Consider the following 144,179-nt stretch of genomic DNA (forward strand, 5'->3'; position numbering starts at 1 on the left):
AAACTAATTTTTTTGTTGCAAGAGTAAACAGAGTCATTTTAAAACAAAAACTTGGGGGGAAATTCTGAAAAACAAAGAAGAAAAGAAAGGTCTCCCATAATCCTGTGATAAACCAATGGCAAGCAATAGGATATATTGGAGTATATGAGGAAGCTATTTGGTGTCAAACTAATTCAGCCTCACCTTGTTTTTCCAAAAGGGCCTGACAGGGCCTTTGAGCATGCGTTGTATATCTGCTTTAAGCATTTGCTATGTCCCAAAGACAAGAACAAATGGCCTTAAGATAAAGATGCAACTTCCCCCATATTGGCATTTTCTTAAGGATAAGCATCTCTCCCTAGGCTAGGAATTGATTCCTGTGCCCACCCTGTGACCACCCAGCTCAAGACAGCAGACCTGCTACCTGCTATGTGAATGGCTGTTTCGTGACTGTTGTAAACGGAACATTCCTGTCATATGTGATGTATGCTCTTTGTTCCAAGATGGTATATAACCACTCTGTACGCCCCACTTCTTTGGTGCCCTTTTTTCCTTGGGGAAGGAAAGCCCCAGGCTAGGTTAGCCCTCAGATCTGGCTCATAATAAACTCACCCCAAGTTTGATTTATAGATTCATTATGGATTATTTTCATCAAGACCTTCTATTTAATATCACAAACTTTTATTATTTTGGTATATATTCTTCCCATCTCCTTTCTCTGTGTGTGTATTTAGGTGTGGGAGGAGCACTGACACAGAGAGGGAACACCCACAAACACCCTCACACACAAATACACTCATCGTGCATTGCTGTCCTTCGGCCTGGACAGTGGCATAGCTTACTCTCTCTATCCCTTTACATTTCACTTGTCAGCTTCTTGGTAATGTCTGTCCTGATCAACCCTTTCATGACCGTGAGGAGTCCCCTCTACTCCTCCCTCCCCACATTCCCAGTTCTCCTTATCCAATCTATTCATGTCCCACAGAATTTATTCCCTTCCAGCAGGTTACTTCACTTAGTTGTTATCTTTGCTCTTGAGAGTCTGTCTTTCTCATAGCTACACACACAGTGACAGCTCCCTGAGGACAAGGATCTTTCTTTTGTTTGCTGATGTATCTTGAATACCTGGAATAGCTCAGTAAATATTTGTTGAGTGAATGAATGAAATACTCTGAGGCTTTAAAGAGCTGAAATATTCAACCACTGGGCACACAGTTGATTCTCAACAGATGCTAGATCCTCACCTCCCCGTTCGTGTCCAGGTCTGCTTGTTAATGTAGTCAAATAACTACTAGGGGCAGAGGCAGGCCTCCAGTACCCACACCAAGGACACAGCCCTCACCCACAGGAAACCCACTCCAAGGTGGGCACATTGGGTATTCTCCAGAGGCAGGGCCACCACTTAGCCATGAAAGGGTCCAGACAAGTAATTTTTGAGGGTGTCCTGTCTAAAGGAACAAATTAATTTTAAAATTATGTTACAGAATTCATGGGCCTATGTGAGGTATAGTGATTTTTTTTCCTGAGGAAGTTTAGCCCTGAGCTAATATCTGCTGCCAACCCTCTTTTTGCTGAGGAAGACTGTCTCTGAGCTAACATCTATGCCCATCTTCCTCTACTTTATATTTGGGATGCCTGCCACAGCATGGCTTGACAAGCAGTGCATAGGTCCACACCGGCATCCAAACTGGCAAACTCTGGGCCACCAAAGTGGAACATGTGAACTTAACTACTGAGCCACTGTGCTGGTCCCCAATAGAGATTTTTTAAGTGAAGATTTAGAGTAATGGTTAGAGGAGAGGTACTTATGTATTTTTTTATTGTCCAATCAGTGAATGTAAAGATTCTTCCTGGTGTCCAGGCACCATCTCTCCCTGTTCTTTATTGTCAAATGTGCCATTCCTGGGTAATTTCATATCTGTCACAGCAGTCATGCTGTGGCTCCTCAGACCTGTTTGTCTTAAAACAATCAGAACTTCCTGCCCTGGGGATCTCATCAAGATGGGGACATAAGCAGACTCTGAACTCATCTCTTCCCATGAAAACAACCAGTTACAACTATTTTATGGAAAAATTACCCCAGATTGAAAACTGAAAACTGGATAAAAAGAACCCCCACAACAAGGGACAGTCCTGACTAAGGCAGAAGAGGCAGAAATTCCTGCTGGAGAGGAGAAAAGCCACCTTTGAGAGCAGTGGAGCTTCTCAGCTGGCCAGGTGTGAGACATCCTAAGGTACGCAGCCCTCCCTGGAGGAGTGAGGTCCAGAGTGGGGGCCCCTACTGCTGTAAGCATCCTTCAGACTCAGCCCAACTGAGATGGGGGTCTTACTGTCTGGCTCTGTTGCAGTGAGGATACGCCCAGAAAAGCTATCCACTGAAAGCCAAAAATACGTGGATCTTAAAGGGCCCATGCACAAACTCACTCATTGTAGCAACCGAAAATCACCAGAGAGAAGGCTGACAGTCCGTTGGTGAAATGAGACTCACCTGGTGGGCTCTAGGGGCATCTTGGTGAGAGGAGGGAACTCTGGAGACTGAGATGTTGGTGGAGGCCATTGTTCTGAACTGGTCCAGGCGTGCTGACACAGACCCCAGTGGGCACCATTGAGGTTCATCCCTTGGTCTGCTAGCCCAGGGGTCTGCCAAACCCACTAGAACACAGATTTAATCCAGTTCAGCCAGGACAGGCAACCCACCCTAGGGACTGGCCCCACCTAATAGCAAGCCCCCAGGCTACTTTTCATCCTGCATTGACTGGGTGCCTTGATCCTCTACTGGCAGGCAAGGGTGTTTGCCTCTGTGGGGCAGGGCCTCTGTGAGGACCAGGTGAACTGTGGGGGGCATTGGTGGAGAGGTGGGGGCCTCTGCAGTGTGGCATCAGGGTATCCTCCGTGGGGTTGAGAAGTTTGCATGGACCAGGACTGTGTTGACAGTGTGTATGATCCTGTCTGGGGTGAGGCTTATCAGCAGCAGAAGACCTGTGTTTCACAAATAGCCATAAAAAGGATCAGCCCCACCTTCCAAAGCCTGAAACAGTTGAGTGCTGTGCCTAGGGCCAGCCCTACTCAGCTGCACTCCTAAGAGAACTGACAACAGCCTTATAGTCCTGAGGCCTATCACAACTGTAAGACCCTGAGCCTAGCAACCAGCTACAATGGGTACCAACCCAATTAAGAGCGAAATTTCAATAGGAGTGTGCTGATAGACTTTGTAGCCAACAGTGCTGAGGCTCCCCAAACAAGATTTATAAACAACTGGCCAGGAAAGGAAAGACTAGACTCCCTGGGTACCTGCAGTGGGAGCAACCTTGCCATAGCAAAAGGACACAAGTAGCGGACAAAGGGGCCACTCTTGGCTCTTCTGGACTGGTGACAAGAGGGAAGCACACTGCTGGGCCTCATAAGGCATCTCATACATAAGGCAACTTCTCTAAGATCAGGAGATATAGCCAACTCACCTAATATATAGAAATAAGCACAGCAAAAGAGGCATAATGAGGAGACAAAGGAATACTTTCCAAGCAAGGGAACAGGACAAAACCCCAGGAAAAGGACTAAATGAAACAGAAACAAGTGACCTACTCAACAAAGAGTTCAAACAAAATATCATGAGGATGCTCACAGATATTGGGAGAAGACTGGATGAACACAGTGAGCTCATCAGAAAAGAACTGGAAGATATTAAAAGAATCAATCAGAAATGAAGAATACACTACTGGAAATGAAAAATTCACCAGAGGGACTCAATAGCAGAGTAGAGGATACAGAAGAATGGATCGGTGAGCTAGAAGAAAGACTAGAGGAAATCACCCAAACAGAACAGAAAAAAGAAAAAAGAGTTAGACAGAATGAGTACAGACTAAGGGAAATCTGGGACAATATCAAGCACACTAACATTTGTATTATAGGTGTCCCAGGAGGAGAAGAGGGAGAGAAACGGGCAGAAAATTTACTTGAAGAAATAATAGATGAAAATTTTCCTAACCTGAGGAAGGAAACAAACATCCGAGTTCAGGAAGCACAGAGAACTCCAAACAAGATAAGCCCAAAGAGGTCCACACCAAGACATATTATAATTAAAATGTCCAAAATTAAAGATAAAGAGAGAATCCTAACAGCAGCAAGAGAAAGGCCATAAGTGACATACAAACGGAAGCCCATCAGGCTATCAGTGGAAATCTCAGCTGAGACCCTACAGGCAAGAAGAGAATGGCACATTGTATTTAAAGTGCTAAAAGGAAAAAACCTACAGCCAAGAATACTCTATCCATCAAGGTTGTCATTCAGAATTGAAGGAGACAGAAAGAGCTTCCCAGACAGGCAAAAATTAAAGGAGTTTATCACCAAGAAACCAGTTCTACAAGAAATGCTGAAGGGACTCATTTAAGTGGGAAAGAAATGACCACAAATAGAGATTTAAAAATTATCAAAAAACAACAAGAACAACAAAAATCAGGCAATAAAATCACATGTAAAGGTAAAAATATGGTAAAGGTAACAGATCAACTACCTGTGAAGATAATATGAAGGTTAAAAGACAAATGTACTAAAATCACCTATGTCAATGATAAGAGGGTAAGGGATAGACACACACTAAACAAGAGACTATATGGTTTGAAAAACGTAAAATGTGGGAGGAAGGGAGTGAAAAAGTAGAGCTTTTAGAAACAAGTCAAGCTAAAGAGTCTATCAACTCAATATAGACTGTTATATACACAGAATATTAAATAGGATCCTCACGGTAATCAGAAATCTATAACAAGCAAGAAAAAAGTAAGACAAAAGAAATCAAACATATTACTAAAGATAGCCATCAAACACAAGGGAAGAGAGCAAGATAAAAAGAAAGGAACAGAGAAGAAATACTAAAACACCCAGAAAAAAAAGTAATAAAATGGCAATAAATACATACTTATCAATAGCTACTTTAAACATCAATGGACTAAATACTCTTATGAAATGTCATAGGGTGGCCAAGTGGATAAAAAACAAGACCCATGTATATGCTGCATACAAGAGACACACTTCAGACCTAAAGACACTCACAAACTGAAAGTGAAAGTATGGAAAAAGATATTCCATGCAAATGGCAAAGAAAAGAAAGCAGGAGTAGCAGTACTTACATCAGACAAAATAGGCTTTAAAACAAAAATTGTAACAAGAGACAAAGATGGGCACAACATAATGATAAAGGGAACAATCCAACAAGAGGATGTAACACTTGTAAATATCTATGCACACAACATAGGAGCACCTAAATATATAAAGCAATTATTAACAGACATAAAAGGAGAAATAGACAGTAACACAATAATAGTTGGGGACTTTAACACTCCACTTACACCAATGGATAGATCATCCAAACAGAAGGTCAATAAGGAAACACTGGCCTTAAAGGACACATTAGACCAGATGGACTTAGTAGATATATACAGAACATTCCATCCAAAAACCACAGAATAAGAAACGTGGTTCTTTTCAAATGCACATGGAACATTTTCCAGGATTGAACACATAGTAGGCCACAAAACAAGTCTCAATAAATTTAAGAAGATTGAAATAATACCGTGCATCTTTTCTGACCACAAAGGTATGAAACTAGAAATCAACTACAGGAAGAAAACCCGAAAAGCCACAAAAACGTGGAGATTAAACAAAATGCTACAAAACAATGATTGGGTCAATGAAGAAATCAAAGGAGAAATAAAAAAATTCCTGGAAACAAATGAAAATGAAAATACGACATGCCAAAATCTGTGGGAAACAGTAAAAGCAGATCTAAGAGGGAAGTTTATAGCAATTCAGGCCTACCTCAACAAAGAAGAAAAATCCCAAATGGACGATCTAAAATTGCATCTAAAGGTGCTGGATAAACGAGAATAAACAAAGCCCAAAATCAGCAGAAGGAAGGAAATAATAAAAATAAGAGCAGGAATAAACGATATAGGACTAAAAAAAATAGAAAAAATTAATGAAACCAAGATCCGGTTCTTTGAAAAGATAAACAAAATTGACAAACCCTTAGCTAGACTCACCAAGAAAAAAAGAGAGAAGGCTCAAATAAATGAAATCAGAAATGAAACAGGAGCGATTACAATGGACACCTCAGAAATATAAAAGATAATAAGAGAATACTATGAAAAGCTATATGCCAACAAATTGGATAATCTAGAAGAAATGGATAAATTCTTAGAAACATACAACCTTCCAAAACTGGACCAAGAAGTAGAAAATTTGAATAGACCGATCACCAGTAAGGGGATCGATACAGCAATAAAAAACCTCCCCAAAAATAAAAGTCCAGGACCAAATGGCTTCCCTGGTGAATTCTACCAAACATTCAGAGAAGACATAATACCTATCCTTCTCTAACTCTTCCAAAAAATAGAAGAGTAGGGGTGACTTCCTAACTCATTCTACAAAGCCAACATTATCCTGATACTAAAACCAGACAAGGGCAACACTAAAAAAGAAAATTACAGGCCAATATCACTGATGAACATCAATGAAAAAACCCTCAACAAAATACTAGCAAATAGAATACAACAGTACATTAAAAAGATCATACATCATGATCAAGTTGGTTTCATTCCAGGGATGCAGAGGTGGTTCAACATCTGCAAATCTATCAACGTGATACACCAAATTAACAAAATGAAGAATAAAAATCACAAGATCATCTCAATAGATGCAGAGAAAGCATTTGACAAGATACAGCATCCATTTATTATAAAAACTCTAAATAAAATGGGTACAGAAGGAAAATACCTCAACATAATAAAGGCCATATATGACAAACCCACAGCAAATATCATTCTATGGAGAAAAACTGAAAGCTATCCCTCTAAGAACAGGAACCAGACAAGGATGCCCACTGTCACCAGTATTATTTAACAGAGTATTGGAAGTCCTAGCGAGAGCAATCAGGCAAGAAAAAGAAATAAAAGGGATCCATATTGGAAAAGAAGTGAAACTGTCACTCTTTACAGATGACATGATTTTATATCTATAAAACCCTAAAGAATCCACTAAAAATTTTAGAAACAATAAAGGAATACAGTCAAGTCATGGGATACAAAATCAACGTACAAAAATTGGTTGTGTTTCTATACACTAACAACGAAGTAGCAGAAAGAGAAATTAAGAATACAATCCCATTTATAATTGCAACAAAAAGAATAAAATACCAAGGAATAAACTTAACCAAAGAGATGAAGGATGTGTACATCAAAAACTATAAAACATTGTTGAAAGAAATCAAAGAAGACACAAAGAAATGGAAAGATATTTCATGCTCTTGGATTGCAAGAATTAACATCGTTAAAATGTCCATCCTTCCTAAAGCAATCTATAGATTCAATGCAATCCCTATCAAAGTTCCAACAACATTTTTCACAGAAATAGAACAAAGAATCCTAAAATTTACATGGAACAACAAAAGACCCCGAATAGCCAAAGGATTCCTGAGAAAAAAGAACAAAGCTGGAGGTATCACACTCCCTGATTTCAAAATATACTACACAAATCCATAGTAACCAAAACAGCATGGTACTGGCACAAAAACAGACACACAGATCAATGGAACAGAATCGAGACCCAGATGTGAACCCACACAGTTATGGACAGCTAATGTCCAACAAGGTAGCCAAGAGCATACGATGGAGAAAGGAGAGTCTCTTCAATAAATGGAGTTGGGAAAACTGGACAAGCACATGCAAAAGATTGAAAGTAGACCAGTCCCTTACACCATGCACAAAAATCAACTCAAAATGGATTAAAGACTTGAATGTAAGACCAAAAACCATGAAACTTCTAGAAGAAAACATAGGCAGTACGCTTTTTGACATCAGTCTTAGCAGCATATTTTCAAGTACCATGTCTGACTGGGCAAGGGAAACAAAAGAAAAAATGAACAAATAGTACTACATCAAACTAAAAACCTTCTGCACAGCAAAGGAAACCATCAATAAAATGAAAAGACAACCTAACAGTTGGGAGAAGATATTTGCAAACCATATATCAGATAAGGGGTTAATATCCAAAATATACAAAGAACTAATACAGCTCAACAACAAAAAAACCAACAATACAATTAAAAAATGGCCAAAGGATCTGAACAGAGATTTCTCCAAAGAAGATAGATGGATGTCCAACAGGAATATGAAAACATGCTCAACATCATTAGCTATCAGGTAAATGCAAATCAAAACTACAAGGAGGTATCACCTCACTCTGGTCAGAATGGCTATAATCAACGAGACAGGAAACAAATGTTGGAGAGGATGTGGAGAGAAGGGAATGCTTGTACACTGTTGGTGGGAGTGTAAACTGGTGCAGCCACTATGGAAAGCAGTATTGAGTATCCTGAGAAAATTAAGAATAGATCTACCATATGATCCAGCTATCCCACTGCTGGGTATTTATCCAAAGAACTTTAAAATGCAAAGGCATAAAGATACTTGCACCCTTATGTTCATTGCAGCATTATACACAATAGCCAAGACTTGGAAGCAACCTAGGTGCCCATCAAGGGACAAATGGATAAAGAAGATGTGGCATTTATACACGATAGAATACTACTCAGCCATAAGAAATGATGAAATCCCGTCATTTGTGACAACATGGATGGACCTTGAGGTTATCATGTTGAGTAAAGTAAGTCAGAGGGAGAAAGTCAAATACCACATGATGTCATTCATAAGTAGAAGATAAAAACAATGACAAGCAAACACTAAGCAATGGAGATTGGATTGGTGGTTACCATAGGGGAAGGGGGAGGAGAGCAAAAGGGGTGATTAGGCTCACATGTGAGCGCATATGGACTATAATTACTTTTTGGGTGGTGAACATGATGCAATCTACACAGAACTCAAAATACATTATGATGTACATCTGAAAGCTATATAATGTTATAATCCAATGTTACTGCAATTAAAAAAATAAATAATTTTTTTTTAAAAAAGAACTTCCTGCCCTTTCAATTCCTAACTCCATGTGTTCAATGCTGGCAGACCATCCCTCCCAAATCCACATCATCCCCTGTGACACCTGGAGATGCTGGCTTCCAGTGACTCTCACCAAGGTTGCTACTACACTTTGTTGATGATGACCACAAGTGAAAGTCTTACCTATAGGAAAGTATGAATTACAAATATTTTTCTAGCCATGTTAAATTTACTGTTTGGAATTTTTATAGCACTAACACAGAACAGCACATCTTCTGTAGGGGAGGAAGACATTTACTCTACATGCTCAGGGTTCTTCTAGCCAGAGAATGAATTTAATTCACATGAGACAGAATAACAGCAGAAAATTAAACAAAGCTTTATAACATGTATACATGGGAGAGGCTCAGGCAACCTGAGCAACTCACCAAAATGGCTGAAGCCACCACCTTAAATATCATTTTCAGCTAAAGACAAAGGAGGATGTTGGGGGTGGGGGGGAGTCAGTTACACGAGGTTACCGGACAAGTACAGTAAACAAGAGTAAGATTATTATGCAGATTTAAGTCCTTGCCTTCTACATTGATGAGAGTTTCTAGAGATAAGGTCATCCCCCCTTCTTCCTGGTACAGAGAGGGAGATACATGTACAGATGGAGATTTCCTTTACAATGTAAATGTCTCCTAACAAAGAGTAAGTAAATTCTACTTTTCAGAGTTTCTTTCCTGTCTGCAGTTTTTAAAAGTAACCAGCCCCAGGGGCTGGCCCCGTGGCCGAGTGGTTAAGTTCGCGTGCTCCGCTGCAGGCGGCCCAGTGTTTCGTCGGTTCGAATCCTGGGCGCGGATATGGTGCTGCTCGCCAGACCACGCTGAGGCAGCGTCCCACATGCCACAACTAGAGGAACCCACAACGAAGAATACACAACTATGTACTGGGGGGCTTTGGGGAGAAAAAGGAAAAAAAATAAAAATCTTTAAAAAAAAAAATCAGAAAAAACAAAAATAAAAGTAACCAGCCCCAAAATAATCCTCATGACAAAGAGATATATCTTGGGGTGGCCAATTCCAGTTTCCCACACTTCCAACCGTGTATTTTCCTGAGCTCTGTAGGCCATGCAGGCAGGGTGCATTCCTAGAGTGTATTCTTTCTCAGTGTTTACTAAACTTGCTTTCCACATGCAACACCATCAGGGAGGATAGGCAAGGAGCCATGGTATGAGAGAAAAGAGGGGTCTCATTGTCCCAAGGAATGTCCCTCCCTCATCTGGCATGGCTGAAGGCCAACCCTGGAGAGCACAATGTTACTGCACTGATTTGAGGCAAGAGAGGGCATCTATCAGAAGGACCCGTTGCCTAACACAGCAATGATTTTGAAAGTCCTTGGAAGAGATAGGACAGTCACCCCTGGAGGATTGCCTGACACAGGGGTACAGAGCCTGTGGAGAGTGTGTGGTGAGTATTCTGAGGGCCGGAGGCCAGGGTCACATGAGAAGGATGCCTGCTGCCCCTCACACCCTTAGGTACTATAGAGCAGAGAGGACACATGGAACACAGGTGGATGAGAGCAGACACATGGGCCCACATACATGGCTTGAGCTGAAGAGTTGGCAGTGGGCCCTTGGTAGCTCAGAACTCTGAAGTTCTATGAGTGACATGAGAGTCACCCACAAAGGAGAACATCAGTGACATTCTGGCAGCCCAATCTTATGTGATTATGCTATTTAATATCAGTGAAAGAAACCTTGTGCCAGCCAGTAAGAGTGACTCGATTAGTCAACTGTCCCCCTAGAACTCAAATGCTCCACAGGCAAGAGTTCTAGAGCTACTTAGATGTCTGGTCAACCCCTACTGCAACTTGGGGATGAGTGGAAGGGATGAGGAGTGCACTGAGTGGGAGAAACAGGAACCAGGGACCACACGAATTATGGTCCTGCCACCTGACAGTCCCAGGCACCAAAGAACTTAGAAAATTTAGAGGAAGGTCCTCTGGAGCACGGCTTGCAGGATCTGAAGGTGGTACTGTCAGGAGGCTCCTTCCAGTTCCATGGTCCCATGATTCAATTCTTCATGCCTTAGTTCAGCCTCTGTTGTCGGGCCATTTTGAGATAATACAGCAAAACCTAGTGACACACATATTTGGGGTTCAAGGCCCCTCCCCAAATTTAATCAGTTTAATAATGATAAGTGCAGTGGGTTTGTCCAGATAGCAGGTGTCCCCCTGCCCTTGACACTGTCATTTTTGTGAAGCGTTCCAAGTCCTCTGGAGAGCTGGACTAAGACTCATTATTGGAAATTACACTTCAATTCCACATCAACAGACACAACCTAAATTTTATTTGTAATTCTCAAACCAAGTGCCTGAGGGGAAGTGGGTTGCCAAATAAGCTTAAGGAGAGCTCCTTTCTCAGCCAAGCCCTTCCCTAGGCCAGGTGCGTCTTTCCTTCAGGGCAGGGAAACCTGCAGGGCCAGGCAAGTTTACTAAGAAGGTAGGTGACAGAATCCTAGGCTAGAAGGGTGCTCATGGTCACTCAGGGCAGAATCATGGACTGTTAGATGTGGGAGGGGCCCTGGACACCAGCTAGGTTAGCCCTCAATGTGTGGGCCTGGCCCCCAACCAGACTGCTCCCTCCAAGGACTCAGTAGTCCTGACACTCATCCTCAAGATCTTGCCCTGTCAGCTCCTTCTCAAGGCAAGTCTTCCTGACCCTTCAGGCTAGACTAGGCTTCCATTTTATACTTAGGTTGCTCTGTACTCTTTCCTTCTTAACATTTATCCCAACTGCAAAGAACTCATTATTTGTGCAATAATTGATTAATTCTGACATCTTACCATGCGGGGGTACTGTGCCTGATTTGTTTTCAGTTGTTGCCTCAGAGACAAATTCCGTTCTTTGGCGTGTAGTTGGTAGGCTTTCAAAAAATAGTTGTTAACCAAATGAATGAATGTGGTAGGAAAAAAATGAGTGTGTTAGACCTGGATTCACCATCTTTTCTGGGTGACATTTTGCTGCACCTCTTTGGGCCTCAGTTTTCTCTCTCTAGATGGTGGGTATGGTAGAATTTGTATTGCAGACATGTTGAGAAGATTTATGCAACTGGCCAGCAGCAACTGCTCAATAAATATTAATTCTTTCTTCCTTCTTAGAGTTGAGGCTGGAGATTTCCAGATCCCTTTCCTTTCATTGCCACATTTCTTTAAAGAGGAGCTCACAATTCAGTCTGCCCTGCTTCTTCCATTGGCTTCCCAACCCATCTCAGTCTGGCCCCTCCCTCATCCTTCTCTGAGTCCCTCTCCAACTCACTCATGACCTCTACTCACCTTCTCTTGGTCTTTGAACAATAAAGAGTTGGTAAATGATTGATCAAGAATGCCTTGGGTGGAGACATCTCAGCACCAATGACTTTAAGCCATTATGACATACTGCCCAAAAGACCTCTTTCAGGCCCTAACCCATCACTTCTCAAAACCTTCCCCCTGGCTTCTGGAACACCATCTCCTGTTTCTTGCACTGACTCTCAGACTCTTCCTGCGCTGACTCCTTTCCCATCCCCCATCTCCCTAGATTTCCCTCTTCCTTCCTGTCCTCATTTTTAACTCTGCCTGGGTAAAACATCTTCATCCATAGGCCGTGAATTATGCTATGATGTATTTGCCTCCCACATCTGTGTCTCTAGCCCTCCAGACCTCCAGATCTCCATCAAAACTGTCTACCCAAGTATTCACAGCTGGGTTCCAATAGATGCCTCAAAAGAAGCCCATCCAAAATCAAACTTTTGCCATTCCTTCCCCAAAGCTCTTATACTTCCTGCATCCCTCTCTTCGTTATTGGTTTCATCATTCTCTCAGTCGCTTGAGCTTGGAAAATTGATGCCTATCTTTCTCCATCTTTCCTCCAGCCTTCCTATCACAGTATCACTATTAAAGTAAATTTTTAACAGCAGAAGTCAAGCATCATGTCAGTCCCCTGGTTAGACATTGTTAATCCCTCCCTCTTGTGGCATTGACTTTGATCTCCAAGTGTGGTGTTTGGGCTCTAACCAGTGTCCTTCCTTTCCATATCACTCACTTCACACACCCCAAATCTGGGGTGGCAAGCAGGTTTCATCTTGTGTGTCATCTCCAACTCCTGGAGAGTTTGACCTGAAGTTCTGTGTCCAGGGGACTCCGCAGGAAGGACTGAGGACCCTCATGTCCCTGGGGGGCATGTACAGGGAGCAGCAGCAATTTTGCTGCTATCACTGCCCTCCTTTCTAGCACCTGGGCATGCTGGTGGGCCCAAGACAAGCCCCAAGCTTTTCTGTCTCTTTGTTGCTATCATATAAGCCTCTACCTCTGAAAATCCCTTCTTCAACTTCTAAATCCAACTTATTTATCCTTCAAGGTCTGACTTAAATGACATTTCTCCCTGAACACTTCCCAAGCTTTAATGGATGGTTCCTTCCCACGATCTGAAAGTATTTTGTTGGTGCCTTTCCATCTGGCTGTACTACTGACTGTGTGTGACAGTCCCCCCTGCTGAGTCACAAGCCTCTAGAGGGTGCTATCTCTTGTTTGTGCTTCTCCTCATGCCTGTCAGAGTGCCTCGCATGGAGTAGGTGCCTAATGGCTGTTTGGACAACCCCTGGGCCTCTCAAGGCCGTAGGGTCAGAAGTCCCTCCCAAGCCACCTGAGCACTGCTCTTTCCCCTCCTCCTTGGGCCCAAGAGTGTGCACATTTTTGGGGCTGCTCAGAAGCACACCTCAAGGGGGCTCATTCAGAAGGCTTGGGGGGCTGGCCTCAGGCCCTCACATCTCAGGGAAGAGACACATCACACATCTACGTGGGACTCTTCCTGATCTGGTAACCATGGCCCCAGCTCAAGGGAACTTCAGTAAATGTGTAACTCGAGTGTGTACTGGTTCATTCTGTTCAGCAGCAAAAGTGTGTATCAATCACCCTGACTTCCTGGAAGGAGTCCCAGCATGAGAGTCGCTCTGGCGTCCATCCCCCTAGTCAGCCTAGGCTGCCTGAGGGCCCCACCCCCACGGCCCAGGCCAAGTGATGTAAGTAACCCCTTCCCCCCAAGCCTGGGCACAGATTGATCTGGGAATGGCTCCATCTCCACCCCTCAGATATAAATAGGGCCTCAGGGGCCTGGCCAGGGGAAAAGGCTGCCTTTGTCTTGGGGACTGAGCAGAAGGTAAGCTGGGAGCCCCTCTCCACACAGAACTCCTCCCCAGCTCCTTCTTCTTCCTAGTCTCTCTCAGGGTCTGAGGAGAGCAGAAAGCCGGGGGCTCTGGTGGGGGGTCAGGGAGAGCTGCTGGGAGGCAGTGGCTAAATGGCACCCAGGAGCCAGAAGCCGGAGGGGTCAGTAGTGACCTGTGCCACAGGGGACATGACTACTGAATATTCAGAAGATATCTCCCCATCCTGTCATACCAGATGTCCAGACATGGACTGTCTTTGCCCTCAGCCCACCCTGGCTCTTACCACAGGAACTTCTCCTCCTCAGCAGTAGGCAGGGTGGCCGGGTCCCCCTTGATCCCTCTGAGCAGGGCTGGGCCCTCAGGGGCAGGCACCAGAGCAGAGTCATGGTGGCCAAGAGTCTGCAGGGTCCTCTTCCAGCCAGAAGGAGCAGCAAGGCTTGGTGTATAGGCAGCAGAGCTGGGGATGAGGGGCCAGGCTCCTCCCAGAGCTGCATCCCCACAGGGCTCAGGTGAGGGGTGGCCTCTGTCTCCCAGAACCTCCCTTGAGGCAGCCATGACTCCTAGTCCTGGGCTCAAGGCACGAGTCTGTGCAATCAACCTCATCATTCTGTCTCCCTGAGCCTTGGTTTGCTCATCCATAAAATGGGACTAATAACAATCCTTGGCCCCATGCTCATGGACTATGATGTAAATTAAGAGATCAAATATAATGTGACAGTGCTTTCTAAACTTTAGGATAAACTAAAAAGGCAAATTCTTATTATTTTGTTTAAGAGGCAATATAGATTGGTGCTTCAATGTGTGGACTCTCATGTCAGGGGGTCTAGATTTGAATCCTACTTCTGTCTCTTACTAGCTGTGTGACCTTGAGCAAGTCACCGAACCTCTCTGTTCCTCTGCAAAACAGCATGAATTAATTCATGTAACAACTACTTATCAAGTGACTACTATGTCCCAGGCACATTTTTGGGTGTGGGTTCAGTGAGTGAAACAGAACAAGAACCCCGCTCTCATAGGATTAGCATTCAGATGGGAGGAGACAGGCAAAAACACCACAAGAATTAAAGAAACATATAAAGAATGGGTATGGGGTATCATAAGGTGATCAGTTCTGGTAAAAGGAAAGTGGAGCAGGACAAATGAGTTCAGAGTGCCAGGCGTGCAGGGACAGTCACAGTGTGAATGTGGTGTCAGGCAGCCTCAACAGGTGAGGGCAACTGTAAAAATTAGATGAATTGATGCAGGAGAAACACTAGAACAGGGCCCAGCAGTGATAGGCATTACCTAAGTGCTGGCTGCCATCCCCATCATTTTCATTCAGCCACGGAGCCACGAGGAGCAGGGACGCCTAGAAGGAGGGGCTAGTGAAGAGGGGGAGCAAGGAGGAGTGGAGCAGGAAGAAGTCAGAGGATAGGGCCTCATGTCCACACACTTGGAGTGCCCTCTTCTTCTCAGGACCCTGCTGCATGCTGACTTAGAACCAGCCAGGCAGCAGCAAGTGATCACAGTTGAGAGCAAACAGCAGCCTCTGTCTTGTAAATAATCCATGAAATTGCTTCACCTGCAATGGTGAAGCCTGTGCTGTGCAGGAGCCACAAAGCAGGGAGAAGCTGTGTTTGCCTCCATGGCCAAACCCAGGCCCTTCTCCTCCTCCCAGCTACTTCTGTGTGCTGTTGGCCAGGGTGAGACAGGAGCAGGATCATGGGGCTCTAGAGAGAGAAAGGTGCTGGAGATCCGTAGCCCAGCCCTAGAGACCCAGGTCTAGGGCAGACATTCCCAACCACGGCTGCACATCAGAGTCACTTGGGAAGTTTTTAAAAACTCTATACCTGGCCCCAGCACAGACCAGTGAAATCAGGCTGGGCAGGGATGATTTAGAGCTCCACAGGGTTCCACTCTACAGTAATAGTTGCTAGCTGGTTTGGGTGTTGAGACAGGTGGAAAATGCCTGGGCTTCAGGCTGAGCCCATGGTGCTTATTCCTGACTGCATGTTAGGACTGCAAGGACACTACAAAGCCATTCCCAGGCCATGCCCAGGACCACTTAATTAGCATCTCTGGTGATGAGACCCAGGCCTTCAATTTCTAAAGCTTCCCAGGTGAGTCCAGTGCGTACCTGGGCTGAGAATGACCTGTGAGAGTAAAAGTAGGTTTGAATCACATCTGTTACCTATTTGCTGTATGAACTTAAGAACATTTCTTCACTTTTCAGGACTCCTCTTTCTGTGTCTGCAAAGAAGTGAAACAATTCCTTCCTTACATCATTAGCGTAATGATAGATGGGATAATCTATGGGGAAAGGCTTTTGTGAACCATCACTTACAATACAAACATGAGGTCTCTATTGTAAGTTACACACCTTAGCTGGGAACATAGGTGTGCATTTCCTGGGTGATAGAGCGCAGTTGGATTTTTCTCACCAGGCTGATTTATAATGTAGGGAAAACCTCTGTGTGTGTTAGTCTTATATTCCAAACCAGTTTACCACCTACCAGGGGCTAGGAGGCCTCCATAAAGACCTGCTGTCTGGCCCACATTTGGTTTTCTACGGAAAAACTTACAGCCATAGGCATGTGGGTGTATTAGTTTACTAGGGTGCCATAATGAGTACCCCAGACGGGGGGCTTAAACAATAGAAATCTATTTTCTCATGATTCAAGAGGCTAGAAGTCCAGATCAAGGTGTTGGCAGGGTTGGCCTCTACTGAGGCCTCTCTCCGTGGCTTGCAGATGGCTGTCTTCTCCCTGTGTCTTCACATGGTTTTCCCTCTGGGTGTGTCTGTGTCCTGATCCCCTCTTCTTATAAGGACACCTGTCAGATTAGATTAGGGCCCACCCAATGACTCCATTTAACCTAAATCACCCCTTTCAAGACTCCAGCTCCAAATACAGTCTCATTTTGAGATACTGGGGATTAGGACTTCAACATATGAAATTTTATTTTCACACAAATATTGTGATACTTTATTGTTAAAATATTCCTTTAAAAATAAGTTAAAATGTTTCCATATTACTCTTCTATTAAACATTAATTTGACTAAAGCATAATATCACAGATTAACATAAGGTAAAAATAATATCAGCCACTCATATTCTCGAAGAAAAGTGCTTGCAATATTTTGTGAAAACATTTTTCTACACTGAACATTTTCTACAATGAAAACATTGTGTCTACATTTTTATTTGATTTAATAGACAATTCTTTATTTTTCTTTAAAGTTCACAAATGCCTTAAGACATTTTCACCATTTTAAAAATTAAACAGAACCAATCCCAAAATAAAACCCTCCAAAAGCACAACTGAGTCCATAGCCATGCATTTGCACCTGGATCATGGAGCTCTTTCCCATGGATCTTTGAATCCATTTCTTCTCTTTGAAGTTTGTAGACATGGGTGGATTTCTCCTGGGCTAAATTGTTGCAGGAAATATTGTAACAAGTAAAAGTCTGGCTAGAGGGCACTTAATAATCACCTTTCACCCTTCACAAGATATTTCAGGGTACACAGAAGCCAGTGCCCCCATCAGAGATGGCTGCTGCTGGTGTGAGCCTGAGGGCCACCATCCTCTGTCTCTTGGCCTGGGCTGGCCTGGCCCTTGGTGACCGGGTGTACATACACCCCTTCCACCTCCTCGTCTACAGCAAGAGCAGCTGTGACCAGCTGGAGAAGTCCAATGCAGAGACACCCAAAGACTCGACCTTCACACCTGTCCCAATTCAGGCCAAGATGTCCCCTGTGGATGAGGAGGCCCTGCAAGAACAGCAGGTGCTCACTGCCAAGAAGCTGGAGGCTGAAGACAGAATGAGGGCTGCGGAGGTGGGGATGCTGCTCAACTTCATGGGCTTCCGCATGTATAAGATGCTGAGCGAGATGTGCAGCACAGCCAGCTCCGCCATCCTCTCCCCAACAACTCTCTTTGGCACCCTGGCCTCTTTCTACCTGGGAGCCCTGGACCCCACGGCCAACAGACTACAGGCGTTCCTGGGTGTCCCTGGGGAAGATCAGGGCTGCACCTCCCGGCTGGATGGTCACAAGGTCCTCTCTGCTCTGCAGACCATCCAGGGCCTTCTAGTCACCCAGGGTGGGGCTAATGGCCAAGCCAGGCTGCTCCTATCCACAGTGGTGGGCCTGTTCACAGCCCCAACCCTGCACCTAAAGCAGCCATTTGTGCAGGGCCTGGCTCCCTTTGCCCCCATCACCCTCCCACGCTCTCTAGACTTATCCACAGACCCAGATCTCGCTGCTGAGAAGATCAACAGGTTCATAGAGGCTGTAACAGGGTGGAAAATGAACAGACCCCTGACGGGAGGCAGCCCAGACAGCACGCTACTCTTCAATGCCTATGTCCACTTCCAAGGTAAGGAAAACCCATCGGGTGGGCTCTATCCCCAGGCGGGTGCCAAATGGTGGCAGTTCTATCTCTATGGTCTCAATGTCCCATGTTCCAGCTGAGGTGGGCTGGGCTGGGCCTTGGAGATGGGAAGGGTGATGGGCACAAGGAAGTACCTGGAGACCACCCTCAAGGACAAAAGTGGCTGTTCCACTTGGCTCCTTGGATGAGCGTTGGTTGAGCAGCTGCCCCCACTATGCACAGCTACTACACTGCATTCTTTTACTCTCATTATTTAATCCCCTTGGAATATGGTGAAGAGATATCACTGCCTCTGTTTACCGATGAAGAAACAGAGACAGAGAAACAGAGTGACATGTTCCAGATGGTGCAGCCACAAGCAGAGGTCCTGGGATCCAAACCCACATTTCCTGGCCCCACAGTCCACCTCCATGTTCAGAAGGGATGGGTTCCTGTCCCATGCAAAAATAACCAATTTGTTTACTTAAGTCACTTTCATGTTGGGAGAAGTTATTACCAAAAAATCCCTACTACACAGATCGTTCATTCATTCAACAAATAATTGTTGAGGATTAATAAATCAAGACTTTTAGCTGAGCATCTCAGAAAGCCCAAGTTGGAAGGCTGCACAGGCACTGACCCTGAGCTGCTTGTTAAAATTCATTGGGAGAGATAGATCCCACAAGCAAACACCTTGGTTACAAAGCTGCAGGTGGCAGTGTCTAGGAAGGGACTCTGGGCTCAGAGCACTCAAAGGAGGGAGCGGAGTAAAGGCCTCAGGGAGGTGAGGGGAGTAGGGCTACAGTGAAGGGGAGGAGCAGACAGGTGAGCAAAAGCTGCCAAGTTCAGGGCCGGGAATCAGAACAAGAGCATCTTTGCTTATCCAGAGCTTAGAATGAGAGAACAGCACCTGGGGAGGGCAGGGCTGGAAAGATGAGTTGGGCCAGATTTTGAGACTTTGAATGTGATGCTGAGAAGTTTGGGGCTCATTGGTGGGTAGGTATTTGAATGGGCAGGCATTCTGCTCAGAGGTCATCCCAGTGGCCTGTGTTGTGTGCATTGGAGGCGGGGAGGGTCGTTGGAAAGTTATGCAATAGTCCAGGCAAACTCTCTCGAGAGCACGCGCTAAGCCAGTGGTTCTGAGAATTGATGGGTGGGTTGGGGAGGGGTGTGTTTGAGGGATATTGATGAGGTTCTAGAGAATTCATGGGGGACAGAGAGCCAAGTAAGCAAGCAGTTGAAAGATAGAACTGTGGTGATGGAGACAGGTTTAAATAGAGCATGGTCATTTTCTTCCTTGGGTAATATCCTGGAAGTCTATAAAACCACAAAGGAAAGGATCTCCAGCCTGCTGGTGGTACAGGAGGACAATGACAGACCCAACATTGCTCAGATCCCAGCACTGACAGGACATGAGAGCAGAGTCCAGCACAGGGGCAATCCAGCTGATGGTTGCTGCACCCCATGGAGGGCAGAGGGGGCCTCTGGGCCTGGCCTGCTGTCCCTAAGGAGAGCCCCAGAAGGAGTGCTCACTGAGAAAGTCCTGCAAAAGGCAGAGCCAGAGAGCTGCTGGTGTCAGAAATGGGGCCTCACTTCAGAAATCACGTGGCCTCATGATTCACACTATAGAGCCAGACAAGAAGAGGAGAAAGGAAGGAGGAGGAGATGTAGAAAAATGCAAACCATGCTGAGGATGCAGAAATCTTGGATGCTCGCTCAGCCCCGCCACTTCCCAGCCCTCTGATCTTGCTTCCTAACCTTCCTTGCCTCAGTTTCCATCCTATGGAGAGGCACACCCTCTTCCTGCCCACCACAGTGTGTCTATTTATGAGAGGAGCAGGCTATGTCAGAAGTGCTAAGTCCCCTTTAGTATAATAGTCCATTAGATGACCTCAGCACACAGTTGGATGTTTCTAACTAGTGAAGATTCTGGGATTTGGGAGCGAGGAGCTCCAGGGCGCCCTTTGACCGGCACTTGCTGTCACCCCGAGCTGGGTGCTGGCCCTGGCAGGTTCCACAGCACCAGTTGACTTAACCTTGAGAGATTTACTTAACCTCTGGGTGAGGATGGTGCTCTGCACTTTTCAGATGAGCAGAGAGGACAGGGCAGCCACCCTTGTTTCAGTTTCCCACGTCTTTTGGGAGGCAGCATACTTTTTTTGTTTTCGTTTGTTGGTGGAAAAGAATTTAGTCCTTTTTTCTCCCTAAACTAACAAACCTCTTCCAGGTTTTCTGGGCCAGCACTGAGGTCCCTGTGGGGAGCCTGTCAGGAAGGACACTGCAGCTTCTTGCTGGCACTTCCTTTCAGGAGCTAATCTTGTCAATGACAAAAGATCTCTGAGTACAAAGGGCATGGAAGACACTGGATCTGCCACTCCCTTCTCACAAGATCCAGACCCTGGGAAGGAAAAGCCAGTCCAGCTCCCTCCCTCCAGGATCCTGTCCTTCCAGCTGTCCACCCCCTTTCACTTTGGAGACCTCTGATTCAGTAGAAAGGGACCTCTGACTCTTTTTAAGCTGCCTCTACTCAGAATCCCAAGAGCCAAGTGCCAGGGGCTCATCCTCAACTTTACCTTATTCTCCCAGAAACAATCATAAGATGGGCCTTTCAAGGTGAGTGGGAGGATCGCAGAGGGAGAGGATGTGCCAGTGTGGCCCTCAGGATAGAGATTTGGCTGCTGTCATGGGGAGACCCCAAGTGACACTGCCTTCAACAAGAGTTTGCTTACTTCTCCCCAACAGCTGAGCCAACTGGCAGCTCAGCTCTGCAACTGTCGGCCACAGCCAGCTGGTGGGAGGGGATGGAGAGGGTGCCCCTCCCCTCAAAGCCCAGCACGGAGGTCACACATAGCACTTCCGCCCAAATCCACTGGTTACAACTAGGTCAAATATCTGTCCCTAGCAGCAAGGGGTCCTGAGAAATGTAGCCTTCACTCCAGGAGGTATGTGCCCAGCCCTTCCTACTCTGACTGAGAAAGGGAGGATGGAGACTGGGGGACAGCCAGCAGGCTCTATCACAGCTGGCTCTAGATGCAGATTAAAAAGTGACCATGCACCAAAGATCTTTAAAGGAGTGAAACTCTTCTGTGTGATACGATAATAGTGAATACATGTCGTTGTACATTTGTCCAAACCCACAGAATGTACAACACCAGAGTGAATCCTAATGTAAACTATGAGCTCTGGGTGATAATGATGTGTCGTTGCAGGTGCATCAATTGGAACAAATGCACCAACTGGCTGGGATGTTGATAGTGGGGGAGGCTGTGCGTGTGTAGGGGTAGCAGGTATATGGGAACTCTCTGCACCTTCCTCTTAATTTTGCTGTGAACCTAAAACTCCTCTAAAAAATAAAGTTTATTTTTTTAAAAAAAGTGAGCATAGCCAACCAGGACATGGCTTTGGACCAGGACAGATCTGGGGTGAGTTCACCAGGTCACTTTCTAATGGGGTAGGGTCCTGAAGCTCTCTGATTTCCTTCATGGGCTTTAAGTGAGGTGACAGGTCTAAAATCTCAGGTTGCTGCCTGGCATGTATTATGTCCTCAACACTGGCTGTTACTATTACTTTGTGAACTCAAAATGGCTGGATTTTGCAGGAGAAAGACTTGCCCGGCCCTCAGGGTCCTGTGGCTGGTTAAGTGCTGAGGCTGGGAAAATGCAAGGCAGCCTGGGTTGTGCTGGGAGGAGGGCAGGGCAGGAGTGAGGGCTTTTGGGGGGGCTGGTCTGCCCTCTGCTCAGCAAGCATCCCCAGCCCTGTGCCCGCTGCCTGCCCAGCCCCAGCTGACTCTTCCTTCCCTGTCTCCTGTCTGGGTCTCCAGGAAAGGTGAAGGGATTCTCCCTGCTGCCTGGACTCCAGGAGTTCTGGGTGGACAACACCACCTCAGTATTGGTCCCCATGCTCTCAGGCATGGGTACCTTCCAGCACTGGAGGGATGCCCAGAACAACCTTTCCATGACCCGTGTGCCCCTCAGCGAGAACGCCTGTCTGCTGCTGATCCAGCCCCACTGCTCCTCGGATCTGTGCAAGGTCGAGGCCCTCACCTTCCAGCACGACTTCCTGATGTGGATGAAGAATCTCTCTCCCCGGTATGTCTCCCAGGAAACCCTCAGAACCTGCAGGGCTGCTTCCCCTGGAAAGTGGGGAGCTCTGCCAATCCTTCTGCCTAGAGTGGGAGGGGGCATGGATGGACGCATGTGCCTGTATAGGCTGAGCCCTGGACACGAGCAGGGAAGGGCCATGGTGGCTCCAGCAAGGCAAGTGGCCCTGCTGTTCTGGAGCAGAAGGCCTGTTCATCCATCCCACCATCTCTCTATCCATCTAGCTCTCTTTCTGATTGCAGGAGAGGTAAAGTAAAGGAGGAAGAATGCTTTCCTTGTGCTTACCCACCCATTTTGGAGGTCAGAGCACATCAAGACGCCCTCTAGAGGGGGGCCTTTATGACCCCACACCCACGCATGCACAATCTGCTACATTCCAAGAGCTTCTTGGGTCTGACTTCCCAGGAGGGTATGCACCCCTCTAAGAGACTTGGGGCCAGACTTTCTCGGGGAGCTGCCCTGGACTCCAGAATTCCCCTGGTTTGCTGGCAGGTTTGTTTGCTCCTATTCCCTGCACAGGGACACTAGACCTGGCCTACAAACCAGGCCTCAAGCAGCAGGGTCCAGAAATCTGCCCTGAGACAGGCACTGAGGGGCACAAATCGCCTCCTGAAGTCAACTCTTTTTTAAGTCAATTTTTAAAAAATGTTGTAAACATGTAACATAAAACTTACCATTTAAACCATTTTTAAGTGTACAACTCTGTGGCATTAATAACGTTCACATTGTTGTACAACTAGCACCACCATCCTTCTCCAGAACCTTTTCATCTTCCCCAACTGAAACTCTGTCCCCATTGTACAGTAACTTCCCATTTCCTCCTCCTCTGAGACCCTGGTAATTCCCATTCTACTTTCTGTCTTTATGAGGGAGGCACACATCTCCTTCTTCAAGGACACATGCCATCTGGCTTGCTAGGTCTTTGGCAAGTCTTCTCCATTTGGCCCAGGGCCTCACACTGGGAACCACCTTCCTAACTGTGCCTCATCTCCCCAGGCCCATCCACCTGACCGTGCCTCAGCTGGTGCTGCGAGGGTCCTATGACCTGCAGGACCTGCTCACCCAGGCCAAGCTGCCCACCCTGCTGGGTGCCGAGGCAAACTTGGGCAAAATCAGTGATGCCAATCTCAGAGTTGGAAAGGTACTGTGCAGCCACGTCTATCTGTGCCTGACTTGGGTCCTGTCTGTTCACAGGTGGGAGGTGTAATGGGAGGGACACTTTGGGTGTGGCAGTGTAGGAGGAAGAGGAGAGCATGGCAAGGTGGGTGTATGCCCAGAGTGGGAGAGAAGTTACCAGAGCTTTCTGGGGCTTTCCAGGCATAGGTGGAGAGCAGTAAATCCCTCCCCACCTTGTGTTCCCTGGCTCTGCCCAGCCTGGCCTAGCCTCGAGGTCCCTCTCAGATCCTGCAGCAGGATTGGGACTTGGGTCTTGAGAGTATGTGCCCCCAGGCCCAGTGCTGGCCCTGTCAGACATCTCCTTGCTGTAGGAAAACACTGAGCAGTAGGCAGACTGTTCACCTGCCACCTGGAATGGTGTATCTCTGCAACTGAGAAGGTGCTTCGAGGCTGTGGGAACTATGCTAGGTACTGGGGAGAAAAGTCTTCACTCACAGTCGTGGCCTCAGAGATCACTGTTGGGGGAGGAATGAGCCCTCTGTGTTAAATTAGTGGAATGAACCAACCACTGGTAGGCCACAGTGGAGGGGCCAGGGGTTCTGCCCCAGACAGCGAGGTGGAAGATGGGGACAGGCAGGTTTGAGGGACATCTTAGAGAGGGGCCATCATGTGAGAGTCGTCTACACTGAGGGGCATGCATGCACCATGTGTTGTCCTGGTAGGCTGGAGAAAAGTCCTCCTGTGGGTGGCACTGCACAGCTGTCCTGTGCCCTCCCTGGGCCCCGCAAGCCTCCAGGAGCCATCCCAATGCTTGCTGCTTTGCAGGTGCTGAATAGCGTTCTTTTTGAACTAAAAGCAGCAGAAGAAGAGCAGCCCATACAGTCTGCCCAGCAGTCAGAGGTCTTGGAGGTGACCCTGAACCACCCATTCCTGTTTGCTGTCTATGAACGAGACTCAACTGCCCTCCACTTCCTGGGCCGTGTCACCAACCCGCTGAGCACAGTGTGAGGCCCGGCTGCCACGGAGATGCAGCTGTCACTGTGCGCAAGGGCAGCAGCGCACGGCAACACTAATTTGTCACCACCAGTCTTCTACTTTTTCTTCCAATGAGTTAGCTTGGAGCTGGAAAGAAGCCATTTGTCCTTGGTAAATGTGGCACTGTGTATAATGAGCAGTAGAAACTGCAGGAAGAAGCAGGCCTCCCAGGTTCTTAGGTTTATCTTGGGGAATGTGGTGGGGAGCCAAGGGCCAAATGTTTAGCACAGGATGACTGTTCTGGAAAGAGTTTGCACAGACCAATATGTTTGTGAAACCAAACATTGTTTTCTTTTTAATTGGGAACAGAAATTGGACTTTAAAATTAAAACAGATTTTTCTTTGTCTTGGGTTTATATTTAGCTTATTGAATGTGAGCCTATGACCTGCATGCAGTCTCCACAATGCCTTAGTTTTTCTTGGTTTCTCAGTTTTTCTTTCCCATGATACTTCTAATTTTTGAAAAACACAAGCTTCTTGAATGTATGTTAGAATGTAATATCATGGCTAATTTTCCCTTGTGTTATTAATAAATGTTTTGCAAGAATAAGCAAAAAGGAAAAATTCTTTCACTTAGTGGAATAAATATGCCATTTAGCTGACAGGCCATATCAATAAAAGTGATTTCTAAGACTCTGAGCCATATTTTGGATGGCATTTCCATGGAATGTGTGGGCTGGTACTCAGCCATCATTTGGAGAAGTTTTAAGTGATTTTTCTGTGGACACTTCCATTTCTAAGCAGCAGTGACTGACTGTGTGATGATCAGGTGGGTGTGTGAGGAGGCCCTGCACCCCACACACAGGTAGAAAGGAACAGGGCACATGGACACTTCTTCCTTTCCAGGGACACAGGGTCAAATTGCTGCTTGCATTCTGCGCGGGGAGCAGCAGATAGAGAAACAAATCTTCACAAATGAACATTTTGTCGCTGCAAATAATCCATAACCCATCTATGAGTGAAAATTGGGGTGAGTTTATTGGGTCAAAATGTGAGGACCATATAGCCCAGGGCCTTCCTTCTCCAAGGAAGGAAGGGCACCAAAGAAGTGGGGTGTATAGAGTGCTTATATATCCTCAAACAGCGTGTTTCACATGATTGAAATTTCCCTTTTACAACAGTCACAAGACTGCTCTGTTGGCACAGTGATTGATGGACATAGCAGGTAGCAGGTCCGCTGTCTCGAGCTGGGTAGTCACAGGTGAGCACACCAATCAGTTCCTAGCCTAGGGAAAGATGCTTATCCCTAACAAAATGCCAATGTGGGGGAAGTTGCACCTTTATCTTGAGGCCATTTGTTCTTGTCTTTGGGACATAGCAAAGGCTTAAAGCAGATATACAATGCATGCTCAACGGCCCTGTAAGGCCCTTTTGAAAAAACAGTCAAGCCAAATTAGGTTTATACCAAATGGCTCCCTCATATACTCCAATATCCTATTTCTTGCCATTTATTTGTCCATTTGCACATTTCTTTCTATCCATTGAGTGCTTCTGCCTGTTCCCCCTTGGTGGGATTAGATCTCCACCTTCTAAACTTTGGGCAAAGCCTGAGGAGGAGGTAGGTACTGGTAGGCCCCATTGCTTGCTGATAACAGTGAAGATGCTTGCTGATGTACATAAAGCACTTTCTCTTCCTCATTTTCAGAAATATTGAAATAACCGTAATATTAATAACTGTATGTAATATGGTAGCTATTGATAAGAGCTCAGTAGCATGCCACAACAGGGAAGGGAGCTAGGAAGCATCAAGGAGTGGGAGTGGGGATGGATGGCTTCAAAGTTGACCAAGTTCTTTCCTGTATGAGGTTTCATTGGTGTAAGCAGAAGTGTCTGTATTCTGCTTGTACGAGAACTGCCCTGGCCACTGGTGCCCAGGCCTCACTCTCCCCTCTACTGGGCCATCCTCATCACACTCCAAGGGGCTGCAGCTAACCAGACTGTGCTGAGGACAGGGAGTGGGATCTTCTCTCACTGAGGCCCAGGACTGCACAGAAAAGCAATGACATCCTCCAAATCTCAGTTCCTTTCCCCACATTCCCAAGCACCCCTCTCTCATCTGGAATGCATCTCCCTAGGTTCAATGTCAAGGGGAACACGTAGTCCCTCCCACCTCTGTGGCTGCACCAGGCACATGAGAGGCAGCACAATGGGTGGGTAGGAGGGTGGCTTCTGGAGATGGACAGGCTGGGCAGGAAGCCCAGCTCCAATACTTACCACTGTGTGACCTGTAGCCTCCTTTCCCTTATGTGTAAAATGGGAAGTGCTTGAATAAATTAATAATAAACACCATTATGTCAGTGGCACTCAGTCCATAAAAAGTTCATGACCTCCACCCCATCTTGAAGTTCTGTTCCACAACAGTGCAGCAGGAATGGAGGTATCTTACCTGTGGGCAACTATAGTGGGCTGAGTAATGGCCCCCAAAATACCCAGGTGGTCTTAGATGTCAAAGCGGGCTTTGCAGCTGTGATCGAATGTCTTGAGAGAGGAGGTGACCCTGGATTATCTTGGTGGGCCCTCAACGCAGTCGCATGCATCCTTATGAGAGGGAGGCAGACTGGGAGAGCAAGGACGAGAAAGGTGATGTCATATTGAAAATAGGGGGAGAAAGGGCAATGTGGCTAGGACCACAGGCCAAGGAATGAGGCCAGCCCGCAGAAGGTGGAAAAGGTAAAGAAAACACCCTCCCCTGGACCCTCCAGAAAAGGCATTGCTTGAGAAACCTTCATTTCGGGCTAGTGAAATCTATTTTTGACTTCTGGCCTTAGAACTGTAAGAGAATAAATTTGTGTTTTTAGCCATTAAGTTTGTGGTAATTTGTTACAGCTGCAAAAGGAAAGTCATACAGCAACCTTGACATGCACCCTCAGATACATCTCCTAATGGCATCTTTGGGGGTCCTTCAAAGGCTGCTCCCCTCACCTTCCAGGCTCTTCTGAAACGACTTCCCTTTGGTGTCTTCTTCAGGAGCCAGTGGTTCGCCTTATCCATTAAAGAGGATCCTTGACCATCGAAGAGCTGGGCTGGCGCTTGGGGAGCAGAGGGGATGAAATGTCCCAGGGGAGGTTTCCGGGAAGGGTCTCAAGTTTGCAGCCCTCTTGGGATACAGGCCGCACCCATCCCTGCCTTTAAAGCTGAAGATGCAGTTGTCTGCTGGAGATCCTTTCAGTTTGCAGTAACCTTCCTCTCCCTTCCTCCCTCCCCCTTTCTCCAAATAGCCTTGCTTTCTGGGCGGCACACGAAGCCCCCAGGAACATGTCACATGGATACGGATGGATGCTTTCCAACTCTAATCTATTTGGCCTGTCGCCTCCTTCTAGAGAGCAAATGAGCTTGAGTAAGGGGTGCACATTCCTCATAAACCCCCGACCTCACAGGACTGCAGCCCGAGAGATAGCTCCTGATGTGATAAATACAGCACCGCACCTGCGCTTTGCTCTGTTACTCTGCAGAGGCTGAAGTCCAGGCATTCACTCCCCATAGCAGCGTGTTAGTGAATTGTAAGTGCTGACCAGTTTGTGCTGTTCACAGGCTATGGGGACTCTGCCCACTGTAGCCATCCCTGGAGCCCCTTCATCACACTTCACCATCACCAGTTTGACTTGGGCTCACCTTTCACCTCTCAGCACTCCCTGCTTTCTCCTACCCGCAGAGGGCATTGTTGGGTAGACGCTGGGGCAGCTCTGCTCTCCAGTTTGGTCTTTTGGAAATGGCTTCTTGAGGCCAACCCTCTTGGGAGAACTGGAAGTTCAGGGAGCAGAAGTGCTTTGAAGTTTCACTACTCAGTGTGGCCCCTGAGCCTGCAGCAGCAGCAGCAGCAGCCCCAGAGGGATATTAGAAACATGGGACCTCATGCTTCCCCCAGATCTCCTGAGTCAGAACCTGCACACTAGAATGTAGGAAGCGCTGCTTTAAATGGTGCACAGAATTTCTGCTCCCAGCACAGGCTTCTAGAAGAGGCTGTGGCCACAACCAGCCAAACTCCACTCCTTGAATTTACACTCTTAGGAGGATGACACATCTTCAGATCAGAACTGCAATGGTGGCAGTTTCTTCTGTAATCCTTAAAACAGCTGCAAACAGAGAATGGTGTAAATGTGTTTTGGATTACTGGATTCAGAGCTGCTCCTCCACCTCTCACCCCCGCCCCCACATATACCTACCTTCTTGTGACAAATATTGGTGAGAAGCCAACAGAGTGCCTGGCTGTGTGCTGGGTAGGTGAACCCAGGAGGGAGCTGAGTCACCACTGGCGACGTCATCCTGAATTGTAAACTAGAATTTTGAAGTCACAGATAACCTGAGACAGTTGACACACTGCAGCTAGAAGAGCAGAGCATTTGTGTTGTTAATTTTGTTTTAAAAAGCAACTGGTGGTAAACTAGTGGATTTCTCCTAGTTCGCAGGCTGCTTCGGCTTTGGCAGTTGCTAGGAGAATTTTGCCAGCTGACTGCTGTGCTCTGTTCTCGGGCTCTTTTATAAATGGGAAGCTGTGGCAGGACATTACAAGGATACAAAATGCCAACATTTTGCACATTACTTACAAAAATATTAACTTTAGGGATCTGTTTCTTTTAAGCATTTCTTCACTAAATTCTAAATCTTCCTGGGGTTGCAAAATGCTTATCCAGTAGACAAGGTAATTATTCAGCAACTATAATCACCTCCCACCCGAGATTTGGTCACAGACCCAGGGATGCTTCCCATGGCTCACTGAGGAAATTCGCCAGATCCCAACTCTTTTAATAAGTTTAGAAAACTGAAAGATTTGTTTGTTACTCATTTGGCAGCAAAATCCATCCTAAACAGACATGAGGCTGTTTAAGATCTCTGCATTATAGAAGTTTATAGTGTGAATAGTCCTAAGTTTGCTGCACAGAGATGTATGTGTTTGATTACCACGTGCTCTTCCAGGGCCCGGGGGAGGCCACATGATACACAAGATGGAAGCCACATTACCCTTCTAAAATCTGAAAAATTATGGTCACTGAGACATGTACTGAAGGTTTTGGACAGTAGATTGTGGATTTGAATATCATCCCATGTGATTATTTTTTTCCTAATAGACAATTTTTTTTAAAGCAGTTTTAGGTGCACAGCAAAATTGAGCAGAAAGTGCAGAGTTCCCCTAAACCTCACACAAGCACAGTGTCCCCATGACCAACATCCCACACCAAAGTGTTAGATTTGTTACAGTCAATGAACCTACACTGACACATCATTATCATCCAGAGTCCATAGTCCACGTTAGGGCTCACTCTGGTGTTGTACATTGCATAGGTTTGGACAAATGTATAATGACATGTCTCCACCATTATAGTATCATACAGAGTATTTTCACTGCCCTAAAATCCTCTGTGTTCTGCCTATTCAACCCTCCAACACCTGTCCACTGAACTTTTTACTGTCTCTATAGTTTTGCCTTTCCCAGAATGTCATGTAGTTGGAATCACACAGTATGTAGCCTTTCAGATTGGCTTCTTTAACTTAGTATTATGCATTTAAATTTCCTCCATGTCTTGTCATGGCTTGACAATGCATGCTTGGTGAGCCGAGGAGTCAAAAGAAAGATTTCTTGGACTCTCAAGGTCTGGCAGTAGTGCTCCTTTATTCAGAGAAGAGCATGGGGACAGGACCCATGGGCAGTGAAGAGCTGCAATGGGTTGAGGGTAGGGCTAAATTTATAAGGCATAGGTATGTGAGTTATTTACAAGGGAAGATCATGTAAAAAAAATCGTTAAAATGGTATTAGTGCAGGTGGGGTCTGGTTATCAGGTGGTCCTATAACTTTGGATACAAATTAGGTCGATTCAGCTCAGGACATCCTATACTTCCTGGAGGATGATATAGATTGGCATGTAGGCAAGGACGCCTTGGGCTTCTCCCTGGGGCAGCCTTGATTCCTCATCATAAAATCCCCCCTTAAACCCATTTGGCCCCAAAATCCTTTGGGGATATGGACGATGGTCAATCTTCTGTAACAAAGCTGTAGAGCTGTCCCAAATGGGGGACATAAGGGTATAGGCAGGAAGTTCAGTGGACCAGAGGTTGCGCCGATGGAGTCCAAGGTTGACAAGGTATACAGATCCTCTGGAGACAAGAGAATCATTTGATGAGAAGTGGTCCAGGAGGCAAAACTTTGTTGACATGAGGAAGACAATGAAATAGACAACAAATTATAATAAGAAATACAAACAATATGATTAACCCAATGAATAAAGCTTTGATATTAGTCCAGAGACCTGGACCAGACCAGGAATCCAAACAATCATTTAGGGATAGGGTAGGGTTAGACATGGATTTAATTTGGTGACTCATATTGGATAGGAGACCAGTGATATTTTGATGGTAGTAAGGAAAATAGACACAATATTCAGTTTTTATAATGGCACAAGTGCCCCCCTGTACTGCCATCAAGACATCCAGTGCCATTTGGTTTTGGAGGACTGCCTTACACATTTGGGATACTTCTAAATCTAGCAGCAAAGGGTATGTTGTGTATCATTTAACGCCTTCATGGTGAATTTGTTTAGGGCTTCCATGTGCCAGATGACACGTTTGATTCCTAATTGGGGGAAGGAAAATTGGAGCAAAGTGATCATACCAGTGGAAGACAGAACGGGTCCAGCATTGTTGTAGGTTGGGTAGGTTAACAGGAGGAGATATAGTAAATGTAGTTCTACCTTGCATCTAGACGAAGCCTAGGGTGTGTCATCCAACCCATCCAGATGGCAGCCAAGGCCATAAGTGGGAGCCACATAACCACTGAGTGCCATTAGGGGCTAACCAATGCATGCTTGGCCGTCTATCCCAGTCAGTCCCAAAGCAATCAGTATTTTTTAAGGCTATGATATGAGAACACATATAACAGGGAATTTGTCCCATAGGTCAGGTGGTATTAGGCCACGTATCACAGGTGTGATCAGTTTGTTCTGAACATAAAGTGACCTTTTGACTGAGTTGACGATTAGTAGGAGTGAGCCAAATATATTCATCTTAAATTTGATATAGTCCATCCTGTGTGTACCAATAGGTTGGGGAATTTACCATAGGAACTCGTTTATGACACTTGTGACAAGGCAAATTTAGTCAGGATTTTGGCAGTAGAGCTGAAGGAAAAGATTTGATTGTGGCCAGGGAGTTCCCAGGTATCAGAGACAGATGGCCACAAGGCGACATCATGATTAGTAATAGATAAATCTTGTAGCAGAGAAGAGCTAGAATCTAATATCAATGAATGTGTACTATAGCTGCTACTGAAACATAATTTTTCTTTCTAAAATCACCCTCATTTTTACAAAAGATAGCCAAATTAAGATTAACTGGTTTGTAAAATAAGTGTAGTTTCAATAAAACTTGATCCAATTATTTACATAAGTGCAGCAAGAATAGCAATTGATCACATAGTCTCTTTCAAATCTGCTTTTCTGGAATTTTTTATGAGGAACCTCAGATTGAACTTTAAAGGCCTCTTAAGGCCAGAAAAGCCAAGTCAAGGATTTGCCATCAGATTTTGCCTGCAATACCTACGGATTTGGGTGGATTCCTCTCTTTTCGAGGTCCCCCAAGATATTTCAAGATTCCTTGCACCTGCCAGATAAGTGACCTTCCTCACTTACCCATAAGGTGGCTAGGAAACAAGGTACCAGGCCAATTTTTCCAAGGGGTTTCATTCCATAAAGTCCAATCTTTGTTCCTGAAAAGCTGTCTTGTCACATCCAAGCCTGTGTGTTTCTCTCAAATATGACATTCCAGTCAAAGCCTCAGTAATATAACCAATGTTTCCAAATGTGTCTTCTTATAAGGAGAACAGATTCTTATTGAACTTACGTGAATAACTATGTAGCCATCAAAACAATACTCACTCACAAAGAGTTTCTATATTCTGGAGGGATCAGGTAGGGAGAAAAAGATAAATGTTTCAGTTCTGCTCACCAAGGTGTAATTTCACCAAATTGCTATAAGTCATAGTTAGCATAAGAGAAAAGAGAAAAAGATTTCCTTAAATCTGAGAAAAGAAAATATCAAAAAATCAACAATATTTCAAACAAAAGTCATAAAAAATTATAATCATCCTCATCAGTTCATACAATCTTGTATACTCAGTTCTTGATCTTAATTTTCTATTAGTAGTTTTATGAGGTCATCAGTTTCTCTGTTGGAATTCTGTAATTTCTTACCCAGTTCAGTTTTATGATCTGAAACTTTATCAGAAACCTGTACTCTAGAGTAAGTGCCAGAGTCCTTTTCATTAATTTCTCTGAAGATGAAACATATTTGCAAATGCAACAGAGTAAAACAGTAACTATCTGCAAATGACAAAAGACTCAAAAGGGCAATTGACAAAGAAATTTGGCTACTTCTGTGACATGCAACACTTCAAGATAATAACTAGAATTATGACTGGTAACCAGGACAGATCAGAATTTTAGGAATGTTATATAATTTTAAAACCTTTATATCAATAGCATTCACCCACATAATACTACCTAAGAAAGTTTATCATCACTTATTTGACAATACTTCTTATGTAATTTAATAGACCAAATAAGACTAATTAGTTTAACATATTCCTCCTTATAGGAAGAGAGAGCCAATTTCTTTGAGAAGTCTCAGGGGCCCCTCTGAAGATCCTCAGAAAAATTGTCTTCCTTCTTCCAGGCCAAAAGAAAGCCTTTATTCAGGATTTGAATTTTTTTTTGAGGGAGAAGCTTGTCAAAAATATCAAAATGTTTTAAAACACTTGTTCAAATAGGAAAAAATGCTCACTGCAAAACATGCTCAGGTATATATTCAAAATGACAACAGAAACAGTCAAAAGATCTTAACAGAGTGACGTCAGTCCTGAACAAAAGAAATTAACAAAATAGAGATTTTCTGTCTTTTAGGTAGACTTACTCAAAGAAACTCCTTTTATAACTTCTTTATCAAGAGCAGACCAAAAATTCAAGAGAATCATCCTTTTGAGAGAGAAACCAAATTTTAATCTTTGCACCAGCTTATTTTTGACATTAAAATTCATTTACTTAATTGGATTTACTTTAATCTTAGCCAACGTGACCAGGCATAAAACTCTCTCAGACCTTCTCTTTCACAAACCTTCTATAACTTTCTTTTTACATTCAGAATTTGTCCCATGCTTTCATTCTTCCTTTCTAGTACTTTAGGACAAATTTACCTTTCTTAACCCTACAAACAAAAATACTTCCACTCTTTATACCTTCTTTACTAAAAACATACATTTTCATTTCCTTGTATACAGAGCTGTTTTCCTCATTAATTTTTAGTGGCTTTAATTACATATGTAAATTAGAATTTTTAACTCTTACAGACCCTAGCAAAAACTTAAAAAACTAAGCAATTATGAACTGCCTTTTTCATCAGCATTCTAAACACTTTTCCTAATTTCTAGGAAACATGCTACTTGACAGTAATAAAATACAGGTATGTTTGCTAATAGACCTAAACATCCTTTAGCCTCTCTGCAAGAAGAAGCCAAAAGTAGATAACTTAGACAATGTTCAGCAATAATGTTTCAGTGTTCCATCCTATCCAAAAATGACCCAGATACTCAACAGATTTTTATCATTTAACTTAACTTGGCAAAACTCTAAACTTTTAAGTTACCAAAAAGAATTTGGAAGCTGTTTTTTTTTTTCAAGTATACAGACCATAAAACATAATTATTGTACCCACAAACTCTTACCCATTTTCATCTATTGAAATCATTTATTTCCAACAGTTACATTCATATTACCCACAAAAACTTCATGAGACATTAGAAAAAAATAGCTATCAGTTAAAGATATTATTTTGCTGATGAATTTCTAACAGACAACATGAGCTTATTTGACTGGTAAATGCATGCTACATGCCTGCATCATATCCAAATACTGACAACTTTAAGGACATGCCTATTTCAATCAAGCCAATGATCTTAAATAAGTTTTCAGTTACCAAAGATTAATTCACATCATGTTAACTTGAAAGACATTGGGTTAATTTCTATTACACCAAGAATTTATGTAAGTGCTTACCTTAAGCCAATTAAACAGAGCTCTTAATTTTGGCCATACCATCCAGAGGTAAAATATCACACATATATAACACACATATAGACACATACACTGAGTCTCCACAGCTATTATTTTAAAATTACTGCCATGAATCAGGTACAGTAATTTAAAGCTCTGTAGTTATGAATCCAAATTTTGTTTTGAGCCTTTTTACTCATATTCGTGAAGACACTCAAGATGCTAGATTTTTTGGCAAGGGCACTCTATGGCCATTTTTTCTTTTTTCCCTTTTTTACCCCTCAGTCTTAGGAATTAGTGATGGGCTAGATATTCCCCAGAGGATTTACAAGCTCTTTGAGATAAAGAAAATGGGTGGAACCTGAACCACCTCTAGAACTGCTTTTCCAGCCTTACAAGGATTTTCCAAGGACAGCTGCTCTTGAGTTCTCAGAAATTAAGTTGTAATTCAAATGACATTATAGGTTGATCTACCTAGTGTTCAGTGTCCAACTACATCACAAAGGCACAGAGAAATCCCTCAAGTTTTCTCCAAGATGGAGTTTCTGGGGCATAACCCATCCAATTGAAAGTGTTTCCAATTAATTAAAATACACTCAAGGGGTGAGTCTCCAGGGATGCTTGAGGTGTTCCCCATGGTGGTAAAGCCATTGTCCAACTGACAGTGGCTGGAGAAAGGGTACAGAGCCTGACTGTGGGTGTCAACACAGTTATAAGATTTAGTCAAGTCCCACTCAGGCCAGGCACTTAGTCCCTGAACCAGCACAAGGTGAGCCAGGGAAGCAGAAGATAAAGGCCTGGAGCCAGCTGGGGGCTGGGCTCCCAGTGCCAGGGTTGAGAGTTAAGTCCCCGGCAAATGTTTTCAAGTTTTTGATTTTACAGTAGGTCCAGGTTCTGCTCAGGCCCAGCCTGAACTTAACCTCAACTTGGTGACAATAGAGGAGGTGACAAACAAGACAGACAAAGAAAGGAAAAGAGATCAGGCCTCACCCTCATGGCCTCTTCCCAAGGGTTATCAACATAAGGGACACGCAACAGTTCCCATGCCAGTGCACATGACCCCAGCAGGACAGTTCACAGAATCCTCATAACCAACTCAGTAGGAGCCTAAAATACTCAACAAGTCAACTGCCAAGAGAAGGCACCCCACTTGGGGTTGCCCGGGTGATCGGGTCCAGAAATAAGAGGGGGGGCTCCAAGGCGTGGAACCTTTGACTCTTTAAAGATTTATTTGTTTCTCAGTTGCAAAGCTCAAAAGGAGCCCAAAATGGCCACTGTAACTTTAAGAGACATGAAAGAAAAGGGTACATTACCTTGAAATTCCCCCCTGAACCTAGGGCAGCATCCTACCCATTGTTCTGCCTGTGGGGTTCCTCTAACAAGGGGTGATGGGGGCACTTTCCTGCACTGCATCCCTTGTATATCTTCCCTATTATGCCTGGCAGTAATAGGTGCGCAATGAATGGTCCCAGAGATCAAAACATAGAAATAAACAGTGAAGAATTTTCTGCCAGTCTGAGGGACATTCTACCCAATTGTGTCCTGGAGCAGTTCTCTCAAGGAGGGGTTCCCATACTCAACCAAAGGTTAGAGTTTGGTACTTGCCTTGAACCAGAGTCTTGATTGGGACTTTCCAGCAGTTCGGAGTGTGGTCAGGAGCCATAAGGAGTGATCCCCATCCAGCCTTAGGAAAAGAAACCTGTCACGGGAGTCTGGGACTTTGGCGACCATCCTAATGACTTAAGTGGTCACCCCTGCCCATGTAAAATTTATATATTAGAGGTAGGACTAGGAAGGAATGGATTAATTCATTCTTCATCACCATCAGGCTTAAGGTACTGATTCACTTCAGGCTGAATGCCACAATTTGGGCAGCAAATGTGGATTCATACAGCTGTCCGAGAAGGTTCCCAATGGAGAAATGAATTTAGATCCATCCTTGAAAAAGAAGGCAGCACAAGGAAGAAAAGTGCACTTGCCAGAACTTAAGTTCACAAGCCAGTGAAGCAAGATCCCTGTACGGGGCACCAGAGGAAATGATGCGGGCTCAGCGAGCCGAGGAGTTGAAAGATTCTTGGACTCTCAAGGTCTAGTAGTGGTGCTCTTTTATGCAGAGAATAGCATGGGGACAGGACCCGTGGGCAGTGAAGAGCTGCAATGGCTTGAGGGTAGGGCTAAATTTATAAGGCATAGGTATGTGAGTTATTTCTTTACAAGACAAAGGAAAGATCATGTAAAAAATCGTTAAAATGGTATCAGTGCAAGTGGGGTCTGGTTATTGGGTAGTCCTATAACTTTGGATATGAATCAGGTCGGATCAGCTCAGGACGTCCTATACTTCCCAGAGGATGATATAGATGGATATGTAGGCCAGGACGCCTTGGGCTTTTCTCCCTGGGGCATCCTTGATCTTCATCACTTGATAGCTTATTTCTTTTTAGTGCTTTCTATTGTCTGGATGTGCCACAGTTTATCCATTCACCTGCTGAAGGACATGTTGGTTGCTTCCAATTTTAGGCAATGATGAATAAAGCTTATATAAATATCCATGTGCAGGTCTTTGTGTGGACACAAGTTTCCCCATGTAATTTTTAAAGTTTCAGAATGAGGAGAGATGTTCTGGGTGACTATGAGAGACTCACAAAACACTGTGTGAGGAACACCAGTGACTGTAACACTTCAAGGGAGTGGCGGTCTCGTAGCCCACATCCCCACATTAAAGTTACCTCATTCTTCTGTGCATTACCTGAAAAGAGTTTGATCCTCTGAGGCTTGCCTTTAGGTTTTGTCAGGTGGGTCCAGACCAGCCTTTGGTCTAGGCTAGTATGGTGCCACTACTGAGGCCATATCCTTCAGAGGATTCTACTTGTAGCCCATGTCAGAGTCTTTCCATTCTGGCTGGCAGGAACATACGTTATTTCTGGGCTCTTTGAACTCGGGATTGTTCCGCCTACTCCTTTCAGTGAATCCTTTCCTGGCCTTGATAACCTCCTCACACAGGCGGCGGATCATAAATCAGGCAACACCCCCACAGACCCCTACTCTGTTACTCTGCCTCCAAGTTCTAGCCTCCTCATCATCGCCAACTCCAAACTGTCTCAACTCAGGGAGTTAGCCAGGCTCCAGATCTTCCTATCCTGAGGCCTGGACACTCTCAACGCAGGATGCTGGGTGATCACATGACTTACCTTACTCGTTTCCCTTCTCTCTGGGACCCTATGCTTTTGTCATCTAATGTCTGAACAGAACAGTGTCTGAACAGTGCCATTTCATACGTTTGTCTCAGTTTTTAGCTGTTTCAGGTGGGAATATGTAAATCAGGTCTTCATTACTCCATCAAGCTGGATTATATAGAAACTTTAACAATCAAAATGCCGTCTCAAAGATTAATAATGCATTTTAGTTCAACATCATCGAGAGTTAAGAAAAGATGAGAATCATGATTGTTCTGAAATTCAATATGAAAGTGTAAACTAATTGAAACTAAGTGGAAGGTGAAGGTACTTTTAAAGTCAAATGAAAGTAGCACTTCCTTCATTCGGTACTGACAAACCTTTACTGCCATCCAACGTGACGCTTAGCGGCCAGTCAGGAGAGGCAGGGTCTTTTAAGGGCAACTGAGACTCCAGCAGCGCCAGAAATGTTTGCATGTCTCAAATGACAGTGTTTGCTTCACAGCTGCTGAAATTGAGGTATTATGAGGAAAGAGAGGACTGCCAACTGGGAAAGGTCTGCTTTTTCACCAGTGGTGAAACTTTCATCTGGAATGTTTGGTTGCTGATTAGGAGAGATCTCTCATATGTATTAAGATGCTATGAACAAAGAAAATAAACAGTGCCTTCAAATAACAACCCCTAACAGATCTTGCTTGAGAGTCCGAACTTTATCACTGTTCTTGAGTTCTGAAACACGAACATAAGCATGAAGGTCTATGCATTCTCAATGATATAGTCATGTTAGTGCCAATTATTGCAATTACCAGAACTGCTGCTCTCCTTAAAGCAGAGCAACATCTAGCATCCAAAGGAAATCAGCATTAGAGTTCCTGAGGTACCCTGCTTTCATCCCACCATGAGAGGTATTAAGACATAGAGCAGCCTTTCCATAGGCAGGGCATGTGACTGTGCAGTTCTCATATGGGCAACTCCATATAGTAGTTCTAGGGAGGTGCAAGGAATTACTGATAAAGACCCCCAATAGGAGATTGAGGTGTATATCTAAAGAAGCTCCATAATCCATTTTCTTCTCTTCTATCTGGTCTCTTCGATCTGGACACACAGCTAGTTTCCAGCCTGTGTGGCTGAGCCCCAGACACCAGAGCGTGTGGAAGTGTGGTGTGCTCACACCCCTTCATGCTCTTGTCCATTCTGGTTGGCTGCAGCTAAGGGGCAGTAGACTGAATGGTGGCTCCCAAAAAGAAACGTCCACATCCTAACCCCCAGAATCTGTGCATGTGAGTTTATCTGGAAAAAGAATCTTTGCAAATGCAATTAAGTTAGTGATCTCAAGATGAGATCATCCTGGATTAACCAGGTGGGTCCTAAATCCAACGACATGTGTTCTTCTAAAAGACAGAAGAGAAGACACAGAGAAGAGGAAAAAGCCATGTGAAGACAGATGCAGAGATTAGAGTTGCACTAACTTAAGCCAGGAAACACCTCAAGCCACAAGAAGCTGGGAAAGGCAAAGAAAGACTCTCTCCTAGAGCCCTCAGAGGAAGCAGGGCCCTGCCGCCTGGACTCCTGCCTCCAGAACTGTGAGAGAATAAAACTGTTGTTTGAAGCCACCACACTGGTCGTAATTTGTTACAATAGCTTTAGGAAACTAAAATAGGAAGTCACCCCTGGGGGTGAAAGTGGAGGCCCCAGGATGGACATGGCGGTCTTGCAGTCAGCCCACGTCCTTGAGTGACTGCACAGAGCACCCCGACGGACCCTTTCACTGCCTCCCAAGCACTGTTGCATTACCTTGGCAAGAAATAAACTTCTCTGTGCTTGAGACTGTTTTTTGATTCTACACGTTACAAAGTAAAAATTATAGTTTTACAGTAAAAAAGTATTACTTCAACTTTATTCAATAATGATCCTCCAAAGCAAAGCTAATAAAACACATATTAGATAAAGGAGACGTTCTGAGGAAGCCAGGGATGTGTGTTCTGGAACTTGCTTCTTACCTAAAGATTCTCGTTTTTTAAGCCTCGAAATAGATATTATGACATCACGGATGTCGCTATTGTGAATCAAGCTCAGAAACATGGTGTTATTGAATCAAGGCTGAGTCTGGGGCTTGATAGGTGTCAAAGAAATTGACAACTTGGGTTCCAGTCCTGGATTCTTACCTTCTCTGTTCCAATGCTCACGTTAGGGAGGAAGAATTACCTAGCAGTGAATAAACTGGGCTCTGGAACTACCTTACCTGGATTTAACTTCCACTTATTAGTTATCTCAACTCCTTAATTTCTGTCTCAGTTTCCTTATCTGCAAAATGGGAAAAATAGTGCTGGAGCTGGAAGGGGCTAATCAATTGCATTAAATTGTATCCCTCCCAACCATGTTTTGAAACAAATGAAAGAGGCAAAGCAGCCAGCAATACAGGGACAACACCGTGAGTCTTTCATTGACTAAGGCTGGCTGGAGGGAGTAGCTCAGCCACGTGGTTACTGAGGTAGGTTTGTGCTGGGTCAAGCTAGTAAAGCTGGGACTATGCTTCCCCAAACTCCTTTCCAGGTACAGAGCATGGTCTGAGTTGGCCATGGGAGAATCTCTGGGTGATCTGGAAGGCGGAGCCACGCAGCATGTTCGGGCTCAGCACTCGAGCACAGGGCCAGGCACTGCTGCAGCTCACACACGTTATGCTGAGCAGCAGGCTCATCGACTGGCATGCGGCAGCAGCGCCCACTGGATCTCTTTCTTCAGCTTCCTCAAATCCTGAGCCATGTGCATGTGCAGCTTCAAGAAAGCACAACTTCTTCTGCAAGTCACTCCTTCACTGCACTTGGGAGTCTGGGGGCAGCAAGAGACAGATGCGGGTTCCATTCTCTCCCTGAGGGTACCAGTTTATCTCCACTGGTTCCAGCTCACCCTTGCTCTCTCCCACTTCACATCCATCTTTTCCTTCCGACCGCCCCCTGCTGCCTACAGGTCCAGCAACATACAAAGTCACAACAGCCTTGTGCAGACTGGTGAGCCAGCTCCCACAGTTGAGTGAGGCCAAACCTCTATAATAAATCCCTTCTACTGTTTCGCTCACATGGTTGTTTCTCTGACCAACTTCCTAATATTAAACTGCAGAGTTAGACACTTAGCCATCCAAAGACAGGGAATGCACTGCTAAAACTAGAGCATATGCTCTCCGCAGGGAGCACAGAAAGGCCCAGAACACCGCTCTCTGGAGGTCCCTCACCTGAACACAGAGTGGGAGCTGCCTCACAGCTGTGAGAGCTGGGAGGCTGCACAGGAGCTCCTGGTACCCCACACACTGCTGCTCTCAATGCTTTCGCTGGGGTCCCTCTTTCATACTCCCTCTTATTTCTCTAGCTCTGCACCTCATCACCATGCTAAAAAAAACTCATTCCTGCTAACTCCCAGATCTGCTTTCTCAATTCCCTATCACTTATTCTTTTCCTTTCTCTCCCTAGAGCTAACCTTTAAAGAAAGAAGAGACTGTGATGCAAAGAAATGCAAAGCTGGAGGAACAAGCACACATGTGCCTTCAGATCATTGTTAAGCTAAAGGGGCAGATACCACAGCTAAGCACAAATGCTCTACATGCATGTGTAGTATGCAAGTTAACAAACCAACCACGTGCTTTTAATACCTCTTTCCAATATTCCCAACTCTTTCTCCTCCCTACATCCAGGACGATTTTGCCAGGAAAGGCGGGGCCTGGACTTCTATGAGAAGGTGCATTTGTCATCCTCTCATGGAGCAGAACTTCCACACATCTAAAGGGAGGTTCCATGACAGACAGGATCCTTCCAAGAGGTATGAGAGAGAGACATGTGCCCAAAGGAAACGTGTCAGCACAGGGCACAAGCGAGGAGTATTTAACTTGTGCTGAATTCACACATAAAAGGTACACATGCTCTTGGCAGACACTTCTTTTATTTGGAAAATAAATCTTCCCTACTGGTTCTAGCTCCTGACAGAGGTCTGAGTGATGAGCAAGATCAGAAGGACTGTTCTTAAATACCTGGAGAGAGAATGGAGAACCACCACTTACAGCCTCTTTCAGAAAGTGAATAAATGCACCGTAATTTCCCCTCGGAGAGGAGTGTTTCCACAAAATACGGTCTCTCCAGTGCAGTTAACTGCCTCTAGCTTCAGGACCAGGGAGACAACTTGTTATATTCATACATATAGATTTATTCTAATCATATTTTAGAAATCAGCTCTTCCTAAGATTTACAATAAAAATAAAATAATTTGCTCTGTAAACTACAGTAGAAAGTTTCAAATGTCTTAAAAACTAATTCCATACAATGGAAAAAGGCTTCTGTATTCTTTTGGGTGAGAGAAAACCCAAATATGCTGAGAGAGCTGCATTGGCATGTTCCTGGAGATGAGTGGAAGCACTTCTTTACTGCAGAGGCCAGTAAGAGAACAGAGCCACTTTCTTCCCTCTGGGCCCCAGTCCAACTTTCCTCTCCTCTCGGGCTTGTCCCAGATGCTTAAGGCTGTTCTGCTGTTGCCTGGTCCTTGGCAGCGACAACAAGCTCTGTGAGTGCTACAAAGCTTTTTATGTCCTTTGTTTGCAGGCCCATCTTTTGTATCTGCAAAGGCCATGAGAATGAACCAAGTTACTGTGATTTAAGCTGAATGTGGAAAAAATACCCTTATAAAATACATATATATCCATCACCACCCTCTACTAAATCAGAAAAAGACAGTTCCCTAAAGACTAGTAGAATATTTTTTCTTTAGAGCAAAGGATTTCCTTATTGTAAAACTTTAATTTGGGGCCAAACACTTAGCATTCTAAGGAGCCAGTATGTTAATTTATCTCAGTCCATCAAATCAGGATCTTACCAGGATAAGAGCCTCTTTTGTGGAGTGAAAAGAAAATTCACACTAAAAGAAATAATAAAGTGAACTATTTTTTTTCCTTTTTTTTTTTTTTGGTGAGGAAGATTTGCCCTGAGCTAACATCTGTGCCAATTGCCTCCACTTTGTATATGGGATGCCTCCACAGCATGGCTGACAGGTGGAGCAAACCTGTGACCAGGATCTGAACCCATGAACCTGGGCTGCCGAAGCAGAGTGCACAGAACTTTAACCAGTCAGCCACGGGGCCGGCCCTGTGAACTAATTTTTTAAGCGAAGAATTTTCAAAAAAGGATTGTTCTGAGCTCTTAATTTCTTAACATGTCATCTACAACTTTTCTTAGAATTTGATGAACTGGAAACACTTTGGCTTAGCAACTACCATGGATTATTTTGGCAACAGAGACATGGTACACCATGTTCCCTCTTTTGTTTAACAACAACCACACACATACGCACATGCACATACACATTCATGCACAGGAAGATCTTGGAAAAATCTACACCAAGTATTTAGCATTTGCTGGTGTGCTCTGGGGACCGGGATGGAGGAGGATCTTGTCTTTTTCTTTTCCCCGTCTTCCCTCCCATCCTTTCCTTTCTTTTCTTTTGCTTATTTTTTCTTCACGATCTATAACAAACTTACTTTCTTTGAGGAACACTAGCCCTGAGCTAACATCTGCCACCAGTCCTCCTCTTTTGCTGAGGAAGAGTGTCCCTGAGCTAACATCCGTGCCCATCTTCCTCTACTTTATATGTGGGACACTGCCACAGCCTGGCTTGACAAGCAATGCATATGTTCGCACCCGGGATCCGAACCAGTGAACCCCGGGCCACTGAAGCAGATACATGTGAACTTAACCACTGCACCACCAGCCTAGCCCCTATAACAAACTTTCTTGCTTGTAAAAAGTTTTTAAGTTTCTTTTGTGAAACAAAGAAACAGGCAAGGGACTTCTGCCAGGATATATCTCTAAATTCACCTCAAAGCAGAAAAATTTTAATTTTCAGTGGTGACTCTGATGTGTAAAAGACAGTCCTTACTGGGCTAGAAAACCAAGCATCTTCTAACGGGAATTTTATAATTTCACTTCTTTTTCCTAGCAAAAAGGTCTTCCTTGAGGATCTACTGCTATACAGTAAACATACAGTTTAGAAAGCCAGTCTCTGAACATCTAAAAGTTTTATGATACTTGAGAAAGTCACCTCGGTGAGAAAGGCCTTGCATGTAATCCCTATCTGCCTCCTACTTACATTAACATACATTGATATTCATCCACATGTCATGACTCTAAGATCTATGTTTTACAGAAAACCTATTAAACCCAGGCAAGGAAGCAAAGAAGTTGTGCTCAGATGATTTCTCAAGTACCACACTGAGAAATCAGTGGGCTAATGCTTTTCTAGCAATTTTAAGCCAAATTAACAAATATTTGAAAGCAGCCTAATTTGGCATGGACTACAAATCAGGCACTCTCCAGGGAGTGCACCAAAAGGACACCATCTCTGTCTGTGAGCTCACATTCCAGTGGGCTTTGTGAACAAATGCACCAGTGAACCAAGCTGATGTCAACTGCACCAAAGATCAATTCATCAAAGTTCAAAAAGTCAGTTTTCAGTATTCTTCTATCCTTTCTTTTTCCTAATTCCTAGATGCAAATCCTTGACCTTCAAAAGCATTTTGATGGGGCCAGCCCAGTGGCGCAGCAGTTAAGTGTGCACATTCCGCTTCAGTGGCCCAGGGTTCACTGGTTCGGATGGATCCCGGGTTCAGCCATGGCACCGCTTGGCAAGCCATGCTGCAGCAGGTGTCCCACATATAAAGTGGAGGAAGATGGGCACGGATGTTAGCTCAGGGCCAGTCTTCCTCAGCAAAAAGAGGAGGATTGGCAGCAGATGTTAGCTCAGGGATAATCTTCCTTAAAAAGAAAAAAGTATTTTGAGGCCCTGATACCTTTTTCGAGCACCTAGGGAATGGACTCCCTAGACCCGCAGCAGCAGCTCAGGGCTCACGTGAGCCACCAGGAGACTGCCGAGCCCTCAGAATGCAGTTTCAGACTCACTGGAACTGTGAACAGCTCAGGGGTTACCTGCTCTCCTAAGTATTCAACATCCAGGGCCAACTGCAGCCTGATTTTGTCATCGTCACTCATGCCGCTGCCACTGGAACCAACAGGGTTGGCAGGAGTGGTTTTTCTGGCTTGTTTTAGCCTTTTCAGGCTCTCCTCCATTTTCTTCACAGAGTTCAGGACATCCGACACAGTTTCATAGTACCTTGAGCACAAACCACATTTACTGGTGAAACAGAGCCATTTATATATAATACCAAATAGACTAACTGGCTTTGTATACCAAAAAGACTTTTTAAGATAAAAATTCATTTCCAATAAAAAAATCAACCATAGTAAATATCTAATGTTTCTTAAAATAGAGTCTTGACTCTCTAGCACTGCATTCCCTCAGAACTTAAGAAATATGTACATCGATTTTGTTTAAAATTTTGTCCTAAACACTAAGAAAATCACAGGCCAAACTGTCTTTCTTATATCAAGGGTGAACATCTGTAGCTCATTCCCCAAATACAAGTAACAAATTCATTTACAATTAGTTCTAGAAACAGTTCATCTTTTAAAGAGTAAAGGAATTTCAAAATTTTAAATAAAACTGCCTTCAAAATATAATGATATATTACATTAATATTATAACTATATTCCAAATTACAAATGAGTTACTTTTCAAAACTTTGTTTACAAGATGGTTACTTGGCATCTGGAATACATTTGCCCACAAAAACAATATTATTATTCATTGTTATGTTCTAAATAAACCCACAAATGTACTTAAGTCATAAGTAATTGAAATAAATAAAATACTATTGCAAAATTAATAATTAAGTAAAATTCAACAATAATAAAGAATAATAAACTTTCTGACATAACTCAATGCTGGCATTTGAGCAAAGTAGATTGAACTGGAAATGAAGAGACATTCAACCACAGTGATTCTGAAGACCTCCTCTATTTTCAAGGATTTTAGGGTGTTAGACACTGATCCTTTATGAGTTGTAATTACACTTCAAAATAGGTTTTCTCTTCCTTCATTACAATGCTCTCACCAATGTAAGTCCTTTGGTTATCTGGCATGATTAGAGTCATTTTGGACTGAAAGAGCTGAGGAGAGAAAAAAACCTTAAAGGGAAAAATGTGCCTGGATTTGTACAATGATGCCTGCATGAAATGGCGTTAAGGAAAGTAGAAGGCAGCCAGGACGAGGGGAGTGTGGAATGTGCCTGGACCCCCAGAAGGTACATGGCATGGGAGATGCCAGAGCCAGTGTGAGCCCCGGTCAGCATGACCATAGTCCAGCTACAGGCAGGCGGCCCAAAGAGCCTTGGGTGTGGTAAATAGGCCAAGACCAGCTCACTGTCAACACAAATGGCAAGGGACCGAGCATCTACACCCTGACTTGTCCAGCAATGAAGCGCCTTAATGTTCTTCCCACCCTATCTGTAAGTGACCAGTGATGGTCTTAGTGATGTCTGACTCAGGGCTTTTCTAAGAAAGTCTGGATTATCTACTTTTAAGTTACTTACTTATGAGTGCTCGCAGAGAGCGCACCTTCTAACCACTGACGAATTCTTGCTTGTTTGAGCTTATCCTTGTGCCCACTCTGAAGCTGGTAAAATGGCCTCAGAGCACTGTCCACATAAGAGGAAGCTGTAGTTGGCACCTCCTGGCATAATGTTGGCAGAGGTTATAGATGCAGAGAAAAAAATAAAAGAAAGTAAGTTACTTAAACTTCAAATGCAAAAGGATACTACCAATGTACCAGTTTTGAGACATGTACCACCTCCATCCCTCCTAAAAAGTAACAATAATGTTGTCTACAGAAAAGCACCAGGAGAACAGGAGGGAGTCAAGAAGAGTAAGCAAGGGAAGATGTTGGGAGCCCAACTGGATTCAGGTGCTGGGCCAACTCCAACAGCCAGTTACCTATGAGGCTGCTTCCCGTAATTTCACATCCATACTAATCACAGAGCGATCTCATTAAATTCTGGCTCTGATGCGGTGTGTACATATGGGAGGGTTGGGGGTCGGGGGCTGAGTTTTGAGATTGTGCATTTCTAAAAAGCTCCCACCAGATGATGCTAATCCTGCTGGTCAACAGACCACCATTTGAGAAGCAAGGATCTAGAGTGAATAATTTAACTTTTCTTAATTTTGGTTTCCTCATCTGTGAATAAAGGACACTAGCACCCACTTCCTAGGAGGACTACTGAGTGTTCTGTAAAGTTTTTAGCACAGTGTCTGATCCAAAATGCAAGCACTCAGTAATATAACATCCTATGGAATAGAAAGGGCAAGTTGGTAGATTACCAAAAGAAAAATAATGTATTCAGCAATATAAAACAGGTCTCTCTCTCCCACTTCCAAGTGGGAGCTTCAAGTCAGACTAGAAAGAGAAAATTAGGTGATAAGGTATATTCTTGCTAGAACTGGTAATTCTATCACATGTCCCACATTTTAAAAGGAAAAGGAGAGCAGCCACAGAGGAGATTAGCTCAGTCTTAGTTCAGCAATGAAGAGCCACCCACTGCATCCACGTGTCAGATGGGAAGAGTAACACAAACAGCAAACGAGGCCCCCACACTTAGCACTCAACAAAGAGGCTGGCCCTAAACCAGGTGTGTTTGTAAGAACCCCAGGGATATTCCAAAGCAGCACAATGTCTTAGGAGAGTTTCACAGTTCCTGAGAACAATTTCAGTAGTAAACTGTCTAAAATCCAACTCTACACTGAGAAAAAAAGAAAATTAAGTGAGATCTAGCAAGAATGAAATGAGCATAAGTGCATGAAAATGAGAGTTCAATAGGGAAACTAAAACACTGGTAAAAACAAATCGCCATACCATAAAATGAGAAAACAGAAGAATTTGACTTCAAATCAGTGTTTGCATAATTTTTCACCTCATAAATGGATTTAGCATTTCTTTTTTTTTTTCTTTAAGATTTTATTTTTCCTTTTTCTCCCAAAGTCCCCCGGTACATAGTTGTATATTTTAGTTGTTGGTCCTTCTAGTTGTGGCATGTGGGATGCCGCCTCAGCATGGCTTGATGAGCGTTGCCATGTCCACGTCCAGGATTTGAACTGGCAAAACCCTGGGCTGCCCAAAGCAGAGCATGAGAACTTAACCACTCAGACATAGGGCTGGCCCCGATTGAACATTTCTTAATGTAACCTTTCAAATCTTATCCAGTAAAAAGAACAGGTGCTTCCAATGACAATATTAAGGGATCATAGTAAATTTAGATTTTTTTCAAAATATGAAGACAAATTACAGGACTTACAAATATTTTATTAAACTGCTTTCTTTTGAAAATACTGTCTTTCCTTAAAGTCAAAAGAATCCAGAAAAAGTCCATACTCCCCAAGTCCCACTATCTAAGTGATGCCTGACTGCCCTTCTCACAAATATAATTGCTTTGACTGGGACAGATGACGTCTGTCTCAGGTGACCCCCAGCAACTTATTTCTGTCTCAGTCAATCACCCCTCCCTCTTTCACTTTCCTAAAACATCCCTCCCCACTCTAAAATTCTTTTCAATGAAGGGTGCTGACCTTATTGGTTCTTCGGTAAAGCCGAGGAACCTCCAGGGCACTTTTCAGGTAACTCAAGCAAGACTCACTCAAGTCCTGGATGATCCTGTTGCTCAAGGAAGGCAGACAGGCTGACAGAGACAGCTGGGAGTCCTCCAGGGCTGCTGCTGAGACAGGAGGGTTATGCTCAATCACTGTTTAGGCCCAGATGCGAATTTTATCTTAAATACTGTCATAAGTATTTAGATAGTGTACTACAATAAATCAAATCAAATCAAATTATGAGAATTAAACAAAATATCTCATTTAGGGAAGTTATAATCACAGAACAGAATATAGAAACAACCAAGGATTTACAACTAGAGAAGAAAACGGTAGTTTAAATATATCCTACAGTCTCTAAAATTTTATTTTAAATTATTTCTTATTCAAAGATTTGCTGAGTCGAAAGAATCGCTTTTACCTGAGATGGAAGAAAAATTCTTAAAGCCAATCATTTCAAGTTTTGGCTTGACTGTTTCCAAGAGTTCTGGAAGCTGAAATAAATATGCACTTTATACATTCAGTCACATTTTATAAATCAAAGGAAGAGATAACTTTATTTGCATCTAAAACTCTAGAATACTACTAATGAATGATGAAACTAAACTCAGTACTTTCAGGAATTTTCATCAGAAGAAAGCAAAATTCTTAATGCTTTCACTACACAAGAATCCAACAACATGGGAAACAGCACAGTTTCAGGGCTATTAACACATCCAGAGAACAAGTAAAATCATTTTCTATTCTGTGGCTTTTCTCAGTACCAAAAAAGCTCACGATAAAGACCATAATTTTTGCTCAAAACATACATTGTTTGTTCAAGCACCACAAAATACGTAAACCCGAGGAAAGCAGAATTATGTATCAGAGCACTTAAACACAAATTCACCCCACAAAGTTCTCTTAATGGTAAAAGCAAAAACATGGGACCCAAACAGAGAAAACTGAACAAGTTTTAATAGTTCAGCACTTTCAAAGTATAGCTGAAAATTAAATGTTACCAGAAAATATTTGGGTAAGTGAATTAGAAATAATTAAAATCTGACTAACTAGAGATGGTGCCTGCACAAAGTTGAGCTAACGAAAAAAAAAAGTGGAGCATGGCTTGCTCTGAGCTTGTAACATCACTACTGAAACAGAAACAGAGGCTCCAGGTTAACACAATAAGAGACTAGACTGGTAAGCAAGGAGGAAGAGAGCACACCTGTCAGGGAAAGCTGGAGAGACACCAAGAAGGGGAGAGGAATGAGATGTTCATCTTGCTTCCTTGGGCCCCACAATTCTAAGTCCCATGAAGCCAGATGGTGTCATACCTTTGCACATATTACTTTCTGTGAAAACACTGAACTGAGCACTTAGACACAGGCTTCTTCTGGGACACAGATTTACCTGCTCTTGAAGCTTGTCCAGGTCTGCAACCACATATACAAGTTGAATACTGGAAATGGAAACTACAGGCTTTGTTTCAGAAGGACCACTTCCTTGGTCTTCACTGAAGTTTCCTTGGGTAATGGAAGGGTCTTTGTTACTGGTTACCAAAGGCTTTTTAGTATCCTTGGCACTTTCATTAGAGATGGGCCTGAGTAAAAGCTGAAAAAGGATTTCAATGATTAAATACTTTTCCACTAGCAAGATACATGAGCATTTATATATGTGGGTCAACAACTCATCATTAAATGCTAGCTGCACAAATTATTCAGTTTATGTTTACTAAAGAAAGAAACCATATCATCTCTCTCCAGGCAGGTGTGAAGAACTAAGAGAGGTGTGAAGGAACAAACTACAACTCCATGTACATTTACCCTCCTTGAACTCACATCTAATTTCTGGTGATAAAAAGTAACAGGCAAAAATAAAACAACAGGTCTATAAAGCAAAAGAAAACTAATTTCTGGAACGTCACAGGTTTTTAAAAATTAATTAACTATATTAGGCAAATAATTTACTGAATAGACTTAATATTATAATAAGGATAAACAATCAAAATCCAAACCTTGTTATGCCTCAAATAATACAAACGAAAGTGTTATTTGCATAATTTATTGTTACAAGGGAAAAACACTAGCATCAAGAAAAGAATAGAATAATGACCATTCAAGGCAAAATAACTTATTAAAGATAGAAGAAAAAGAATTACTAGCTAGCAAGGATGCGTGATTTAGCAGGCTCAGGCCTAATAAAAATCATACCAACCCCACTGTGTCCCAGGAATCACAGTGGTCTCCAGCAACAGCTGGATGGACCAGGATGCTCTGCTAACACCCTTCCAAGAAGAGGGAAGGCAAAAGAGAAAGAGGAAACTAACTCCCACTGACCTCCCATTATCTGCCAGGCACTTCAGTCAACAGTTTCTCAATCAACAAATCTCTCTCTACCCCTCATGACAACTAGGTATAGAGGCTGTTTTCCTGTTTTACAGATGAAGAATCTGAGACTCAGAGAACTAATTTCCCCAAGGCCATAAGATAAAAAAGTGGCAGAGCCAAGATCTGATTTTGTCTGATTCAAAGCCTGTGCTTTTTCTATTAAAACACTCTGCAGGAAGACAATCAGTTCCCTCCCTACTCCAGTTAACAAAGATTGTATTCCTTTCAATGGATGATATCTTCATGTTGTCTTTTCTTAAAACTTACACACGTCTCATTTTCATACTCATCGTACAGCGATGACCAGGGTGCATGTCTGTCTGTCACCTGAGACTGTACACGGAGGAAAGGCATCTCTGAGACCTAGATGCTGGTGCAGGACCTGGTAGAGGCTGGGTGCTCAGTACTGAACTGCACGAACAATCCTATGGCTTTGTGCACAATATCTAATAATCATCATAGGCATGTGGACATTTAATATATTCAACTACTTGAAAAGTGAAAAAGTAGAATACTCTGAAAAGAAAGGTTAATTAATTCTACTACCTTTTAATCTTGATGATATGATTTTTTTAATTAGCTAAATATTAACTATTAAAATATATCTTTTTGTTTCTAATCATTTTCATTAAAATGAGCATCTTTGTTTTAATTTGGAGGCACCTCAAAGTTTCTGGTTTTGAGAAGGGAAGAAGAATGTGTCAGTGTGGTGCTTTTCAACAAGACAAAGCACTGACGAGGTGATAAGACCCACCCCTAAAGGTAACTCTTGCTAGAATAAAAAGGAAACACACAAAAAGAGCTGGATACAAACAAGAGAAGTTAGCCTACTGCTCTCCTCTGAATTCACCTCTCGTGACAACATGGCCTTTTAAAATCTTAGTGCATTTATCTTAATGTATCTTTAATTCTTATCAGTCATGATTACAGATGAGCCAGCCCTCACCTCATTGACAAACATGGAGTACCGGGCTAAAATCTGCAGTGTGAGTCTCCACAGATGATGTACCAGCAACGGTAGGAACAGCTCATCTGACCAACACCTCTGAAGGCTGCTCCATGTTCTATGAGAAGCCAAAAGGCAATACGAACTTCCAGCTAGAGAAGAAAACATACATTTAAGGAATCTCAGTCAACTAAGGGCTAAAATGTAATATTTTCAATGTTTAATTTAAGAGCGAAGCAAGCAGCAATCTGAAGAACTATATGTAGTGAGTAAAGCTGCTAGTGGAGGCATCATGGATGACCAAGTGGCCATAACCCATGTTACTACAACATCTCTCATGGCAAAGGCATTTTCTAATTTTATGATTCCACCTCCCAGGCATTTAATAAATATTAAACATATATAGCATTCAGAAATAGTTTGTTAATACGTACTTGATGCCAAGTCAACAAACACAAGCTGGAGTGGCAGTCACTTGCAAGAGTTTAAACTTTAGTTTTGAATTTGTCCTGTTTCATTTGTCTATTCTTCTCTTCCCCTACCTGAACATACTACTTATACATAGGAAGTCAATTACATATGACCATTTTCAGCAAAGACAGATGAAAACTTAACTTTGAGGCTAAAATAGGGTGGTTCAGATTGACTTGGCTGCATGTAAGGAAGGAGAAATTTAAGTGGAACAGCCTAGAGACCTACATGGCTATAGAAACAGCCATATGTTATGTGAATGGCCACTGGGAATGACTACAACATAACAGCAGATTAATGAGGCTGTGAGGAATGCAAACATGTCTGGGAAGTCTGCATACCAACCACTGTCACCTGCCCAGTGTCCCAGGACTGAGGCAAACAGCTCTGGAGGCCCGGGGCACAAGCCTTAACTGTAAGTCATCCTCTGGGAGAGAAGGCCATCCTGACCCTTTACCTCAGCCTGGGAGGAAAGCAGATCAGAGCCAGTTTGCTGTAAAAAGGGCTGATCACAAAGCACACCATGGGATATATCCACTTGACATGTTATATTCAGGAATGAAAATGAGGTCTGCTTCCTACATTCTCAAAGCATCCTTTTTATTATCTCTATAAAGCAAGACGCTCTATAAACCAAAACAAATAATTTATTTTTGCCTCTTTAGAAAAAAGAAGTTAAACTAAGTCTTTAAGGTATAACTCACTATAAGATAGGAAGAGGTGAAAGTACCCTAGGGGTATTAAGGTCTAGATGACTTGAGCTTAATTAACTCATTTAGCGACATCCTGTCATTTATCACTTTCAGGAAGTTACCTGGAGCATCTTCCAGTACATCTGTAAGTGAAGCTTCTAAGGATCCCGCTATTTCTCTAAATCTGAGATAAAAAACAAGAATGCAAATTAGCATTGACAACTGTTAGATGCCTTTCCATGTCCATTCTTCCTTCTTCCTAAGTAACAGGAACGCCCCCCACCGGCTCGTTAAGTCCAATGCTCTTAGAGATGGCCAACCAGCCATGGAATGCCAATTCTCCCAGACTTGCTTCGAAGCAAGACAAAAAACTTATCTTGATTAAGCCATTGTTATTTAGGGTTTCTCTGTTATTTGGAGCTGATCTGAATCACAACTAACTCCTTGTTTAAACAAACTGCCCATCAAGAAGTTGTTTCTGGCTAGCCCCACATGGCTAGGATTGTCTCATCATCTCATGGCCGAAGACTACGGTTTCTCCAATCCATCTATATCAGCATTATCACAGGAAAGTAAATGTCCCCAAACTAACAAATGGGAAAGTTGTATTCTGTATTTTTGTTTGCAACTTGAGAAAAATCACTGACAGCAGCCAGTTAAAACTAGAACAACTCGTTACTCGGTGCTCTTTGAATTCCTGCTGGGCCTCGCTCATGCTGACATAGTACTGGCCCGCCATACTGCTGCTCAGCATCTGCACCACTGCTTCTTACATGAGTTTTCTTTTTTTTCCTGTTGACAGCTGGCTCACCTGGCATCTCAGATCATTCTGTCCTAGACTTCTGTTTTAATAACAGATAGGTATATATTTTTATGACTTTGTGAAATGAAACTGTTTATATACATATATAGAGAGTTTTTAAACTAGCTGCTTATGTAGTATTGTTTCCCAACTATATAACTCTTCCATTTTCATACCTTGTATACCAGCACACTCTTGTCCCCTGCTAGTTCCCTTGCTAGCAATAAATTCTGACATGCTTAAGAACAATTTACCTAATGGATAATTTTAGTTTTTTGACAGCACATATGTGCTGTTTAAAGGAAGTTCAGAGATTGAGCTTATGGAAATTGTCTGAAGAGTAAAAAGGACAGCACTTCAGACAAACAAATAGCAACTCTGCCCTCAACAAGAGCACAACATGGCTGAGAGGTGAAGACTGGAAGCCTGCCCTGGACTGTTAGAGCTGGCTGGTTTCCTACAGCTTCCTGTATGCTACATGGAAGGAAAGGAACTCTCTGATGGCCTAGGGAAGTTTGCAAAAGTGTAGTCTCTCCAAGATGCAACTGAGAGGCACAGAGGGAACAAGTGACAGATAGAAAAGTGGGACAAGAGAAGACAGCACTGGAGACTGACCCAAGGACAGCAGCAAAAGGAAGCAGTTTCCCTGAGCACAAGGAAGAGAAGAGAGAAGGGACTCCTCTACAGCTGCGAGAGCAAACCAGCACTAGATCTCAACCTCACACCCCTAATTCCACCCTTTTTCAAAATTTTTACAAAATATAGGAAGTAACCTCCAACACAGAAAAGGCCTGAAGGTTAACACAGCATTGTATATAACAGAGAAAAACTGGAAGCAACCCAAAAGGCCCCAAGTAAGGAAATGGTGACATAGTAAATGCTGGCATATTCATCCTAGAATGCAGTGTGAAAAGCAGTCAGCTTGAAGCTATACAGCAATGAGGAAGAATAGGTATAACTTAGTAAGTACAACACAGATATAAAATTATATGTGCATTTATGATAATTCTGAAAAACATACAAATGAAAAGTACAAGAACTAAATGCAGCAGACCCCTGGTCCTGGTGTACTTCAAGGATGCTGTGACTGTGTACAGGCATGGGGAAAGATCCATGAAAGCCAAACTGCCTATAGCACTTGGCACAATTGTGCCTCTCTACCAGGAGCCCAGCACCAGCCCCTCAGGTGGCTGTACTGGGCAATAACTCTGGGAGTGAAGTGATAGGTCTTATTTCCTCTTGGAAAATGGCAAAAAGTGAGAGAAGATACTTTGGTGAAACTTGAAAAGCTGTGCTGTGGTTCTCACATGTACATGGAATATTATTCTACTCTGGATAGGATATTTGTAAGGAAGGCAACGTCGAATACAAACATTTCTCAATTCTTAAATTGGGGTTTGGAGAAGCTCTCTAAGACATATTCCTCCATGCATGCCACATGTCTACAAAATACAAAAGTACTCATAAAAAAATAAAAATGGTAATAAGAAGAGTTATGGGCAGTGCTTTCTCTGCTGTGTAGTGGCAGAAACCCTGTAGGGCACAGCTCCACTTTGCATAGACGCACACCTGAGGAGGGCGGGGTGTGGAGGAAAGCACGTCAATACTGTATAGATTCTGTCATAAAGGAGCAGATATATTACATTCAGAAAGTACTGAATATAAGACATATAGTACAGACATGTGGATGTTCTGGGAGTATATAACAATCTAGAAAGATTTCAATTAAAAAAAACCTAAAACTTAGCCTTTGGCATGTGAGGGGCTAACACCACAGTTTCCAGGAAGCCACTGATTCACCACAATTTGAGACCATTTTGGTCACATCTCCATTTATTTTCTTCCTATAAGAAACTGAGTCCTAAACCTACTTTCCAATACTTCTATAAGAACAAACAAAATGTAGACATAGTAGGCTATCAGAACAGTGAGGGGATACAGATGTGTTCACAGAATGGTGGTGGTGGTGGGAGAGTGCTGCCTTCTTTCCTGAAGAAGACTGGGACGTAGGCATATAGTCAGATCCAGGAGCATAAGCCTGTTACTGAGAGTGCAATATTAATACTAACTTCTCAGAAACACTTCAAAACATTACCACCTCACTGGCTTTCAGGCTTACTGACATGAATCAGCTAACAATGCAACTCTGACCCTAATCTTGTTTGCAGAACTTCTTGTCATCCCTCAGAGTAAATAATCCAACACGTGATAAAAATCAATAGAACAGTCCCACAAAGTATTACCTTGAATTTATTATTTAAATGAAAAAACAAATGTACTGAAAATAAGTCCCACATTTTATAACTCAAACATAATTTCTAAAAAGTTCATAAATTTTAAATAGAATTTTCTCAAATTTGAATTATTTAAATTCAAATGAGCATTTGAATTTTAAGGCTAAAATCTGGTGATGGTCAAAAAATCTTCCAGGGAACTGGCTGAGTTTCAACATACTTTAAGGCTCAACGACCAGCTTTGAGAGAACCTGTAATGAGAAGAGAACCCGCTGAGGCGAGGCTGTGCCATCACTGTGGGGCTCAGCCTGGCAGAGCCAGAGTAGGGGCTGAAAGCAGCCCAAGGGGGCTCCAGAAGGTGGGGCCACAGTACAAGCTTACTAAGCGTGAAGTCAAGGGATCTGGAGGAAACGACTAGGAAAGGAGAGTTTGGAGACAGCAGGCGGGAGCGTGTGATGTGAAGGCGGTAGATATTTAAAGCAATCTAACTCCAAACTTGGACTCCAAAAGAAATGACAGAATTTGAATATTATTTTTCTATTGCAGTCTTATACTGTAAAATGATACTTTACTATTTTAAACTCTGCTCATGAATCAAAGGCCTTCTTGCCCTGGCTTGATCTTTATTATTACATAGCAATTATTTCCAGTGCAGTCAATGAATATCTTGGATGAACAAATTCTTAATTTCCTATTGAAAGACAATCTACATGACGATGTAACCTTGGAAAATTAAGCATAAAACACAGTATTATATGTCAAAGAGCACCTTACTAACATTCTGACAACTGTGATTTCATTATCAAAAGATGATTACATACACTCTTAATCATGGCAAGCAATTATAATCAAGGTACCTAATTCTTAATAAATTTCCCTAATTTCTCCTCAGACTCTGAGGAAATGCTCTTTAAAGAGCATTTCAACTAAAATGTTCTAGTTCATGCCATTCTATGGAGGAACTTACCATGACCTTATTCAGGAGAATGTGCAAAAATGGATATAATCATCTATTTTTTAGTGAAACATATATTGTTAAGGGTTTATCCTAAATCCACTATTTGAGGAAGGTGATGAGAAAGGGAAAATGGAAAGAAGACTGCTATATAACTCCTACTTTCTCTACCTCTTCATGATGGACGAGAGAATTCATGGTAATGAAGCTGGGCTTGGAGTCGAGCTCATTCCAAGCACAGTGTTCTGAGCTCTCTAATTAACCCCACATAAAACTTATCTTTTTGTCATGCCAGCCAGAACTTTGGCAATCATGAAACTTATTGTACATTTCCACTTTAAATTTTGTTTCCCAAAGCACAGTATAATTATTACAAAGGAGGGGCTAACAGGGGGTAACACCCTTAAGACCTATTCAAAGTCTATTTTAGAAAGGAGGAGGAGTGGTGAATAAATTACTGACCTTATTTGAAAATAAACATGCAAGTTCCACTTATTATTGAAGCTGTGATAGGCAGGATGCGCTCTTAATCTTTTTACACTGGCCTGTGATCCACATTGCCGTTCAAATGTTCTTACAAAATCCATACTTACGGTGTATTTCTAAAATATAAACAAACAGGTGGAATTTTCACTGTAAGCACACTAACCAGAACTGGGACATATAATGAAAACTGTAATCAAGATAAAGAAGGTCAACATATTATAACCATAGTTTCTAGAGTTGATAGGGACTTTAGGGATCCTCCCTCCAAGGTCACCAGCTAAAGATCATGTAATGCCTGAAGCGGTTAGAGGCCATGCTCAAGGGCTCATGTGACGAGCCCATCTGGAAGCCCTGACATTTATTCTAAGTCCACTGCTCTTTAAATGACGGAACTCAGTAAACCCTCAGTTTGTATTTGTCTGAAAATAACTTTATTGCTTTTGTGTTTCAAAGGTAGTTTCGCTGGAAATAAAATTCTCTGTACCTTGAACATTGTCTTTGGCTTCTCTTATGAAATTAGGTGTTAATCTAATTGTTGTTCCTTTGTAGTTAATGCCTTTTATCTCCGGCTACATTTAAAATCTTCTCTGTGACTTTGATATGCTGTTTTGTTATGCTATGTCAGAACATCATATTCTTGGGCACCCCTAACTCCGTCCATTGGAATTGAAAGACATAGCAGATAGGTGGTATAATTTTCATTGCCTCTCCAGAAGAAGGAGAAGTAGAAAATTTTAAGAAAGAAAGAATCAAACCATGTTAGTAATTACATTATTTTTATAGACAAGACAGCACAACACTGACAGGGGATCTAATACCACCAGTAGAGCAGCAGTGAATACTAACTTAACATTTATCATCTCCACACTGAGCTTAAAACTGTATTATTTAACTTTACCAACAAAATTACTCTCCCAGGTAACTATTACTATTATCAACCCCCATTTAGCAGATGACGTTTCCTCTGCTGTTTAGGCTCAGAGAGAATATACACAAAAGACAAGACCAGGAAATAGAGAAAACAGAACACTGGTCAGTTAATAGAGAAGAGCTGCAGCTGCTGTAACACACACTCCTTTCTCTCATAGGTATTAATACCTGAGCCCTCAGGCTCTAGGGAGAACACTACTGGACTTTTCATCTACTTCTCCTTAGGCAGGGGTCAATTCCAGGTCACAAAACCCAGTAACATTTCTAAATATGCTGATGTCTGTGCTTATACAGGAATTTTAGTGCAGTAAAAATGACAGGTTTTAAAGATTTTTCAACTGGTTTAGAGCAACACTTATGTAATCCTGAGTGATCTAGGTGTGTGAAGACAAATAAAGTTACTATTCATTCCTTTTGGGAAAAAAAAATGCCTCTGCATATAACAGATGCTAAAGGAATATAAGAATATTTCCCTCTTCACAAGAAGCATGTCACATTAGAGCCAAAAGCATTTCTTGAAATAAATGGATAGATATTTGTTAGAAACTGTACTCACAAACATTAAGTATTGGTTTAGAGTTCTAAAATCAAACTTCTATCAGAAAGCTTCATTTCTGAGCTGAAACATCTCCTGACCCTAATGTGACCAATGCTTCTTTAAAGAATACAGCAAGATGTAAAGGGTCTTAAATTGCTAATGCTTAAGACCATTATTTCATTCTGCTTATGATATCTAGTTTTAAAAGTCCTACTTCTTAAAATGACAAAAATCACCATCACACAATTTATTGAAAATGACACAAAGTAATTATATTGTTCAACATACTACAACACAGGGCAAGTAGCCAAGTGAGCAGATAAGTTGTATTTCTAGGACAATAAAACTTCAAATATATTGGCCCATCTGTTTTTAAGTCTATCAGGCCCCAGGCTCACCACAATTATCTTGAGCATTTCTACGCTTTAAAAATTAATAAGTAAATTGACTAAGAAGATTAGAAAAAGAGGGAGAACTTCTAGAAATGATAATTATGATAATTAAAATTGCAAACAGAGTACAGGTGAAAAGAGTTTAGACACAACTGAAGATAGAAGACTGGTCTGGAAAAATTACCCAGAATGCAGCACAGAAACAAAGATGAAAAATATAAATGTGAATTTAGGAAAGATAAAGGATAAAGTGAGGAGATCTAATCAAGAGTACTAGAAGGAAATCATAGAAGAATGGGAGGGAAGCACAACTGAAGAGATAATGGATAAAAATGTTCCAGAACTGATAAAAGACATCAATCCTCAGATTCAGGAAACTCAACAAATCTCAAATACAACAAATAAAAATAAGACACACTAGACATAGCATAACAAAACAGCATATCAAAGTCACAGAGAAGATTTTAAATGTAGCCAGAGATAAAGGGCATTAACTACAAAGGAACAACAATTAGATTAACACCTAATTTCATAAGAGAAGCCAAAGACAATGTTCAAGGTACAGAGAATTTTATTTCCAGCAAAACTACCTTTGAAACACAAAAGCAATAAAGTTATTTTCAGACAAATACAAACTGAGGGTTTACTATAAAAAATGAAGTCTATTATCAGCAGACCCTTCCTAAAAAGTCTCCTAACAGATGAATTTGAGGAAGGAGGAAAATAATCCAAAAAGGCATATCTAACAACCAAGAAGGAACAGTTAAGCAAAGGAAATTAGAAATGTGTTGGATAATTCTGAGAGAACGATGACCATGAAAATAAAGAAGATAATGCATAATTTGGGGAATAAAAAATCAAAATTTAGAAACAAGATTCTGGAAATAAGAATATATACTACGGAACAGGGTGAGTTGCATTAAAGTGCTCTAAGTTTCCCATACTGTTCAGGGGGCTGAGAAGCACCAGGGAACTTTAGAGTCTAAGTAACCACTAAGATTATTTGATAAACACAGAAAAAAAGTGCAGAAATTCCAAACTAGTAGAGAGGAAAACACAAAATAATCCCTCAAAGCCCAAAATACAAAGAAGCTGGGAAAGGAAGGAAGAAAAGAAGGGAGAAAGGAAAAGAAGGAAGAAAAGTGGGACAAATAGGAAGTACAAAATAAGACTCAAATATATCAGTAATTAAAATCATTGTAAATTTAATAAATTACCTAATTAAAAGACAAAGCTTATCATATTGAATATAAACTTCAAAATCCAGGGAAGGTAGGAGGAGGAGAAGTACGAAAAGTCTGCGCAACACAGGAAGTAAGGAGATTTGGCCAAAGAGTCTTTAATCTTCATCATGACACTATGCACTGCCTTAAAAAAATGGTACAGCTCAGAGTGACATCAGCATCATGGTGGAGTGAACTTGCCTGGGACTCTCTCCCCGCCAACATACAACAAAAAGGGGCATCCAGACTCCAACAGAAGACATCCTAACAACACCAAAACCTCAGAGAGAGATGTAGCGACAGAGGGCGGAGGGGCTGGAGCCCCCATCAGAGAAGCTGGAACAGCATAAGACAGATCTTCACTCCCTCCCCTAAAGACTGCTATCGCAACCCCAGGAGGATCCGTGAGGAAAGGAGTGGGGTAAGGAGTCACTCATTCACGGGATCACCAGTGACGCCCTAAGGCCCTTGAAGCCTAGAAGGAAGCCCTCTAATAGAGGGAAGCTTTCACGGGGGGTGACCTCATCAAGCCAAGACCCCAGGAGACCAGACAGCGAGAGCTGACTGATAAATCCCGGAGAGCACCCAGGAGAAAGTGCCCCTCACCCCACCCACCCAACGCCCTGCAGCTCCAGGGCCTGGGATCTCTGCTGAAGGTGGAGGGCCCAGAATACATGGCTCATGACTCCAACCCAGTGGCGATAGGTGGTAACTGCAACCGAATAATATCAGAATGAGAAAGACCCGATCCTCCAATATCAGACACTACATCAAATCTCCAGACCAGAGAGAAAACTACAAGCATCCAGAACTCAATCCTGAGGACACAGAAGCATGTAAGCTAAAAGACAATGAATTCAAAATAGCTATCATCAAAAAATTCAATGAGGTAAAAGAGAATGTAGAGAAACAATTCGAGTTCAGGAGCTACTTCACAAGAGACTGAAACTATAATGAAGAATCAATCAGAAATATTAGGGATGAAAGACACAGTGGAAAAGATAAAACAAAATACGGTTCCCTGAATGCTCGAGTGGACATTATAGAGGAGTGTATCAGCATAACCGAACATAGACATGTTGAAATGCTCCAGACAGAGGAGGAGAGAGAACTAAGACTAAAAAGAAATGAAGAAAGTCTCCAAGAAATATCTGACTTAATAAGGAAATGCAACATAAGAATTATAGGTATTCGAGAAGGTGAGGAGGCGGAGAATGGAGCAGAAAGCATGTTCAAAGAAATAATAGCAGAGAACTTCCCAAATCTAGGGAAAGAGAGGGAAATATGTGGGGAAGAAGCTTCTAGATCTCCTAGATTTGTTAAAGTAAAAAGACCTACCACAAGGCATATAGCAGAAAAACTAGCAAGAATGAATGAAAAAGAAAGAATAGTAAGGGCAGTAAGGCAGAAGAAAATAACCTACAAAGGAACCCCATCAGGCTTTCAGCAGATTTCAAGGCAGAAACCTTACAAGCTAGGAGAGAATGCAATGACATATTCAAAACTTTAAAAGACAAGAATCTTCAGCCAAGAATACTCTAACCAGCAAAAATATCCCTCAAATATAAGGGAGAAATTAAATCTTTCTCAGACATACAAAAGTTAAGGGACTTCGTAGCTATGAGGACCCCCCTACAAGAAATCCTCAAGAAGGCGCTCAAACCTGAAAAAAGAAAAAAAGGGAGAAACGGGTCACAAAACACAGAGTAAGCAGATAAACAGGTAGACACAATCAGAATAGGATGGCAAATATTCGATTTTAACATTAGGCTAAAGGGAAGGAAAACAACAAAAACAGACAATCTTGTCACTTTAACCACAACCAAACAACACAAGATGGAGTAAGATATAAGAAAAACAACTTAGGAGGGGAGGAGGAAAGGGACTGAATCAGTTTAGACTAAGGAAATAAGAGGCCATGAGAAAACAGACTATCTTATACACGAGATTCTGAATACAAACCTCAGGGTAACCACCGAACAAAAAAGCAGAAGAAAAACACAAAACATAAATATGGAAAAAACAAAGAAACACATCATTAAAAACTACATAATTCAATGGGCGGACCAAGACACACAGGACAAGAAACAAAGGAAATGCAGGAAAATCGGAAAATGAGTGATATGACAACATTAAGCCCTCATACACCAATAATCACCCTAAACGTAAATGGACTGAATTTTTCAATAAAAAGACACAGAGTGGTGAGATGGATTAAAGAGCAAGAGTGAACAACTTGCTGCCTCCAGGAAATACATCTCAGCTCCAAGGACAAACACAAGCTCAGAGTGAAGGGGTGGAAGATGAAACACGAAACTAATGGCAAACAAAAGAAAGCGAGTGGCGCTATAATTATATCAGACAAAGTAGACTCAAGATAAGACAAGTAAAGAAAGACAAAGAGGGGCAGTATACAATGATCAAAGGGACACTCCATCAAGAAGAAGTAATACTTATAAGTATCTATGCACCCAATATAGGAGCACCGAACTTCACAAAGCAATGATTAACAAACCTAAAAGAAGATACTAAAAATAAAAATAGTAGGGGACCTCAACACCCCACTCACATCCATGGGTAGATCATCCAGACAGAAAATCAACAAAGAAACAGTGGAATTAAATGAAAAGCTAAACCAGTTGGACTTAATAGACATATACAGAACACTATTCAAAAACAGCAGAATACACATTGTTCTCAAGCTCGCCGAGAACATTCTCAAAGATAGACCATATTTTAGGACACAAGGGAAGCCGCAATAAATTTAAGAAAATTGAAATAACAAGCATCTTTTCCAATCATAATACTAAAAACCTAGAAATTAATTACAAGAAAAAAGCTGAGAAAGGGACAAAGATGTGGAGACTAAACAGCATGCTACTGAACAAGCAATGGATCATTGAACAAATTAAAGGAGAAATCAACAAATATCTGGAGACAAACGAAAATGATAACATACCATACCAAAACACATGGGATGCAGCAAAAGCTGAATTAAGAGGGAAATTCTTCACAATACAGGCACACCTTAAACAAGAAAAATCCCAAACAACCAATCTCAAATGACACCTAACTGAATTAGGAAAAGAACAAACAAAGCCCAAAGTCAGTAGGAGGAAGGAAATAATGAAAATCAGAGCAGAAATAAATGCTATTGAAACAGAAAAGACAGTAGAAAGGATCAATGAAACAAAGAGCTGATTCTTTTTCTTTTTAACGGTTGGTACCTGAGCTAACAACTGTTGGCAACCTTTTTTTTATTTCCGCTTTTTTTCCTCAAATCCACCCAGGACATACTTGTATATTTTAGCTGTGGGTCCTTCTAGTTGTGGTATGTGGGATGCTGCCTCAGCGTGGCCAGACGAGTGGTTCCACGTCTGTGCCCAGGATCTGAACCAGCAAAACCATGGGCTGCTGTAGCAGAGCATGAAAATTTAACCACTCAGCCACGGGGCTGGCCCCAGAGTTGGATCTTTGAGAAGATAAATAAAATTGACAAACTCCTAACCAGATTTACAAAGAAAAAAAAGAGAGAAAGCTCAAATAAACAAAATCAGAAATGAAAGAGGAGACATAACAGACTCCACAGAAATACACAGATTATAAGAGACTACTATGAAAAACTATATGCCAACAAAATGGATAACCTAGAGGAAATGGATAATTCTTACACTCTTACAACCTCCCAAAGCTGAGTCAAGAAGAAACAGACAATCTGAATAGACCAATCACAAGGAAAGAGATTGAAACAGTAATCAAAAACATCCCAAAGAATAAAATCCCAGGACCAGATGGCTTTCCTGGGGAATTTTACCAAACATACAAAGAGGACTTAATACATATCCTTCTCAACCTATTCCAAAAAATTAAGGAAGATGAAACACTTCATAACACATTGTATGAGGCCAACATCACTGATACAAAAGCCTGACAAGGACAGCACAGGAAAGGAAAACGACAGGCCAATATTGCTGATGAACACAGATGCAAAAATCCTCAACAAAATACTGGCAACCAAAATTCAGCAGTACATCAAAAGGCTCACACATCATGATCAAGTGGGATTCACACTAGGAACACAGGGAGAGTTCAACATCTGCAAATCAATCAACGTGATACACCACATCAACAAATTGAGGAATAAAAACCACATGATCATTTCAATAGATGCAAAGAAAGCATTTGATAAGATCCAACACCCAGTTATGATAAAAACTCTTAACAAAATGGGGATAGAAGGAAATTACCTCAACATAATAAAGGCCTTATATGACAACCCACAGCAAACATCATACTCAATGGGCAAAAACTGAATACCACCCCCTGAGAACAGGAACAAAACCAGAATGCCCACTATCACCACTTTTATTCAACATAGTACTGGAGGTTTTGGCCAGAGCAATTAGGCAAGAGAAAGGAATAAAAGGAACCCAAATAGGGAGTGAAGAAGTGAAACTCTCCCTGTTTGCAGAAGACACAATCTTCTATACAGAAAACCCCAAAAAATCCATCAGAAAACTAATAGAAATAATTACAGTAAAGTTGCAAGGTACAGAATCAACATACAAAAATCAGTTGCTTTTCTATACTCCAATAACAAACTTACAGAAAAAGAACTCAAGAATATAATTCCATTTGCAATCACAACTAAATGAATAAATTTAACCAAGGAGGTGAAGCACTTACACAATGAATTCTATAAGACATTACTGAAAGAAATTGATAATGACATAAAGAGATGGAAAGAGATTCCATGTACATATATCAGAAGAATAGACACTTAAAATGTCCATACTACCTAAAGCAATCTACAGATTCAGTGCAATCCCAATCAGAATCCCAATGACATTCTTCACAGAAATAGAGCAAAGAATCCTAAAATTCATATAGGGCAACCAAAGACCCCAAATTGCTAAGGCTATCCTGAGAAAAAAGAACAAAGCTGGAGGTATCACAATCCCTGACTTCAAAATGTACTACAAAGCCATAGTGATCAAAACAGCATGGTACTGGTACAAAAACAGGCACCCAGATCAATGGAACAGAACTGAAGGCCCAGAAATAAAACCACACATCTACGGACACCTAACCTTCAACAAAGGTGCCAAGAACATACAATGGAGAAAAGATAGTCTCTTCAATAAATGGTGTTAGGAAAACTGGACAGCTACATGCAAAACAATGAAGGTAGACCAGTAGCTCGCCATACACAAAAATAAACTCAAAATGGATCAAAGAGTTGAAGATACGTCCTGAAACTATAAAACTCCTGGAAGATAATATCAGTAGTACTGATGAGGAAGAGGAAAGGGATGGTACCTGCTTCAGCTAATGTGAGATAAGAGGCTATCAGAAAATGGACTATCTCATCTACGAGATATTTTACACAAACTTCATGATAACCAGTAGTACACTCTCTGACACTGAACTAAAAAGGATCTTTTGAACTACCATGTCTTCTCAGACAAGGGAAACAAAAGAAAAAATAAACAAGTGGCAATTCGTCAGACTAAAGAGCTTCTACAAGGCAAAAGAAACTAGAATCAAAACAGAGACAAGCCCCACATTGAGAAAAAATATTTGCAAATCATATATCTGACAAGGGGTTAATTGCCATAATATACGAGGAACTCACACAACTGAACAATAAAAAACAATCCAATCAAAAAATGGGCAGGAGACATGTACAGATATTTCTCCAAAGAAGATATACTGATGGCCAATAGGCACATGAAATAGTTCATCATCGCTGATGATCAGAGAAATGCAAATCAAAACTACACTAAGATATCACCTTACACCCATTAGAATGACAGAAATAACTAAAACAAATAGTAACAAATGTTGGAGAGGTTGTGGAGAAAAAGGAACCCTCATACACTGCTGGTGGGAATGCAAACTGGTGCAGCCACTATGGAAAACAGTATGGAGATTCCTCAAAAAACTAAAAATAGAACTACCATATGATCCACCTATTCCACTACTGGGTATCTATCCAGAGAGCTTGAAGTCAGCAATTCCAAAAGTCCTATGCACCCCAATGTTTACTGCAGCATTATTTACAATAGCCAAGACATGGAAGCAACCTAAGTGCCCATCAACAGATGACTGGATAAAGAAGATGTGGTATATATATACAATGGAATAATACTCAGCCGTAAAAAAGAACAAAATCATCCCATTTGCAACAACATGGATGGACCTTGAGGGAATTATGTTAAGTGAAATAAGCCAGATAGAGAAGGACAATCTCTGTATCACTCCACTCATATGAGGAATTTAAACCTGTGGACAAAGAGAACAGATTAGTAGCTACCAGGGGAAAGGGGGAGTGGGGGGTGGGCACAAAGGGTGAAGGGTTGCATCTACAACACGACTGACACACAATAACATACAACTGAAATTTCACAAGATTGTAACCTATCATTAACTCAATAAAAAATTTAAATAAATAAATAAATAAAATAAAGAAATTCTTTGAGAAATATCTGACTCAATTAGTAAATGCAACATAAGGATTACAGGTATTCCAGAGAGAGAAGAGGGAGAAAGGAGCAGAGAGCTTGTTCAAAGAAATAATACCTTAGAACTTCTCAAACCCAGGGAAAGAACTGGACTTACAAGTAAATGAAGCCAATAAAACTCCTAGTAACATCAAGGCAAAAAGACCTTCTCCAAGGCATTTATTATTAAAATGGTCAAAAGTCAATGACAAAGAAAAAATATTAAGGCCAGCAAGGCAGAAGAAAATAACCTACAAAGGAACACCTATCAGGCTTAGCAGATTCCTTGGCTAGGAGAGAGTGGAGTGATACATTCAAAATTCTGAAAACAAAAACATTCAGCCAAGAATACTCTATCCAGCGAAACTATCATTCAGATACGATGGAGGAAAAAAAAGTTTTCCCATGTAAACAGAAGTTGAGGGAGTTCATCGCTACTAGACCTCTATTACAAGAAATGACCAAGGATACCCTCATACCTGAAACAAAAAGGCAAAGGTTTACAAAGACTTGAGCAAGAAGATAAACAAAATGAGAAAACTGCAGCTGTCAGAACAGTTTAAGAAACAATTATAACACAAAAGATAAAGGGAAGGAAAACATCAAAAATAATTATAAACACTTCATTCTAATCACACACTCACAACACAAACCAGGATACTTTTTGAGACAACAATAACTTCGAAGAGGAAGAGGAAAGGGATGGAACCTGCTTCAGCCAATGTGAGATAAGAGGCTATCAGAAAATGGACTATCTCATCTACGAGATATTTTACACAAACTTCATGATAACCAGTAAACAAAAAATCAGAGTAGAGACACAGTATATAAACAAAGAGAAACTGAGAAAACATCATAGAAAACCACCAAACTGAAATGGCAGTCAGAAATACAAGGGAAGAGAAAGAATGGAAATGTACAACTGGAAAACAAGAGATAAAACAGCAGTAGTAAGGTCTCAAATAATAATCACTCTAAATGTAAATGGATTGAATTCTCCAATCAAAAGAAGATGAGTGGGGCTGGCCCGGTAGCACCGCGGTTAAGTGTGCACATTCCACTTCGGCGGCCCAGGGTTCGGTGGTTCGGATCACAGGTACACACATGGCACTGCTTGGCAAGCCATGCTGTGGCAGGCATCCCACGTATAAAGTGGAGGAAGATGGACATGGATGTTAGCTCAGGGCCAGTCTTCCTCAGCAAAAAAGAGGAGGATTGGCAGCAGATGTTAGTTCAGGGCTAATCTTCCTAAAAAAACAATAAAAAGATGAGTGGCTGGATGGATTAAAAAACAAGACCCAACAATATGCTGCCACCAGGAAACACGTCCCAGCTCTAAAAACAAACATAGGCTCAAAGTAAACGGATGGAAGATGATACTCAAAGCAAATGGCAAGCAAAACCAAGCAGGTGTTGCCATACTTACATCAGACAAAGCATCCTTCAAGATAAAAAAAAGCAGTGAGAGAGAAAGAGGGGCAGTATGTAACAATAAAAGGCACATTCCACTTTATTCCATATATAACACTTATAAATATATATGCACCTAAGACAGGAGCATCAAAGCAACTACTAACAGACCTAAAGGGAGAAACTGACAGCAACACAGTAAAAGTACAGGACCTCAACACCCTACTTACATCAATGGACAGATCATGGAGACAGAAAGTCAATACGGAAATAGTGGACCTAAATTGAAAACTAGACCAGACAGACTTAATAGATAAATCAGAACATTCCATCCAAAAGCAGCAGAATGTACATTCTTCTCAAGTGCACATGCAATATTCTCAAAAATAGACCATATGTTGGGAACCAAAGCAAGCCTCAATAAATTTAAGAAGACTGAAATCATATGAGGCATCTTTTCTGACCACAATGCTTTGAAACTAGAAATCAACTACAAGAAAAAACCTGAGAAAGTCACAAATACATGGAGACTAAACAACATGCTACTGAACAACCACTGGATCAATGAAGAAATCAAAGGAGAAATCAAAAGATACCTGGAGACAAATGGAAATCAAAAAGCATCATACCAACTCTTACGGGATGCAGTAAAAGCGGTGCTAGGAGGGAAATTCATAGCGATACAGGCACACCTCAACAAACAGGGAAAATCTCAAGTAATCTTAAACTACACCTAACAGAACTAGAAAAAGAAGAACAAACAAAGCCCAAAGTCAGCAGGAGGAGGGAAATAATAAAAATTAGAGCAGAAATAAATGAACTTGAGACTTAAAGAACAGTAGAAAGGATCAATGAAACAAAGAGCTAGTTCTTTGAGAAGATAAACAAAACTGACAAACCCTTAGCCAGACTCACTAAGAAAAAATGAGAGAAGTCTAAAATAAAATTAGAACTGAAAGAGGAGAAATTAAAATGGATACCACAAAAACACAAAGGATTATAAGAGAATACTATGAAAAACTATATGCCAACAAATTGGATAACCTAGAAGAAGTGGATAAATTCTTAGACGCGTACAACCTCCCAAAACTGAATCAAGAAGAAATAGAGAATCTGAACAGACGAATCACAAGTAAAGAGATTTTGAAACAGTAATGAAAAACCTCCCAAAAAATAAAAGTCCAGGACTAGAAGCCTTCTCTGGAGAATTATAACAAACATTCACAGAAGATTTAATACCTATTATTTTCAAGCTATTCCAAAAGACTGAGGAAGATAGAATGCTTCCTAACTCACTTTATGAGGGCAACATCACCCTAATCCCAAAGCCAGAGGACAATACAAAAAAGGAAAATTACAGGCTAATATCGCTGATGAACAGAGATGCAAAAATTCTCAACAAACTATTGGCAAACCAAATACAGCAATGCATTAAAAGGATCATATACCATGATCAAGTGGGATTTATACCAGGAACACAAGGATGCTTCAACATCTGCAAATCAACCAATGTTATACACCACATTAACAAAATGAGGAATAAAAAAATCACGACCATCTCAATATAGATGCAGAGAAAGCATCTAACAAGATCCAACATCCATTTATGATAAAAACTCTCAAGAATTTTGGTATAGAAGAAAAGCACCTCAACATAATAAAGGCCATGTATGACAGACACACAATCAACACCATACCAAACGGGGGAAAACTGAAAGCCATCCTCTGAGAACAGGAACAAGACAAGGGTGCCCACTCTTGCCACTCCTATTCAACATACTACTGGAGGTTTTTGACAGAGCAACTAGGCAAAAAAAAGAAATAAAAAGTATCCAAATTACAAACAAAGAAGTGAAACTCTCCCTGTTTACAGATGACATGATCGTATAGAAAACCCTAAAGAATAAAGCAGAAAACTAGTGGAAATAATCAGGAACTACAGCAAAGTTGCAGGGTACAAAATCAACTTACAAAAGTCAGTTGCATTTCTATATTCTAACAACAACTAGCAGAAAGAGAACTCAAGAATACAATCCCATTTACAATCACAACAAAAGGGATAAAATATCTAGGAATAACTTTAACCAAGGAGGTGAAAGACCTATACACTGAAAACTGTAAGACATTATGGAACGAAATCAAAGACATAAAGAAATGGGAAGATATTCCATGATCATGGATTGAGAGAATAATCATAGTTAAAATGTCCATATTACCTAAAGTAATCTACAGATTCAGTGCAATCCCAATCAAAATCTCAACGATATTCTTCAAGGTAATAAAACAAAGAATTCTAAAATCTACATGGATCAACAGAAGACTCCGAATAGGCAAACCCTATGAGAAAAAAGAACAAAGGTGGAGGTATCACAATCCCCAACTTTGAAATATACTACAAAGCTACAGTAATCAAAACAGCATGGTACTGGTACAGAAACAGACACACAGATCAATGGAACAGTATTGAAAGCTTAGAAATAAAACCACACATCTATGAACAGCTAATCTTTGCCAAAGGAGCCAAGAACATACAATGGAGAAAGGAAAATCTTTTCAACAAATGGTGTTAGGAAAACCGGACAGCCATGTGCAAAAGAAGGAAAGTAGACCATTATCTTACACCACACACAAAAATCAACTCAAAATGGATTAAACACTTGAAGGTAAGATCTGAAACCATAAAATTCCTAGAGAAAATATAGGCAGTACACTCTTTGACATTGGTCTTAGCAGTATCTTTTCGAATACCATGTCTGCTTAGGCACGGGAAACAAAATTAAAAATAAACAAATGGGACTACATCAAACTAAAGAGTTTCTGCAAGGCAAAGGAACCAGGAACAAAATGAAAAGACAATCTACCACCTGGGAGAAAGTAAGTGCAAATCATATATCCAACAAGGGGTTAATCTCCAAAACATATAAAGAACTCATACAACTCAACAACAAAAACACAAACAACCCAATCAAAAAATGAGCAGAGATATGAACAGACATTTTTCCAAAGAGGACATACAAGTAGCCTATATGTACATGAAACGATGTTCAACATCACTAATCACCAGTGAAATGTAAATCAAAACTACACTAAGAAATCACCTTACACCAGTTAGAATGGCTATAATCACCAAGACCATAACAAAACAAATGTTGGAGAGGATGTGGAGAAAGGGAGCCCTCATCCACTGCTGGTGGGAATGCAAACTGGTGCAGCAGTATGGAAAACAGTATGAAGACTTCTCAAAAGATTAAAAATCAAAATAGAATACGACCCAGCTATCCCACTACTGGGTATTTATCCAAAGAACTTGAAATCAACAATTCAAACAGACTTATGCATCCCTATGTTTATTACAGCATTATTCACAATAGCCAAGATAGGGAAGCAACCCAAGTGTCCAGTGACTGATGACTGGACAAAGAAGATGTGGTATATATATATATAACAGACTACTGCTCAGCCATAAAAAAAAAAAAAATCATCCCATTTGCAACAACATGGATGGACTTTGAGGATATTATGTTAACTGAAGTAAGCCAGACAGAGAAAGACAAACACCGCATCATTTCAGTCATTTGTCAAGATAAACAAGCACATGGATAAACAGAACAGATTAGTGGTTACCAGAGGGGAAGGGGATTGGTGGGTGGGCAAAAGGGGTAAAGGGGTGCATATATATGGTAACGAATAAAAATTGGACTATTGGTGGTGAGTATGATGTAGTCTATACAGAAATTGATAAATAACAATGTACACTTGAAATTACACAATGTTATAAACTATTATGACCTAAATAACTGGAAAAAAAAAAGTTAGAAAATAATGTACATTTCTAACCATAATTGTGTCTAGACTGAACTGTACCTTACATTCTAAAATTAAAATATTCTTATTCCCAGAAGTATGATAGACTATTACTTGGATAAAACACTGTGTGTATTTTAAGGTAAATGATCACTCAGAAACTCAAATTTTTATTTTTAATGAATCACAGAACCAAGACTGTGCAGAAGAGAACATGATTATTCTAAAGCCTCAGGTTAATATCTTTAAGAATCAAGATGATGGAGGAAAAGGTACCTCATGAAATGCATCAGGATTCCCAGGATTAAAAAGTGAGGGTAATTTTTCTTCTAGTCCTCGTACTATTTCTGGCCAGACAGAATTCACCAAAAAATCATATCCAGGAACAGTATTGCCTTTTTCACTGTAAGATAAGAAAAATTTCAGTCAAATACAGCATAATCTTTTATTTACAAAGAGCAAAATTCCATTGTGTTGCTTTTACTAAAAGTTCCTCAGCCTAAAACTTATTTCAACCTTTTTTTTTAACTATACTTCTCACTTTGTTTGTTTCTAATCCCAAACTTCTATTTCACTACTTGATCTGTCTCACCTTGAAGGTGACACATCCTCTGTATCCTGACTCCTGTTTGTACCACATAGCAGAGCAAGCTAGTGTCAGGATAAGGCAAAACTACTACATCAAATCACCTTGGCACAATTTTCTCCCCTAAAATAGCGTACCACATTAACACTTTATCCTGTGAAAGGAGCAGTCTAATACCACAAGAAAAGCAACCTTTGCATTCAACCTTAACACGACTAAATCCTAAAGCACTGTAAATTATGCCAATTTACCAATTACTAACAGCTTCGTGATTATTAAGCTATCTCTAAGATTACCCTCAGCTGTAAAATTCTATGACTTTTCATGTACTATCTCGATCACAAATCTTGACAAAAAAACTGTTAACATTAATGTTTTTTGTGTGTGCATGTTTTATTTTGCAGTTTTTAGCAAAAGGCTGGACTCTGGATTTCTAATTCACAAACTTAGATGAGAGGCAACGCTGAGATAAAAGCACATACTCAGGAGCCAGAGTACTTGAGTTCCAATCTTGGGTCATTTAACTTCTCGGTGATTTGGTTTCTTCATCTTTAAAATGGGGATGATGATAATACCTACCTCACAGGATCATTATATGGATTAATATTTAAAGCATTTAGATGGTGCCTCACTTATAGCAAGTGCTATATTAGTAATGGTTAAATATATATAAGTAAATAAGGCAGATTCTTTAAGTTTCTCTCGAACTTAAAGACCTGGAAATATCGTCTAGGTAAACACCACCTCACTGACCTACTCACTTTGATTGCAGTATGTGGGGTAATATATTCTACTTAAGACAGTTTTCTTTAAAAATGGTCAGCCGCCAATATGTGGCCTTATTTTAGCAAAACTGGGAGTTTTGTAGCTAAGTTGTGATATCAAAATGGAACTTACCATTCTGTTAAGCATTAAAAATAAACAGAAAAAGTTTTCATAATTTTCCTGTTTAACAAAAATCATGAAGAAAGATTGGTTATCAAGGAAGCCATGCTTTTCTGTCTAGAAAGGGCTATCAAATAATATTATAGTTAAGTAATGATAAGAAATAACTGGCAGGGTTAGAGGAGAGCAGGGAGGGTAAAGAAGATACCTACTTCCCACCTACCCAATTCCACATATCATATCATAGCCTTTTAATCATGATGAGAACTAACTTTATTAAGGCATCTGGTGAAGGAAAGAAGAAAACTGAGGATTCTAAAACTACAGATGCACATAATATAAGCAATATTAAGTAATAAGATCTCCTCATCCCCAAAGTAAATATCTAAGTAAAGCCTCAAAGAGAAAATAAAAATCTGCAAGATTAACAATCGAAACAGATGGCTAATTAGAAAAGCTAATCCACATTCTGCCAGTTATAAAGAGCATTAAGGGCAATACAAGAACAAAGAAATCAATGGACAAGGGAAGCACCAAGCATTTGGAAACCGGAAGGCAGATACTGAGCAAGAGAAGGTCAGGGGCAGCATAATGACGGGGGGGCTGGAGGCAAATGAACATGACCTACCAGAGTACAACGTAAATTCCTCAAATTTCTGAGGCTTCTACAAGAATTCTGCCACACTGAAAACTGTGAAAAAGAACTTGGAAAACTTTGAAACTTGACATTTCAGGACCAAGACTAACCTTGTCAAATCTAACGACTGGCTGTTTCATAACTGTGGCTTCCTGAATTTTACACATCATGACTTCTACTAAATTCTTACCTCAAATCCAAATCCAACTACATCTTCATGACTACTAAACAAAAGAAGCGAAACTAGGCTTCACCTGAAATCATGTAGTGGAAATAGAGAGGGTACTTCAAAAGTCAAGCAGTATATTTATTACCCCAGATTTTTTTCTTTTCAAAGAACAAAAACTCTGGCCTTGGGCCAGCCCGGTGGCATAGTAGTTAAGTTTGGCACACTATGCTTCAGCAGCCCAGGTTTGTGGGTTCGGATCCCAGGCACAGACCTACCCCACTCATCAGCCATGCTGTGGTGGCAACCCACATCCAAAACAGAGGCAGAAAGGCACAGATGTTAGCTCAGGGCTAATCTTCTTCAAGCAAAAAAAAGAGGAAGATTCGCAAGAGATGTTAGCTCAGGGAAAATCTTCCTCAGCAGAAAAAAAAGGGGGGGCCAGCCCTAGTGGCCTAATGGTTAAGTTCAGCACACTCTGCCTCAGTGGCCTGGGTTCAGTTCCCAGGTATGGACATATACCACTCATCTATCAGTGGCCATGCTGTAACGGTGGCTCGCATATAAAATAGAGGAAGACTGGCAACAGATATTACCTCAGGGCAAATCTTCCTAAGCAAAAAAGAAAAATTCAAGACCAAATATATTGCTTACTCCATGAAGATAGTGACCTTATTTGCTTTTCTAATCTGAGAACAGATTAATTCTTTCATTCTGCAAACACTGAGTAGTTGCTATTTCAAGACACTGTGCCAGGAGGTAGGGGAGGTACGGACAGTGCAGGAGGTAAGTACACTGTTAAGATGGAAATCAGTTCTTAACAGAAGTAAAAGCAACACGTAATGGAATCAAGAGGACGTGTTTAATGCTGAACATCAGGATAAAATATGGTCTGTTGAAGGAAGTGGTATGTGAGCTGGAGCTTCTTGTGGAGTGACAGGTTAACAGAAAGAAAAAGGGAAAAGGAAGGACAGGGGACAATGAGGAAAAACAGAAGCACACAATACAAGGTGTGTTAGGGAAGGACAAGTGTTACTGTGTGGCTGGAGACCAGGTGGTACAGGGGCAAGTTCCACAGTACAGAGTTCTACAGTAGAGAACTACTCAGCCCAGACCAGGAAGGGCCTTACACACTACATCAAGAAGCCTGGATTGTCCTCCACCAACAGTGAGACACCACTATAGACTAACAAAGAAGGCAGTCTATGAATCTCAGCATTCTGCCGTAAATGTGATAGCCAGAGGCTAACAGGAGAGGCAGGGAGACCAGGTGGGAGATCTGTTACTCTGGACAAAAGATGACAAAGGCCTGGACTGGGACAATGGCAATGGTGAAAGGTAATGGGATACTTAGGAAACCAAACTGGAAAGGAGGGAAAACTGAAAATGAATTTAATCACAATTAGTACAAAACCTGTTGAATTAAACAGAATTAATTTATAGATAATGACATTAGAATAACGCAAAGAAACTAATTTTGATTTCAAATTTAAGAAAAAGTGCAGAGAAGGAAAAACTATGGGCTTTGGATTCAGAGAGATGTTATCTTCAATCTTAGCTTTATCTGTTAGTTTCCTTATCTGTAAGATGAGGCTAATGATACATGCCTCATAGCATTGTGGTAACAACTAAACAGGAAAGTACATATGTATCCAGTTCATACCAGACAGCTAATAATCAGTGGTGCACTAGAAGTTAACAGGTGCAATCATTAGACTAAGGTGAGTCTAACCACAACAGTTTAAATTACCTTGAGATGGCTCCTCCTGTAACCTCTCGAAGAAGGCAGCAATGGTGAGGAACAAACTCCAGGAGTTTATTATACATGATCTGAAGGCCATTTGGATGAGACTCAACAATCTGTTCTATAATCACCTATCAAAAGGAATATCATTTTTTTAAAAGTATCTAAAAGAGAAGTATGAACTATAGTCTAAAGAGAAAAAAAGAAAAACTTAAAAATATGCTTCCTCATGCCCATTCTCTTCCCTAGTTGACATATTTTCTAAACAGTAAGGTAAACATAAGAGTCACACTCAAAACTAGTTCATAAGATTAGCGTGTACAGTTCTGACCCTGGAGGAGACAGAGGTTAGTTGACACAGACTGGCCTGAAGCTGAAAAACTAGGCACATTCATATGCTTCCCTTCTGAGCTTGAGTAAAATAATGATTCCCCACAACGATAGCTTTGTACTGTCTTAACTTTGGCCTTTTCCTCTACCATCATGAAGATTAGGGGAAGGTTTGAGGCAGAGAAAGATGGAAGAAAATACACTTTATTTTACTTTATTATTTCATTTCTGGTGGTAAGGTTGATGTGGTTATTCATAAGCATATGAATTTAAATAAGATAAAAATATAGCCACAGTTTAATATGCTACTGAAACTTCAAATACTTCTTTAATTTAGCACATTAGATTCAGTTCAATGAAAAACAATGGCATATATTAGTAACTAAAATATTTTTGCTTATTGATAATGAAATAGTGTAGGTAATTTGTCTTTTTCACCCCCACAGAGATAGTATGAAATAGAACAGGATACAGAGGGAATTGACAGATCATTTATTTTTAGTAATCCTACTGAAGCTGACATGATTATTGAAATGAATCCTTAAATTTCATTTTTATCAATGAGATTCAATTTTCCCCTTTTAAAAATGGAAGATTTTCATCCTGAAGTCATGGTGAGTAGAAGCTTTGTACTTACTGGACAGAAAGAACATTCACATTGACAGGTGACTGGAAGAAAGTGTGCAAACATTAAGGATGGGCTTTGTGACTTCTATCAGTTTAAACCATACGAAACTGTCATTTTTGTATGTCAAAAATTGTTGAGTATTAACAAGTTCATATGCCACAATCTATATTCTAGCTGCTCAAAGACAGAATATACTTACTTCCTATATTGTTTTTAACTAATATAGATCCTCACCTAATAGGTGAAGGATACTGGATAGCCAAGCTCTGGATTTAAGGTATTACTCTGCTAATTTGCCTATAACAGTCCTTCATCTTCGAATATTCCCCTCCTCCCATCTTCCTGGCCTGGCAAACTCCACATTTTCCAAGAGTTAGGCCAAATCTATTCTGTGGAGACTTCCCTGTTCAGAGACTTTCCAAGCTCAGAGTTTTCTGCATGCTCCTCCACCAGGCACAAACACTGCAGTATTATCATCTGCTTAACTGTTCTGGTCTCCCAACCAGACCAGTTGTTCAAAACTGCTTTGTAACAACTTTACTGATGTATAATTTACATACCATAAAATTCACCGAAAAATGTTTTGATACATACTTTCTTACCTGGCAAGACCCTTACCTTCACTAAATTAAGATGATCCCTGGGCTGTGGCATCACTAGATAATACTAGAGAGCATGCCCGATTCCTGGCATACAATTGATTCTGCAGTAACTAGGACAATCTTTACAGAAAGATCTCTGATCTATCCCTCACACCTAGTGAAATATCAATGACAGAGTAGATGCTCTGTGAACATCTACTGAATGAAGGCCTTGACATGGACAAACCTCATCCACGTATGGTTTCACTAGTACTTGACCAACTAACGCTTCTGCATCCCGTGTTTTGTCAATCGTGGCATAAGTCCGTAAGCAGTGTCGTATTATATCAACATCAGAAGTCTGAAGACCTTCTAACAGGAGGCCTTCGAGTGACTGCTGTAACATGGCCGTAATGCCAGCTATACGCTGCAAGAAAAAAACAGATAAGTAAAGAAAGCTCCAGTCAGAACAATTTCTAAAAATTCACTATATACATAACAAATCACTTATTCCAACAGAAGATACTATGTATAAAGTTAAAATTCCACTTACATGAAATTCAGAAGTAATTTTACTCTTATAATTCAGAGAATATGCCTGTGTCTTTACACAAAATCTACAATGTATGACACTTAGGAAACAGGGGCCCAAAAACAAAAAGAAAAATTCAAAACCAGCTTCAAAATGTTGTAGATCAACAATTATCAGAGGCATTACTAGGTTAAACGAAAATTATTTAGCAAATTCCTAAATAACAAACGGTGAAAATATAAAACAACACTTACTGGTCTTACTTTGTCCAAAAGAGGCATGCCTTTGCTTTGAACAGCATGAAACTGTAACTGGTTAAATTCTGTAGCAATTCTCTCCAAAATTTGTCCAGTCAAAAGTGGGCTTGTAGAGACAATTATAGAAATTTAATTCCTAAAGTTTTCTAGTTTCCAAGAGAATACATCACACGGTTAGCAATGGTGATGCTTTAGCAGCACCCTCTGGGTTTTAACTTTCCTCAGAGTGTTTTCCACAGGCCCCTCATTACAAGCTGAGAGCTAAAACACCCATTTTCACTACGAGTCACGTGCACAGCATGTTCTAGGGGCAGCGGGGACGTAGTAAGTACAGGCCACCAACGCTGCCTGGCCTTGGGCCAGGGCCCAGACAGGAAGCAGGAACCGGACTAGGTCAGTACAGGCGCAATTACATGTTTCCACCACCTTCTCCAGGCTCTCCCATTCATGACCCTCTTCGTGTTTAACCTCCCATCTCTCTCTCGTCCTATCCTATTATTTACACGTGAATCCTTTTCCACTTCTCCAACTGTCTCATTCTCCCTTCTTCTAAAATACTTCTAATACTTATAAAATACCAAATACTACTGTCTCCTCAATAATATAAAACTGACCCTCTCCGAACAGCCAATGAAATACCTCAAAATAGTTTACTTTAAATTTGCATTTACTAAATAGTGAAAGAACAGTCGATCTAAATGCTCGGTTCTACTGAGAGGACATTTGTTGTGTCTCTCCCACAAAGTGGAGCAAACGTACTTTTCTTCCTAAAACACATTAAAAAGCATCAATACCACTCAACAGGAAGTTTAATAGCAAAAGAAGAAAAATATAAAGGCACTGAAGGACGTGCTGGGCTTTTCTGAGGCATCTTATACCCAGTGAGGATCAATCTGTGAGGGAAAAAATCCATATCATAAGGAAATAGGAAACACCATATTGAGACCATCAGCGGTCTAGCCCGTCTTGTATTTGTAGCATCCAACTAGTTTAGAGGAAGAATAACTGCCTAGCATGACCCACCCAAAAGGTTAATCCCTAACTCTTACCTGAATAACCTAGCGTGGATTTATTATTTATAAATTATCTAAACATTTCTTGGCACACTGCTCTGGTTTTCCCTTCTCTACAGCTCAAAGTTGCTGATCTGAATTAAAGAAAAGGTCCTCAAAGGTGATTCTGAGCAAGAAACAGCATAATGTCTATTACATTAAAGATGCAACACTGCAAAAGAATAGTATTATATAAACAGAAATCACTGACGTATGTCTCTCAAAGGAACAGAATAGGAATGGGCAAAGATGGAAAGAAAATGGGGAGGGAGGTATCATGGATGCCAAGTAAGGACACAGCTGAAAGGGGCTGTTGATGCTGCCCAGGGCAACAGAGAAGCAGAGCAGGTCAAGACAAACAGGCTCTACTGGACTGGTCAGAATGTACATTAATGGAAACTCTGAAAAGCAGAGATGAAGGGGAACGGAAAGGGCAGAAGCTCAAGCAGTGGGCTGAGAAAACAAAGACGGCAGGTACTGATTACTTATTTATACATCTTGATTATGAGAGGAAGTAGAGATCTAGGACAGAAGAGTCACTTCCCTTTGGGTTGCCTCATTTCTTAATCTATATAATGAGAGATATGGAGCATATTATCTCCGTATCTCTTAAAGGTCCTTTCAAATCTAAAATTTTGATCCCCAACATTAAGAAATTCAACATGCCTTTATTGTATGACCAAGACTTTGAACCATAAGTATATTCTATTTGGCTTTGGTTGGTTTTGCAGCAGATTATCCAATATGACTCATGGCAAAATGTTATGGCTGTCAATGCGACTTTCAAAAGAGCTCTTGTTAGGTATGGAGATTTCTCAAAAAGTTAAAAATAGAAATACCTTATGACCCAGCCATTCCACTACTGGGTATCTATCCTAAGAACCTGAAATCAGCAATTCCAAAAGTCCCATGCACCCCTATGTTCATTGCAGCATTATTCACAATAGCCAAGACGTGGAACCAACCTAAGTGCCCAGCAACTGATGACTGGATAAAGAAGATATGGTATATATACACAATGGAATACTACTCAGCCATGAAAAAGGACAAAGTCATCCCATTCACAACAACATGGATGGACCTTGAGGGTATTATCTTGAGTGAAATAAGCCAGACAGAGAAAGACGAACTCTATATGACTCCACTCATAGGTGGAAGTTAACATATAGACAAAGAGAACTGATCAGTGGTTACCAGGGGAAAGGGGGGGTGGGGGTAGGGCACAAAGGGTGAAGTGGTGTACCTACAACATGACTAACAATAATGTACAACTATAATTTCACAAGGTTAACTATCATAATCTTAATAAAAAAAAAATTTTTTTTAATTGGAAAAAAAAAAAAAAGAGCTCTTGTTAGACCCAAACTGGACACATACGAGTGCCTACATATGCCAGGTGCTAGTGACAGTATCTCAGTGATTGTCAAACAATCCTGCAAATGGAGTTGTTAGCCTTACACTACAGATGACACAGGGAGCTGAAGTACCTTGACTCAGGCAGCCCAGCTGGCAGGTGCAACACAAACCTGTGCTCTTTCCCCTATACCACAGCACTTTCAACTGGTGTTGATATGCACTGCTCAACTCATTTTCTGAGTCACTCATCTACCTGGCTGCTTTAAAGTTCACACTATGAAGGTAATAAGACAGTCACAGAATAACAAAGGAAATGGTCTTTTTCTTATAAGCTTTTTCTTTCCTGTTTATAAATTTCAACTAAATGTGTCCTATACTGTTTCTTAGTGATACAGTGCTAGTGCAAGATACATCAATGGTAATACTCTGGGCATATCTAAAACAATGTAAGAAAGATGAATGCTATGCCACACCTTGAAGATTAATAAGGATTTTACCAGCCTTTAACTAAAGGCAATTCCAAAGATAAAAACCTTCCAGTGAAAGCACACTGCCTCCGAGTCCCTGAAAGGTGATGTGTTAGAACTGTGGCCTACAACCACAAAGATTTCATAACATATTATACACTTTACTTCATGTACTCCACTTCTCTTGAGGTACATTCAAAAACACTAAGCCATAGACTTGGATTTTCTTCATTTTCAGAAATGAATTATAACTAAAAAAAAAATTTAGTGTGGGTGTGAAATGTTAATTTATGTGCTAGTTAGTAAAAAATACTTACCTGCTTGCTTCTAGTGCAGACGTTTCTTTAGAACTTTGAGAATTTAAGATTTTTTCAATTTTCTCAACTGATCGAATAACTTGTATAAGCCTCAACACACACATCTATAAAAATAAAAATTAAGCAAAAAGAAAAGTTATGGTGTTTAATCTTAATTATCTTATTTCCCCATGCTAAATGCAGAAAAAACACAAAGTTAAAACTTAGAATATTTAGAGCATCCCACATTTTGAATATTTCTACATAACACTGAATTCGCAGGAATGCAAATCTCAATTTTAACTTTCTAAAACAAGTTTATTTCAATATTCTATTGCAAGTTTATAGTTTAAAAAAACTAGACTTTTTTGCTTTCTCATATTCCACTCTTATTCCTTCTTTCTTTTCCCATCTTAAATGATCCTCTCTATTGACACTAATCTATTTTCTTATGACCCTTTTTTCATGCTTAATTTTACTTTCTGATCATATTTATCCTCTCAATTTACATGATATATCTATATGCCTAAGTGTAGATTCATTAAAGACATTATTATACTACAAATATTATCACAGAGGTTGAGCACTGTAAAAATTCTCATCCTTAAAAGAACAAAAGATACAAAGTCATTCATTAATAAATAGTTACTGAGAACCTATTATGAGCTAGACATTCTTCTAGACAATGGGACACTAGTGAATAAAACAAGGAAAATTCCCTGCTCTCATGAAGCTTACAATCTTTTCTAGAAATGCACTACATTCTTGAAATCTTTGGACAAAAGCTGAGAGGAGATCTAAAGGGGAAGTAAACAGAAGCTCTCTAAAATAGGCTTCTCTCCCTTGCAATTTTTTAAAAATATGCTAATAAATAAATTTAGGAAACAGTGGATAGAGAGCCAGCCTAGAGTCAGAAGTCTTGAATCCTATTTCCAACTCTGTCATTGTTTTATTACGATTATAAATGAAATCAGAAAAGAAAATTAAAACAAAGGACCACTAAAAACTAAAGGCAGTACATACAGAGGTATATTTAAAGGGGGGAGACAAAAGAAGACAAAAGCATAGCCGAATGAGAGAGCAACCCACTACTTTTTCTAAAACAGTAAGCCTACAGTAGAATATTGAAAGTTTGCTTTAGAAAGCCCACTTACTCCCTAATCTCTAAAATATGAATATCTTTCTTACAGGGGTGCAGAAAACATGTATGCCTGTTAAATTGTAAAGTGCTTCACTGATGTCAGTTACTACTGTTTCTTGTTCTGGAAAAAATGAACAATTTTAATTTTGTGACCACTGGGTACCTCTAAAATTTTGTCTTATTTCAAATAGGTAACATGACATTATAATGCATAAATATATACATGCAAAAAAGCTTTGGAAAAAAACCAGTTTCATAGGAGAGGCTTTTAGCTGGCATGCAGCATAAGAAATCTACAGTTTTCTTTAAAAATGTTAATGCTACCACAAATAAATTAAAGCACAAGAAGAATATACAATTTTCTTTCTCCTTTTTTTAATTAATTACTTTACCACACCCCTCTTACTAACAGGACTTTAAGCTGACCAGGAGTGAGAAGACCTGGGCTCCAGCTCTGGCTCTTCCCCTCACTAGCCTTGCTCAGCTACTGATCCCTAAAGAGAAGAGAGACTCATGTTTCCTCCCTGCAAAGGTCCCCAGAGGAGTAAATCAGATCATATGCATGAAAGTGCCTTAACTCCAAGGTGCTATCCTGAGTCCACGTATACCTTTTTTTTCCTAATGTCCTCTTGTTTAGACATTCGTTCATCTACTGCCCGAATTCCTTCAATGACAGATGACCTAAGACTCTTGAAAAGAATAAAGAAAATGTATTGCAGAAATTGTTTTGGTAACATTATGAAATTTATACTTTTAATTCAATTCCACAGAATTTAATATCTAAAGCCAATATTAGGCAGATATTGACAAAAATACAAAGTATCAGACACAACTGCTACTAAGAGTACTCTTGATTCGGAGGCAAAATGACATGTAAAGCCAAGGTCACACAGGATTAATGGCCAAAAGAATAATAATACACATAGAATGAATGTCACAGGTGGGCAGGGTAGAGAAAGGATAATCTGAATCAAAGTATAGGAGAGTTTGGCAAAGGAGAAGAAACTTGAGTTCAACTGAAAATCTGTGTATGTTGACAAGGGTGGAGAGGAGATTATCAGAAGGTGAAAGGAAGGAAGATATAACTGAGCATGACATAATCAGTCAGTGAGGCATACACCCAGGTGCACTGTAAGCTTAATTTTGGAAATAAGTAGAAATAAAAAAGGAGTGAATTTAGGAGGACTTTACTCAGATAAGATCTTTAGACTAGAGTCTATACATTTTGGAGAACTAGAGAATGTTTAAGCACTTATATCATGAAGAAACGTTGTTTTGGGAATATTGGGAATCAAGAAGTAAGGTACAGAATGGCCAGGAAAAGGGAGAGGTCACAGGTGGAGAAATATGTCCAGAAGAGAACGAATTAAGACAACTTATGAGATAATTAGGGCAAAAATGAAGGTAATGGAAACAATTAGAATAAACTGAACAAATCACAAAAATTCTACAGAAAGGTGAATTCATTCATTCAATAAACATTATGAAATACCTACTAAATGTCAGCTATTGTGGTAGCCAATGAGGATATAATGATGAACAAGACAGAAATAGTCTTATCCCTCAATGATCTTAGAATCTCACAGAGTAACTTCATGAGTTGAGATCAAAAAGGAAGGTAAGGTCTGTAGCTGACTAGGAGAAAGGCGACTATAAACACGGCTTTGGAAAAAGGAAGAGGATATGGTGCTGGCAGCCGGCAAGGCAGGACTAGCATCTGTGCATATGAGAACAGTCCACAAAGTTCAGAGCAGAAGTCAGAAGAGCAAATCTACCTCAACAGAGTTAGAGAGAAGAGTGGAAAGCTAAAGAAAGGCTGGGGCTCAGCAAACACCACAGCTACAAGGATCGGGGGAGGAAGAGGCGCACCAAAAAGAAGGCAGGAGAGCCACGCAGAGGCTAGTGTGGAATCCGACAGTGGAAGTCATGCCAAATTCCTCCTCTATTGTTCATCCGGATGGAGTCCCTGTCCCCAGTGGCTTAGAGGTGAGGAGTCCCATTTCTGCAGCAGAGATTTTTTTTTTTCGAGGAAGATTAGCCCTGAGCAAACTACTGCCAATCCTCCTCTTTTTGCTGAGGAAGACTGGCCCTGAGCTAACATCCATGTCCCATGCCCATCTTCCTCTACTTTATACATGGGACGCCTACCACAGCATGGCGTGCCAAGCGATGCCATGTCCACACCTGGGATCTAACCCGGCGAACCCCGGGCCACCGAGAAGTGGAACGTGCAAACTTAACTGCTGTGCCACCGGGCCGGCCCCAGAGATTTTCTCAGAGAAACATTAAAATATAATGTTTACTAGGTAGTAGGTTATGTTTACATTGTCTTTCAGTTGCATTCGGGGTTAAATAGCTTTTGTGAACTTGTCTTGCGGACAAATATCTGGAAAATACTTTCAAAACTACAAATTCGTAAAATATAAGCCATTTGTAAATTGGAGACCACTTACATATAAGTAAGGTGGCATTAACAAGTTGGATTTTAAAATAGCCTTCTTCTCCTCCCCTGGCATTTTAAAGCTGTCTACTCTGAAAATCTGTCATCTTCAAATCAAACATGGTTTTCAGGTTGTAATACCGCATGTAAAAACTAGAGAATCATTCACAACTTTTTTGAAGGTGGGGACCACAGTCACCGACCATTAAACAACAACTACTAACCAAGTTAACAGATTAAAGGAATTCTTCTTGGAGAAGGCAAACAAGCATAACATGCTTTATGGTGGACTGCTGAATATTACTTGGGGACTTACCAGAACCTCTTCTCGTAATTGTCCCAAAGGCACAGAAAGCTGGTTGAGGGCTTTGTCCATACCAACCTAAAGGCAAAATCACGTTGGCACAAACACATCCAACCCAGAGTAATAACGAAGTATCTGCTCAATGATCAAAGCAGTACTAGACTTAGGTTATTCTTTCTGTACAACAAAAACTGACAACCATATATTGCTAAGTAACTACATAACAGAAATGTTATTTTGCCACAAATATTGCTCATAGAATATGAAAAAAATCTGTTGACATACATGAAACTATAAAAATAAGGGAAGTCATAAGAAATGAATTCAGAAAAGTTTAACAGGAAGTGAATACTTGTCTATAATTTATGATATTCAACCAGCTGATGTTAAAGTCTGATGGACTACATCTCTCCTAAACATTACTATAACTTGTATAATTTGGATATGAGAAAAATCCAAGTTAAATAGAATGGAAATAAAATTTGGGGAGCTTCAAATCCTACTAGAACATGTATCTTAGTTGTGTATTTCCCAAAAGCAAACATGGCTCATTAATTTTAACACTTCTTGAAATTCGCATGGAGATGGCTACTTTCTGTACTTCTTTGGACAAACATATTTAAAAACAAAATAAAATATGAACAAAAAAACATTTTCATGAATATTAAAACTCAAGCATTTCTAAACAACTTTTACAAACGATTGATATGCTCATTACAAACGAGTCTTACATTTTTAAAAAACCAAGCTTCCTAAAGATCAATATTGGCCTATGTTTCTTCAACCTAGCTGTGGCTAGCACATGTGCCTGAAAGTAAATTAAACATTTCCTTAAGAATAGCTGATATGTGGTTGCTCTTGTAAATTAATCTAAACCAGTCAGATTTCATGGTGATCACTTAGCAACTAACGAAAACAATTACTCTGATATTATCGTCTTTTACTTTTCGCTATTTCTTAATTACTAATTTAAAAAAAATCAAGCTGGAACATCTTAAATAAGTAAAAAAACCAAATGTATACCAAGAAAGTTTAGTTCTTTTATTAATGAGATTAGTAATCTCTTCAAGTTTCTGGGGGGAAAAATCAACTAAAAGGTTTCTAAAAACACAGCACATTTAAGAATAAATATGAGTGAGAAAGTGTTATGTGTGTAAATACTGACTGTAAAAATTTCGGATTTATGGTTTACCAAGTTTGTTGAAAGGTTGACAAAATCTGCATAATCCTTGTTGATGAGTTCAACCATGGCTGTTTTAAGAAGTTTATAGTAGAGTTCCAGGTCATCTCTCAATTCTTCCAGCTGGACACGCTTCCTACAGTCAGACACAAAATGATCAACATCGAAATCTTCCTGAAAATAAAACCAGAAAAGAAAAATTACTGCAATGATATCACATTTTACATATAAAAATAAAATGAGAGAAAGAATAAGAGTATATTGCTGCAGGGAAAAAGTACCTTTAAGTACACACAACAACGAAGGTGCCTGGTCACTTTATACGGGTGCCAAAAGGGGGTCCGACCAAGCGTATCCTCTCCTGTTGCCTAAATTCTACAAGGGATTTTATTTTGTTAAATTGCACATTTCAAATAGGCTCTTCTCAAAACAGAAGTAGCTTTTCTCCTTTAATTTTTTTTTTTTTTTGAGGAAGATTGGCCCTGAGCTAACATCCATGCCCATCTTCCTCTACTTTATATGTGGGCCTACCACAGCATGGCTTGACAAGCCGTGCCATGTCCGCACCTGGGATCTGAACCAGTGAACCCCAGGCCACTCAAGTGGAACGTTCACACTTAATCACTGCGCCACCGGGCCGGCCCCTCTCCTTTAATTTTAAAAGTAATAAATGTTCAAGGTAAAACTTTTAACCAACAAAGAAGTAATTACATAATAGAGAGTAAAAAAATCACCCAAATTCTGATGCTGTACAGATAAGCAATATTTATGATTTTTTCACTATTTAACATGTGATTCACATCCTTCCAGACGTTTTTTGTCTTTCTCTTTAAAATATAAATTACTTTTTTAAAAGTCAGATATAATTGACATACATTATATTAGTTTCAGATGTACAACACAATGATTTCATATTGTTGTCTAGTGGCAAATGATCATCACAATAAGTCTAGCTAACATCCATCACCACAAAGTTACAAACTTTTCTTCTTGCGATAACGACTTTTAAGATTTACTCTCTTAGCAAGTTCGAATAAACAATATAGTATTTTTTTTTTTTGAGGAAGATTAGCCCTGAGCTAACTACTGCCAATCCTCCTCTTTTTGCTGAGGAAGACTGGCCATGAGCTAATATCCATGTCCCATGCCCATCTTCCTCTACTTTATACCTGGGACGCCTACCTGGGACCGCCTTTATACCTTGGCTTTTTGCCAAGCGGTGCCATGTCCGCACCCAGGTTCCGAACCAGTGAACCCTGGGCCACCAAGAAGCAGAATGTGCGCACTTAACTGCTGTGCCACCGGGCCAGCCCCAATATAGTATTATTAACTGTAGAATACATCCCCAGGACTTACTCATCTTATAAGTCTAAGTCTGTATCCAATGACCCCCCCTTCAACTATTTCACACTCCCCCACGCCCCACCTCTGACACCAATCTGTTCTCTGTACCTATGAGTTTTTTTGTTCTTTTGTTAGATACCACATATAAGTGAGATCATACAATACTTGTCTTTCTCTGTCTGACTTATTTTGCTTAGCATTATGCCCTTAAGGTCTAGCCATGTTGTCCCAAATGGCAAGATTTCCTTCTTTTATGGCTGAATAATATTCCATTGGACATATACACATTTTCTTTATCTATTCATCCATCAATGGATACTTAGGTTGCTCCCATGCCTTGGCAATTGTAAAGAATGCTGCAATGAACATGGGGGATCTGTGAGCATAAGGCTCACTGGCCACCAGAGCCAGGTGATCTAAAGGTGTGCCCTGGGCAGCAGCCACAAAAATCTGGGTGCCAGACAAGCATAAAGCTCCTTTCCAGGAGATACTGGCGAGCTGCAGCGAGGCAGAGGGAGAGCATAAAGAAGGCAACTGCCAGCCTCCGTCTTTGGAGAGTATTTCAGGAGGCCCCTAGATGTGTGTTAAATTAGATGCCTGCGCCTCAGACCAATGCTTTAAGATAAGCAAATAAGCCTCTTTCACAGAAAGTCTGGGTGCTTTTCAGTTGGCTGCCCTGTGCCAGGCCCTGGGGTGGGTGAGTCTACAGTCAACCCCTTTAAGAACTGTTTCTCAGTTCCCTATAACCTGTGGGTCTTGTGGACACAAGCCCCATTGGCTTTCAAAGCTAGATGTTTTAGGAGCTCATCTCTCAGGTGCAGGTCGTAAAAGCTGGGGTGGCAGATGTGGGGTTCAAACCCTTTGTTCCTCAGGGAGAAGCTCAGGGTTTCAGTTCCCTCCCAATTGTGGGTCGCTGCAACAGGCGTGGGGTTTATGGCAAGACTGTGTCTTAGCCTCTCCCATGGGCTTCAATGTGGGTTTTTTCTTGTTCATCTGACGTGGAGGAGTCACTGAGCTAGTTTGGGTTTTTTTTTTTTTTTCAGACAACTGTTCCATATGTAGCTGTAGATTCAGTGTGCCCATGCAAAGAGATGAATTCACAATCCTCCTACCTTGCCATCTTGAAGTGGAACCCCAGACCCTTTTCTGTGGGTACACACACACAGACATACACACAGAATCTTCATACTCATGCTGTTTTCCAAACTGTTTTTTCCCATATAAAAATATAACTTTAATGTCTTTTCATATTACATATAAATTTGTATTAACATTTTATATGAATGTTGAGTATTCCATTGAACAGATGTTCAGAATCGCTCATAACCAACTTCCAAGCACTAGTCTCACAGGATTAGCTATGTTCTGTTTCCCCTTTATAACATTCTGATGCCCCTGGTAGGCTGACATGCTTAGAACCAGCAGGTTATTGTCTACTTCACCTGTGACTTTGACTGCTACTAGTTGAGCTGTTTAGTCAAAAAGAATCAGATGTGATAATTCCCAAACTTGTTAAGGCCACTTGTACTTATCATGATTACATAATTTTTTTCCTGAGGAAAATTAGCCCTGAGCTTAACATTTGTTGCCAATCTTCCTCTTTTTGCTTGAGGAAGATTTGTCCTGAGCTAACATACCTGCCAATCTTCCTCTATTTTATTTGTGGGTCACTGCCACAGCACAGCCACCAAGTGGCACAGGTCCACTCCCAGGAACTGAACCCAGACTGCCGAAGTGGAGCACACTGAACTCAACCATCAGGCCATGGGGCAGGCCCTCCAATAATTTTACTAAATATTATGTAAATCAACAAAATACAAGTGCAAAAAGATAACTGTTTTTATGAAAACTAAGGCAGATGGTTTGGAAAGTCTTAATACAGGGAAATTGATAAGAAAACTTTTGTTGAATTAACTATGAGTGAGATCATCATGAATCAGGCAGCACAAGGTGGAGGAGGATCATACAAACCTAGAAGCATTATACACCCAGATTCTTTGCAAATGCCCTAGGGTTCTCATTCAACTTAAACTGAAACTGAATGCAAAAAAAAACAATACAGAAATCTCATCAGCAGATCAATTTTCAGAGAAAAGAGCTCAGCACCACATCAATGGAGAATAAATGTACATATATATATGTTTTAATCTAAAATGTTAAGGACTCTATGCATCATCCCATAAGAGTACTTGTTCAAACTGACTTTCTTAATCAATCAGCCAAACACCTGCCCTGATAGTGTCAGGTATGAGGATTTCTTATCAAATCATAATTTCACAGCCACCTACTGAAAACCCATCTGCCTCTTTATCTGGGGCCAGGATTAGCCTGGTCATTTTCCTTCTTGAGACTACCCCAGACAACACCTTACATTCATAGTTACATAGCAGATCACAGAAAGAAAATGGGAGGACACAGCTTGTAATCCTGGCCTTGCCACTAACCAGCTGTATGACTTTAGGCAAATCACTTTACCTGACTCAGTTACATATTCTTTGAAGTTCTGAACTTCTCACAGATGAAGTTCAGATCTGAACTTCATGATGGCATTCCAAATCATATAACTCAGCTCCAATGAACAAACGCTATTAGGTAATATTAATACTCAACTTACCATTTATATAATTATTCTCAGATAAACAAATGCTGCACAGCTTAAGACTAAATTACTTAGAACATTTGCGAATACTGAATTAGGCAGCTTTTGCTACAGCAACAAACACTCTCAAATTCACAGCGGCATATAACAACAGGCACATTTCTTTACCAGAAATTGTTTTACTTTATATTGTATATTTACTAAACATTTAAAAAGAAAAAACTTAAAACCCATAGATTTATGGTCAACTGATTTTTTACAAGGATGCCAAGACCATTCAATGGGGAAAGAAGAGTCTTTTCAACAAATGATGCTGGGACAAGTGAATATCTACATGCAAAAGAATAAATTTGGACACGAACCTCACACCATATACAAAAATTTACTCAAAAATGGATCAAAGATTTGAATAAGAGCTAAAAGTATAAAATTCATAGAAGAAAACAGAGGTGAAAATCTGTGTGACTTTGGATTAGGCAATGGTTTTTTAGATATGACACAAAAAGCTTAAGAAATAGTAGATAAACTCAATTTGATCACAATAAAAAGTTTTGTGCATCACAGGACACTATTAAGAAAGTGAAAAGACAATCCATAGAATGGTATAAAATATTTGTAAATCATATATCTGACAAGAGTCTAATATCCAGACTATAGAAGGAACTCTTACAACACAACAATAACAAGACAACCCAATTAAAAAATGAGCAAAGGATTTGAACAGACATTTCTCCAAAGATGATACACAAATGGCCAATAAGCACATGAAAAGATGCTCAACATCATTAGTCATTAGGGAAATACAAATCAAAATCACAAGATACCACTTCACACCCACTAGGATGGCTACAATAAAATAAGAAAAAGAAAAAAAAGTGTTGGCAAGGATGTGGAGAAACCAGAACCCTCATACATTGCTGGTGAGAATGTAAAATGGTGTACCTGCAGTAGAAAACAGTTTGGCAGTTCCTTAAAACGTTGAACACAAAATTACCCAGCAATTCCCTACCTAGGTCTATACACCTGATAGAACTAACTGAAAACAGATGTTCACATAAAAACTTGTATATGAATGTTCCTAGAAGCATTATTTATAAGAGCCAACAAGAAAACACAACCTAAGTGTCTATTAAGTGATGAACAGATAAAAATCCACACAGTGGAATATTATTCAGCCATAAAAAGGAATAAAGTACTATTACCTGTTAGAATATAGATGAACCTTGAAAACACTACGTTAAGTGAAGGAAGCCAGACACAAAAGGCCACATATTGTACGACTCTATTTATACGAGATGTTCCAGAATAGGCAAATCCATAAAGACAGAAAGCAGATTAGTGGTTTCCAGGGGGACGGGAGAATTGGAACTAATAGGTCTGAGGTTTCTTTCTGAGGTGATGGAAATGTTCTAGAATTACAGAGTGGTGACAGATGCACAACATAGTAAACATAGAACAAACCAGTGAAGTGTACACTTTAAAATGGTAAATTTTATATGAATTATATCTCAACAAAAAAAAGAAAAAAATATCAACAAGAAAAATCTTCAGATACATTAAAAATTCCAAAGTAACAGTAACCAAAAGAAAGCTGGAGTAGCTACATTAATTTAAGACAAAGCAGTTTTCAGAGCACGGAAAATTATCAAGCATAAAGAAGAGTATTACATAATGAGGAAGAAGTCAATTCACGAAGAACACAGAACAATCCTTAATGCGTATTTGCTTAACAAAGCTTCAAAATATATGAGGCAAAAAGTAAAAGAACTATACAGACATAAACAAATCTATTATTATAGCTGGTGGCCAACACCTCTCTATCAGTAATGGACAGATCTAGGAGGAAGGCAGTAAGGATCCGACAGATCCAGAAAAATCAGCTGAGATATAGTTAACTCAACATCACTATCAATCAGCTGGATATAATGGTCATCTATAGACAACTTCATCCAATAACAGCAGAATACACATTCTTCTCAAGTTCACTGGGAATATTCATCAAGGCAAACCAATTCTGGGCCATAAAACACACCTTAAAAAATTTTTAAAATTAGAAATTATACAAAGTATGCTCTCAGACTATAATGAAATTAAACTAGAAATCAGTAACAGAACGGTAGCTGGAAAATTCCAAAATACTTGGAAATTAAACAACACACTTCTAAATAACACATGAGATAAAGAAGTGTCAAAAGAAATGAAAAGATATTTAGAACTAAATGAAAATAAAATATGACTTAGGAAAATGTGTGGGATGAAGCAAAAACAGTGCTTAAAGGTATGTGGTATAGAATGCAAATATTAGAAAAGAAAAAAGCTCTAAAGTTAATAATCTAAGCTTTCATTTTAGGAAACTAAAAAAAGAACATTAAGTCTAAAGTAAGCATAAGAAAAGAAAAAATAAAAATTAGAGCAGAAATCAAGGAAATTAAAACCAGTAAATCAAAAAAAAAAAATCAATGAAACCAAAATCTAGCTCTTTGAAAATACAAGAAAACAGGTAAGCTGCTAGCCAGATTAACAAAGAAATAAAGGGAGAAGACATAAATTACTAACATCAGATGAAAAAAGGATTATCACTACTGATCCCATTGTCAATGGTGAATTCAACCAAATATTTAAGGAAGAAAGAATACAATTACAAGAAATTATACAGGGGCTGGCCCTGTGGCTGAGTGGTTAAGTTCGCGCCCTCCGCTTCAGCAGCCCAGGGTTTCACTGCTTCGGATCCTGGGCGTGGACATGGCACTGCTCATCAGGCCACGTTGAGGCAGCGTCCCACATGCCACAATTAGAAGGACCCACAACTAAAACATACCACTATGTGCTGGAGGGATTTGGGGAGAAAAAGCAGGGAAAAAAAAAAAAAAGAGTGGCAACAGTTGTTAGCTCAGGTGCCCATCTTTAAAAAAAAAAAAAAGAAAAGAAAAGAAAGAAATTATACAATTCTCTACAATCTCTTCCAGAAAATAAAAGCAGAGGGAACACTTCTTAACTCATTCTATGAGGCCACCGTTATCCTAATACCAAAACCAAACATACGCAAGGTTGGTTCAATATTAGAAAATCTATTGATGTGATCCATCACTTTAAAAGAAAAATCACACTACTATATCAACAGATGCAGAAAAAGCATTTGACAAAATCCACACCCACTCTTGATAAAAACTCTCAGAAAACTAGGAATAGAGAGGAACTTTAGTAACTTGATGAACAATTTCTACAAAAAGCTCACAGCTAACATATTAATGATGAGAAAACAAAAAATGGGGAACAAGGCAAGGATGTCTCTTTTACCACTTTTATTCAACACTGTACTGGAAGTCCAAAATAATAAGACAAGAAAAAGATATAAAAGGTGCACAAATTGGGAAAGAAGAAATAAAACTTTGTTTATAGATTACATGATTGTCAGTGTAGAAAATCCTGAGGAAATGACCCAAAAACTCCTGAAACTAACAAGTGATTATAGCAAGATTGCAGGATACAAGGTTAATATACTAAAGTCAATTGCTTTCCTATATACCAACAATGAACAAGTGGGATTTGAAATTAAAAATACATCAGTTATTTTAGCAGACAAAAAAATGAAATACTCAGGGGCTGGCCCCGTGGCCGAGTGGTTAAGTTCGCGCGCTCCGCTGCAGGCAGCCCAGTGTTTCGTTAGTTCGAATCCTGGGCGTGGACATGGCACTGCTCATCAGACCACGCTGAGGCAGCGTCCCACATGCCACAACTAGAAGAACCCACAATGAAGAATACACAACTATGTACTGGGGGGCTTTGGGGAGAAAAAGGAAAAAATAAAATCTTAAAAAAAAAATGAAATACTCAGGCACAAATCTAACAAAATATGTACAAGATCAATATGAGAAAAAATAACAAAATTCTGATGAAAGAAAGTAAGGAAAATAAGATCTAAATAAATGGAGAGATATTCCATACTCATGGATAGGAAGACTCAATATTGTTAATCTATCAGTTCTTCCCAAATTGATCTATAGATTCAGTGCAATCCCAATCAAAATCTCAGAGTTATTTTGTGGATATCAACAAATTGATTTGATTCTAAAGTTTATACAAAAAGGCAAAAGGCCCAAAGTAGCCAACACAATATGGAAGGAAAAAAGCAAATTCAGAGAACTGACACTACCCAACCTCAAGACTTACTATTAAAGCTATAGTAGTTAAGAAAGAATGGCGCTGACAAAAGAAGAGACAAATAGATCAATGGAACAGAATAGAGAGCTCAGAAATAGATCCACACAAATATGCAAGACAATTCAATGGAGAAAGGATAGTCTTCAACAAATGGTACTGTAACAGTGTAAAAAGAATGAATCCACATGGAAAAAAATGAATAAAGGCATAGATCTTTCATACCTTTCACAAAAAATTAATCCAAAATGGTTTGTAGACCTAAATGTAAAATGCAAAACTTCCAGAAGATAACATAGGAGAAAATCAGGTAACTTGAAATTTGACAATGACTATTTAGACACAACACCAAAAGCATGAGCTATGAAAGAAAAAACTGTTAAGTTGGACTTTGTCAAAATTAAAAACTTCTCTGCAAAAGAGAGTTTTAAGAGCATGAAAAGACAAGTCACAGAATGAAGAAAATACTCACAAAACACAGACATGACAAAGGACTTGAATCCAAAATATACAAAGAACTCTTTTTTTTTTTCTGAGGAAGATTAGCCCTGAGCTAACTGCTGCCAATCCTCCTCTTTTTTCTGAGGAAGACTGGCCCTGAGCTAACATCCATGCCCATCTGCCTCTACTTTATATGTGGGACACCTACCACAGCATGGCTTGCCACGTGGTGCCATGGCGGGAGGGGGCGGGGGGGAGTGTCAGCAGCATGGGTTCCTGGAACCAATCCACTGTGGATACGGAGGGATGACTTTAATAATAACTCAAAGGGCCGTAAGTTCAACATTTTATTCAAATGATAAGCTTTATAACATTGCAAGAAGTGAATTACAAAATCAAAAGCAAGGACAAAAATAAACTTCTTTTTGCAAAGAACCTCTTTTTACCAAGTGCCAACCAAATAAACTTTATGATCAATGTTACTTATATCACCAAGAAAAGTATTTCACATACATAAATTTTTCTACAAAATGAAGTTCCATATATGTCTAATCAGAATTTTTTTGTGGCACTCAGTCTCAAATACATTACTTACATCTGTCTCAAACTGATGAAGAGAATTCAAGGCTTTGATGAAGACTTAGGGTCAAATTATGAACCTATAAGGTAAGCGCTAAATTGCTGTGAAAGGAGGATGGCTCCCAGGAACAGAGCACTCGGCAGCATAAACAGTACTGCTCTCAAACTGCTATCTGCGTTTTGTCACTTTTCTCTTTTCCTTTCCTGTCAGGCACTATTTCTTGCTGTTGCCAATGAGTCTATTTCAAACAGTCCACCTTTTCCCTCTCACCATGTTTCCTATACCTAATCTACAGGTCAAGAGTCCAGATCACTAGACTTGTTAAGAATTTCTTCTAAAATAAGAGACAGCCCCCAATCTCTTCTCTATTGGTAAAATGCAGGAACTTCGGCATAAGGACTCTGTGTCATCTTTTGGGCTGTTCTTGATGATATTCCAAATTTCCCACTTTCCAAAGTTCCCACCTCTGGAACTCTGGAAAGAAAAGTGTTACACACTATTATTTTCCCAGGACTGAAGCCCGGGAGTCAGGGAATCAGGAGATAAGAGCCACATGTGCCCCAACTAGGTATATGACTTTGGGGGAAGTTATGGCACCTCTGGGCCTCAGTTTCCCTAACTGCAAACCAGAAAAATTGACTAGTGTCTTTTTTCACAGAAACATAAAATGCCAAGAACTGGAGAGACTGCAAGTATTACTCAGATTAAGTACCACCCCCATCATACTAATGAGGAAAATGATGCCCAGAGGCCAGCAATTTGCCCAAAGTCACACTAGTGGGCAGCAGAGCTCAAACTGGGACCCACATTTCCAGGTCACTGCTATTCAACCAGCACAACACAAAGAGATCTGAACAGCTGCTCATTTTTCCTTTTTCCATCAGAATATATGCTCCTTGAGAACAGGGACACTCTTGGACACACTTCCAGTTTCAATATTCCCAATTCAGCCAGTTAGAACAGAGAGGAGCCTCAATGACTTATCTTCTACTAGTTCTTTAACATAGTATAGATGCTTATAGTCACCATAAGGAGAGTTCCCAATTTCTCTTTTCATTAAAAAGCTAGCATGTGCCTATCAAAAGTGCCAACAAAGCCACTAAGAGGCGGGGATTCAGGAAAGGAACTGATGAATAGAAGTTCAATGGAGGCAGATTTTGACTTAGCAGAGAAACAAACTGTCTACCATTAAAACCGTTCAACAATAGAATGAGCTGCTTTAAAATATTTTCAAATGTTTTGAAAAATGTTTTCTCATGACTAGGCAGACTGACTATCCACCTGTTACATACAAGATCGGATATGCATTTTGAGAAGAACACCCTGCGTGCAATGTAGAACATGGATTAGAAAGAGCAAGGATGGATGCAAGGAGATTAATTAAGAAGGCATTCTAGTAAAATTCCATGAGATGATAACTTGGAAGGTAGAAAAAGAGGAGATGGAGAGAAGCAGATGGATTCAAGAGATATTCAGGAAGTGAAATCTCTAGGACTCAGTAGAAATCCACATATTGGATTTTGGAAAGGTGACAGAGAGAGAAGCTGACTCCTGGTTTTCTAACTCACAACTAGATGGATGGTGGAGCATTAACTGAGATATGTAATACTACAAGAGATCTAGTTTTGCGGGGAGGAGGTACTCATGAATTCAGTTTTGAACATGATGAGTCTGAGGTGCCAGAGAGATATCCAAAAAGAGATGTCAAGGAGAAGTTGATTGTATGGTACTAGAGATCAGGAGACATTTGGGCCAGAGATATGAATCTGTGTCACCTACCTATAGATGGTCACTGAAGCTGCACAAAGGATCATCTAGGGAAAGGTGAGGACATGTGATTGAGCCCATAAGCAGCCATTTAATGGCTACAAGGAGGAGAATGATTATGCACAGGAGACAGAGAGACCAGAGAGGTAAGAAGAAAACCAGAAAGCACTGGGTCTCAGAAAGCAATGAAGACAGCATTTGGTCTGCTGAGAGGTCAAGTAAGGAGACAGAAAAAGGTGTGCTGGATTGACTTACATCTAGTTAGCACTGGCAAAAATGGTCAGTGGAATGATGGGGCCAGAAGCCAGAATGGAAAGAGTTTAAGAGTAAAAGGTGAGAAAGTGAAGACAATTCTTGAGCATTTGGCTGTGATACGGAAAAGAGTGACAGGGCCATAACTAAAGGCAGGAGGATCAAGTGGAAGAGACTAAAATAGGAGTGTGTTTGAAATAGGAGGATAGAGAAGGAGAAGATAAGAAAGTCCTGAGAAGGCAAGAGAGCATGGGATCCAAGCATGGGTGGAAAAATTCACCTTAGGAGGAAAGAAAGCCCCTCTACGTACCAGGCAAGAATGAGAAAGAGAATGGGTACAAATACAAGAATGAGATTTTTGTTTGTTTGTTTTGGATTTTTTTTTTTTTTAAAGAATGGGATTGTTACCAGCAAGATGAATGAGTTCCCATTTGATGGCCTTTATTTTTTCTGTTAAACAGGAAATGAAGTCATATGCTGAGAGAGAAGGGGAGGCTATGATTTCGAAAGCACACCTAGGTGAACGGGTCTAATTCACCTTTGTTAGCATGCCCCTTTTTCTCTCTTGCTATCTTAAGTCCTATTTACATTCATTAGTCAGCTCTCTCAGGATTTTTGTACTTTTTTTAAGCTGACAAAGCTAACAGTATGATGTTGCCACCAGCTCTGCCTCAAAGTGATTCTTCCATGTGCCAGTCCTGCCTTTTGATCACCTACAGCTTTCACAAACCTGTTCCCTCCTCTGTTTTTTTCGTTAGATCTCATAAGGGCCACTGAAATGATTTTTTAAGTAGCCTCCTGCCACCGGTCAGCTCCAATGCAACAGAAATGACCACATAATTTCCTGCTTTAAACTTGACTATAACTCCATAATGAATACTGCATCAGGCACAAACCCCTCAGTGCAGTGTACAAGGCCCAGCACAACTTGCAACCCCACCCGATCTACCTTTCTACATTTCCAGTCTCATATCTGGCCATTCTTCCATACCCAAACCACTCTGAACTAAGTGCAGTTTCTTGGCACACACATTCTTCCTATCACCATACTCAAGGGCCAAAACCATATCTTATCTTTCCTTGTGCCATCACGTCTAGATTGCTGGCTGGCACACAGTAGGTGAGCAATGAATGCCTGTTTATTTTAAATGAGCAATTGTTACTATTGCCCTACCAGGTGCTCATCACATTTGGCAGACTAATGACAAAATTTCCAATCAACTGACTGGATTTCAAGCAATCTCAACTCTCCTAATGCCAACTCTGATATTCCCTAACATTCCCACAGGCACAAAATCTACCCAATTCCAAAATGTGTTGAATGAGACAGAAATGTAGAAATACAACAACAACAGCAAGCTCTCCACCCATCCTTTGTGCATGGAACTATAACTTATTAAATGTCTCTTTGAAGGGAACACAAATTTGCAAATAACCTTTATCTCCGGGTCCCACCTAGAAAATCAATAACGTTTTACACAAAACAGCTGTTCTATGTATTTTTCTTCTTGATGTGGAGTGGTCACATTTATTAGCACTACAAATTGTATGGCATATTAAGAGGTTTAAGAGCCAGGAAAAAATATGGAATTGCTGGCATTCCATCTAGTTCCCCAGTTTGCTCTCTCCCTACCTCTACGTTCTATTTTAGAACTAATATTTTGAGATTTTTACTTTCTGAAGCTGCTTTTACCAAAGGCATTCTGTCAGCTCAGAGTGAGAAAGATGGTGGGACTAGTGAGTCAGAAAGGATGCTGGTATTGGGTCTGAAGAAGCCTGAAAAAGTCAAAAGATGGACAAGAGTTTTCTGTACTCCAAGATCCTTGAAGTAAGAGAAGTCAGAACAAAGTCCCTGATCTCTGTGTGTACATTTTCTTCTTCCAGTGCACCTCTCCCCATCGTGTCTCCTCAGTTCTTTCTTTCCACCCTCACATCACGGTAGCTCTTAGCCAGGAGGTGGAACAAAGGGTTTCTAGAACCGTGAGTTCACTCTGTACTCTCTTTCCGATATCCTAGTCAAGTTACAACTTTTATTACAGTGGTTTAGCAGAAACATCGCTGTACAAGAACAAAAGTATATCACTCCTAAGTCTAGATAGGCTCACATATTAAAAATGATATGGCCACACTGGAGAGGATCCAGATGTAAATCCTTTTTTAAAACCAGAGTTTTGAAGATGTGATCTGACTGTAAATATCAAAAAGAGAGAAGCTAATTAACCCAGCAAAAGAAAAACATATTCTGACTTGAAGTCATCACAAAAGACAGGACAAGAACAAATTTAAATTCACTCGTTCAAAACTTTGTATCTACTGAGCCAAAACTTTTTAACTTTTTAACACCGAAACCAGCTACTAAGTGATGTCAAAAGTTTCAATACTTAGAAACTAAACATAACTACATTTTTGATAGTTTAACTGCAGATACCAAATAGGTAGGCAAAGCTTCTCCTAGCTCTGATTCAAATCTTGGACGTTTTCAAGGCTGTGCCTGATGGAACTTCTATTATCAGTAAAACGTTTCCAGCTTATATTGCTAATCTATAAGTTTATGTACTCCAATTACCTGCAGACCAAATTCAAGTTCAATTTATAAAGAGAGAAAGTAGGGCAACTTTAGAAAAGAATGGTTTGCTTTGTTGTACTGCTACAAAATCAGTAAGAGTATTCTAATCTTTTAAATATCTTATTCCAGAAGCTTTAGATGAATGTTAGGCAAAAACTTTAGATTAAGTGCCCTTTGTTCCGACCCGATCCCTGGGTAGGTACATGGGTTCAGAGATAGGTTCAACGCATATTTACTGAGCCTCCAGGTGCAATGCACTGGTCAACAAGCTTCCTTCTGACTAGAGGATTGGTAATCTGCCTGCACTGCGTGATAACAAGGTCAGGTAATAACACGGGCTTTTACATTTGGCTCAAAACTCCTTGCCCAGAACTTTCAGGCCATTTCACTCAACATGCACGATTTCACAGACGTGTTCTCTCCAGGTGCACCTGCCAAACCTGAGGCCAGGAGACCGCGCAGGGCAGGGCGAGGCCTGTCACAGAGCGAGCGCCGCGGGAAAGGGCGGCCGAGACGCGGCAGGAGGAGCCGAGGGGAGGCCCGCGGCGGAGCAGGGCCGGCACCCAAAGCCCAGCTCGGGGTGAGCTCGGCGCGCACCTTCATAAACTCGTCCTTGTCGAAGCAGAGCGTGTCCGGCCCCCTGGGCAGGTTCATCCTACTTTGCTCCATCCCGCCGGCCGCCGCCTCTCAGCGCCAACACCAGCGACGCTAAGCAGCAGGAATCTCCACCGAGGGACCAGGCGACCGCCACAGCGTCTCCACCGCACGGAAAGAACCACTTCCGCCAACATGGCGGCGCCCGCGCCACGGCCAATGAGGGAGGGCCGCCAGCCGGCCTCGCCTGCCGCCGCCAAGAGTCCCACCGGTCTGCCGCCGCTGCCATGCTGCAGTCAGTGCTGCCCCATGCGGTGGAGGGCGGCACTGCAGCCTCGCGCTCGCCGCCGCGGGGCGGCCCGGCTCCCAAGGAGGCGGGACTGAGCCCTGGAGGAGAAGGGCCGAATCCGCCAGCCGGGCTCACTCGCCACCCTACCGTTTCCGCTGGGAAAAGTCGCCTGCTGCGCTTTTCCAGTGTCTTCTTCCCGAGATTGCACCGCTTTGGAATGCTGAAAGAGGAGTCATTGTCGAATGTCAGCCCCCTCGTTGTCAGGAGGGTGTTCCAGGGCTGGACCCTACACCGCTCGTTGCTCCCTTCCCTGCGCTCTCCGCTGCTATCCGGGCGCTGGGGCCTTTGCGGGAGCTCGGGCCTCCCCTCCTCGCCTTGGCGCCAGCAGGCGAGAGTAGAGTCTTCTCCCATGAGCTCAGCTCCCGGGTCCTGTGCAGAAGAAGGTGGTTAGCTGACAGCTCGCTGCTCAATTTTGAGCTCAGTTTCAGGTGGGCAGCCTCTGAACACAGCTTTGGGTCTTCAGGGTTCTTCAAGGAGTGCCTCACCAGCTGCTTAGTCAAAACACAGCAGACAAATACATGTGCATAAATATTTATTTTTAATCTGAATTAGGAATGGGCAAATTTTTGTGTTTGTAGCCAGTATTGGTGCAATCACTACCCCCTCCAATTTCTCAAACTTTCTCCCTTCTCTTCCCAGATCCATTCCAATTTTATTCTGAGATTTTCTTTCTTTTTCTCTTCCCTTGCTTTTTCTCCCACTGTCCTTTCCTCTAGCAGCGAATACCATGGTTACATGATCACGATTCATTTCCCTTGTTTCTCCTTCACACTCTGACTACTCAAACCACAAAGCTCACTTCACACTCTTCACTCTGCAAGTCTTTCCTCCCTGCAACATGGGTCTTTTGTAAACCTGTGACAAATAAAAATGGCAAGCAATAGGATATATTGGAGTATATGAGGAAGCCATTTGGTATAAACCTAATTCGGCCTGACTTCTTTTTTTTTCCTCCAAAAGGGCCTGACTGGCTATTGAGCACGCATTGCATATCTGCTTAGACATTTCCTTTGGCCAGAACAAAGGCCCTTGAGATAAAGATGCAACTTCCCCCCGACATTAGCATTTTTCTTTAGGCTAGGAACTGATTGCTGCACTCACCTCCCAGCTCACCTGTGACCACCCAGCTGGAGACAACAGACTGCCACCCTGCTGTGTTTACAGAGACAGAAGACCTACCTGCTATTTCCATCAATCGCTGTCTCGCGACTATTGTGGGAGGGACATTTCAATCCTATGTGAAACATCCTCTTTGAGGGTATATAACCACCCTTATACCCCCACTTCTTTGGAGTGCTCTGTTCCTTTGTGGAAAGACTCTCCCGGGTTATAATCCTCAGATTTAAGCTCAGAATAAACTCACCCAAATTTTCATTTATAGATTGGATATGGATTATTTTCGTCGACACCTGGAAAAGGCTGCTCCTCCCAATGCTGTCTTCTTCTTAGGCATAACATTAACCCATCTTAGCCCTTCAAAAGGAATGGGACAGAGGAAGGCAATGCCTTAAAATGAGACTCCTGTATTCAAGTTACTCCAAATAGGAAAGTGGTCACTCTTTTAAAATATGGATATAGAATCCAAAACACCCTAGCATTGGGCCTGCCAAGCCTATTAAAGAGCATCTTCCCTGCCAACATCTAGAGAAGATGAGATAGGATGAGCACTGGAACTTACCTGGAGAATCAAAATAAATTGCCAGAGGTGCAATTGCAAAAAGTGCCCCCTGTGTTCCTGTTATGTTTGTTTGGATACAGGGAATGAAAGCCTCGTTATTTGTTTTTTGTTTGCTTACTCTTATTGATGAGGATTTTTAGGCTGCTTAATTTTAAATGAGGATTTTTAGGCTGGTTACTTTTAAAACTACAGATGAGAGGCAGGCTCCAAGGAGTAGAATTTGCTTGTCCCTTTGTTGGGAAACATTTACATTTCTAAGGGAAACCTCTACCTGTGAAGATGCCTCCCTCTCTGTGCCAGGAAGAAGGGGGATGGCCTTATCTCTAGAAACTCTTAATCAATGCCAGAGGCAAGAACTTAAGTTGGTTACTGTCTGGCAACCTCATGTAACTGACCCCCCCCACCAAATCCTCCTTTGTCTTTAGCTGAGGATAAAATTCAAGCGGTGACTTCTGCCATTTACTCAATCCGGTTTGATTCTTATCTAAAAGTTTTGGGGACCACCAAATGGCTGGACCCTACGGGCGGGCGCTGATACCATTTTAACTTTTTTACATATTCTTTGTCTTGTAAAGAGATAACTCACATACCTATGCCTTAAATTTAGCTCTAACCCTCAACTTGGGGCAGCAGAAGCTCTGACTGCCCATGGGCCCTGTCCCCATGCTATTCCACACTATTCTCTAAATAAAAGAGCACTCCTGCCGGATCTTGAGAGTCTAAGAAATCTTTCTTTCGACTCCTTGGCTCACCGACCCCGCATCATTATCATGAAAATTTTCAAACAAACACAAAGTCTGGCGAGAACAAGGATACCCCCCATGCTCTCATCGCTGGGCTTCTACGGTCATCAACATTTTGTCATACCTGTTTCATCTGTCTTCCTCCTACCACTGTACCACCACCTCCTTTTTTGGCTGGGATATATTTTAAAGCAAATCCCAAACATCATATCATTTCCTGCTCCTCAGATGCCTCAGTTTACAGATCAAAGAAGAAGAAGAAAATTTCTGTGAAAATAATCCATAACTGATCTATAAATGAAAATGTGGGTGAGTTTATTCTGAGCTGAAATCTGAAGACCATGGCCCAGGGCCTTTCTTCCCAAAGGAAGAAAGAGCACCGAAGAAGTGGGGTGCACAGAGTGGTTATATACCCCCAGAGAGGATGTTTCACGTAGGATTGAAGTGTCCCTTTCACAATAGTCGCCAGACTGCTCTGTGGGCACAGCGATTGATGGAAATAGCAGGTAGGCCTTCTGTCTCAGTGAACACAGCAAGGTGGCAGTCTGTTGTCTCCAGCTGAGTGGTCACAGGTGAGTGCCACAATCAGTTCCTAGCCTAAGGAAAGATGCTTAATCTTTAAGGAAATGCCAACGTTGGGTGGGGGAGGGAAGTTGCACCTTTATCTCAAGGGCCTTTGTTCTTGCCATAGGAAATGTATATACAATGCATGCTCAACGGCCACAGTCAGGCCCTTTTGGAAAAAACAAAGTCAGGCCGAATTAGGTTTATACCAAATGGCTTCCTCATATACTCCAATATATTCTATTGCTTGCCATTTTTATTTGTCAAAAATAAGACATTTCCTTGCAAACCTGCAATGCCATCATCAGACCTAACAAAATTAACGGTTCTAATGGCCAGCCCATATTGGCTCTGAGAGGTGTGGCTTTTAGCCCAAGGCCATACTACTAATGAATGACAAGTGTAAACCCAGGCAGTGCAAACTGCAAAGTCCATGCTTCTAACCAAGGCACCAAGAAAGGGGGCGAGGATGCTGGGCACACCAAACAAAGCTGCCTTCTAGAGCAGTGTAAATGAGCTAGAGCTTGAACTCCTTCCTTCCTTTCTTATAATTCTCTTCTGAAATTCTTCCTAGGTCTTGAGTAAAGAGAGGAACCTAAATTTGTACAGCCTGGTATGCTAACCTTGGGGATGCTGAAGGGATTAGGTGGCAAAGAGTAGTGAGAGTCCCTGCTGCCTGCTGTTCTCCCAAGCACCAGTAGGGAGCAGCCAAGACCCCAGAGAGTGGGCTGCCACTTGGAGCCATTGGCTGTGGCAGTGATGCAGCCCACCAAAGCCAGGAGCAGCAGGAAAGACCCCTGATGCTGGTGGAGTACCCTAGGAGAACAAAGGCAAGAGGGAGAGTAAGCCTAAATCTGTGCAGAGGATACAGCCCTGGGTTTCTACTCAGAGCTGATATTCAGTTGGGACACACCATTTCAGCCATGCAAAGGTTGCTGAACAGCTTCTGTCCAGAGCCTGCTGCATGTCATGTTACCGAAACCAAAGTGGGTTCACCTCCTGGAGAGTTAAATCAGACTCTCTACCAGAAGTAGTTGTCACACAAAGTAAAGTATATTTGCAGCAAATAGGAGACCATGTGAAATCATTTCCAAAACCATGGCTCCCTGAACAAAGGGAAACAGGGACCTTTTAGTTTGGATGAGGAATGAATATGCCAAAGGGAGAGGTAGGTATTCACTTGCACAGGCTGAGTTGGAAAACATGCTTCTACATACACTGCAGGTTGTGGTAATAAGGCCTAAGCTCCTCCTGGAGAGATCTTAGCATTGAAAATAGGCCCAGGGCCAGCCCAGTGGCATAGTGGTTAAGTTCGTGTGCTCTACTTCGACAGCCCAGGGTTTGCTGGCTTGCATCCTGGGCACAGACCTACACACTGCTTATCAAGCTGTGCTGTGGCAGCATCCCACATAGCAGAACTATAAGGACTTACAACTAGGATATACAACTATGTACTGGGGTTTTGGGGAGAAAAAAAAAGAGGAAGATTGGCAACAGATGCTAGCTCAGGGCCAATCTTCCTCACCAAAACCAAATAAAAAAAAATAAAAATAAGGCAAAGGTTGGGGCTGGCCCCGTGGCTGAGTGGTTGGGTTCATCTGCTCTGCTTCAGCAGCCCAGGGGTATGCTGGTTTGGATCCTGGGCATGGACCTAGCACCGTTCATCAGGCCATACTGAGGCAGCATCCCACATGCCACAACTAGAAAGCACCACAACTAAAATATACAACTATGTACTAGGGGGCTTTGGGGAGAAGAAAGAAAAGTAAAATCTTTAAAAATAAATAAATGAATAAAATATGGCAAAGATCATAGGCATCACTCTTGTGGTGAGGCTTGGTCTGGTTCAGGGTGGTTCATGATTGCATCTCCTTAACATGATGAAGGGGAAAAAAAACCAATTTGGAAAAACAGTTAAACGCTTCCAAACCCACCCCTGAGTTCCTCGGGACAATTAGTGGATGACAGTCCCCTGCTGCCCTGACCCCTTCCAAGATCCCTACCAAAGCCTCAGGATCCAGCCACTAGAGGGTTAATGCCTGGCTCAGCAGGGGTCCTCTGGCCAGCTGCTGGTTGGTTAATGGTCTGTGATGTTAAGTATTTGTCTACTGTTAAATATTTGAATTTCATCTTTTGTAATGATACCTATTCTGTAGGAAATAGGAACTGGAATAGGAGCTGGAAGATTAAATTAAAAAGTTGATATAAAGTTCCTAATCAGTGCAAGACATAATAAGCAGTCGGTATATCCTGATTTTTCCCCCATTCTCTGATCCGTACATTTCTTAAGAATGAGACTTTAGGGGCCGGCCCCGTGGCGCAGCAGTTAAGATCACACATTCCGCTTCGGCGGCTTGGGATTCGCCAGTTCAGATCCCGGGTGCAGACATGGCACCACTTGGCAAGCCATGCTGTGGTAGGCGTCCCACATATAAAGCAGAGGAAGATGGGCATGGATGTTAGCTCAGGGCCAGTCTTCCTCAACAAAAAGATGAGGATTGGCAGCAGTTTTTAGCTCAGGGCTAATCTTTCTGAAAAGAATTTTAAAAATGAGACTTTAGGTTGACACATTTTTCTATCTTCAAGTCTCTCTATTATATTCCCTAATTTCAGTCTTTCTTGCCTTCATTTCATTCTAAAGCATGTGCCTGCTACCTCATTTCTAAGTAAATACTAACCTCCCCCCTTTGACTTTGAATCTCTGAAAAATTCTTAGTTTTCTATTTTCAGTGGGATTGTGACAGGTCCCCATTTTTCTTCCCACTCTTCCCTGTTTATAGTTTTCACATTTTTGGCAGGTTTGCTACAGAACACTCAAAAATTGCACAAAGAAATATTGTGCTCAGGAAATTCATAGGAGCATTTTCTCCAGTAATCATCAGTGTGTTCTTCTTCTGATCCTGTCCTGAACTGTTGTTTTTGTTCACTGCCTCAGGAAAGGAGGGTTTCCATTTTTACATCTGAAAATTACGAATTGAGGGTTGAGTATACAGTCTGACAGTCCTTCATTCCGAGAGGAAGTCAGGCATGGGGGACAGAGCAGGGAGGCCACGCATGGTCATGGAGGCCTCCATTCAACTTAGAGAGCTCACAGTGAGCCAACAGGGCCATGTCAACATCTTCTTTATTTTGTTTATACTCTGCTTCATTTCAGAGTGCATTGAGGTGGTTTGGTTTGATTCTTAAATATTTCCCATTCCAACTGGAAGACAGATTCTGCCTCATCTCCCTAATCAATTAGTACTCAAATTCTGGTATAGTATACTGGAATATTCTTCCATGTATATTTTATAACAGACCCAACTAACAGAAATGGTAGGGATAACTTTTTTTAGCTCTATAGGGAAAACATGGAAGACTTTGAAATTAACCAAAAAGATTAGTGTCTTCAGAGGAAAAATAGGTGTTATCTAGTGCACCCTATGGGCTATCTGATTCTATTGAAGTATTCTGTGCCTTTTTTGTCTTTGGGCTATTTTACAACTCTGTAAATTGTAGATAATTGATATCAATGCAAACAGTTCTTGTCTATAGACATGTAGATGAATTTTGTCCACTAGAAGTACAATTGATCCTCTCTCTCCTTTGGAAGAAGCCAATTTTGCAACTATTTGCTTATCTATTTGCATCTATAAAAGCAAATTCATTAAGCATTACTGATTTTATATGTGTCTGCTCTTTGGATTCTCCCTTGAGGTAGTGGTAACTTCTTACTGATTCCCTTGTTAGTTAATGAATTAAATAAAATCTTTACAACTGTTCATTTTATATTTGTATGAAAGTCATGTTTTTACCTTTAAAAAAAATTAAATTATCCCCTTACAGCATTTCAAATAATAAACTATGATAAGATTCTAGTAAATGAAAGTAGAGAGAAATCAAATCAGAGTGAATTTTAGAATTAACCTTCTATGTGGCCAGCCTTATGTCAGAGGCTGAGAATGAATGACGCTCAAGACCTAGCATCTGGCCGTGGAAGCTATAATCTGTTTAGACATTGTCATGCAAGACAAATGTATGTGACTCCCATCAGTGTTCCTCAGGATTCAGTTAACCTTTTTCTTCCATGCTACCTTCTCCTGTTGGGATCTCAACTGTGCCCTTGGTTTCAGCTCCCATCCACGTACTAACACCTCTCCCATTGCATCTCCACTATCCACTTCTTTCCTCCCCACCAGACCCATGTAACTGACCACCTACTTGTACTATTCCACTTTGATGTCCTAGTGGTGCCTCAAACTCAACATATTCAAATCTTCATGCATCTTTTCTGAAAGACCTGCCTATCCTCCTTCATTTTGTTTCTTGATAAATGGCTCCACCATATGCCAGCTGCATATACCAAAAACCCAAGAATGAGTCACACAACTGAGCCAACCTGTTGCACTTTAAAACACACAACCACAAGCCTCAAATGGATACTCAACACTGGCTGCCCACTCCCTTGTCTCTTCGATGGGTTTGCCTTCCCTCTACTGGAGATGATTATTTCACACCTTCAAGACTTGCCTCAACACTTCCCTACCTCTTCCAAACAACATCCCTCACTCCCATGCCCTAGTGTCACACCTTAAGACAATAGAAGCAAATTATGCGGGAATCACATTATCTTCCCATTATCAAATCAAATCTATACCTGCACCTGTATCCATTTTGTTGTTGTTGTTATTTCTTCAACAAATATTTATTAAATACTTAAGTGCTAGGCACTGCTCTGGGTGTTGGTTATTCAGTGGTGAGGAATACAGAAAAGTCCTTGTCATCATGAAATTTACATTGTAGTTAAAGAAATGTATGATAAACAGAGAAAAATAAAATGTTAGCTAACGATAAAGTAGGATTAGTGAGAGGAGCAGTGAGAGACTATTATTGGGGAGTATGTATCCCAGCTCTCACCAGCTGGGTCCCCCATTTTTTGCTTGGGGTTCATTCCCTCCAGCCCTTTCAAGGACTCCACTACCAGGGTTAACATCAACGGCTCCTTTCTTTTATTTTTAATTTTTCCTTCTTCTCCCCAAAGCTCCCCAGTACATAGTTGTATATTTTAGTTGTGGGTCCTTCTTTTTGTTCCAAATGGGATGCCGTCTCAGTATGGGTTGATGAGCAGTGCCATGTCCGTGCCCAGAATCTGAATCAGTAAAAGCCTGGGCTGCTGAAGCAGAGCACACACACTTAACCACTGGGCCAGGGGGCAGCTCCAACGTCTCCTTTCTAATGGTCATTCCCCTCAGTATACAAACAAGCTTCCATCTTTAAAAAAAAAAAAAAAAAAAAAAAGCTTCCTGGAGCTGGCCTGGTGGCGCAGCAGTTAAGTGCACACATTCGGCTTCAGCGGCCCAGGGTTCGTCAGTGCGGACATGGCACCACTTGGCAAAAGCATGCTGTGGTAGGTGTCTCAAGTATAAAGTAGAGGAAAATGGTCATGAATATTAGCTCAGGTCCAGTTTTCCTCAGCACAAAGAGGAGGATTGGCAGTAGTTAGCTCAGAGCTAATCTTCCTAAAGAAAAAAAAGTTTCCTTTGATCCTACATCTTCCTACAGCAACCTCTACATTTCTTTCCCCTCCTTTCATTCACAGTATAACTTCTGAAATATTTGTCTAGACCTGTGGTTGCCCAATTGGGGTAGCATGCTCCTAAGGATACTTGAAAACTCTCTAAAGAATCCTTGTGCTCAGATCATTTTAAAGGAGTCCATTTCCAGATCCTCTATTCCATGTATGCTCTTTAGTAAAATTGATATGTCCAAGAATGAGTCTGATAACACAACACTCCTCTCACTTTCCAAAAGATCAGCAAATTCCTCCCTCACACATCTTGTTATAGCATGTGCCTTGGGGTGATACCAAAGCTGAAATACTGGTTTCATTTCAAGTAACCTCCTTCAGTAGTTAATCTTGGTGCCTTCCACCCTTAGGGCTCCCTCTCCTTCTTGTTAAGGTTGAAAGTTAGCATTAGAAAGAGTATTTGGACTGATATTCAAATGCTCTGAATCAGAAAAACACAATCAGTTTGGGTTAAGGAAACTGATTCTTTTAAATTAAACTAAAAGATTCTTTTAAATTAAACTAAAGAGACTACCAGATGTTTCTAGATACTATAGGAAAAAAAAAACACAAATAAGCATTTTTATTGACTTCTATCAGATTCAGTGTGGTTTAGCACATAAAATAAAAGAAAACTAGGTTGTTGCATTTTAAAAAATACCAAATTGTAACAGGAAAATTTTATTCCTGTGAAGTCAATCCTTTCCTTCTTCATTTCTAAGAAATTTTTCACATTTTCAACCTCTAATTAATAAAAAAAAAAGTACATTTATGATGAAAAATTTCAGTCGTCAACTTACAAATGTTCAAGGTAGTGCACAAATTCTCTTGGGGGGGGGGGTGTGAACAAAAAAGAGTCTCCTCCTAGCAAAAGCAAACGACACACACTCAGCCTCCAGGTCCTCACTTCCCACTCTTTGCTCAGTTCACTCTAGTTGTTACTGCCAAAGTGGGATTGTCTTCTCACTGCAGGACAAGCCAATGGTTGAGAGGCAAGGTGGTAGGAGACAAAAGAGTTTTTTATTTCAACTTGCCAGTAAGGTGCGAATGGCTAACTAATGTCCAAAAGAACCATCTTAAAACTACAAAATCTTGAGGCAGTTATATAGGGCAAACAAACTGAAAAAGGGGGGTCTGGAATGTTGACTATCTGGTGTGGCAGACTTGGAGACACCATATCATCTCTTTTTCTGTCATGGGTGTTGGATACCAGCATAGGGCATCCTTCCTGGAGGTCGTTACATTCCTGAGAAAACTTAAAGAACAGAGTTATGCCCTATCGCAACAGGGAGGTTTATGTGCAAACCAGGGCCATAAAACTAGTAGTGCATGCATTTTTCCCAGAGACAGGTGCTTAAGTACTTCAGTTACATATAAACTAAAACATTTTATCAGAAGAGCTAGTGAGTCAGGGTCATACATAGTTGTAACATGGCTTTCTTCTATAAGATGGCTTCTCTTATGCTAACTTTTGGTTATGCCAGTATTAACTGACTCAGTGGCGCTAACATAGTCACGTGGCTTCTCTTCCTACCACTCTGGAACTATATTCTCAACCTCCTTATCTAACTGATCTCTACGTATTTAAAAACCCTGGAGCTTGAATTGGGGCCTTCTTCCGCAGCTATGTTCTTTCTAGATCAGGGTTTCACAACCTCATCACTATTGACACTATAGGCTGGATTACTCTTTCTTGTAGGGCTGTCCTGTGCCCTGTAGGATGTTTAGCAGCATCCCTGGCCTCTACCTACCAGATGCCAGGGTGACTACTGTTGTGACAACCAAAAATGTCTCCAGATATTGCCCTATGTGCCTTGGGAGCAAGACCACCTCCACCCCCAGTTTAAGAACCACTGCTCTACATGATGCCATTCAGTGTCATTGATTTACATACTTTCTATAAACTGAAGGCTCTGAAGTTGGTATCTCCAACCCTAACCTGCCCTTGGAGCTCAGACTTGTATGTCCTACTACCTACAGGATTTCTGCATATGAAAGTGTAACAGGAGTGCTATTTTCAACATAATTTCTAACCTGCTCCCTACTCAACCTATTCGTCTCCCAGTCTCCCTGATTTTAGTAAATGGCATCCCCACCTACCTAGTGGCTAAAGACTCACCCCAAGATGATTTCTCCTTTTCTCTTATTTTGTCCTTATCTAATCCATTAGCAAATCCTATTGATTTTACCTCCAAAACAGAACTCAGACTTGATCACTGCTCTTCATATCCACTGCTCCCATTTGAATCCAAACCCTGAGGTGTTTTTTTTTTTCTTTTGTGGAAGATTAGCCCTGAGCTAACTACCACCAATCCTCCTCTTTTCGCTGAGGAAGACTGGCCCTGAGCTAACATCCATGCCCATCTTCCTCTACTTTATATGTGGGATGCCTATACAGCATGACCTTTGCCAAGCAGTGCCATGTACGCACCGGGGATCAGAACCAGCGAACCCAGGGCCACTGAGAAGCAGAATGTGGGCACGTAACTGCTGTGCCACTGGGCTGGCCCCAAACCCTGAGGTTTTTTTAACCATAGAAACTGCAGTCTTTGGCCCCACTACTACACTTACATAGCTGTTTTTCAAGGTCACTAATAACCATCACATTGCCAAATCCAATAGTTAATTCTCAGACCTGCAATGACTCAACCTGTCAGTCATAATTGACATAGCAGTCCCTCCATTTTTCTTGAAATATTATATTTTATTCGCTTAGCTTCTGCCACTCCCTTTGCTTTCCACTCTTGTCAAACTCCTGATTTCCTGTCAAACTTGCTTCTCTTATACTTTTTCCCATTTTAGTAAATGGCAACTTCATTGTTCTGTCACTAACTGCCCTGAGTAACTCAAAGGAAGTTTCAGAAGCACTTAATTGTTTCTCAAAGGTGTTTTTTAGTTATGTAAAGAGATGCAATCACCAACAGCTGTGAACTAGTCCAAACCCCACAGCAAGAGCAACACCTGAGCAGATGCAGAGGCCAGGCCGAGGAGTGTCCAAGAGTTACCTTTGCATCATTTTAATGTTAAGATCTCCACCACAGGAAGAGCTTAGGCCTTATTACCATAACATGTGGTATATGCGGAAGCATGTTTTCAAACTGCGCCTGTACAAGTGAATACCCACCTACACATGTGAGGATGAAAGCTCCCTTTGACTATTCATTTCCCATCCAAAATAAAAGGTTTTCACTTGATTGGGGGCCATGGCTTTGGAAGCAATTCCCTGTGGTCTCTATTTGCTGCAAGCAAATTTTACTTTGTGTGACAACTACTTCTGGTGAAGACTTTGATTTCCACTCACTAAGAAGTGAACCCACTTTGGTTTAGTAACAATTCCAGTGCCTGATGTCAAAAATCTTAAAACCATCCCAACTCTTTTTTTTCACACACTTCACAATTAATGTATTTACAAATCCGGTGTTTTGCCTTCAAAATAAATAGAGGATCTCTCTTCTTCGTACCCTGGCATCTACCTCTCAGGAACATGCTAATATCACCTCTCACCTAGATAGTGGTCCTGGACAGTTTTGTCCACCTGCCCCCAGGGGACTTTGGCAACGTCTGCATATACTTTGGTTGTCACAACTGGGGGCAGGGGTGCTACTGGCATCTAGTGGTAGAGGCCAGGAGTGCTGCTAAACGTGCTACAGTGCACAGGACAGCCTCCCATGACAAAAATTTATCTGGCCCAAAATGTCAAGAGTACAGAGGCCATGAAATTTCCACCTACATTAATGCAAATAATCTCCTAACCAGTTTCCCTGCCTCCACCCTGGCTCCCCACCCCAGGTCTATTCTGCACACAGCAGCTTGACGGATTCTTTTCAAATCTAAGTCAGGTCAGGCCTCTTTCCTATTCCAAACCAAGGGCTTCTTATCTGGCACAAAGTTAAAGACAAATCGTTAAAATGGCCTTCGAGGCCTTCTGTGAGCTGACCCCACACTTGTCTTACCCATTTCCTACCACTGCCCTCTTGCTCACTTTTCTCCAGCACCAGCACTATTGGCCTCTGTGCCATTCTGCATACACCCCAGGCACGCTCCCACCTTGAGTTTGCTATTTGCCTTGTTTGGAATATTTTTCTTCAAATAGCACCACTGCTCATTCCTTAATTTCCTCCAGGTCTTTGCTCAAATGAAAGAGCCTTCCCTGACACTACCCTATATAAAATACCAACCTGCTCCCTTCAACCACGTGCCCATACCCAGCTTTACTTTTCTTTCTATGTGTGTCAACACCTGATATGTATATATTTATGCATATATTTATTTGTTTAGGATCTGCCTCCCCCACTAAAATGGAAGCTCCACGAGGGCAGCAACTTTATCTTGTTTTTCATTTTTCCATCTCCAGGGTCTAGAACAGCACCTGGCACATAGTATGTGTTCCATAAATATTGAAGAATGACTTGTTTCTATTTTTGCCTTCATTCTCTCTATTCTCTACACAGTAGACAAAGTGTTCTTTTAAAAATGCAAAAGGAATTCTATCGCCATCCTCCACCCACTCAATGGAAAACATTTCAATGGCTTTTTATTGCTCTCAAATTCCAGTTGGCAGTCCATAAACCAGACCAATTAAGATTTCAGAGTCTCTAATCACTGCAAAGATTATGGTTTCATCACTCCCAGAAATAATTTTTAAGATTTCAAATGTTAAATCCCAAAATAAGTATATTAGAAGCCTAACAATTTTAGATGCCACCAAATCTCATTAATCTTCCCATCTCTGGAGATGTCTCATCTTTTCCACTCCCTCCTCCTTCCTTCTGCTTCAGGTCCTTACCACATTCTGCTAGGCTTACTACAACAGACTTCCAATTCACCTTCCCATCTCCAGCCACATGTCTCCTCCCTTACTCTCCTTATAACAATTCATTTTCTATTCTGACTCCAAAAGGATCATTCTAAAATGTATACTTCCTTATGTCCTTCTCCTACTTAAAATTATTCAATATCTCCTAAGGATGTTCAAATTTCATTGATGTAGGATTTTTGCAAAACCCTTTGGTTGCCAAGTGACAGCAATCCAAAGCAAACTGGTTGAACAAAAAGGAAAAGCGAACAAACAAAACAAAACAAAAGAATTTTCAGGTTCATGTAGGGAAGGATACTGTAGTAGTTCATAATATCTAAGGAAGAGCTAAAGAACTAGAATTTCAGAATTAAGAACTAGGGACTCAAAATCAGCAGAACTGCATTTCTCCCTGTCCATGTCTTATGTCTATTTGTCTCCACACAGCTGCTTTCTTCTTTGGTCAGAGTCTCTTCAAGTGTCAGGGAAGATGGCCACTGCCAGCTCCCGAATCACATCCCACAAAGGCCAGCAACTTCAGAAAAAAGAGAACATCTCCTTTCCACCATTTACATATCAATCCCAGGGAAGATTCTGATTGGTCCTACTTAAGCCAAGTGGACAAATCACTGTGTGTTTATATGTGTGGTTCCCCAACCAGACTTCATGAAGCATGGAAGAAATTACCCAGAGGAAACAGCATGCTGTTTCCAGAAGAAGCAAAATGAGAAAGCACAGTGGTTGCTCACAACACAATAGCCAACAGCTTCCATTGTTTACTAAATATGGCATATAAAGACCTTCCAGATCCGATGTCTGCTGACCTCTTCAACTCCAGATTTATCTTCTCCTTCTCATGTTTTGTGCCCTAACAACAGTGAACCTCTTGAATTCTTGGATGGCTTTTGCTTTCTCTTACCTCCAGGTGGTCACACATGCTGCTTTCTGTGCCTAAAAGACCATTTACTGGTTTATTATACAAAGGTAAAACTTCCACTCATCCTTCAGGACTCACCTTACATATCACCTCCTCCAGGAAGTGTTTGTTTTAATTTATGAGTTTTATTATTATCTAGGTATAGTAAGGCCAACAGATGAGAAGATGACTGCCATTGATCACAGATCCCAAGAGCAGGGAGCATACCACGCCATGGGGGCAGTCATACAGGGAGCACCAGGGTTGGTCAGGAGGAGGTGGGGACAGTGGGGAAGTACCTTTCTTGTGATTTCCACAGGAAGGAATGGGTAGGCAGTGTCAGCAGGTTAGGACTGGCTAGTTTGAATAATTTCAGCAGACTCTGGGGCATAGGGGCTGGCCCTAGTTGTTTGGTACCTGGCCCTGGTATAATTAGGGCCCTGAACGTAAAACCCTGCCAGAGTAGGTGGTGGGGGTGTGGGCTCTGGATTGATTGGTTTGTGTTTGAAAAGCACACCCCTAGGTGAGTTGTTTACTCTCCCTAGGAATTGACTAGCTCTGGGAGGGGCAGTCCCTCCAGGGTCAGATGGCCCCAGATATCAAAGCATCCTAATACAGAATATAAAAGACACAGTTACTGCAGTCTTCCGTGACATTTTTTCAGCCTCTTCCTCTAAATCAGTTTTACGTGTCTCTTCCTTATGATCTCATATACCTTGTGCATATTTCTGTCATTGCAAGGTGTCAGTGCCAACACTGATACCCCAACCAACAGCTCCAGCAGTCTTTGACCTTCAAATTCCGTCTAGGCAAGTGGGTGAGAACTTTAGGCCATTTTAATTTAGATTTTATAGTGATACCCTGTGAGAATGCACTTTTAGTCCTTACTCATGTATCTTAAAAATATTTTCATTCATTTTTCTATTAAAATGATGAAAACAACACTCTAGATGTGTTATATATTGCATTTCAACATTACAAAACACCACCACATTAACTTATGCAGCCGTGATTCATTTATCTTTGTACAGATTATTGAATAAATTTTTCTCTGCATTACTGTGCATATCTTTGATCTTCCAAATGCAATTAGGAAAATTTAATCTCTGAACTGTTCTTTTAAAAAAGTCAGGCCTGTGCATGTTCATGCATATATAGGTGAGGAAGAACTATCCCTCTGCCCTCTGGGTCCTTCTGGCTGGTCTAAGACTTAAATTGGCATTTGACAGAATAACGGGAGATCAAACAAAGTTTCATAACATGTTTACGTGGGAGAAACCCAGGAAAACTGAGTAACTTACCAAAATGGCTGAAGCCACCACCTTAAATACCACTTTCAGCTAAAGACAAAGAAGGATGTTGAGGGTAGTGGTTCGGGACCTCAAAGGAGAGGAATGCAATTGGCACGGAGAGGGAAAAGCAAATATTTGATAAACAAATGTTTGCTGGGCCATCTCTAGACAATGTGACCCAAGAGAAAGAACTTTGATAAAAATGGGCTTAGAGAGGACCCTCCCAGTCTACCACATCCAGAGTTACCTATAGTGATGGCCTGTCCTGGGGACAGGCCTTCTATTTTAGGTTCTTTTAGGCAGTTAGGGAAAGGTCAAAGTTTTTATTGGAGGCTTTTGTTCTGAAAAATAATCCAAAGAGACACATTTTGGAATGGGAAATTCTGATCTCCCACATGTATAAAACCAAATTATATGCATGAATGTATAGCTGCTCCTTACACTGCTGGATATACAGCGCCTTATTATCTTTATATGATGCCTCTGTGTGGATTAGGAAAAGAAGCCCCTTTCTTTGGGCAGCTCTGTGTTGGGCATATCACTTGGGGAGCAAAGCACAGGATGGTTTTTAGCACCACTCACCACCTGGCCAAAATGTCTCCTCCTGGACTAACATGTAAAACCTTAGGCAAAGGTGGTAAATGTGCACCTGTTTTGCTCAAGTGGGCATGCCTGACTCATGCTTTTCCCTGGGATTCTCACATTCTCCACAGGATGTGAGAGCCAGTTATGGAATAACTGTGAGGTGTGAGAGCTTAATACAACATGGTGTAAATTATGACTGCTTTCTATAAAATTTTTAAATGTTTATGTTTAGGAATATAAGCATGTATTATTCATTCTTAGTGACACAACTTTGAAGCAAAGATTTTTCTACCATCTTTTCTTCAAGCTTCTGGATCAGCTAAATTAAGGAGTGTCCTGAGATTTCAAGGCAAATTGTAATGAGTCAATTTTTATTTGCAATTATTTATCTCTGTAACCAAATTTTTCTCAAGAAACAAAATGCAAACACAAAATAAGACAAGACATAGTTTGGATGCTGACTCTCAAACTATCAACTGTAACTCCTGATTCCTCATTTTTTTATCACCTCATCGTTCTTATTCTTTGAATATATTAGGTAAATAGTATATATTTGCAGTTATAAAATAAATATAGAGTAATAAAGTATACTCATCGGTTTTGCATGTAATAGATTTTGGTTAATTTTTTCCCATTTTAGAATTTATTTTTAGAGCAGTTTTAGATTCTGCTATGGACTGAATATTTGTGTCCCTCTTTCCCCCAAAATTCATATACCAGAACCCTAATTGCCAATGTGATGATATTTAGAGATGGGATATGAAGGGGGGACCCTAATAATGGGATCAGTGCCCTTATAAGAGACATGAGGGAGTTTGCTTCCTCTCTCTCTGTTCTCCACCATTAGTGCTGAATAATATTCAACACTAATCCCACAGCAAAGACCTACAATGCCACAGGATGCAGTACAAATCCAAGGACCTTCTGTTCCACTGCCCTCAGGTCCCAACTCACCCTACACCAGATCCATTGCAAGGAGGAGATGGCAGAGGACAAATGGAAAGAGGGAGACTTTACCTGAAAAAGATTGGGTCTTCCAAATGAGTGTTTAATCCTGCCTAGCGAGGGAGATGCATTTTGAATTGTCTGAGAGGCTCTACTTAAATGAGAAGAGACTGAGGTACCTTCAGTTTCCCTTGCTCACTTTCCCTCGGAGGTAGGGATCCATGAGGAAGAATGGACAATACAAATAAAGAGGGCACACTTCCTCTTTCCCATCTGATGGTAGCGTGGGGGAAATACCAAAATGTGTGGGAGTAACCCTGCACATAATCAAGCCCCCAGCTGGGAGAAGGGCGATGAGGCCCTGAGAGAAATCACTGTGGAAACCAAAGGAAGCAGATTTGGTTCTGGGTCATGAGGCAGCTGACACAGAAGAGCTCTGCCTACCATTCCAGCCTGGGAACTGGAACATCTGAAGTTCTCTCACTCACTCATTTGCTCACTCTCTCATGTGGTGGTGCATGCTGGCTGTTGGCAAGGACCTCAGCCAAGGCTGAGGCTGGGCTGAAACACCTTTATGGCACCTTTCCCCTTGGCTGTTTGACTTTTCCACAGCGTTGTGGCCGGATTCCAAGGGCAAGGGCCCCAAGAAGATAGGTGGAAGCCACATCACTTTCTGTGACTTAGCCTTGGCAGTCCCGTAGCTTCATTCCACTGCAGTCACGGGCCTGCCCAGATTCAAGGGGAGGGACTGCAGACCCAGAATGTCAATGTCCCATTCTAAAGAGAGCATGTAGGATGGGATTGTATGGGTGCAGCCATCTTTGGAAAATACAATCTGCCCAGGTAGACTTTGTACAACTTGCTATTTATAAGTTCAAGATGTTCATAAGCTGGCAGTTCATCTCCTACATGTGCTGTAATAGGTGAGAGATTGCTGCGGGGGAAAGCACAGCAGCCATCAATAAGGTGGAGTTCAATATGGGACATAAAAGAGTAACTGACCAGCTGGAACGAGGCAGACCACCACTTCCGGCACATCATCAAATCTGCCTTCTGGAGGTCTGCTGGAGAGTTCCACCTAACAGGATGTGCTATGCAGAGAATGACTAAATAATATCAGCAGAGCCTCTCACAGAGAATTTGAAAATAATTGCTATTGTTAATATCACCAGTTAGCTGTAGGGCAGAAGCTGAAAGACTTAAAGAAAGTGCATTCAGCTGAAGCCACGAGGCAGCAGTAGCTATGAGGAAGCAAAAGCCACAAGGTAGACAGAATTCAGGTGTTGAGAGAGAAGGTAATTCCAAGTAGCAGGAGCAGAGGAAGAAGTGACAACATAGCTGAATCACAGCAATGATGGAGCATTAATGCCAGATGAGTGCCTGCTACTGGGAGAACCCCAAAATAACTCATGCCAAGAGCCAACCCTCCAGCTGTCTGAAAGCCTGTCTGCATGGCAGTCAATGCTGAGAACTGCTTCTCAAGTTCTCTAGGTCTTTCTACACTGGGTCCTGATCCCCTAAGATAACAGGAGACTTTCTTTGACCTAAGAGAGACTGACAGGCACAGAATTCCAAAATTAATTTTAGAGGGACATATTAGGGTGCCAAAGATATGCTTGCTCCAAAAAAAAACCCCAAAACATTAATACATATCCACAAACTGAAATTAGCACTGTTTGGCAAAAAACTAAAACATAATTGCTTAGACAAGTTGCTGTGGGGTTGCTCTATGTGTTCAGTGCCTAATAGTTATAGAAAGACATGGCAGTAAGGACATTGGTTTAGGGAATCCTATCTAATCATTTCACTCCATACTACACAGAAGGAAGTTGTCATTTGTGAGCTGGTTAGCTGCAGGGTTCACACCTCCATGTGCTGTCCCTCCTGGGTCATATCTAACTCAGCTGAAGTCATTTGCAGCCCTCAAGGGCTGACCACCAATTTGGTGTTGCATGCTGTCTGCCCTCCCAGAGGACAAATGTCCAATGTCAAAGCATAGGGGACAGGAATAATCTCAGCTAGTTCTTACACTACGAGTGGCCTTGGGAACTTCTGGAAACCCACCTCTTCATCCTGGGTAAGATTTCCTGCCATGTGTCTACAAAGGGACATCCATGACATTTATCCTGTTACCCATGTATTACTTTGTAGAATGCCAAACATTGAGCAAGCTACTGAGTGATCTATATATTTGCAAGCTTGGCTGATGCTTCTTACCTTGAAAAGCCAAGTATATAATTGCTACCAGAGATTAGTACAGTCTTTTACAGTTTTCAAAGCACTTGTACATTCTTTTCCTGTTATTTAGCTTCTGAAAAGCAATGTGTATCAGTCAACGTAACTAGTTTGAGCAGAAAAGATTATCGGGGGCCTTGAAGAACCTCTAGATGGCCAGTGAAAGCTTCAAGGCTGTGCCACCAACAGAACTGGGCTCGTCACACCACAGGATTGCCCTGGGGAGATACTGCAGCAACACCCAGACAATGGGCCCTGGAGAGAACTATGACCACAGCAGTGGGAGCGCTCCATTCCTTTGCCTCCATCCTTCTCAGAAGCAGATCCCACTTTGTGCCTGCTTCCTCTTCTCCCACCAAAGCCTCATGTGGGTGGGTGTGATCGGCAGAGCCTATGTTGTATCCTTGTGTTAGTGGCAAGGTAGGGTGGGAAAGTATGTTTCTGGCTTCTTCTTAGGGGAGGAGAGGTAAAATGAGGGAAGTTCCTCAAACATAGGAATAGTGTTGAAAAGTTGCTGGCAGTCACAAATTATGGCATATGTGACTCAGTGTCAAAAGATCACCAGAGATAGGATTTTAAAGTCTTCAAATGGCTATGATTGAGCTTATGGAGAATCACTCACTGTAGATTCACAGGAGATAAGAGAGCACTTTAGACTTCTCTAACCAGTAATGTCAGTGTGCTCATCCCATGACAGAGTTCTTGGAAACAGCTGTCCAGCCCTATTGCAATACAGTTTCTCAGTTAATTATTTCATATTCCATTTGAAGCAGAGCTCGAAGCTCTGTACTCAGTGGGTGGCTACATAATTGTTTGAGTTCATTTATTAAACATAATTGTTTTTCCTCACTTCTGCCCTCCTCCTTTGATATGTGCTCTGCAGCTTATTCCCTAAGGGACATGATTAATGCTTCCCACAGTGTGCAAGCAATGGGATGTTACATTGTTCAGTTGGGGACACATCTCTGTCCCATGTTTCAGGGACTTGGGCGGCTTCTTCTGACACCTGGGGGCTAAGTTAATAGGAGAGTTCTTTGATAGCTTCATTCGAGCCAATTCTACATGTCACATGCTAAAGGGGAGCTGGAGACCACGGAGGAAGGTGGAGGGCCCAGAACAGGTGGAATACAGTGTGTTAAATGACCATTCCCCACCCCCCCACCAGCCCAGTAATTAACTGTTTGAACACAGACATCCCTTCATAGACACAGATCAGAGACAGGCCCCTGGCAACAAGTCAGCACATATTCTTGGGAAGAGTAGCTACCCTAGTGGTCCCTGGTGAATCTTAGGTGTCTTTCTTTAGAGATCTCAGTGTTTTACAGACACTCTCTCAGCCACTCTTGCAATGCCTTCTGTAAGATAGTTCTTCTCAAGTTTGGGAAAACTAAAGGACATTAGACCCATGTGCTCTTAGAGATCAGGGAAGGTACCAATGAATCCTCCTTCTTCTGAGTTATAACCTAGGTTGATAACAGATACAAACCAAACTCAGTTCAATGTGACACCTGTTTAGGGCTAGATGGGCAACATGACCAAGATCCAAGACCCAACTAGGACTCCCCATATCATGCCCCAAGTTGAAAAGTGGTGCCCAGGGCACAGTTTACCTGGTCCTACTCACCTTTGCTTATTCCCAAGGATATGAAGATTTTGTCCTACATTTTATTTTAGAAATTTTATGGTTTTAGCTTTTATGTTTAAGTGTATGACCCATTTCTAGTTAATTTTGGGATGTAGTATGAGGTAAGGCTGATGATTCATTTTCCTATACATATATCCAGTGGTAGACATGGTTTCCAGCCAGTCCCAGAGAAGAGCCAGCCTGGGTCTTCCCTGATGTATTTCTGGCAATGGTCTAGCAGTGCTTTTCTTCGAAGGAGGCAAGTGGTAAATGATCTGAGTAACAGAAAGAAAATCCTCAAATTTAGCAATATTCTCTACTGGGTTTCTAATCAGTTTTAATTGCAGTTCATTCATTTTATCCCTCTCCCTTTTTTAATTGCCTTCTGTAGATCAAATCAATTCACTTTTTTAAATTAAATCTGAAAAAAATTACAGGACTACAAAATTAACCACTTACAAGACTTTCATTAAGTACTGATCTTTTATTCCTAACCCCATGGCCTACAAAACCCTTACAGATCTTCCTTGACTTATGATGGGGTTACATCCCAATAAACCCATTGTAAGTTGGAAATATTGTAAGTTGAAAGGGTGTTTAATACATCTAACCTACCAAACATCATAGCTTAGCCCTGCTACCTTAAATGTGCTTGGAACACTTACATTAGGCTACAGTTGGGCAAAGTCATCTAACCCAAAGCCTATTTTATAATGAAGTGTTGAACAGCTCATGTAATTTATTGAATACTGTTCTGAAAGTGAAAAACATTTTGGTTGTCTGTGTACAGAATGGTTGTAAGTGTATCCGTTGGTTACCCTCTTGATCGTGTGGCTGAGCGGCAGCTGTGGCTCGCTGCCACTGCCCAGCATCACGAAAAAGGATCCTACTGCATATCACTAGCCCAGGAAAAGAGAACATTTCAAAATTCAAAGTGCTGTTTCCACTGAATGGGTATCGCTTTCGCACCACTGTAAAGTCAAAACATCATAAGCAGAATCATTGTGAGTCAAATCATCTTAAGTCAGGGTCTGTATTTTTGTGAGTAAAGTAGACCAGGCACCCCTGTACCATTCCATGCAAAGCAGTACATAGAAGCCAAGTCCAAATAAACCTTAGAACCTAGATGTAGAGAACGGAACAATCGTGAATTTGATGAACTTTTGGAAATGGAGATCTCTAACTCAGCTTTTGCACCTTTGACTTATAGCAGTTGACTTGTACATGCTTGTACAATTGTACATTTTTGATGTACATCAGATTTGTGATACAATTGCACCTGAGGAGCAGAAATTTGTCGTCACTGTTGCTGTTAAATGAAGGGTTCAAAAATTCTGCCATAAAAAAACAGGCCGCTAAAGGCATAAAGCAACATTTATTGCACACTGTGCATGTACACAGTAGTTACACACGAAACATGTACACGTGAAAACTCAACAATTACTATAAGGCACAAAATCATAAGCACCAAATGAATGAATCCAGCACCAAGAAATATAGAAATATAGAGGAGAGAGAGACTGATGCTTTAGGGTGGGCAAGGGAAGCTTCTGAGGATTCAGTGCCTGATATGGTCATTTAAGTCATGAAGCAAGACTTCAGAAGGGTTGGTGTGGGCCAGGGCACAGAGGTGGAGTCAAGTGGCACATGGCAGGATGACACCTAGACTGCAGATGGGGCCATGAGCAACTGCAGTCGAGCCAGGACCCAGGAGCCACCTCGAAGCCTGAAGTGCATGTACTACATCTCCCTGTAGTGGTAAGACATCACGACTGTAAGACACAAGATTATTTTATATACCACTAAATGGGATTTTTGCCTACTAAACTACGATATACCTTTGATTGTAAAATGCATCCCCTTTTCAAAGATGTTAGAATATAGGGGGTAAAAGTGTGGCTCAGCATGGTAGCCAGCCTTCAGGATGACCACAAAGATCCCTACATCCCGGTATTAACACCTTGTTTAGTACCCTCCCATATTCTATGTGAAGGATCGATATGGCAGAAACGGGGGCAAGTCAGTTCCAAGATTAGCTCATAAAAGACACTGGGGCTTCTGTTTGTTCTCTCTCTCCTCCTCTCATCATTGTGTCTTGAGGAGACTCAGGCAGCCCTTTAGAGACAAGGAACTGAGGCCCTCCACCCATCGCCCTGCAAAGAACTGAAGCCTGCCAATAATCACATGAATGAACTTGAGGGTGAACCATCCAGCCTTCAAACAACTGCAGGCCCAGCTGACAGTTTGAGGGTAACCTCATGAGAGACCCTGAGACTGAAAAACCCAGCAAAACTGCTTCCAGATGCCTGAGTCTCAGAAACTATGTGAGATAATAATTACTTAAATATTTATTGTTTTAAGCTGCCAAATTTGGGGTAATTTATTACACAGTCATAGATAACTAATACATATAGAATCAAGGAATACCACATACCATATATGTACTTGATTAGTGTCAGTCCATAGCTTAGATACAGATTTGAGTCAAGGCCTCCTCCTGAGGCAATTCAGACCTTGCAATGACTCAGAACCAGGTAATCAGAAATAGGTAATCATGTGGGACTCAGTGGTGGATGACAGGGTTACAAATGAGGATAGTTTACAGAAGCAAGACTGGGATGTACTGAGCCAAATCTAAGTGCCTTCAAAGCTGAGACAACTGTCTGCCTCTGTCCTGGAACATTCTATCTTCTTCCTAATCAAGTAGGAGCCAACTTCAGAACAAAGTCTCACCATATTTCAGAGAAAGAATTAATAAATACCTCTACAAAGTAAGAAGTTCAAGGGGGTGTGTGTGGATCCAGGCACTTCTACGATGCTAGAATTTTGGAACGTTATAAATCAGTAACAGATCCTAGAGGACCCTGACATCCAAGCTAAGACTTTTTGATTGTATCGTGCAAGCAGAAGACAGCCATGATTATTTAGGGCATGAGAGTTAGATGATAATAACGCTTAGGAAGATTAAACTGACCATGACTTGTAATACAAGTTCAAGCGGGACAAAGTATGAAAGCCATGGATTGTTTTCAGCATGAGGATATCAGTTTGAACTTAACAGAATCCTTGTTTTCTCATCCTTCTGGCCACCTGCCCAGCTTAGCATCAGAGGCGAGCCTAACTTCTCCATTCCCAGCACCTCCTATAACCTCACCCCAACTAGAAACCTCCCTTCCCATTGCCACTCACTTCCTCATAAAAGTCCTTCCGTAGGACCTTTCTAGCAGCTGAAGTCCATCTGAGGTGCTACTGCAGCAGGAATACTGAGACCAGGGCCAAAGTAGGGCTGGGCTGTGGGAGAGGTTAGGGTGTGTGCAAAGTCCTTGCAGAGGGAGGACAGGGCAGCCTCTCCCATGGTATGGAAGAAGCTTCAGAAGGAAGAGTCAAACAGCTGGTTCTAGATGAAAGCCTGAGAAACAAAGGCTTCCTACAGACAGATTGTTTCTTTGTTTGTTTAGGGTGCGGGAGGGATCTTGGAGATAATCCGGTTCAGTTCATAGTTTGACTAACAGGGCATTGAGCCTAGGCTCATACACACAGTCCAGACAAAGGTCTTGCTTCCTGGTCTCCAGCCCCCTAGCCAGTCTAGCAGCACCTGAAGTCCACCCCCACCCTCCATAAAAGAGGAAAGCTCAGTGTCCACCTGCATTGAAGGGGAGCATCCACAGATGGCAGAGTGACTTGGCACAAGGTTCCTTGGAAAGGAGACTCTCACTCGAGTGTTTCTGCTCGTTTTTTGATGAGTTGAAATAGGAGAACTTGTTTCTGGTGGCTCTCACTTTCACCTAGACAAAAATCATTTTTCTATGTGGGTGAAAGAGAAAATAATTTGTGTTTAGTTTACTTTCTGTGTCTATACTTGGGGGAAAGTTAGCAGGTAAACTCTATATATTTTTATAAGGCTGATTTAAGAGTGTCGAAGCATTCGGGCTATTTATTCAGGATTACTTGTTTCCACTCCAATAATTATTCTGCGCTGGTATAGATTTGTTCACTTTTACTTGGAAACGTCGCAATCCTAAACAAGGAAAAGCAATCCTCCCACTTCAATTCTGTAATCCATTTCCTTCTTCAGGTGTCTTTTCTCTCTCTCTTAGAAAGTCCCACAGTTGACTTGTAATGCTTCATACCACCTAGGAAGGAAGAAAAGTCACTTTGGGCTTTGGTCACGTAATATGATTGATATATCTGTTTACAAGATTAAGAGCAGAGCTTTATTTACCAAGCTGTGCATTTTATTAAGCATCATTTTCTTCTCTTTATGTTTCACAGAAACAAACCCTACAGGGGGGTTCTCTTTCTGGCAATACGGCAATCTAATTACCCCAGTCATCCTTTCTGCTGAAAGTAACTAAAAGGGTGGAAAATTAAAGGTTTCTTAAGAGCACTGATGAGCTGGCAAGAAACCAAGAAATACGCAGGGCAAAATCGAAGGGAAAGTGGGAACAGAGAGAAGCAAGCAGGGTCAGCTCTCAGCCTCAGGCATTTGTCAAACTTAGTGAACCTGAGCTCCAGTTTTCATTGCCTCGTGAAGCACAGGAGACAAGAGACACAGCTTGGGACAGGCAAGTGGCCTATCCTAGGAGATCCTCTTTCCACAAAGCGGGGACCCCCAACAACCACACCTTCAGCGTAAGCTTAACCTGGAAATATACCCAACTCTCCCACCACCACTCCAGTATTGCAAGGAAAATCACTCAGCTCCTTGGTGTAGAACAGAGGGGGAAACTTCACCCATGTGAAGTTGTAACCACAAGCTAGAGCTTAAACACATTTGCAGGGAGAGTGAGAGGCTTTCTCATACCCTTCCTGCCACCTGGGAAAGGGGTCTGGAGACCATTGTTACGGCCAGTGAGGGGAAGAGGCAGCACAGCTCTGCTAGGGTCCTGTGGGGGACGTGTGCCCCAGGCTGTACCATTGTCATAGCTTCCTACATCCATTCTCTGTCCAATCCATGCTTCAGTGGTGTGCACTTTGGCATGTTTTACCTTCCTACCATCAATGCATAAGGGTTCCAATTTCTCCACATCCTCACCAACGCTTATTTTCCATTTTTGTTTTGTTTTTATAATAGCCATCCAAGTGGATATGAGGTGGTATCTCATTTGGGTTTGATTTGCATTTCCCTAATGACTACTAATGTTAAGCATCTTTTCATGTGCTTATTGACCATTTTTATATCTTTGGGAAAATGTCTATTCAAGTCTTTTGCCCATTTTTAAATTGGTTGTTTGTTTTATTGTTCTTGTTGAGCCATAGGAGTTCTTCATATATTCTGGATATTAATCCCTTATCAGACATATGATTTGCAAATATTTGACAGATGTTTTTACAGGAAATAAAAAACAAAATGCTTTGAAAAGTAATACTGTTTAACTAAACTCCTGTACTCAAATTTCTTCCATTGAAAGGTTAGTGCATATGAAAGAAAGAAAGAAAGAAAGAAAGGAAGGAAGGAAGGAAGGAAGGAAGGAAGGAAGGAAGGAAGGAAGAAAGGAAGGAAGGGAGGGAGGGAGGGAGGGAAGAAGGAATGAAGGAAAGAAAGAAAGAAGGAAAGAAGGAAGAAAGACAAGGCACCAAAGGACTGGATTTCCCTGTCTCCATTTATCTCTTCTCATCTTTCCTAGATTTTTCTCCCTCTTTTTATTTAAAAGGGTACACATCTGAGCAAAACTCTCTGTTCCATAACCCTAATTTGTCTTCCTGACCTAGTATACTGGAACTAGAGACAATGATAATGAGAAAAATACTATTACAATAGGAAAAGCTATAGTTTACTGAGGGCATACAATTTATCCAGGCATCAAGTTAAGCTCAAACTCCACAAGGCATGGGTATTGTTATCCTCATTTTAGAGATGAGAAAAATGAGGCTCAAAAGTGATAAGCCTTTTGCCCAAGGTCAACAGGCTCTAAGTGGAGAAGCCAGAATTAAACTTGATTCCAAAGCCTGTGCTCTCAAGTACTAAGCAGTACTATCAGCCTGGTGCCCAGAGAGAGAAGGATCCTATTGGGTATTGGCTGTCACCCACTGAGGAGTGTTGTCTGTTGGTCTATGCAATGGGAAGTTCACTTACCTTGACCTTGTCTCTTGGTCCCATGGCCAATAATAATATCCAACACTAGTGAGGCGGAGTGCTAAACTCTTTACATCCAGTATCTCATTCAATCTTCTTTTTTTTTTTTTTTAGGAAAATTAGCCCTGAGCTAACATCTGCTGCCAATCCTCCTCTTTTTGCTGAGGAAGACTGGCCTTCAGCTAACATCCATGCCCATCTTCCTCTACTTTACATGTGAGATGCCTACCACAACATGGCTTGCCAAGCGGTGCCATGGGTGCCACACCTGGGATCCGAACTGGCAAATCCCTGGCTGCCAAAGTGGAAGGTTTGAACTTAACCACTGCACCACCGGACCGGTCCCTCATTCAAGCTTCTAATTGATGTTATTAAGGAGTTCCTAATACTATTTCCATTACTAAGGAGGAAAATAAGGTTTGGTTGAGTTAGATCATTAGCTAACAAGTGCAAGGGAGATGTATGCCCAGACAGCCTAATATCGTAGTCCACACTGAGAATCATGAGGTTGAGGGGGTTAAGGATGGGGGCAGTCAGGCCTGACTCTCTTTAGTGGTCCCCTTTAGAGGAGTAGGAGATGATAAACCTTTCTACCTGGCCCCTTAATAGCTTTGTCTGCAGGTGCAAAGGAGGGAGGAGCGCCATTTACCCAGTCATTAATATTTAATATTAATGTAGCAAGGGCCTAACACTGCATCAGTATCATTTCTCCCAGGCTTTGGGTTCTCTGCCAGTCCTGGGACAGGCCTATCCAGGAGCAGATGGTGGGATTTGTAGATTCTTCCACTTGAGCAGAACTGCAATAGGCACATCAACACTGAGGCCAGACACAGACCTGAGCTGGGCTAACCTGTTGCCAAGACACTGATCTAATTGGCACCAGATGATCAGGTATTATTCCAAGAGGGGGAGATCATCCTTTCTCAGAATACCTGCCTCATTGTTGTCCTTAAGAGAGGTATGCCAGACCAAGGGGAAGAGGTAGGCCTCTTTCCGAAGCCTGACAGCCAAGGCAAATTTCTGTCTGAAATACAAGTTTGAATAAATTCTGATACCTTTAAAGATGTATTTTGTTCTTTCTAATGCAATTGGCCCTGAACTATTGGTTCCCCAGCATTATGGCCTAGTGACTTCTTGGCTACTATTCAAGGAACCGAATAGAATTTTTCCTTCATATGCTGAGTCCCTGGAACAAAGGCCTTTCCCTGTCCTACTGTCTGGTAGTGGTAAACACAGACTCTGTCAGTGAAGTAGAATTAAACTATTTTACTACAATGTGATGATACCTGGAGTCACGTATCCTGTATAAGCAGGGAGGCTAAACAAAAACTTTTTTATTCTTATTCAACCTGCTCAAAGAAGGTTTGACCTCGTTAAACACTACTTAAGCTAATTATCTCTCTCTATTTCATTCCAAGGGTTTATGTTTTTAGACCCAAACTTGGGGTTGTTCAGTCCTTCCTTCTGGTTCCTCCTTTGCTTGCTCCTCAATCCAAGTTATAGCTACGTTTGTCTTAGCTACCTGAAGAATTAGTCTCTTTTTATCTTTGTTCTCCAGACTTACTCACAAGCATTCATTTACAGATTCATTCAGTCATTCATTCCATAGTTATTACTGAAGCTCTTCCCCTTGGTCAGACCCTAAGCTGAACACGGAGACAAGGTACTGAAGTAGATACAGTCTTGGCCTTAAGAACATCACACACCCCTGGGGGAGATGGGTCTGTAAGTAATGATAAGACATGAGTTCTCAGGTGAATTTCCGTACAAAATACTACAGGGACAAAGAGCAGAGAGTTTCTGACTCATCTGAGAAGTGTCAGTGTGTGCCTTGCTGAAAGAGGTGATATTTAAGTCAAATCTCAAAAGAGAAGCAAGCTGAGGTTCATTTCATGACACTCAACTGCCTCTCAAGTAAGTTAAGAATTAAAATGTTCCATTACATTCTGAAATGCTAAAGATACAGCTGACCTTAACAAGAGAGGTGGAGGTGGGGCCAAATGGAAGAGCTGAACAGCTGTGGAAGTGATGATCACAGGGAATCAATCAGGACCTGACTCAGAATGGAAGGAGAGAGATGGAGGCACAGCTATATCTGCATGAGACAGTTGAGAATTTCTTTATGAAGTGGGAGGCACAAGCATTTTAGAGACTGAAGCAAAAGAGAAAGTAGAAGGGCATGAGATCTTTGAGTCACCTCCTTTCTAGGAGAAACCTCTTTCAGTTTCTACACAGTTACTTATCTACTCTTCATCCCTCCTTTTTGAACTTACGGTTTCTCCTAAACGATTCTATTATTTCCTTTATTCCCCTTCCTTGTCACCAATCTCAAATTATTATATAGTCTATGCTTTCCACTGTCTTCTCAGCATAAGTATTAACATATAAAAACCACATGTCTACCTTACAATTAGTCAAGTTACATCCAAACCAAAGTGCCCTAAGATGAGTGAGCTCTTTATTAATATAAGTATGCTAGCACCCTTGAGGAACAAAGTACTCATGTACCTGGAGAGTCTTTGGGAGCTTGCCAGCCAGTGACACACAGCCAACCTCTACCTTCAGAGGCTGTGAAGTGAACCCGCATGAAAGAGTGTCCCAGGCACTATATAATATCTTATAATAGGCATCTTGCACGGCTTGGGGATGTTTGCTGCTAAAAGGTTTGTGGAAGACCCTTTAAAGTTTGAAGAATTGAGAAATAAGGGTCCAATTAGTTGCATAACAGAATGGCAACTGAAAACAGAAAATTGCTCTGCCTTTTGGCCATCATGACTGGGGGAGGAGGTCTTCGGAAATTAAACCCAGTTTTTGTCAAGGGCATCATACAACAAAAAAGTAAGAATGGGAAGTAAAAATTTTGATCTTTTCCTTTGGTTCATGAATTTCCTGTTATAGCTCCATATTTCAAAATGTCATGCCTGCTTTTACAACGGTAATTTTGTTTGTAACTACATAAATAATACCTAAATACACAATTATTAGAAAAAATCTAATAAAGTGTATAGAATAAAATATTATGAATCCCCTTTGACACATCAACCCTGCTATGTCCTCAGTTTGACATATGCTTTTCCAGACTTTTTCTGTGACTAAGGTTATTTACGTATCTTATTTTAGTTTAAATATTTTACATAGTAAGGTCATTAATCTGCAACTTGATCTTTTTTGCTTAATAATATACCTTGAAGAGCGTAAAAATCTGGTATATTTTTGTATCTGCTGAATAATATTACATAATCTGAACATATTATAATTGGTTTATCCAATCCACCATTTGTGGATAGTTAGGTGTTTTCCAATCTTTTTCTATTTAAAAATAGTACTGAAAACAACATTCTTGTGTAAATATCCTTTTAAACACATGCAAATACGCATGCAGAAAGGGTTCCTTCATCACTGCTGTCAGCCACACTCTTCTTTAGGACTGTAGGGATGCTATTGGTGCTCCCCCAAGGTATCCTTGGATCCTTCTTGCTATTTGTGTGTGGCCATCCGTTGACGGCTGTGTTCTTTTCTCCTAAAGGCCTGCACTTGTGACTCTCTTGGGACTACATCCCTTGAGCCACTTTGCCCACAGCAGCAGAGAGCTGGAATTGCCTAAACCTAAATTGGGGGTTTAGGTTCCTTTGGGTGGGCCTTAGCAGGTGACAGTAAGTAAGGGTATGAAAGCTTCTCTCTGCAGGGAGTTGGGCTGTACTTAGAGATGTAATTTACACTTCAAAGCTCCCGTGCCATCAGGCTAAGGTTGAGATGTTGCCTGAAAGTGTACTCTTCCTTGGTTTCTCCCTTTCCCTTTCTAGTTCCCCTGCTCACTCATCAGCCCTTCCTTAACGGATTACCTGCAAAGGAATCCTCGACTCAAGCACAGCTTCTGGGGACCCCAAACTCCTGGTACTTATCAAACTCACTCCCTCCAAAGAAAGAAGCTCTGTCTTTAAATACTACATCTCATCTCCACATCGGCAGGTGCAGTATTTGATTGCCCTCCAGTTTGAGATGGAGTTGGATAGTCCTAAGGCTTTTAGCCTGTTAAGGACCCATTGTTGTGGAGCCCTGGGGAGGGAGGCAGGATGGAAGAGGAAAGGGGAAGGCCACACATCTCTGGCCCTGTGTCCAGGTAAGTGCCCCTCAGCTTAAGTCCCTAAGCTGCCAGTCTGCTGAACTTCAACCTCTGGCTGCCACTTCAACTAGAGGCAGATGGAAAATGCCCAGATGACAGATGAGTTCTGGGAAAGGGAGAGCTGTTGATCAATGAGGCCAAGGCTAACAAAGTCCATTTTCTCCCTTCCCGTGATTTGTAGGTAGAAGGCAGCCTCTGCTAGCTGTTAACTACTTAAATCTTGAATGCAGGCCTCTTGCTTAATCATCAGCAGTGTGATTTGGTTTCAAGCTGTTCTTTTTGCTTAGCTGTCCCATGCCTCTCCACATCTAATAAAAATACCAAGAAGGAAGGAGGAGACCTCGACATCATGGTGAACTGAGCTCTTCCCTTAGACTCTCCCACTTAAGATACAACAAAAAAGACATTTATAACCCAGCACAGGACATTCACACAACACAAAAGACATCTGAGAGAAGCATGCAGCCATACATCTGAAGGTGGAGCTGGACTTCCAAGAGAAAGTGCAAGGAGGTAAGCAGATCTCTTCTCCCTCCCTCAGTGGCAGTGACCCAGGGCACAGGACTGTCTGTGGCTCTAAAAGAAGAGGGGAAAGGGTAGTTCTCTGAGGGAACACTTTTGCTCTCCAAGTTCCCTCATAGCCCGTGGGAAAGCACCACACAGAGGTGGCTAAACTATCATGGGGGTGTCTTCATCAAGCCAGCATACCAGGAGAGCAGATAGCAAGGGTAGAATGAGAAGACCCCTGGAATTGCACAGGCAAAAGAAAGCACCCCTCCCCCCACCCCACAGTCCTGCTCAGCTGGTCAGCCAGAGCACCCACACATACATCAGAAAAGCAGCAGCTGTAAGCAAGAAGCAGACCCTGTGGCCAAGTTGTTAAAGTTCCATGTGCTCCACTTCAGCAGCCTGGGTACACAGGTTTGGATCCCAGGTGCAGACCTACTCCTGCTCATGAGCCATGCTGTGGAGGCATCCCACATGCAAAATAGAGGAAGATTGGTGCAGATTTTAGGTCAGAGCGAATCTTCCTCAAGCAACAACAACAACAACAAAAAAAACAAAGAAGGATTGGCAATGGGTGTTAGCTCAGGGTGAAGCTTCCTCACAAAAAAAAAAAAAAGAAAGAGAAGAGTCAGCATCATGGCAGAGTGAGCTCTCCCGGTGATCTCTCCCCTCCATGATAGAATGAAAAGACATTCATATTCTGACAGAGAACATCCACACAACACAAAAGAGTGTCCCACACAGCCCTACATGGGAGAGTGGAGAGGCTGGAGCCCCCTCTCAAAGGAGGTGGAACAGGGTGAGAGAACGATATTCTCCCTCCCCAAAAGACTGTGATCCAGGGATTGTGTGCAGCCTCCAAGAAGGAAGGAAGTGGGGAGGGGGCACCCCTTCATGGGAACATCAAAGATCCCCAAGGTCCCTCACAGTCTAAGGGCTACCAAGGTGAAAACTATCATGGGGGTGACTTCATCAAGCCAATGCCCAAGGAGAGCAAATAGCCAGGGCAGAGCATGCAGGAGAAAGAAAGCACATCTCCCCTTACTCACCCAGCACCAGCTCCAGCACCTGGGATACCAAGAGAACACAGAGGGCTCAGAATACACACCTCTTGACTCCCACCCAATGGCAATAGGTGGTAATGGCGACCAAATAATACCACAATGTGAAAGAACAGAGCCATATCCTCTAGAAGTATCAAAATTTATATTAAATCTCCAGACCAGAAGGAAAAGTATCCAGAAATCAATTCTGAAGACACAAACATATGTACTCTAAATGACAGAGAATTCAAAACAGCTACCATCAAAACACTCAAGGAGTTAAAAAAAGGAGTGTAGAGAAACAATTCAATGAGCTCAGGAGCTACTTCACAAGAGAGATTGAAACTATAAAGAAGAACAAATCATAAATATTGGAGATGAAAGACACAATGGAAGAGATAAAACAAAATATTGACTTCCTGAATGCTCAAGCAGATATCACTGAGGAGCAAATCAGCACAATTGAGGATACACATATTGAAATGCTCCAGATACAGGAGGAGAGAGAACTAAGACTAAAAAGAAACGAAGAAAGCCTCTGAGAAATATCCAACTCAATTAGGAAATGCAACATAAGAATTATAGGTATTCCAGAGGAAGAAGAAAAGGAGAATAGAGCAAAAAGATTGTTCAAAGAAATAATAGCGGAGAACTTCCCAAACCTGGGAATGAGATTGAAACCCATGTGAAAGAGGCTATCAGATCTCCTAAGTATATGAATGTAAAAAGACATACCACAAGGCATATAGTAGTGAAACTGGCAAAAGTCAAGGACAAAGAAAAAATACTAAGGGCAGCAAGTCCCAAGAAAATAATCTACAAAGGAACACCTATCAGGCTTTCAGTGGATTTCTCAGCGGAAACCTTACAGGCTAGGAGATACTGGAATGATATATTGAAATCTTTGAAAGACAAAAACTTTCAGCCAAGAATACTCTGTCCAGCAAAAATATCCTTCAGATATGATGGAGAAATAAAAATGTTCCCAGATAAACAAAAGCTAAGGGAGTTCATGGCCACAAGATCCCCCCTACAAGAAATCCTCAAGAAGGTGCTCATACCTGAAACAAAAGGGGGAGAAAGGGGTTACAATGCCCAGAGCAAGGAGATAAATAGGTAAACAAAATCAGAAAATTGTAGCTGTACATCAGAACAGGTTACCAAATCCTCAAGTATAACATTAAAGACAAAGGGAAGGAAAACACCAAAACCAAAGATAAACTTGTCATATTAACCATACGCACAACACAAGATGGAATAAGATGTGACAAAAACAACATAGGAGGGGAAGAGGCAGGGGACTAAATTGGTTTAGTGTAAGGAAATAAGAGGCCATCAGAAAATGGACAATCTTATCTATGAAATTTCACACACAAACCTCATGGTAACCACTAAAAAAAAAAAAAAAAGCATAACAGAGAAACAAATAACAAATAAGGAGAAAACTAAGAAGCTCAACATAAAAAAACTACTTAACTCAATTGGTAGACCGAAATACTCAGGATGAGAACAAAGGAAATGCAGGAGAACCAGAAAATGAGTGATAAAATGGCAGCCTTAAGCCTTCATATAACAATAGTCACCCTAAATGTAAATGGATTGAATTCTCCAATAAAAAGACACAGAGTGGCAAGATGGATTAAAGAACAAGACCCAAAATATGCTGCCTCCAGGAAACACCTCCCAGCTCCAACAAACAGGCTCAAAGTGAAGGGATGGAAGATGATACTCCAAGCTACTGGCAAACAAAAGAAAGCAGGTGTTGCCATACTTATATCAGAAAAGTAGACTTCAAGATAAAAGAGGTAAAGAGAGAAAAAGAGGGGCAGTATATAACAATCAAAGGGACACGAAGAAGACATAACACTTATAAATATCCACGCACCCAACACAGGAGCACCAAAGTACATAAAGCAACTATTAACAAACCTGAAAGGAGATGTTAACAAAAGAACAATAATAGTAGGAGACCTCACATCAATGGATAGGTCATCCAGACAGAAAGTCAACAAGGAAACAGTGGAATGAAATGAAAACCTAGACCAGTTGAATTTAATAGATGTATACAGAACACATCATTCAAAAACAGGAGAATATACATTCTACTCAAGTGAGCATAGAACATCCTCAAGGATAGACCATATATGGGAAAACAAAGCAAGCCTCAATAAATTTAAGAAGATTGAAATAATAGCAATCATCTTTTCCGATCACAATACTGTGAAGCTAGAAATTAATTACAAGAAAAAACTTGAGAAAGGGACAAAGATTTGGAGACTAAACCACATACTACTGAACAACCAATGGATTATTAAAGAAATTAAAGGAGAAACCAAAAAATATCTGGAGACAAATGAAAATGAAAACATGCTAACTCAAACAGGACGCAACGAAAGTGGTATGAAGGGGAAATTTGTCATGATGTCATGGCCATAATAAACAAGAAAAATGCAAAATAATCAATCTCAAACTACACCTAACTGAATTAGAAAAAGAACAAACAAAGCCCAAAGTCAGTAGAAAGAGAAAATAATAAAAATCACAGCAGAAATAAATGCAATTGAAACAAAAAAGGCAGTAGAAAGGATCAAAGAAACAAAGAGCTGGTTCTTTGAGAAGATAAACAAAACCAACAAACTTCCAGGCAGACTTACAAAGAAAAAAAGAGAGAGAGCTCAGATAAATAAAATTAAAAATGAAAGAGGAGAAATTACAATGGATACCACAGAAATACAAAAGACTATCAGAGAATACTACAAAAACCTGTATGCCAACAAAAAGGAAAATCCAGAAGAAATGGATAAATTCTTAGACTCCTAGATCCTTCCAAAGTTGAATCAAGAAGAAATAGATAATCTGAACAGACCAATCAAAGTAAAGATATTGAAACAGTAATCAAAAGCATCACCAAAATATAAAAGCCTAGGACCAGATGGCTTCACAGGAGAATTCTACCAAACCTTCAAAGAGGATTTAATACCTATCCTTCTTAAGCTATTCCAAACAATTAGGGAATATGGAACACTTCCTAACACATTCTATGAGGCCAACATCACTCTGATACCAAAGCCTAACACGGACGACACAAAAAAGGAAAACAACATGCCAATATCACTGATGAACATTGATGCAAAAATCCTCAACAAAACATTGGCAACCCAAATACAGCAATACATCAAAAAGATCATACATCATGATCAACTGGGATTTATATCAGGACACAAGGGTGGTTCAACATCCACAAATCAATTAGTATGACACACCACATTAACAAAATGAGGAGTAAAAATAATATGATCATCTCAATAAATGCAGAGAAAGTATTCGACAAAATCCAACAGCGATTTATGATAAAAACTCTCAACAAAATGGAGATAGAAGGAAATTACCTCAACATAATAAAGACCATATATGATGAACCACAGCCAACATCATACTCGATGGGAAAAAACTGAAAGCCATCCCTCTCAGAACAGGAACAAGACAAGGATGCCCACTCTCACCACTCTTATTGAACATAGTAACTGGAGGTTTTGGCCAGAGAAATTAGGCAAGGGAAAGGAATAAAAGGAATCCAGTTAAGAAATGAAAAAGTGAAACTCTTGCTATTTGCAGATGACATGACCTTATATATAGAAAACTCTAAAGAATCAATCAGAAAACTATTAAATACAAGCAACAACTACAGTAAAGTTGCAGGGTACAAAATCAACTTACAAAAATCAGTTGCATTTCTATACTCTAATGACAAACTTAGAGAAAGAAGACTCAAGAATACAATTCCATTTACAATCTCAACAAAAAGAATAAAATATCGGGGCTGGCCCCGTGGCCGAGTGGTTAAGTTCGCACGCTCCGCTGCAGGCGGCCCAGTGTTTCATTGGTTCGAATCCTGGGCACGGACATGGCACTGCTCATCAAACCACGATGAGGCAGCGTCCTACATACCACAACTAGAAGAACCCACAATGAGAAATGTACAACTATGTACTGGGGGGCTTTGGGGAGAAAAAGGAAAAAATAAAATCCTAAAAAAAAAAAAGAATAAAATATCTAGGAATAAATTTAACTAAGGATGTGAAGCAATTATATGATGAAAACTATAAGACATTAAGGAAAGAAATAGATGATGACATAAAGAAATGGAAAGAGATTCCATGCACATTTATCAGGAGAATAAACATAGTTAAAAGGTCCATACCACCTAAAGCAATCTACAGATTCAACGCAATCCCAATCAGAATCTCAATGACATTCTTCGTGGAAATAGAGCAAAGAATCCTAAAATTCATATGCGGCAACAAAAGACCCCAAATTGCTAAAGCAATCCTGAAAAAAATGAACAAAGCTGGAGCCATCACAATTCCTGACTTCAAAATGTGCTACCAGCCATAGCAATCAAAACAGAACGGTATTGTTACAAAAACAGGCTTTGCAATGGAACAGAACTGAAAGCCCAGAAATAAAATCACACATCTACAGACAGTTAATCTTCAACACAGGTGCCAAGAACATAATATGGAGAAAAGATAGTCTTTTCAATAAATGGCATTGGGAAATCTGGACAAACACTTGCAAAATAATGAAAGTAGACCATCATCTCACGCCATACACAAAAATAAACTCAAAATGGATCAAAGACTTGAAAATAAATCCTGAAACCATAAAACTTCTGGAAGAAAATATAGGTAGTACACTCTTTGGCATAGAACTTAAAGGATCTTTTCAAATACCATGTCTTCTCAAAGAAGGGAAACAAAAGAAAAAATAAAGAAGTGGGACTTCATCAGACTAAAGAGCTTCCACAAGGCAAAAGAAATTAGGGTAAAACAAAAAGACAACCCACCAAGAGGGAGAAAATATTTGCAAATCATATATCTGACAAGGGGTTAGTCTCCATAATATATAAAGAACTCACACAATTCAACAACAAAAAAATAAACAGCCCAATCCAAAAATAGGCAGAGGATATGAACAGACATTTTTCCAAACAAGATATACAGATGGCACATAAGCACATGAAAAGATGTTCAACATTACTAATCATCAAGGAAATGCAAATCAAAACTACACTAAGATACCAACTTACACCTGCTAAAATGGGTATAATCACTAAGACTAAAAATAACAAATGTGGAGAAAAGGGAACCCTCATACACTGCTGGTAGGAATGCAAACTGGTGCAGTCACTATGGAAAACAGTATGGAGATTCCTCAAAAAACTAAAAATAGAAATACCATATGACCCAGCTATCCCACTACTGGGTATCTACCCAAAAAATTTGGAGTCAACAATCCAAAGTGACTTGTGTATCTCTAGTTTCATTTCAGCACTATTCACAATAGCCAACACATGGAAGCAATCCAACTGCACATTGACCAATGAGTGGGTAAAGAAGATGTGGTATACACACACACACACACACACAATGGAATACTACTCAGCCATAAAAAAGACAAAATCATTGTATTTCCAACAACGTGGATGGACCTGGAGGATATTATGCGAAGTGAAATAAGCCAGACTGAGAAAGATGAACACCATATGACTTCACTCATATGTGAAAGATAAACAAACACATGGACAAAGAGAAGAGTTCAGTGGTTACCAGGCAAAATGGGTTGGGGGGTGGGCACAGGGGTTGAAGAGGAGCACTTATATGGTGACAGACAAGAAGTAACATCCAAGTGAAATTTCACAGTGATGTAAACTATTAGGAACTCAATAAAAAAACAAAGAAGAAAAGCTGCAAGTGTGAGCTAGTGAGCTGGGGATGACAGCAGCCTCAGACTACACAGCTCTTGACCCTGACCCAATGACAATGGGTGGAAGCTGTGACCAGACACTATCCCTATGCAGAGGCACAAATCCATGCCATCAAACAGTATGAAGAAATATGCTAATATCGAAGACCAGAAGGAAAATGACAAGCAGCCAGAAATCAATCCTCAAGGCACAGAAATGTATAATCTAAAGGACAGAGAATTGAAAATAGCTATCATAAAAATACTCAATGAGTAACAAAAAAACACAGAGAGACAGTCAATGAAATCAGGAACAGAATTAATGATCAGAGAGAATTCTTCACAGAAGAGATTGAAACTATAAAGAAAAACCAATCAGAAATGCTGCAGATGAAAAACACAATGGATGAGATAAAGAAAAGTCTGGACTCCCTGAATAACAGAGTTTATATTATGGAGGAGATTATTAGCCATCTGGAGGACACAAATATAGAAATGCTTCAGGTGGTGGAGGAGAGAGAACTAAAACCAAAAAGAAATGAATAAATTCTCTGAGATATCTGAATCAATTAGGAAATGGAACATAAGGATTATAGGTATTCCAGAGAGAGAAGAGACGGTGAGTGGAGCAGAAAGTTTGTTCAAAGAAATAATAGCTGAGAAATTCCCAAACCTGAGGAAAGGGCTGGAAATAAAAATGAAAGAAGCTGATAGAACTCTTAATTATATGAATGTAAAATGGCTTTCTCCAAGGCACATAGTAGTAAAGCTGACAAAAAGTCAATGACAAAAAAAATATGAAGAGCAGCAAGACAGAAGAAAATAATCTACAAGGGAATCCCTATCAGGCTTTCAGTGGATTTCTCAGCAGAAACCTTACAGGCTAGGATAGATTGTAATGATATATTCAGAATTCTGAAAGACAAAAACTTTCAACCAAGAATCCTCTAGCCAGCAAAAATATCCTTCAGATGTGATGGAGAAATAAAAACTTTCCCAGATAAAAAAAAGCTAAGGGAATTCATTGCCACAAGACCACCTCTCCCCCAAGAAGAAGTGCTCAAGAAGGCCCTCATACCTGAAGAAAAAAAGAAAGGTGTTAAAAAGCCTTGAGCAAGGAGGTAAATAGGTAGACATAATCAGAAAATTGCAGCTCTCTGTCAGAATGGGTTAGCAAACACTTAAAACATTAAAGATAAAGGGAGGAAAATATTAAATATAACCTCATCATTTTAACTGCAAACTCACAACACAAGATGGAATATGTTGTGAAAATAATGACTTAGAAGGAGAAAAGGAAAGGGATAGAATCGGCTTAGTCTAAGGAAATAAGAGGCTATCAGGAAATGGACTATTTCATCTATGAGATTTTTTAATACAAACCTCATGGCAATCACTAAACAAAAAATCAGAAGAGGGACACCAATGATAAATAAAGAGAAAACTGAGAAAACCATCATAGAGAACTACCAAACTGAATTAGTAGTCCAAAATACATGGGAAGAGAAAAAGGGAAACACAGAGAACCAGAAAACGAGTGATAAAATGGCAGCATTAATGGGGCTGGCCCCGTGGCTGAGTGGTTAGGTTCGCGCGCTCCGCTGCAGGCGGCCCAGTGTTTCATTGGTTTGAATCCTGGGTGCGGACATGGCACTGCTCATCAGACCACGCTGAGGCAGCGTCCCACATGCCACAACCAGGAGAACCCACAACGAAGAATACACAACTATGTACCGGGGGGCTTTGGGGAGAAAAAGGAAAAAATAAAATCTTTTAAAAAAAAATGGCAGCATTAAGTCCTCATATATCAATAATCACTCTAAATGAAAATGGATTGAATCATCAAATCAAAAGACAGAGTGGCTGGATGGATCAAAAAATAAGACCCAACAATATGATGGCTCAAGGAAACGTACCTCTGCTCTAAAGGCAAACACAGCCTCAAAGTGAAGGGATGGAAGACAATACTCCGAGCTAAATGGTAAATAAAAGAAAGCAGGGGTTGCCATATGTATAAGAGACAAAGTAGACTTCAAGATAAAGCAGGTAATTAGAGACAAAGAGGGGCAGTATATAATGATAAAATGGACACTCCACCAAGAAGATGTAACACATAAATATCTATGCACCCAACACAGGAGCAGCAAAGTACATAAAGCAACTATTAACAAACCTAAAAGGAGATATTAACAACAACACAATAATAGTAGGGGACCTTAACACCCCACTTACATCAATGGATAAATCATCCAGACAGAAAGTCAACAAGGAAATAGTGGATTTAAATGAAAAAATTAGACCAGATAGACTTAATAGATATAGTATAGAATATTCCACAAAAATCAGCAGAATACACATTCTTGACAAGTACACATGGAACATTCTCAGGGACAGACCATATGTTCAGAAACAAGGCAAGCCACAATAAATTTAAGAAGATTGAAATCATATCAAGCATCTTTTCCAACCAAAGGTTGTGAAAATAGAAATCAACTACAAGAAAAAAGCTGGGAAAGTCACAAATATGTGGAGACTAAACAACATGCTACTGAACAAACTTTGGCTCAATGGAGAAATTAAAAGAGAAATCAAAGAATATCTGAAGACAAATGAAAATGAAAAAACACCATACCAACTCACGTGGGATGCAGCAAAAGCAGTCCTAAGAGGAAAATTCATAGCAATACAGGCATACCTTAACAAACAAGAAAAATCTTAAATAAGCAATCTTAAACTACACCTAAAAGAACTAGAAGAAGAACAAAGCCCAAAGTCAGCAGAAGGAGGGAAGTAATAAAAATGAGAGAAGAAATAAACATAATTGAAAAAAAGTAGAAAACAATGAAATTAAGAGCTGGTTCTTTGAGAAGATAAAATGGACAAACTCATAGCCAAACTGACTAAACAAAAAGTGAGAGGCCTCAAATAAATGAAATTACAAATGAAAGAGGGAAAATTACATGTATACCACAGAAATACAAAGGGTTAAAAGAGAATATTATGAAAAACTATATGCCAACAAATTGGATAATCTGGAAGAAATGGATAAATTCTTAGACTCATACAACCTCCCAAAACTGAATGACTCTAATCTTAAAGCCAGACAAGGACAACAATAAAAAGGAAAATTACAGGCCAAAATCACTAATGAACATAGATGCAAAAATCTTCAAGAAAATATTGGCAAACCAAATACTGCAATACATCAAAAGGATCATACACCATGATCAAATGGAATCTGTACCAGGGAAGCAGGGATGGTTCAACATCCACAAATCAATCAATGTGATACACCACATTAACAAAATGAGAAATAAAAACCACATGATCATCTCAACAGACACTGAGAAAGCATTTGACAAGATCCAACAGCCATTTATGATCAAAACTCTCAATAAAATGGGTATAGGGAAAGTGCCTCAATGTAATAAAGGCCATATATGACAAACCCACAGCCAGCTCATACTAAACGGGGAAAAACTGAAAGCCATCTCTCTGAGAACAGGAACAAGACAAGGGTGCCCACTCACCACTCCTACTCAACGTTGTACTGGAGGTTTTGGCCAGAGAAATTAAGCAAGAAAAAGAAATAAAAGGTATCAAAACTGGCAAGGAAGAAGTGAAACTCTCACTGTTTGCAGATGATGTGATTTTGTATATAGAAAATCCTAAAGTGGGGCTGGCCCTGTGGCCAAGTGGTTAAGTTCGCAGGCTCCACTGTGGGCAGCCCAGTGTTTTGTTGGTTCGAATCCCAGGTGCGGACATGGCACTGCTCATCAAACCACACTGAGGCAGTATCCCACATGCCACAACTAGAAAGACCCACAACGAAGAATATACAACTATGTACCAGGGGGCTTTGGGGAGAAAAAGAAAAAAAATAAAATCTTTAAAAAAAAAGAAAGAAAAGAAAACCCTAAAGAATCCATCAAAAAACTATTAGAAATAGTAAGCAACTACAGCAGAGTCGCAGGTTACAAAATCATCATACAAAAATCAGTTGCACTTCTAAACTCTAATAACAAACTAACAGAAAGAGAACTGAAGAATACAATCCCATTTACAATCACAACAAAAAGAATAGAATACCTAGGAATACATTTAACCGAGGAGGTGAAAGACCTGAACAATGAAAACTGAGACATTACTGAAAGAAATCAATGACAACATAAAGAAATGGAAAGAGATTCCATGTACATGGATTGGAAGAATAAACATAGTTTAAATGTCCATACTACCTAAAGCAATCTACAGATTCAATGCAATCCCAATCAGAATCCCAAGGACATTCTTCACAGAAATAGATCAAAGAATCCTAAAATTCAGATGGGGCAATGAAAGACCCCCAGTGG

The 144,179-nt window shown here is 41.2% G+C and overlaps 2 protein-coding genes across 5 annotated transcripts; one reads left to right on the forward strand and one right to left on the reverse strand.

The window, feature by feature from the left end:
• The first annotated feature begins 14,038 nt into the window (after nt 1–14,038).
• On the forward strand, nt 14,039–25,276 carry AGT (angiotensinogen). The gene is made up of 5 exons (XM_008535555.2): nt 14,039–14,103; nt 17,600–18,467; nt 22,282–22,549; nt 23,558–23,702; nt 24,503–25,276. Exons 2-5 carry the CDS (start codon nt 17,639–17,641, stop codon nt 24,683–24,685), a joined length of 1,425 nt encoding a protein of 474 aa, XP_008533777.1. The 5' UTR covers nt 14,039–14,103; nt 17,600–17,638; the 3' UTR covers nt 24,686–25,276.
• Nucleotides 25,277–41,830: 16,554 nt separating this feature from the next.
• Nucleotides 41,831–101,682, reverse strand: COG2 (component of oligomeric golgi complex 2). 4 transcript variants are annotated; one of them, XM_008535557.2, is made up of 18 exons: nt 101,066–101,682; nt 86,774–86,935; nt 85,594–85,659; nt 83,446–83,526; nt 81,718–81,821; nt 78,523–78,631; nt 77,984–78,163; nt 76,204–76,328; nt 72,456–72,582; nt 57,356–57,495; nt 53,025–53,086; nt 51,740–51,891; nt 49,817–50,017; nt 48,849–48,921; nt 48,407–48,549; nt 46,381–46,520; nt 44,879–45,062; nt 41,831–42,517 (listed from the first exon to the last, which is right to left on the reverse strand). In XM_008535557.2, exons 1-18 carry the CDS (start codon nt 101,135–101,137, stop codon nt 42,416–42,418), a joined length of 2,223 nt encoding a protein of 740 aa, XP_008533779.1. In that variant the 5' UTR covers nt 101,138–101,682; the 3' UTR covers nt 41,831–42,415. The 4 variants fall into 4 exon arrangements, with proteins under 4 accessions (XP_008533779.1, XP_008533778.1, XP_070469854.1 ...); XM_008535556.2 differs by having other exon boundaries at nt 48,407–48,552; XM_070613753.1 differs by lacking the exon at nt 83,446–83,526 and having other exon boundaries at nt 101,066–101,280.
• Between the last annotated feature and the right edge of the window lie 42,497 nt (nt 101,683–144,179).

Source organism: Equus przewalskii, chromosome 1 (assembly GCF_037783145.1).
Source record: "Equus przewalskii isolate Varuska chromosome 1, EquPr2, whole genome shotgun sequence".
NCBI classification, from domain to species: domain Eukaryota; kingdom Metazoa; phylum Chordata; class Mammalia; order Perissodactyla; family Equidae; genus Equus; species Equus przewalskii.

Excerpts from the sequence above, each read along its gene's own strand:
- AGT (XM_008535555.2), top strand. The coding sequence starts at position 17,639 with ATGGCTGCTGCTGGTGTGAGCCTGAGGGCCACCATCCTCTGTCTCTTG. Across the intron at positions 18,468-22,281 it reads TGCCTATGTCCACTTCCAAG|GAAAGGTGAAGGGATTCTCC; the intron begins GTAAGGAAAACC and ends CTGGGTCTCCAG. Across the intron at positions 23,703-24,502 it reads CCAATCTCAGAGTTGGAAAG|GTGCTGAATAGCGTTCTTTT; the intron begins GTACTGTGCAGC and ends GCTGCTTTGCAG.
- COG2 (XM_008535556.2), bottom strand. The coding sequence starts at position 101,137 with ATGGAGCAAAGTAGGATGAACCTGCCCAGGGGGCCGGACACGCTCTGC. Across the intron at positions 78,632-81,717 it reads TCTGCACTAGAAGCAAGCAG|CCCACTTTTGACTGGACAAA; the intron begins GTAAGTATTTTT and ends TGTCTCTACAAG. Across the intron at positions 45,063-46,380 it reads CTCTCTGCGAGCACTCATAA|GTACTATGAAACTGTGTCGG; the intron begins GTAAGTAACTTA and ends TTTGTGCTCAAG.